The following is a 144,179-nucleotide window of genomic DNA, read 5'->3' as shown; positions in this document are numbered from 1 at the left end:
GCAAAATGTTAAGAGACCTTTTTTGTAGAGAATTATGTTTCCTACAATTTATGTTCTATGATATTTTTGGATCAGAAGCGTAGTTTTCGAGATATATCGAGATATTTAAAAGTTCCGAAGCCGCACCAACATAATAGAGATCCAGAAACACCGTGGCCCCTTTCTTTGAGATAACTCTGCACTAGTGCGAGCCGCAAATGCCACTTCCAGCTTAGCTGTGCAGAAGAAGAACAACAAGAAGAAGAAATATCTCGAAATATGTCCGTCAGGCCCCTTCCCTCGAGATAAATCTGCAAATATCTCGGAAACGAAGCGAGCTATGGCAAAATGTTAAGAGACCTTTGTTGTAGAGAATTAAGTTTCCTACTTTTTATGTTCTATAATATTTTTTGATCAGATGCGTTGTTCTCGAGATATATCAAGATATTTAAAAGTTCCGAAGCTGCACCAACATAATAGAGGTACAGAAACACCGTGGCCGCTTTGTTTGAGATAACTCTGCACTATTGCGAGCTGCAAATGCCACTTCCAGCTTAGATGTGCAGAAGAAGAACAACAAGAAGAAGAAATATCTCGAAATATGTCCGTCAGGCCCCATCCCTTGAGATAGATCTGCAAATATCTCGGAAACGAAGCGAGCTATGACAAAATGTTAAGAGACCTTTTTTGTAGAGAATTAAGTTTTCTACTTTTTATGTTCCATGATATTTTTTGATCAGATGCGTAGTTCTCGAGATATATCAAGATATTTAAAAGTTCCGAAGCTGCACCAACATAATAGAGATACAGAAACACCGTGGCCCCTTTCTTTGAGATAACTCTGCACTATTGCGAGCTGCAAATGCCACTTCCAGCTTAGCTGTGCAGAAGAAGAACAACAATAAGAAGAAATATCTCGAAATATGTCCGTCAGGCCCCTTCCCTTGAGATAAATCTGCAAATATCTCGGAAGCGAAGCGAGCTATGGCAAAATGTTAAGAGACCTTTCTTGTAGAGAATTAAGTTTCCTACTTTTTATGTTCTATGATATTTTTTGATCAGATGCGTAGTTCTCGAGATATATCAAGATATTTAAAAGTTCCGAAGCCGCACCAACATAATAGAGATACAGAAACACCGTGGCCCCTTTCTTTGCGATAACTCTGCACTATTGCGAGCTGCAAATGCCACTTCCAGCTTAGCTGTGCAGAAGAATAACAACAAGAAGAAGAAATATCTCGAAATATGTCCGTCAGGCCCCTTCCCTTGAGATAAATCTGCAAATATCTCGAAAACGAAGCGAGCTATGGCAAAATGTTAAGAGACCTTTGTTGTAGAGAATTAAGTTTCCTACTTTTTATGTTCTATGATATTTTTTGATCAGATGCGTAGATCTCGAGATATATCAAGATATTTAAAAGTTCCGAAGCTGCACCAACATAATAGAGGTACAGAAACACCGTGGCCGCTTTCTTTGAGATAACTCTGCACTATTGCGAGCTGCAAATGCCACTTCCAGCTTAGATGTGCAGAAGAAGAACAACAAGAAGAAGAAATATCTCGAAATATGTCCGTCAGGCCCCACCCCTTGAGATATATCTGCAAATATCTCGGAAACGAAACGAGCTATGGCAAAATGTTAAGAGACCTTTTTTGTAGAGAATTATGTTTCCTACAATTTATGTTCTATGATATTTTTGGATCAGAAGCGTAGTTTTCGAGATATATCGAGATATTTAAAAGTTCCGAAGCCGCACCAACATAATAGAGATCCAGAAACACCGTGGCCCCTTTCTTTGAGATAACTCTGCACTAGTGCGAGCCGCAAATGCCACTTCCAGCTTAGCTGTGCAGAAGAAGAACAACAAGAAGAAGAAATATCTCGAAATATGTCCGTCAGGCCCCTTCCCTCGAGATAAATCTGCAAATATCTCGGAAACGAAGCGAGCTATGGCAAAATGTTAAGAGACCTTTGTTGTAGAGAATTAAGTTTCCTACTTTTTATGTTCTATAATATTTTTTGATCAGATGCGTTGTTCTCGAGATATATCAAGATATTTAAAAGTTCCGAAGCCGCACCAACATAATAGAGATAGAGAAACACCGTGGCCCCTTTCTTTGAGATAACTCTGCACTATTGCGAGCTGCAAATGCCACTTCCAGCTTAGCTGTGCGGAAGAAGAACAACAAGAAGAAGAAATAACACGAAATATGTCCGTTAGGCCCCTTCCCTTGAGATATATCTGCAAATATCTCGGAAACGAAGCGAGCTATGGCAAAATGTTAAGAGACCTTTTTTGTACAGAATTAAGTTTCCTACTTTTTATGTTCTATGATCTTTTTTGATCAGATGCGTAGTTCTCGAGATATATCAAGATATTTAAAAGTTCCGAAGCCGCACAAACATAATAGAGATACAGAAACACCGTGGCCCCTTTCTTTGAGATAACTATGCACTATTGCGAGCTGGAAATGCCACTTCCAGTTTAGCTGTGCAGAAGAAGAACAACAAGAAGAAGAAATATCACGAAATATGTCCGTTAGGCCCCTTCCCTTGAGATAAATCTGCAAATATCTCGGAAACGAAGCGAGCTATGGCAAAATGTTAAGAGACCTTTTTTGTAGAGAATTAAGTTTCCTACTTTTTATGTTCTATGATATTTTTTGATCAGATGCGTAGTTCTCGAGATATATCAAGATATTTAAAAGTTCCGAAGCCGCACCAACATAATAGAGATACAGAAACACCGTGGCCCCTTTCTTTGAGATAACTATGCACTATTGCGAGCTGCAAATGCCACTTCCAGCTTAGCTGTGCAGAAGAAGAACAACAAGAAGAAGAAATATCTCGAAATATGTCCGTCAGGCCCCTTCCCTTGAGATAAATCTGCAAATACCTCGAAAACGAAGCGAGCTATGGCAAAATGTTAAGAGACCTTTGTTGTAGAGAATTAAGTTTCCTACTTTTTATGTTCTATAATATTTTTTGATCAGATGCGTTGTTCTCGAGATATATCAAGATATTTAAAAGTTCCGAAGCTGCACCAACATAATAGAGGTACAGAAACACCGTGGCCGCTTTGTTTGAGATAACTCTGCACTATTGCGAGCTGCAAATGCCACTTCCAGCTTAGATGTGCAGAAGAAGAACAACAAGAAGAAGAAATATCTCGAAATATGTCCGTCAGGCCCCATCCCTTGAGATAGATCTGCAAATATCTCGGAAACGAAGCGAGCTATGACAAAATGTTAAGAGACCTTTTTTGTAGAGAATTAAGTTTTCTACTTTTTATGTTCCATGATATTTTTTGATCAGATGCGTAGTTCTCGAGATATATCAAGATATTTAAAAGTTCCGAAGCTGCACCAACATAATAGAGATACAGAAACACCGTGGCCCCTTTCTTTGAGATAACTCTGCACTATTGCGAGCTGCAAATGCCACTTCCAGCTTAGCTGTGCAGAAGAAGAACAACAATAAGAAGAAATATCTCGAAATATGTCCGTCAGGCCCCTTCCCTTGAGATAAATCTGCAAATATCTCGGAAGCGAAGCGAGCTATGGCAAAATGTTAAGAGACCTTTCTTGTAGAGAATTAAGTTTCCTACTTTTTATGTTCTATGATATTTTTTGATCAGATGCGTAGTTCTCGAGATATATCAAGATATTTAAAAGTTCCGAAGCCGCACCAACATAATAGAGATACAGAAACACCGTGGCCCCTTTCTTTGCGATAACTCTGCACTATTGCGAGCTGCAAATGCCACTTCCAGCTTAGCTGTGCAGAAGAATAACAACAAGAAGAAGAAATATCTCGAAATATGTCCGTCAGGCCCCTTCCCTTGAGATAAATCTGCAAATATCTCGAAAACGAAGCGAGCTATGGCAAAATGTTAAGAGACCTTTGTTGTAGAGAATTAAGTTTCCTACTTTTTATGTTCTATGATATTTTTTGATCAGATGCGTAGATCTCGAGATATATCAAGATATTTAAAAGTTCCGAAGCTGCACCAACATAATAGAGGTACAGAAACACCGTGGCCGCTTTCTTTGAGATAACTCTGCACTATTGCGAGCTGCAAATGCCACTTCCAGCTTAGATGTGCAGAAGAAGAACAACAAGAAGAAGAAATATCTCGAAATATGTCCGTCAGGCCCCACCCCTTGAGATATATCTGCAAATATCTCGGAAACGAAACGAGCTATGGCAAAATGTTAAGAGACCTTTTTTGTAGAGAATTATGTTTCCTACAATTTATGTTCTATGATATTTTTGGATCAGAAGCGTAGTTTTCGAGATATATCGAGATATTTAAAAGTTCCGAAGCCGCACCAACATAATAGAGATCCAGAAACACCGTGGCCCCTTTCTTTGAGATAACTCTGCACTAGTGCGAGCCGCAAATGCCACTTCCAGCTTAGCTGTGCAGAAGAAGAACAACAAGAAGAAGAAATATCTCGAAATATGTCCGTCAGGCCCCTTCCCTCGAGATAAATCTGCAAATATCTCGGAAACGAAGCGAGCTATGGCAAAATGTTAAGAGACCTTTGTTGTAGAGAATTAAGTTTCCTACTTTTTATGTTCTATAATATTTTTTGATCAGATGCGTTGTTCTCGAGATATATCAAGATATTTAAAAGTTCCGAAGCCGCACCAACATAATAGAGATACAGAAACACCGTGGCCCCTTTCTTTGAGATAACTCTGCACTATTGCGAGCTGCAAATGCCACTTCCAGCTTAGCTGTGCGGAAGAAGAACAACAAGAAGAAGAAATAACACGAAATATGTCCGTTAGGCCCCTTCCCTTGAGATATATCTGCAAATATCTCGGAAACGAAGCGAGCTATGGCAAAATGTTAAGAGACCTTTTTTGTACAGAATTAAGTTTCCTACTTTTTATGTTCTATGATCTTTTTTGATCAGATGCGTAGTTCTCGAGATATATCAAGATATTTAAAAGTTCCGAAGCCGCACAAACATAATAGAGATACAGAAACACCGTGGCCCCTTTCTTTGAGATAACTATGCACTATTGCGAGCTGGAAATGCCACTTCCAGTTTAGCTGTGCAGAAGAAGAACAACAAGAAGAAGAAATATCACGAAATATGTCCGTTAGGCCCCTTCCCTTGAGATAAATCTGCAAATATCTCGGAAACGAAGCGAGCTATGGCAAAATGTTAAGAGACCTTTTTTGTAGAGAATTAAGTTTCCTACTTTTTATGTTCTATGATATTTTTTGATCAGATGCGTAGTTCTCGAGATATATCAAGATATTTAAAAGTTCCGAAGCCGCACCAACATAATAGAGATACAGAAACACCGTGGCCCCTTTCTTTGAGATAACTATGCACTATTGCGAGCTGCAAATGCCACTTCCAGCTTAGCTGTGCAGAAGAAGAACAACAAGAAGAAGAAATATCTCGAAATATGTCCGTCAGGCCCCTTCCCTTGAGATAAATCTGCAAATACCTCGAAAACGAAGCGAGCTATGGCAAAATGTTAAGAGACCTTTCTTGTAGAGAATTAAGTTTCCTACTTTTTATGTAGTATGATATTTTTTGATCAGATGCGTAGTTCTCGAGATATATCAAGATATTTAAAAGTTATGAAGCCGCACCAACATAATAGAGATACAGAAACACCGTGGCCCCTTTCTTTGAGATAACTCTGCACTAGTGCGAGCCGCAAATGCCACTTCCAGCTTAGCTGTGCAGAAGAAGAACAACAAGAAGAAGAAATATCTCGAAATATGTCCGTCAGGCCCCTTCCCTTGAGATAATTCTGCCAATATCTCGGAAACGAAGCGAGCTATGGCAAAATGTTAAGAGACCTTTTTTGTAGAGAATTAAGTTTCCTACTTTTTATGTTCTATGATATTTTTTGATCAGATGCGTAGTTCTCGAGATATATCAAGATATTTAAAAGTTCCGAAGCCGCACCAACATAATAGAGATACAGAAACACCGTGGCCCCTTTCTTTGCGATAACTCTGCACTATTGCGAGCTGCAAATGCCACTTCCAGCATAGCTGTGCAGAAGAATAACAACAAGAAGAAGAAATATCTCGAAATATGTCCGTCAGGCCCCTTCCCTTGAGATAAATCTGCAAATATCTCGGAAACGATGCGGGCTATGGCAAAATGTTAAGAGACCTTATTTGTAGAGAATTAAGTTTCCTACTTTTTATGTTCTATGATATTTTTTGATCAGATGCGTAGTTCTCGAGATATATCAAGATATTTAAAAGTTCCGAAGCCGCACCAACATAATAGAGATACAGAAACACCGTGGCCCCTTTCTTTGAGATAACTCTGCACTATTGCGAGCTGCAAATGCCACTTCCAGCTTAGCTGTGCAGAAGAAGAACAACAAGAAGAAGAAATAACACGAAATATGTCCGTTAGGCCCCTTCCCTTGAGATATATCTGCAAATATCTCGGAAACGAAGCGAGCTATGGCAAAATGTTAAGAGACCTTTTTTGTACAGAATTAAGTTTCCTACTTTTTATGTAGTATGATATTTTTTGATCAGATGCGTAGTTCTCGAGATATATCAAGATATTTAAAAGTTACGAAGCCGCACCAACATAATAGAGATACAGAAACACCGTGGCCCCTTTCTTTGAGATAACTCTGCACTAGTGCGAGCTGCAAATGCCACTTCCAGCTTAGATGTGCAGAAGAAGAACAACAAGAAGAAGAAATATCTCGAAATATGTCCGTCAGGCCCCTTCCCTTGAGATATATCTGCAAATATCTCGGAAACGAAGCGAGCTATGGCAAAATGTTAAGAGACCTTTGTTGTAGAGAATTAAGTTTTCTACTTTTTATGTTCTATGATATTTTTTGATCAGATGCGTTGTTCTCGAGATATATCAAGATATTTAAAAGTTCCGAAGCCGCACCAGCATAATAGAGATACAGAAACACCGTGGCCCCGTTCTTTGAGATAACTCTGCACTATTGCGAGCTGCAAATGCCACTTCCAGCTTAGCTGTGCAGAAGAAGAACAACAATAAGAAGAAATATCTCGAAATATGTCCGTCAGGCCCCTTCCCTTGAGATAAATCTGCAAATATCTCGGAAACGAAGCGAGCTATGGCAAAATGTTAAGAGACCTTTCTTGTAGAGAATTAAGTTTCCTACTTTTTATGTTCTATGATATTTTTTGATCAGATGCGTAGTTCTCGAGATATATCAAGATATTTAAAAGTTCCGAAGCCGCACCAACATAATAGAGATACAGAAACACCGTGGACCCTTTCTTTGAGATAACTCTGCACTATTGCGAGCTGGAAATGCCACTTCCAGTTTAGCTGTGCAGAAGAAGAACAACAAGAAGAAGAAATATCTCGAAATATGTCCGTCAGGCCCCTTCCCTTGAGATATATCTGCAAATATCTCGGAAAGGAAACGAGCTATGGCAAAATGTTAAGAGACCTTTTTTGTAGAGAATTATGTTTCCTACAATTTATGTTCTATGATATTTTTGGATCAGAAGCGTAGTTTTCGAGATATATCGAGATATTTAAAAGTTCCGAAGCCGCACCAACATAATAGAGATCCAGAAACACCGCGGCCCCTTTCTTTGAGATAACTCTGCACTAGTGCGAGCCGCAAATGCCACTTCCAGCTTAGCTGTGCAGAAGAAGAACAACAAGAAGAAGAAATATCTCGAAATATGTCCGTCAGGCCCCTTCCCTCGAGATAAATCTGCAAATATCTCGGAAACGAAGCGAGCTATGGCAAAATGTTAAGAGACCTTTGTTGTAGAGAATTAAGTTTCCTACTTTTTATGTTCTATAATATTTTTTGATCAGATGCGTTGTTCTCGAGATATATCAAGATATTTAAAAGTTCCGAAGCTGCACCAACATAATAGAGGTACAGAAACACCGTGGCCGCTTTGTTTGAGATAACTCTGCACTATTGCGAGCTGCAAATGCCACTTCCAGCTTAGATGTGCAGAAGAAGAACAACAAGAAGAAGAAATATCTCGAAATATGTCCGTCAGGCCCCATCCCTTGAGATAGATCTGCAAATATCTCGGAAACGAAGCGAGCTATGACAAAATGTTAAGAGACCTTTTTTGTAGAGAATTAAGTTTTCTACTTTTTATGTTCCATGATATTTTTTGATCAGATGCGTAGTTCTCGAGATATATCAAGATATTTAAAAGTTCCGAAGCTGCACCAACATAATAGAGATACAGAAACACCGTGGCCCCTTTCTTTGAGATAACTCTGCACTATTGCGAGCTGCAAATGCCACTTCCAGCTTAGCTGTGCAGAAGAAGAACAACAATAAGAAGAAATATCTCGAAATATGTCCGTCAGGCCCCTTCCCTTGAGATAAATCTGCAAATATCTCGGAAGCGAAGCGAGCTATGGCAAAATGTTAAGAGACCTTTCTTGTAGAGAATTAAGTTTCCTACTTTTTATGTTCTATGATATTTTTTGATCAGATGCGTAGTTCTCGAGATATATCAAGATATCTAAAAGTTCCGAAGCCGCACCAACATAATAGAGATACAGAAACACCGTGGCCCCTTTCTTTGCGATAACTCTGCACTATTGCGAGCTGCAAATGCCACTTCCAGCTTAGCTGTGCAGAAGAATAACAACAAGAAGAAGAAATATCTCGAAATATGTCCGTCAGGCCCCTTCCCTTGAGATAAATCTGCAAATATCTCGGAAACGAAGCAGGCTATGGCAAAATGTTAAGAGACCTTATTTGTAGAGAATTAAGTTTCCTACTTTTTATGTTCTATGATATTTTTTGATCAGATGCGTAGTTCTCGAGATATATCAAGATATTTAAAAGTTCCGAAGCCGCACCAACATAATAGAGATACAGAAACACCGTGGACCCTTTCTATGAGATAACTCTGCACTATTGCGAGCTGGAAATGCCACTTCCAGTTTAGCTGTGCAGAAGAAGAACAACAAGAAGAAGAAATATCTCGAAATATGTCCGTCAGGCCCCTTCCCTTGAGATAAATCAGCAAATATCTCGGAAACGAAGCGAGCTATGGCATAATGTTAAGAGACCTTTTTTGTAGAGAATTAAGTTTCCTACTTTTTATGTTCTATGATATTTTTTGATCAGATGCGTAGTTCTCGAGATATATCAAGATATTTAAAAGTTCCGAAGCCGCACCAACATAATAGAGATACAGAAACACCGTGGCCCCTTTCTTTGAGATAACTCTGCACTATTGCGAGCTGGAAATGCCAATTCCAGTATAGCTGTGCAGAAGAAGAACAACAAGAAGAAGAAATATCTCGAAATATGTCCGTCAGGCCCCTTCCCTTGAGATATATCTGCAAATATCTCGGAAACGAAGCGAGCTATGGCAAAATGTTAAAAGACCTTTTTTGTAGAGAATTAAGTTTCCTACTTTTTATGTTCTATGATATTTTTTGATCAGATGCGTAGTTCTCGAGATATATCGAGATATTTAAAAGTTCCGAAGCCGCACCAACATAATAGAGATACAGAAACACCGTGGCCCCTTTCTTTGAGATAACTCTGCACTAGTGCGAGCCGCAAAAGCCACTTCCAGCTTAGCTGTGCAGAAGAAGAACAACAAGAAGAAGAAATATCTCGAAATATGTCCGTCAGGCCCCTTCCCTCGAGATAAATCTGCAAATATCTCGGAAACGAAGCGAGCTATGGCAAAATGTTAGGAGACCTTTTTTGTAGAGAATTAAGTTTCCTACTTTTTATGTTCTATGATATTTTTTGATCAGATGCGTAGTTCTCGAGATATATCAAGATATTTAAAAGTTCCGAAGCCGCACCAACATAATAGAGATACAGAAACACCGTGGACCCTTTCTTTGAGATAACTCTGCACTATTGCGAGCTGGAAATGCCACTTCCAGCTTAGCTGTGCAGAAGAAGAACAACAAGAAGAAGAAATATCTCGAAATATGTCCGTCAGGCCCCTTCCCTTGAGATAAATCTGCAAATACCTCGAAAACGAAGCGAGCTATGGCAAAATGTTAAGAGACCTTTCTTGTAGAGAATTAAGTTTCCTACTTTTTATGTAGTATGATATTTTTTGATCAGATGCGTAGTTCTCGAGATATATCAAGATATTTAAAAGTTCCGAAGCCGCACCAACATAATAGAGATACAGAAACACCGTGGACCCTTTCTTTGAGATAACTCTGCACTATTGCGAGCTGGAAATGCCACTTCCAGCTTAGCTGTGCAGAAGAAGAACAACAAGAAGAAGAAATATCTCGAAATATGTCCGTCAGGCCCCTTCCCTTGAGATAAATCTGCAAATACCTCGAAAACGAAGCGAGCTATGGCAAAATGTTAAGAGACCTTTCTTGTAGAGAATTAAGTTTCCTACTTTTTATGTAGTATGATATTTTTTGATCAGATGCGTAGTTCTCGAGATATATCAAGATATTTAAAAGTTACGAAGCCGCACCAACATAATAGAGATACAGAAACACCGTGGCCCCTTTCTTTGAGATAACTCTGCACTAGTGCGAGCCGCAAATGCCACTTCCAGCTTAGCTGTGCAGAAGAAGAACAACAAGAAGAAGAAATATCTCGAAATATGTCCGTCAGGCCCCTTCCCTTGAGATAAATCTGCCAATATCTCGGAAACGAAGCGAGCTATGGCAAAATGTTAAGAGACCTTTTTTGTAGAGAATTAAGTTTCCTACTTTTCATGTTCTATGATATTTTTTGATCAGATGCGTAGATCTCGAGATATATCAAGATATTTAAAAGTTCCGAAGCTGCACCAACATAATAGAGGTACAGAAACACCGTGGCCGCTTTCTTTGTGATAACTCTGCACTATTGCGAGCTGCAAATGCCACTTCCAGCTTAGATGTGCAGAAGAAGAACAACAAGAAGAAGAAATATCTCGAAATATGTCCGTCAGGCCCCTTCCCTTGAGATATATCTGCAAATATCTCGGAAACGAAACGAGCTATGGCAAAATGTTAAGAGACCTTTTTTGTAGAGAATTATGTTTCCTACAATTTATGTTCTATGATATTTTTTGATCAGAAGCGTAGTTTTCGAGATATATCGAGATATTTAAAAGTTCCGAAGCCGCACCAACATAATAGAGATCCAGAAACACCGTGGCCCCTTTCTTTGAGATAACTCTGCACTAGTGCGAGCCGCAAATGCCACTTCCAGCTTAGCTGTGCAGAAGAAGAACAACAAGAAGAAGAAATATCTCGAAATATGTCCGTCAGGCACCTTCCCTCGAGATAAATCTGCAAATATCTCGGAAACGAAGCGAGCTATGGCAAAATGTTAAGAGACCTTTTTTGTAGAGAATTATGTTTCCTACAATTTATGTTCTACGATATTTTTTGATCAGAAGCGTAGTTTTCGAGATATATCGAGATATTTAAAAGTTCCGAAGCCGCACCAACATAATGGAGATCCAGAAACACCGTGGCCCCTTTCTTTGAGATAACTCTGCACTAGTGCGAGCCGCAAATGCCACTTCCAGCTTAGCTGTGCAGAAGAAGAACAACAAGAAGAAGAAATATCTCGAAATATGTCCGTCAGGCCCCTTCCCTCGAGATAAATCTGCAAATATCTCGGAAACGAAGCGAGCTATGGCAAAATGTTAAGAGACCTTTTTTGTAGAGAATTAAGTTTTCTACTTTTTATGTTCCATGATATTTTTTGATCAGATGCGTAGTTCTCGAGATATATCAAGATATTTAAAAGTTCCGAAGCTGCACCAACATAATAGAGATACAGAAACACCGTGGCCCCTTTCTTTGAGATAACTCTGCACTATTGCGAGCTGCAAATGCCACTTCCAGCTTAGCTGTGCAGAAGAAGAACAACAATAAGAAGAAATATCTCGAAATATGTCCGTCAGGCCCCTTCCCTTGAGATAAATCTGCAAATATCTCGGAAACGAAGCGAGCTATGGCAAAATGTTAAGAGACCTTTCTTGTAGAGAATTAAGTTTCCTACTTTTTATGTTCTATGATATTTTTTGATCAGATGCGTAGTTCTCGAGATATATCAAGATATTTAAAAGTTCCGAAGCCGCACCAACATAATAGAGATACAGAAACACCGTGGCCCCTTTCTTTGCGATAACTCTGCACTATTGCGAGCTGCAAATGCCACTTCCAGCTTAGCTGTGCAGAAGAATAACAACAAGAAGAAGAAATATCTCGAAATATGTCCGTCAGGCCCCTTCCCTTGAGATAAATCTGCAAATATCTCGGAAACGAAGCAGGCTATGGCAAAATGTTAAGAGACCTTATTTGTAGAGAATTAAGTTTCCTACTTTTTATGTTCTATGATATTTTTTGATCAGATGCGTAGTTCTCGAGATATATCAAGATATTTAAAAGTTCCGAAGCCGCACCAACATAATAGAGATACAGAAACACCGTGGCCCCTTTCTTTGAGATAACTCTGCACTAGTGCGAGCCGCAAATGCCACTTCCAGCTTAGCTGTGCAGAAGAAGAACAACAAGAAGAAGAAATATCTCGAAATATGTCCGTCAGGCCCCTTCCCTTGAGATAAATCAGCAAATATCTCGGAAACGAAGCGAGCTATGGCATAATGTTAAGAGACCTTTTTTGTAGAGAATTAAGTTTCCTACTTTTTATGTTCTATGATATTTTTTGATCAGATGCGTAGTTCTCGAGATATATCAAGATATTTAAAAGTTCCGAAGCCGCACCAACGTAATAGAGATACAGAAACACCGTGGCCCCTTTCTTTGAGATAACTCTGCACTATTGCGAGCTGGAAATGCCAATTCCAGTATAGCTGTGCAGAAGAAGAACAACAAGAAGAAGAAATATCTCGAAATATGTCCGTCAGGCCCCTTCCCTTGAGATATATCTGCAAATATCTCGGAAACGAAGCGAGCTATGGCAAAATGTTAAAAGACCTTTTTTGTAGAGAATTAAGTTTCCTACTTTTTATGTTCTATGATATTTTTTGATCAGATGCGTAGTTCTCGAGATATATCGAGATATTTAAAAGTTCCGAAGCCGCACCAACATAATAGAGATACAGAAACACCGTGGCCCCTTTCTTTGAGATAACTCTGCACTAGTGCGAGCCGCAAAAGCCACTTCCAGCTTAGCTGTGCAGAAGAAGAACAACAAGAAGAAGAAATATCTCGAAATATGTCCGTCAGGCCCCTTCCCTTGAGATAGATCTGCAAATATCTCGGAAACGAAGCGAGCTATGGCAAAATGTTAAGAGACCTTTCTTGTAGAGAATTAAGTTTCCTACTTTTTATGTTCTATGATATTTTTTGATCAGATGCGTAGTTCTCGAGATATATCAAGATATTTAAAAGTTCCGAAGCCGCACCAACATAATAGAGATACAGAAACACCGTGGACCCTTTCTATGAGATAACTCTGCACTATTGCGAGCTGGAAATGCCACTTCCAGTTTAGCTGTGCAGAAGAAGAACAACACGAAGAAGAAATATCTCGAAATATGTCCGTCAGGCCCCTTCCCTTGAGATAAATCAGCAAATATCTCGGAAACGAAGCGAGCTATGGCATAATGTTAAGAGACCTTTCTTGTAGAGAATTAAGTTTCCTACTTTTTATGTTCTATGATATTTTTTGATCAGATGCGTAGTTCTCGAGATATATCAAGATATTTAAAAGTTCCGAAGCCGCACCAACATAATAGAGATACAGAAACACCGTGGCCCCTTTCTTTGAGATAACTCTGCACTATTGCGAGCTGGAAATGCCAATTCCAGTATAGCTGTGCAGAAGAAGAACAACAAGAAGAAGAAATATCTCGAAATATGTCCGTCAGGCCCCTTCCCTTGAGATATATCTGCAAATATCTCGGAAACAAAGCGAGCTATGGCAAAATGTTAAAAGACCTTTTTTGTAGAGAATTAAGTTTCCTACTTTTTATGTTCTATGATATTTTTTGATCAGATGCGTAGTTCTCGAGATATATCGAGATATTTAAAAGTTCCGAAGCCGCACCAACATAATAGAGATACAGAAACACCGTGGCCCCTTTCTTTGAGATAACTCTGCACTAGTGCGAGCCGCAAAAGCCACTTCCAGCTTAGCTGTGCAGAAGAAGAACAACAAGAAGAAGAAATATCTCGAAATATGTCCGTCAGGCCCCTTCCCTCGAGATAAATCTGCAAATATCTCGGAAACGAAGCGAGCTATGGCAAAATGTTAAGAGACCTTTTTTGTAGAGAATTAAGTTTCCCACTTTTTATGTTCTATTATATATTTTGATCAGATGCGTAGTTCTCGAGATATATCAAGATATTTAAAAGTTCCGAAGCCGCACCAACATAATAGAGATACAGAAACACCGTGGACCCTTTCTTTGAGATAACTCTGCACTATTGCGAGCTGGAAATGCCACTTCCAGCTTAGCTGTGCAGAAGAAGAACAACAAGAAGAAGAAATATCTCGAAATATGTCCGTCAGGCCCCTTCCCTTGAGATAAATCTGCAAATACCTCGAAAACGAAGCGAGCTATGGCAAAATGTTAAGAGACCTTTCTTGTAGAGAATTAAGTTTCCTACTTTTTATGTAGTATGATATTTTTTGATCAGATGCGTAGTTCTCGAGATATATCAAGATATTTAAAAGTTACGAAGCCGCACCAACATAATAGAGATACAGAAACACCGTGGCCCCTTTCTTTGAGATAACTCTGCACTAGTGCGAGCCGCAAATGCCACTTCCAGCTTAGCTGTGCAGAAGAAGAACAACAAGAAGAAGAAATATCTCGAAATATGTCCGTCAGGCCCCTTCCCTTGAGATAAATCTGCCAATATCTCGGAAACGAAGCGAGCTATGGCAAAATGTTAAGAGACCTTTTTTGTAGAGAATTAAGTTTCCTACTTTTCATGTTCTATGATATTTTTTGATCAGATGCGTAGATCTCGAGATATATCAAGATATTTAAAAGTTCCGAAGCTGCACCAACATAATAGAGGTACAGAAACACCGTGGCCGCTTTCTTTGAGATAACTCTGCACTATTGCGAGCTGCAAATGCCACTTCCAGCTTAGATGTGCAGAAGAAGAACAACAAGAAGAAGAAATATCTCGAAATATGTCCGTCAGGCCCCTTCCCTTGAGATAAATCTGCAAATACCTCGAAAACGAAGCGAGCTATGGCAAAATGTTAAGAGACCTTTCTTGTAGAGAATTAAGTTTCCTACTTTTTATGTAGTATGATATTTTTTGATCAGATGCGTAGTTCTCGAGATATATCAAGATATTTAAAAGTTACGAAGCCGCACCAACATAATAGAGATACAGAAACACCGTGGCCCCTTTCTTTGAGATAACTCTGCACTAGTGCGAGCCGCAAATGCCACTTCCAGCTTAGCTGTGCAGAAGAAGAACAACAAGAAGAAGAAATATCTCGAAATATGTCCGTCAGGCCCCTTCCCTTGAGATAAATCTGCAAATATCTCGGAAACGAAGCGGGCTATGGTAAAATGTTAAGAGACCTTTCTTGTAGAGAATTAAGTTTCCTACTTTTTATGTTCTACGATATTTTTTGATCAGATGCGTAGTTCTCGAGATATATCAAGATATTTAAAAGTTACGAAGCCGCACCAACATAATAGAGATACAGAAACACCGTGGCCCCTTTCTTTGAGATAACTCTGCACTAGTGCGAGCTGCAAATGCCACTTCCAGCTTAGATGTGCAGAAGAAGAACAACAAGAAGAAGAAATATCTCGAAATATGTCCGTCAGGCCCCTTCCCTTGAGATATATCTGCAAATATCTCGGAAACGAAGCGAGCTATGGCAAAATGTTAAGAGACCTTTGTTGTAGAGAATTAAGTTTTCTACTTTTTATGTTCTATGATATTTTTTGATCAGATGCGTTGTTCTCGAGATATATCAAGATATTTAAAAGTTCCGAAGCCGCACCAGCATAATAGAGATACAGAAACACCGTGGCCCCGTTCTTTGAGATAACTCTGCACTATTGCGAGCTGCAAATGCCACTTCCAGCTTAGCTGTGCAGAAGAAGAACAACAATAAGAAGAAATATCTCGAAATATGTCCGTCAGGCCCCTTCCCTTGAGATAAATCTGCAAATATCTCGGAAACGAAGCGAGCTATGGCAAAATGTTAAGAGACCTTTCTTGTAGAGAATTAAGTTTCCTACTTTTTATGTTCTATGATATTTTTTGATCAGATGCGTAGTTCTCGAGATATATCAAGATATTTAAAAGTTCCGAAGCCGCACCAACATAATAGAGATACAGAAACACCGTGGACCCTTTCTTTGAGATAACTCTGCACTATTGCGAGCTGGAAATGCCACTTCCAGTTTAGCTGTGCAGAAGAAGAACAACAAGAAGAAGAAATATCTCGAAATATGTCCGTCAGGCCCCTTCCCTTGAGATATATCTGCAAATATCTCGGAAAGGAAACGAGCTATGGCAAAATGTTAAGAGACCTTTTTTGTAGAGAATTATGTTTCCTACAATTTATGTTCTATGATATTTTTGGATCAGAAGCGTAGTTTTCGAGATATATCGAGATATTTAAAAGTTCCGAAGCCGCACCAACATAATAGAGATCCAGAAACACCGCGGCCCCTTTCTTTGAGATAACTCTGCACTAGTGCGAGCCGCAAATGCCACTTCCAGCTTAGCTGTGCAGAAGAAGAACAACAAGAAGAAGAAATATCTCGAAATATGTCCGTCAGGCCCCTTCCCTCGAGATAAATCTGCAAATATCTCGGAAACGAAGCGAGCTATGGCAAAATGTTAAGAGACCTTTGTTGTAGAGAATTAAGTTTCCTACTTTTTATGTTCTATAATATTTTTTGATCAGATGCGTTGTTCTCGAGATATATCAAGATATTTAAAAGTTCCGAAGCTGCACCAACATAATAGAGGTACAGAAACACCGTGGCCGCTTTGTTTGAGATAACTCTGCACTATTGCGAGCTGCAAATGCCACTTCCAGCTTAGATGTGCAGAAGAAGAACAACAAGAAGAAGAAATATCTCGAAATATGTCCGTCAGGCCCCATCCCTTGAGATAGATCTGCAAATATCTCGGAAACGAAGCGAGCTATGACAAAATGTTAAGAGACCTTTTTTGTAGAGAATTAAGTTTTCTACTTTTTATGTTCCATGATATTTTTTGATCAGATGCGTAGTTCTCGAGATATATCAAGATATTTAAAAGTTCCGAAGCTGCACCAACATAATAGAGATACAGAAACACCGTGGCCCCTTTCTTTGAGATAACTCTGCACTATTGCGAGCTGCAAATGCCACTTCCAGCTTAGCTGTGCAGAAGAAGAACAACAATAAGAAGAAATATCTCGAAATATGTCCGTCAGGCCCCTTCCCTTGAGATAAATCTGCAAATATCTCGGAAGCGAAGCGAGCTATGGCAAAATGTTAAGAGACCTTTCTTGTAGAGAATTAAGTTTCCTACTTTTTATGTTCTATGATATTTTTTGATCAGATGCGTAGTTCTCGAGATATATCAAGATATCTAAAAGTTCCGAAGCCGCACCAACATAATAGAGATACAGAAACACCGTGGCCCCTTTCTTTGCGATAACTCTGCACTATTGCGAGCTGCAAATGCCACTTCCAGCTTAGCTGTGCAGAAGAATAACAACAAGAAGAAGAAATATCTCGAAATATGTCCGTCAGGCCCCTTCCCTTGAGATAAATCTGCAAATATCTCGGAAACGAAGCAGGCTATGGCAAAATGTTAAGAGACCTTATTTGTAGAGAATTAAGTTTCCTACTTTTTATGTTCTATGATATTTTTTGATCAGATGCGTAGTTCTCGAGATATATCAAGATATTTAAAAGTTCCGAAGCCGCACCAACATAATAGAGATACAGAAACACCGTGGACCCTTTCTATGAGATAACTCTGCACTATTGCGAGCTGGAAATGCCACTTCCAGTTTAGCTGTGCAGAAGAAGAACAACAAGAAGAAGAAATATCTCGAAATATGTCCGTCAGGCCCCTTCCCTTGAGATAAATCAGCAAATATCTCGGAAACGAAGCGAGCTATGGCATAATGTTAAGAGACCTTTTTTGTAGAGAATTAAGTTTCCTACTTTTTATGTTCTATGATATTTTTTGATCAGATGCGTAGTTCTCGAGATATATCAAGATATTTAAAAGTTCCGAAGCCGCACCAACATAATAGAGATACAGAAACACCGTGGCCCCTTTCTTTGAGATAACTCTGCACTATTGCGAGCTGGAAATGCCAATTCCAGTATAGCTGTGCAGAAGAAGAACAACAAGAAGAAGAAATATCTCGAAATATGTCCGTCAGGCCCCTTCCCTTGAGATATATCTGCAAATATCTCGGAAACGAAGCGAGCTATGGCAAAATGTTAAAAGACCTTTTTTGTAGAGAATTAAGTTTCCTACTTTTTATGTTCTATGATATTTTTTGATCAGATGCGTAGTTCTCGAGATATATCGAGATATTTAAAAGTTCCGAAGCCGCACCAACATAATAGAGATACAGAAACACCGTGGCCCCTTTCTTTGAGATAACTCTGCACTAGTGCGAGCCGCAAAAGCCACTTCCAGCTTAGCTGTGCAGAAGAAGAACAACAAGAAGAAGAAATATCTCGAAATATGTCCGTCAGGCCCCTTCCCTCGAGATAAATCTGCAAATATCTCGGAAACGAAGCGAGCTATGGCAAAATGTTAGGAGACCTTTTTTGTAGAGAATTAAGTTTCCTACTTTTTATGTTCTATGATATTTTTTGATCAGATGCGTAGTTCTCGAGATATATCAAGATATTTAAAAGTTCCGAAGCCGCACCAACATAATAGAGATACAGAAACACCGTGGACCCTTTCTTTGAGATAACTCTGCACTATTGCGAGCTGGAAATGCCACTTCCAGCTTAGCTGTGCAGAAGAAGAACAACAAGAAGAAGAAATATCTCGAAATATGTCCGTCAGGCCCCTTCCCTTGAGATAAATCTGCAAATACCTCGAAAACGAAGCGAGCTATGGCAAAATGTTAAGAGACCTTTCTTGTAGAGAATTAAGTTTCCTACTTTTTATGTAGTATGATATTTTTTGATCAGATGCGTAGTTCTCGAGATATATCAAGATATTTAAAAGTTCCGAAGCCGCACCAACATAATAGAGATACAGAAACACCGTGGACCCTTTCTTTGAGATAACTCTGCACTATTGCGAGCTGGAAATGCCACTTCCAGCTTAGCTGTGCAGAAGAAGAACAACAAGAAGAAGAAATATCTCGAAATATGTCCGTCAGGCCCCTTCCCTTGAGATAAATCTGCAAATACCTCGAAAACGAAGCGAGCTATGGCAAAATGTTAAGAGACCTTTCTTGTAGAGAATTAAGTTTCCTACTTTTTATGTAGTATGATATTTTTTGATCAGATGCGTAGTTCTCGAGATATATCAAGATATTTAAAAGTTACGAAGCCGCACCAACATAATAGAGATACAGAAACACCGTGGCCCCTTTCTTTGAGATAACTCTGCACTAGTGCGAGCCGCAAATGCCACTTCCAGCTTAGCTGTGCAGAAGAAGAACAACAAGAAGAAGAAATATCTCGAAATATGTCCGTCAGGCCCCTTCCCTTGAGATAAATCTGCCAATATCTCGGAAACGAAGCGAGCTATGGCAAAATGTTAAGAGACCTTTTTTGTAGAGAATTAAGTTTCCTACTTTTCATGTTCTATGATATTTTTTGATCAGATGCGTAGATCTCGAGATATATCAAGATATTTAAAAGTTCCGAAGCTGCACCAACATAATAGAGGTACAGAAACACCGTGGCCGCTTTCTTTGTGATAACTCTGCACTATTGCGAGCTGCAAATGCCACTTCCAGCTTAGATGTGCAGAAGAAGAACAACAAGAAGAAGAAATATCTCGAAATATGTCCGTCAGGCCCCTTCCCTTGAGATATATCTGCAAATATCTCGGAAACGAAACGAGCTATGGCAAAATGTTAAGAGACCTTTTTTGTAGAGAATTATGTTTCCTACAATTTATGTTCTATGATATTTTTTGATCAGAAGCGTAGTTTTCGAGATATATCGAGATATTTAAAAGTTCCGAAGCCGCACCAACATAATAGAGATCCAGAAACACCGTGGCCCCTTTCTTTGAGATAACTCTGCACTAGTGCGAGCCGCAAATGCCACTTCCAGCTTAGCTGTGCAGAAGAAGAACAACAAGAAGAAGAAATATCTCGAAATATGTCCGTCAGGCACCTTCCCTCGAGATAAATCTGCAAATATCTCGGAAACGAAGCGAGCTATGGCAAAATGTTAAGAGACCTTTTTTGTAGAGAATTATGTTTCCTACAATTTATGTTCTACGATATTTTTTGATCAGAAGCGTAGTTTTCGAGATATATCGAGATATTTAAAAGTTCCGAAGCCGCACCAACATAATGGAGATCCAGAAACACCGTGGCCCCTTTCTTTGAGATAACTCTGCACTAGTGCGAGCCGCAAATGCCACTTCCAGCTTAGCTGTGCAGAAGAAGAACAACAAGAAGAAGAAATATCTCGAAATATGTCCGTCAGGCCCCTTCCCTCGAGATAAATCTGCAAATATCTCGGAAACGAAGCGAGCTATGGCAAAATGTTAAGAGACCTTTTTTGTAGAGAATTAAGTTTTCTACTTTTTATGTTCCATGATATTTTTTGATCAGATGCGTAGTTCTCGAGATATATCAAGATATTTAAAAGTTCCGAAGCTGCACCAACATAATAGAGATACAGAAACACCGTGGCCCCTTTCTTTGAGATAACTCTGCACTATTGCGAGCTGCAAATGCCACTTCCAGCTTAGCTGTGCAGAAGAAGAACAACAATAAGAAGAAATATCTCGAAATATGTCCGTCAGGCCCCTTCCCTTGAGATAAATCTGCAAATATCTCGGAAACGAAGCGAGCTATGGCAAAATGTTAAGAGACCTTTCTTGTAGAGAATTAAGTTTCCTACTTTTTATGTTCTATGATATTTTTTGATCAGATGCGTAGTTCTCGAGATATATCAAGATATTTAAAAGTTCCGAAGCCGCACCAACATAATAGAGATACAGAAACACCGTGGCCCCTTTCTTTGCGATAACTCTGCACTATTGCGAGCTGCAAATGCCACTTCCAGCTTAGCTGTGCAGAAGAATAACAACAAGAAGAAGAAATATCTCGAAATATGTCCGTCAGGCCCCTTCCCTTGAGATAAATCTGCAAATATCTCGGAAACGAAGCAGGCTATGGCAAAATGTTAAGAGACCTTATTTGTAGAGAATTAAGTTTCCTACTTTTTATGTTCTATGATATTTTTTGATCAGATGCGTAGTTCTCGAGATATATCAAGATATTTAAAAGTTCCGAAGCCGCACCAACATAATAGAGATACAGAAACACCGTGGCCCCTTTCTTTGAGATAACTCTGCACTAGTGCGAGCCGCAAATGCCACTTCCAGCTTAGCTGTGCAGAAGAAGAACAACAAGAAGAAGAAATATCTCGAAATATGTCCGTCAGGCCCCTTCCCTTGAGATAAATCAGCAAATATCTCGGAAACGAAGCGAGCTATGGCATAATGTTAAGAGACCTTTTTTGTAGAGAATTAAGTTTCCTACTTTTTATGTTCTATGATATTTTTTGATCAGATGCGTAGTTCTCGAGATATATCAAGATATTTAAAAGTTCCGAAGCCGCACCAACGTAATAGAGATACAGAAACACCGTGGCCCCTTTCTTTGAGATAACTCTGCACTATTGCGAGCTGGAAATGCCAATTCCAGTATAGCTGTGCAGAAGAAGAACAACAAGAAGAAGAAATATCTCGAAATATGTCCGTCAGGCCCCTTCCCTTGAGATATATCTGCAAATATCTCGGAAACGAAGCGAGCTATGGCAAAATGTTAAAAGACCTTTTTTGTAGAGAATTAAGTTTCCTACTTTTTATGTTCTATGATATTTTTTGATCAGATGCGTAGTTCTCGAGATATATCGAGATATTTAAAAGTTCCGAAGCCGCACCAACATAATAGAGATACAGAAACACCGTGGCCCCTTTCTTTGAGATAACTCTGCACTAGTGCGAGCCGCAAAAGCCACTTCCAGCTTAGCTGTGCAGAAGAAGAACAACAAGAAGAAGAAATATCTCGAAATATGTCCGTCAGGCCCCTTCCCTTGAGATAGATCTGCAAATATCTCGGAAACGAAGCGAGCTATGGCAAAATGTTAAGAGACCTTTCTTGTAGAGAATTAAGTTTCCTACTTTTTATGTTCTATGATATTTTTTGATCAGATGCGTAGTTCTCGAGATATATCAAGATATTTAAAAGTTCCGAAGCCGCACCAACATAATAGAGATACAGAAACACCGTGGACCCTTTCTATGAGATAACTCTGCACTATTGCGAGCTGGAAATGCCACTTCCAGTTTAGCTGTGCAGAAGAAGAACAACACGAAGAAGAAATATCTCGAAATATGTCCGTCAGGCCCCTTCCCTTGAGATAAATCAGCAAATATCTCGGAAACGAAGCGAGCTATGGCATAATGTTAAGAGACCTTTTTTGTAGAGAATTAAGTTTCCTACTTTTTATGTTCTATGATATTTTTTGATCAGATGCGTAGTTCTCGAGATATATCAAGATATTTAAAAGTTCCGAAGCCGCACCAACATAATAGAGATACAGAAACACCGTGGCCCCTTTCTTTGAGATAACTCTGCACTATTGCGAGCTGGAAATGCCAATTCCAGTATAGCTGTGCAGAAGAAGAACAACAAGAAGAAGAAATATCTCGAAATATGTCCGTCAGGCCCCTTCCCTTGAGATATATCTGCAAATATCTCGGAAACAAAGCGAGCTATGGCAAAATGTTAAAAGACCTTTTTTGTAGAGAATTAAGTTTCCTACTTTTTATGTTCTATGATATTTTTTGATCAGATGCGTAGTTCTCGAGATATATCGAGATATTTAAAAGTTCCGAAGCCGCACCAACATAATAGAGATACAGAAACACCGTGGCCCCTTTCTTTGAGATAACTCTGCACTAGTGCGAGCCGCAAAAGCCACTTCCAGCTTAGCTGTGCAGAAGAAGAACAACAAGAAGAAGAAATATCTCGAAATATGTCCGTCAGGCCCCTTCCCTCGAGATAAATCTGCAAATATCTCGGAAACGAAGCGAGCTATGGCAAAATGTTAAGAGACCTTTTTTGTAGAGAATTAAGTTTCCCACTTTTTATGTTCTATTATATATTTTGATCAGATGCGTAGTTCTCGAGATATATCAAGATATTTAAAAGTTCCGAAGCCGCACCAACATAATAGAGATACAGAAACACCGTGGACCCTTTCTTTGAGATAACTCTGCACTATTGCGAGCTGGAAATGCCACTTCCAGCTTAGCTGTGCAGAAGAAGAACAACAAGAAGAAGAAATATCTCGAAATATGTCCGTCAGGCCCCTTCCCTTGAGATAAATCTGCAAATACCTCGAAAACGAAGCGAGCTATGGCAAAATGTTAAGAGACCTTTCTTGTAGAGAATTAAGTTTCCTACTTTTTATGTAGTATGATATTTTTTGATCAGATGCGTAGTTCTCGAGATATATCAAGATATTTAAAAGTTACGAAGCCGCACCAACATAATAGAGATACAGAAACACCGTGGCCCCTTTCTTTGAGATAACTCTGCACTAGTGCGAGCCGCAAATGCCACTTCCAGCTTAGCTGTGCAGAAGAAGAACAACAAGAAGAAGAAATATCTCGAAATATGTCCGTCAGGCCCCTTCCCTTGAGATAAATCTGCCAATATCTCGGAAACGAAGCGAGCTATGGCAAAATGTTAAGAGACCTTTTTTGTAGAGAATTAAGTTTCCTACTTTTCATGTTCTATGATATTTTTTGATCAGATGCGTAGATCTCGAGATATATCAAGATATTTAAAAGTTCCGAAGCTGCACCAACATAATAGAGGTACAGAAACACCGTGGCCGCTTTCTTTGAGATAACTCTGCACTATTGCGAGCTGCAAATGCCACTTCCAGCTTAGATGTGCAGAAGAAGAACAACAAGAAGAAGAAATATCTCGAAATATGTCCGTCAGGCCCCTTCCCTTGAGATAAATCTGCAAATACCTCGAAAACGAAGCGAGCTATGGCAAAATGTTAAGAGACCTTTCTTGTAGAGAATTAAGTTTCCTACTTTTTATGTAGTATGATATTTTTTGATCAGATGCGTAGTTCTCGAGATATATCAAGATATTTAAAAGTTACGAAGCCGCACCAACATAATAGAGATACAGAAACACCGTGGCCCCTTTCTTTGAGATAACTCTGCACTAGTGCGAGCCGCAAATGCCACTTCCAGCTTAGCTGTGCAGAAGAAGAACAACAAGAAGAAGAAATATCTCGAAATATGTCCGTCAGGCCCCTTCCCTTGAGATAAATCTGCAAATATCTCGGAAACGAAGCGGGCTATGGTAAAATGTTAAGAGACCTTTCTTGTAGAGAATTAAGTTTCCTACTTTTTATGTTCTACGATATTTTTTGATCAGATGCGTAGTTCTCGAGATATATCAAGATATTTAAAAGTTCCGAAGCCGCACCAACATAATAGAGATACAGAAACACCGTGGCCCCTTTCTTTGAGATAACTCTGCACTAATGCGAGCCGCAAATGCCACTTCCAGCTTAGCTGTGCAGAAGAAGAACAACAAGAAGAAGAAATATCTCGAAATATGTCCGTCAGGCCCCTTCCCTTGAGATAAATCTGCAAATATCTCGGAAACGAAGCGAGCTATGGCAAAATGTTAAGAGACCTTTTTTGTAGAGAATTAAGTTTCATACTTTTTATGTGCTATGATATTTTTTGATCAGATGCGTAGTTCTCGAGATATATCAAGATATTTAAAAGTTCCGAAGCCGCACCAACATAATAGAGATACAGAAACACCGTGGCCCCTTTCTTTGAGATTACTCTGCACTATTGCGAGCTGCAAATGCCACTTCCAGCTTAGCTGTGCAGAGGAAGAACAACAATAAGAAGAAATATCTCGAAATATGTCCGTCAGGCCCCTTCCCTTGAGATAAATCTGCAAATATCTCGGAAACGAAGCGAGCTATGGCAGAATGTTAAGAGACCTTTCTTGTAGAGAATTAAGTTTCCTACTTTTTATGTTCTATGATATTTTTTGATCAGATGCGTAGTTCTCGAGATATATCAAGATATTTAAAAGTTCCGAAGCCGCACCAACATAATAGAGATACAGAAACACCGTGGCCCCTTTCTTTGCGATAACTCTGCACTATTGCGAGCTGCAAATGCCACTTCCAGCTTAGCTGTGCAGAAGAATAACAACAAGAAGAAGAAATATCTCGAAATATGTCCGTCAGGCCCCTTCCCTTGAGATAAATCTGCAAATATCTCGGAAACGAAGCGGGCTATGGCAAAATGTTAAGAGACCTTATTTGTAGAGAATTAAGTTTCCTACTTTTCATGTTCTATGATATTTTTTGATCAGATGCGTAGTTCTCGAGATATATCAAGATATTTAAAAGTTCCGAAGCCGCACCAACATAATAGAGGTACAGAAACACCGTGGCCGCTTTCTTTGAGATAACTCTGCACTATTGCGAGCTGCAAATGCCACTTCCAGCTTAGATGTGCAGAAGAAGAACAACAAGAAGAAGAAATATCTCGAAATATGTCCGTCAGGCCCCTTCCCTTGAGATAAATCTGCAAATACCTCGAAAACGAAGCGAGCTATGGCAAAATGTTAAGAGACCTTTCTTGTAGAGAATTAAGTTTCCTACTTTTTATGTAGTATGATATTTTTTGATCAGATGCGTAGTTCTCGAGATATATCAAGATATTTAAAAGTTACGAAGCTGCACCAACATAATAGAGGTACAGAAACACCGTGGCCGCTTTCTTTGAGATAACTCTGCACTATTGCGAGCTGCAAATGCCACTTCCAGCTTAGATGTGCAGAAGAAGAACAACAAGAAGAAGAAATATCTCGAAATATGTCCGTCAGGCCCCTTCCCTTGAGATATATCTGCAAATATCTCGGAAACGAAACGAGCTATGGCAAAATGTTAAGAGACCTTTTTTGTAGAGAATTATGTTTCCTACAATTTATGTTCTATGATATTTTTTGATCAGAAGCGTAGTTTTCGAGATATATCGAGATATTTAAAAGTTCCGAAGCCGCACCAACATAATAGAGATCCAGAAACACCGTGGCCCCTTTCTTTGAGATAACTCTGCACTAGTGCGAGCCGCAAATGCCACTTCCAGCTTAGCTGTGCAGAAGAAGAACAACAAGAAGAAGAAATATCTCGAAATATGTCCGCCAGGCCCCTTCCCTCGAGATAAATCTGCAAATATCTCGGAAACGAAGCGAGCTATGGCAAAATGTTAAGAGACCTTTTTTGTAGAGAATTAAGTTTTCTACTTTTTATGTTCCATGATATTTTTTGATCAGATGCGTAGTTCTCGAGATATATCAAGATATTTAAAAGTTCCGAAGCTGCACCAACATAATAGAGATACAGAAACACCGTGGCCCCTTTCTTTGAGATAACTCTGCAATATTGCGAGCTGCAAATGCCACTTCCAGCTTAGCTGTGCAGAAGAAGAACAACAATAAGAAGAAATATCTCGAAATATGTCCGTCAGGCCCCTTCCCTTGAGATAAATCTGCAAATATCTCGGAAACGAAGCGAGCTATGGCAAAATGTTAAGAGACCTTTCTTGTAGAGAATTAAGTTTCCTACTTTTTATGTTCTATGATATTTTTTGATCAGATGCGTAGTTCTCGAGATATATCAAGATATTTAAAAGTTCCGAAGCCGCACCAACATAATAGAGATACAGAAACACCGTGGCCCCTTTCTTTGCGATAACTCTGCACTATTGCGAGCTGCAAATGCCACTTCCAGCTTAGCTGTGCAGAAGAATAACAACAAGAAGAAGAAATATCTCGAAATATGTCCGTCAGGCCCCTTCCCTTGAGATAAATCTGCAAATATCTCGGAAACGAAGCAGGCTATGGCAAAATGTTAAGAGACCTTATTTGTAGAGAATTAAGTTTCCTACTTTTTATGTTCTATGATATTTTTTGATCAGATGCGTAGTTCTCGAGATATATCAAGATATTTAAAAGTTCCGAAGCCGCACCAACATAATAGAGATACAGAAACACCGTGGCCCCTTTCTTTGAGATAACTCTGCACTAGTGCGAGCCGCAAATGCCACTTCCAGCTTAGCTGTGCAGAAGAAGAACAACAAGAAGAAGAAATATCTCGAAATATGCCCGTCAGGCCCCTTCCCTTGAGATAAATCTGCCAATATCTCAGAAACGAAGCGAGCTATGGCAAAATGTTAAGAGACCTTTTTTGTAGAGAATTAAGTTTCCTACTTTTTATGTTCTATGATATTTTTTGATCAGATGCGTAGATCTCGAGATATATCAAGATATTTAAAAGTTCCGAAGCTGCACCAACATAATAGAGGTAGAGAAACACCGTGGCCTCTTTCTTTGAGATAACTCTGCACTATTGCGAGCTGCAAATGCCACTTCCAGCTTAGCTGTGCAGAAGAAGAACAACAAGAAGAAGAAATATCTCGAAATATGTCCGTCAGGCCCCATCCCTTGAGATAAATCTGCAAATATCTCGGAAACCAAGCGAGCTATGGCAAAATGTTAAGAGACCTTTCTTGTAGAGAATTAAGTTTCCTACTCTTTATGTTGTATGATATTTTTTGATCAGATGCGTAGTTCTCGAGATATATCAAGATATTTAAAGGTTCCGAAGCCGCACCAACATAATAGAGATACAGAAACACCGTGGCCCCTTTCTTCGAGATAACTCTGCACTAGTGCGAGCCGCAAATGCCACTTCCAGCTTAGCTGTGCAGAACAAGAACAACAAGAAGAAGAAATATCTCGAAATATGTCCGTCAGGCCCCTTCCCTTGATATAAATCTGCAAATATCTCGGAAACGAAGCGAGCTATGGCAAAATGTTAAGAGACGTTTTTTGTAGAGAATTATGTTTCCTACAATTTATCTTCTATGATATTTTTTGATCAGAAGCGTAGTTTTCGAGATATATCGAGATATTTAAAAGTTCCGAAGCCGCACCAACATAATAGAGACACAGAAACACCGTGGCCCCTTTCTTTGAGATAACTCTGCACTAGTGCGAGCCGCAAATGCCACTTCCAGCTTAGCTGTGCAGAAGAAGAACAACAAGAAGAAGAAATATCTCGAAATATGTCCGTCAGGCCCCTTCCCTTGAGATAAATCTGCAAATATCTCGGAAACGAAGCGAGCTATGGCAAAATGTTAAGAGACGTTTTTTGTAGAGAATTATGTTTCCTACAATTTATGTGCTATGATATTTTTTGATCAGAAGCGTAGTTTTCGAGATATATCGAGATATTTAAAAGTTCCGAAGCCGCACCAACATAATAGAGATACAGAAACACCGTGGCCCCTTTCTTTGAGATAACTCTGCACTAGTGCGAGCCGCAAATGCCACTTCCAGCTTAGCTGTGCAGAAGAAGAACAACAAGAAGAAGAAATATCTCGAAATATGTCCGTTAGGCCGCTTCCCTTGAGATAAATGTGCAAATATCTCGGAAACGAAGCGAGCTATGGCAAAATGTTGAGGGACCTTTTTTGTAGAGAATTAAGTTTCCTACTATTTATGTTCTATGATATTTTTTGATCAGATGCGTAGTTCTCGAGATATATCAAGATATTTAAAAGTTCCGAAGCCGCACCAACATAATAGAGATACAGAAACACCGTGGCCCCTTTCTTTGAGATAACTCTGCACTAGTGCGAGCCGCAAATGCCACTTCCAGCTTAGCTGTGCAGAAGAAGAACAACAAGAAGAAGAAATATCTCGAAATATGTCCGTCAGGCCCCTTCCCTTGAGATAAATCTGCAAATATCTCGGAAACGAAGCGAGCTATGGTAAAATGTTAAGAGACCTTTTTTGTAGAGAATTAAGTTTCCTACTTTTTATGTTCTATGATATTTTTTGATCAGATGCGTAGTTCTCGAGATATATCAAGATATTTAAAAGTTCCGAAGCCGCACCAACATAATAGAGATACAGAAACACCGTGGCCCCTTTCTTTGAGATAACTCTGCACTAATGCGAGCCGCAAATGCCACTTCCAGCTTAGCTGTGCAGAAGAAGAACAACAAGAAGAAGAAATATCTCAAAATATGTCCGTCAGGCCCCTTCCCTTGAGATAAATCTGCAAATATCTCGGAAACGAAGCGAGCTATGGCAAAATGTTAAGAGACCTTTTTTGTAGAGAATTAAGTTTCCTACTTTTTATGTGCTATGATATTTTTTGATCAGATGCGTAGTTCTCGAGATATATCAAGATATTTAAAAGTTCCGAAGCCGCACCAACATAATAGAGATACAGAAACACCGTGGCCCCTTTCTTTGAGATTACTCTGCACTATTGCGAGCTGCAAATGCCACTTCCAGCTTAGCTGTGCAGAGGAAGAACAACAAGAAGAAGAAATATCTCGAAATATGTCCGTCAGGCCCGTTCCTTTGAGATAAATCTGCAAATATCTCGGAAACGAAGCGAGCTATGGCAAAATGTTAAGAGACCTTTCTTGTAGAGAATTAAGTTTCCTACTTTTTATGGTCTATGATATTTTTTGATCAGATGCGTCGTTCTCGAGATATATCAAGATATTTAAAAGTTCCGAAGCCGCACCAACATAATAGAGATACAGAAACACCGTGGCCCCTTTCTTTGCGATAACTCTGCACTATTGCGAGCTGCAAATGCCACTTCCAGCTTAGCTGTGCAGAAGAATAACAACAAGAAGAAGAAATATCTCGAAATATGTCCGTCAGGCCCCTTCCCTTGAGATAAATCTGCAAATATCTCGGAAACGAAGCGGGCTATGGCAAAATGTTAAGAGACCTTATTTGTAGAGAATTAAGTTTCCTACTTTTTATGTTCTATGATATTTTTTGATCAGATGCGTAGTTCTCGAGATATATCAAGATATTTAAAAGTTCCGAAGCCGCACCAACATAATAGAGATACAGAAACACCGTGGCCCCTTTCTTTGAGATAACGCTGCACTATTGCGAGCTGGAAATGCCACTTCCAGTTTAGCTGTGCAGAAGAAGAACAACAAGAAGAAGAAATATCTCGAAATATGTCCGTGAGGCCCCTTCCCTTGAGATATATCTGCAAATATCTCGGAAACGAAACGAGCTATGGCAAAATGTTAAGAGATCTTTTTTGTAGAGAATTATGTTTCCTACAATTTATGTTCTATGATATTTTTTGATCAGAAGCGTAGTTTTCGAGATATATCGAGATATTTAAAAGTTCCGAAGCCGCACCAACATAATAGAGATCCAGAAACACCGTGGCCCCTTTCTTTGAGATAACTCTGCACTAGTGCGAGCCGCAAATGCCACTTCCAGCTTAGCTGTGCAGAAGAAGAACAACAATAAGAAGAAATATCTCGAAATATGTCCGTCAGGCCCCTTCCCTTGAGATAAATCTGCAAATATCTCGGAAACGAAGCGAGCTATGGCAAAATGTTGAGGGACCTTTTTTGTAGAGAATTAAGTTTCCTACTATTTATGTTCTATGATATTTTTTGATCAGATGCGTAGTTCTCGAGATATATCAAGATATTTAAAAGTTCCGAAGCCGCACCAACATAATAGAGATACAGAAACACCGTGGCCCCTTTCTTTGAGATAACTCTGCACTAGTGCGAGCCGCAAATGCCACTTCCAGCTTAGCTGTGCAGAAGAAGAACAACAAGAAGAAGAAATATCTCGAAATATGTCCGTCAGGCCCCTTCCCTTGAGATAAATCTGCAAATATCTCGGAAACGAAGCGAGCTATGGTAAAATGTTAAGAGACCTTTTTTGTAGAGAATTAAGTTTCCTACTTTTTATGTTCTACGATATTTTTTGATCAGATGCGTAGTTCTCGAGATATATCAAGATATTTAAAAGTTCCGAAGCCGCACCAACATAATAGAGATACAGAAACACCGTGGCCCCTTTCTTTGAGATAACTCTGCACTAATGCGAGCCGCAAATGCCACTTCCAGCTTAGCTGTGCAGAAGAAGAACAACAAGAAGAAGAAATATCTCGAAATATGTCCGTCAGGCCCCTTCCCTTGAGATAAATCTGCAAATATCTCGGAAACGAAGCGAGCTATGGCAAAATGTTAAGAGACCTTTTTTGTAGAGAATTAAGTTTCATACTTTTTATGTGCTATGATATTTTTTGATCAGATGCGTAGTTCTCGAGATATATCAAGATATTTAAAAGTTCCGAAGCCGCACCAACATAATAGAGATACAGAAACACCGTGGCCCCTTTCTTTGAGATTACTCTGCACTATTGCGAGCTGCAAATGCCACTTCCAGCTTAGCTGTGCAGAGGAAGAACAACAATAAGAAGAAATATCTCGAAATATGTCCGTCAGGCCCCTTCCCTTGAGATAAATCTGCAAATATCTCGGAAACGAAGCGAGCTATGGTAAAATGTTAAGAGACCTTTTTTGTAGAGAATTAAGTTTCCTACTTATGTTCTACGATATTTTTTGATCAGATGCGTAGTTCTCGAGATATATCAAGATATTTAAAAGTTCCGAAGCCGCACCAACATAATAGAGATACAGAAACACCGTGGCCCCTTTCTTTGAGATAACTCTGCACTAATGCGAGCCGCAAATGCCACTTCCAGCTTAGCTGTGCAGAAGAAGAACAACAAGAAGAAGAAATATCTCGAAATATGTCCGTCAGGCCCCTTCCCTTGAGATAAATCTGCAAATATCTCGGAAACGAAGCGAGCTATGGCAAAATGTTAAGAGACCTTTTTTGTAGAGAATTAAGTTTCATACTTTTTATGTGCTATGATATTTTTTGATCAGATGCGTAGTTCTCGAGATATATCAAGATATTTAAAAGTTCCGAAGCCGCACCAACATAATAGAGATACAGAAACACCGTGGCCCCTTTCTTTGAGATTACTCTGCACTATTGCGAGCTGCAAATGCCACTTCCAGCTTAGCTGTGCAGAGGAAGAGCAACAATAAGAAGAAATATCTCGAAATATGTCCGTCAGGCCCCTTCCCTTGAGATAAATCTGCAAATATCTCGGAAACGAAGCGAGCTATGGCAAAATGTTAAGAGACCTTTCTTGTAGAGAATTAAGTTTCCTACTTTTTATGTTCTATGATATTTTTTGATCAGATGCGTAGTTCTCGAGATATATCAAGATATTTAAAAGTTCCGAAGCCGCACCAACATAATAGAGATACAGAAACACCGTGGCCCCTTTCTTTGCGATAACTCTGCACTATTGCGAGCTGCAAATGCCACTTCCAGCTTAGCTGTGCAGAAGAATAACAACAAGAAGAAGAAATATCTCGAAATATGTCCGTCAGGCCCCTTCCCTTGAGATAAATCTGCAAATATCTCGGAAACGAAGCGGGCTATGGCAAAATGTTAAGAGACCTTATTTGTAGAGAATTAAGTTTCCTACTTTTTATGTTCTATGATATTTTTTGATCAGATGCGTAGTTCTCGAGATATATCAAGATATTTAAAAGTTCCGAAGCCGCGCCAACATAATAGAGATACAGAAACACCGTGGCCCCTTTCTTTGAGATAACTCTGCACTAGTGCGAGCCGCAAATGCCACTTCCAGCTTAGCTGTGCAGAAGAAGAACAACAAGAAGAAGAAATATCTCGAAATATGCCCGTCAGGCCCCTTCCCTTGAGATAAATCTGCCAATATCTCGGAAACGAAGCGAGCTATGGCAAAATGTTAAGAGACCTTTCTTGTAGAGAATTAAGTTTCCTACTATTTATGTTCTATGATATTTTTTGATCAGATGCGTAGTTCTCGAGATATATCAAGATATTTAAAAGTTCCGAAGCCGCACCAACATAATAGAGATACAGAAACACCGTGGCCCCTTTCTTTGAGATAACTCTGCACTAATGCGAGCCGCAAATGCCACTTCCAGCTTAGCTGTGCAGAAGAAGAACAACAATAAGAAGAAATATCTCGAAATATGTCCGTCAGGCCCCTTCCCTTGAGATAAATCTGCAAATATCTCGGAAACGAAGCGAGCTATGGCAAAATGTTGAGGGACCTTTTTTGTAGAGAATTAAGTTTCCTACTATTTATGTTCTATGATATTTTTTGATCAGATGCGTAGTTCTCGAGATATATCAAGATATTTAAAAGTTCCGAAGCCGCACCAACATAATAGAGATACAGAAACACCGTGGCCCCTTTCTTTGAGATAACTCTGCACTAGTGCGAGCCGCAAATGCCACTTCCAGCTTAGCTGTGCAGAAGAAGAACAACAAGAAGAAGAAATATCTCGAAATATGTCCGTCAGGCCCCTTCCCTTGAGATAAATCTGCAAATATCTCGGAAACGAAGCGAGCTATGGTAAAATGTTAAGAGACCTTTTTTGTAGAGAATTAAGTTTCCTACTTTTTATGTTCTACGATATTTTTTGATCAGATGCGTAGTTCTCGAGATATATCAAGATATTTAAAAGTTCCGAAGCCGCACCAACATAATAGAGATACAGAAACACCGTGGCCCCTTTCTTTGAGATAACTCTGCACTAATGCGAGCCGCAAATGCCACTTCCAGCTTAGCTGTGCAGAAGAAGAACAACAAGAAGAAGAAATATCTCGAAATATGTCCGTCAGGCCCCTTCCCTTGAGATAAATCTGCAAATATCTCGGAAACGAAGCGAGCTATGGCAAAATGTTAAGAGACCTTTTTTGTAGAGAATTAAGTTTCATACTTTTTATGTGCTATGATATTTTTTGATCAGATGCGTAGTTCTCGAGATATATCAAGATATTTAAAAGTTCCGAAGCCGCACCAACATAATAGAGATACAGAAACACCGTGGCCCCTTTCTTTGAGATTACTCTGCACTATTGCGAGCTGCAAATGCCACTTCCAGCTTAGCTGTGCAGAGGAAGAACAACAATAAGAAGAAATATCTCGAAATATGTCCGTCAGGCCCCTTCCCTTGAGATAAATCTGCAAATATCTCGGAAACGAAGCGAGCTATGGTAAAATGTTAAGAGACCTTTTTTGTAGAGAATTAAGTTTCCTACTTTTTATGTTCTACGATATTTTTTGATCAGATGCGTAGTTCTCGAGATATATCAAGATATTTAAAAGTTCCGAAGCCGCACCAACATAATAGAGATACAGAAACACCGTGGCCCCTTTCTTTGAGATAACTCTGCACTAATGCGAGCCGCAAATGCCACTTCCAGCTTAGCTGTGCAGAAGAAGAACAACAAGAAGAAGAAATATCTCGAAATATGTCCGTCAGGCCCCTTCCCTTGAGATAAATCTGCAAATATCTCGGAAACGAAGCGAGCTATGGCAAAATGTTAAGAGACCTTTTTTGTAGAGAATTAAGTTTCATACTTTTTATGTGCTATGATATTTTTTGATCAGATGCGTAGTTCTCGAGATATATCAAGATATTTAAAAGTTCCGAAGCCGCACCAACATAATAGAGATACAGAAACACCGTGGCCCCTTTCTTTGAGATTACTCTGCACTATTGCGAGCTGCAAATGCCACTTCCAGCTTAGCTGTGCAGAGGAAGAGCAACAATAAGAAGAAATATCTCGAAATATGTCCGTCAGGCCCCTTCCCTTGAGATAAATCTGCAAATATCTCGGAAACGAAGCGAGCTATGGCAAAATGTTAAGAGACCTTTCTTGTAGAGAATTAAGTTTCCTACTTTTTATGTTCTATGATATTTTTTGATCAGATGCGTAGTTCTCGAGATATATCAAGATATTTAAAAGTTCCGAAGCCGCACCAACATAATAGAGATACAGAAACACCGTGGCCCCTTTCTTTGCGATAACTCTGCACTATTGCGAGCTGCAAATGCCACTTCCAGCTTAGCTGTGCAGAAGAATAACAACAAGAAGAAGAAATATCTCGAAATATGTCCGTCAGGCCCCTTCCCTTGAGATAAATCTGCAAATATCTCGGAAACGAAGCGGGCTATGGCAAAATGTTAAGAGACCTTATTTGTAGAGAATTAAGTTTCCTACTTTTTATGTTCTATGATATTTTTTGATCAGATGCGTAGTTCTCGAGATATATCAAGATATTTAAAAGTTCCGAAGCCGCGCCAACATAATAGAGATACAGAAACACCGTGGCCCCTTTCTTTGAGATAACTCTGCACTAGTGCGAGCCGCAAATGCCACTTCCAGCTTAGCTGTGCAGAAGAAGAACAACAAGAAGAAGAAATATCTCGAAATATGCCCGTCAGGCCCCTTCCCTTGAGATAAATCTGCCAATATCTCGGAAACGAAGCGAGCTATGGCAAAATGTTAAGAGACCTTTCTTGTAGAGAATTAAGTTTCCTACTATTTATGTTCTATGATATTTTTTGATCAGATGCGTAGTTCTCGAGATATATCAAGATATTTAAAAGTTCCGAAGCCGCACCAACATAATAGAGATACAGAAACACCGTGGCCCCTTTCTTTGAGATAACTCTGCACTAATGCGAGCCGCAAATGCCACTTCCAGCTTAGCTGTGCAGAAGAAGAACAACAAGAAGAAGAAATATCTCGAAATATGTCCGTCAGGCCCCTTCCCTTGAGATAAATCTGCAAATATCTCGGAAACGAAGCGAGCTATGGCAAAATGTTAAGAGACCTTTCTTGTAGAGAATTAAGTTTCCTACTTTTTATGTTCTATGATATTTTTTGATCAGATGCGTAGTTCTCGAGATATATCAAGATATTTAAAAGTTCCGAAGCCGCACCAACATAATAGAGATACAGAAACACCGTGGCCCCTTTCTTTGCGATAACTCTGCACTATTGCGAGCTGCAAATGCCACTTCCAGCTTAGCTGTGCAGAAGAATAACAACAAGAAGAAGAAATATCTCGAAATATGTCCGTCAGGCCCCTTCCCTTGAGATATATCTGCAAATATCTCGGAAACGAAACGAGCTATGGCAAAATGTTAAGAGACCTTTTTTGTAGAGAATTATGTTTCCTACAATTTATGTTCTACGATATTTTTTGATCAGAAGCGTAGTTTTCGAGATATATCGAGATATTTAAAAGTTCCGAAGCCGCACCAACATAATAGAGATCCAGAAACACCGTGGCCCCTTTCTTTGAGATAACTCTGCACTAGTGCGAGCCGCAAATGCCACTTCCAGCTTAGCTGTGCAGAAGAAGAACAACAAGAAGAAGAAATATCTCGAAATATGTCCGTCAGGCCCCTTCCCTCGAGATAAATCTGCAAATATCTCGGAAACGAAGCGAGCTATGGCAAAATGTTAAGAGACCTTTTTTGTAGAGAATTAAGTTTTCTACTTTTTATGTTCCATGATATTTTTTGATCAGATGCGTAGTTCTCGAGATATATCAAGATATTTAAAAGTTCCGAAGCCGCACCAACATAATAGAGATACAGAAACACCGTGGCCCCTTTCTTTGCGATAACTCTGCACTATTGCGAGCTGCAAATGCCACTTCCAGCTTAGCTGTGCAGAAGAATAACAACAAGAAGAAGAAATATCTCGAAATATGTCCGTCAGGCCCCTTCCCTTGAGATAAATCTGCAAATATCTCGGAAACGAAGCGGGCTATGGCAAAATGTTAAGAGACCTTATTTGTAGAGAATTAAGTTTCCTACTTTTTATGTTCTATGATATTTTTTGATCAGATGCGTAGTTCTCGAGATATATCAAGATATTTAAAAGTTCCGAAGCCGCACCAACATAATAGAGATACAGAAACACCGTGGCCCCTTTCTTTGAGATAACTCTGCACTAGTGCGAGCCGCAAATGCCACTTCCAGCTTAGCTGTGCAGAAGAAGAACAACAAGAAGAAGAAATATCTCGAAATATGCCCGTCAGGCCCCTTCCCTTGAGATAAATCTGCCAATATCTCGGAAACGAAGCGAGCTATGGCAAAATGTTAAGAGACCTTTTTTGTAGAGAATTAAGTTTCCTACTTTTTATGTTCTATGATATTTTTTGATCAGATGCGTAGATCTCGAGATATATCAAGATATTTAAAAGTTCCGAAGCTGCACCAACATAATAGAGGTAGAGAAACACCGTGGCCTCTTTCTTTGAGATAACTCTGCACTATTGCGAGCTGCAAATGCCACTTCCAGCTTAGCTGTGCAGAAGAAGAACAACAAGAAGAAGAAATATCTCGAAATATGTCCGTCAGGCCCCATCCCTTGAGATAAATCTGCAAATATCTCGGAAACCAAGCGAGCTATGGCAAAATGTTAAGAGACCTTTCTTGTAGAGAATTAAGTTTCCAACTTTTTATGTTGTATGATATTTTTTGATCAGATGCGTAGTTCTCGAGATATATCAAGATATTTAAAAGTTCCGAAGCCGCACCCACATAATAGAGATACAGAAACATCGTGGCCCCTTTCTTTGAGATAACTCTGCACTAGTGCGAGCCGCAAATGCCACTTCCAGCTTAGCTGTGCAGAAGAAGAACAACAAGAAGAAGAAATATCTCGAAATATGTCCGTTAGGCCGCTTCCCTTGAGATAAATGTGCAAATATCTCGGAAACGAAGCGAGCTATGGCAAAATGTTGAGGGACCTTTTTTGTAGAGAATTAAGTTTCCTACTATTTATGTTCTATGATATTTTTTGATCAGATGCGTAGTTCTCGAGATATATCAAGATATTTAAAAGTTCCGAAGCCGCACCAACATAATAGAGATACAGAAACACCGTGGCCCCTTTCTTTGAGATAACTCTGCACTAGTGCGAGCCGCAAATGCCACTTCCAGCTTAGCTGTGCAGAAGAAGAACAACAAGAAGAAGAAATATCTCGAAATATGTCCGTCAGGCCCCTTCCCTTGAGATAAATCTGCAAATATCTCGGAAACGAAGCGAGCTATGGTAAAATGTTAAGAGACCTTTTTTTGTAGAGAATTAAGTTTCCTACTTTTTATGTTCTATGATATTTTTTGATCAGATGCGTAGTTCTCGAGATATATCAAGATATTTAAAAGTTCCGAAGCCGCACCAACATAATAGAGATACAGAAACACCGTGGCCCCTTTCTTTGAGATTACTCTGCACTATTGCGAGCTGCAAATGCCACTTCCAGCTTAGCTGTGCAGAGGAAGAACAACAAGAAGAAGAAATATCTCGAAATATGTCCGTCAGGCCCGTTCCTTTGAGATAAATCTGCAAATATCTCGGAAACGAAGCGGGCTATGGCAAAATGTTAAGAGACCTTATTTGTAGAGAATTAAGTTTCCTACTTTTTATGTTCTATGATATTTTTTGATCAGATGCGTAGTTCTCGAGATATATCAAGATATTTAAAAGTTCCGAAGCCGCACCAACATAATAGAGATACAGAAACACCGTGGCCCCTTTCTTTGAGATAACGCTGCACTATTGCGAGCTGGAAATGCCACTTCCAGTTTAGCTGTGCAGAAGAAGAACAACAAGAAGAAGAAATATCTCGAAATATGTCCGTCAGGCCCCTTCCCTTGAGATATATCTGCAAATATCTCGGAAACGAAACGAGCTATGGCAAAATGTTAAGGGACCTTTCTTGTAGAGAATTAAGTTTCCTACTTTTTATGTTCTATGATATTTTTTGATCAGATGCGTAGTTCTCGAGATATATCAAGATATTTAAAAGTTCCGAAGCCGCACCAACATCATAGAGATCCAGAAACACCGTGGCCCCTTTCTTTGAGATAACTCTGCACTAGTGCGAGCCGCAAATGCCACTTCCAGCTTAGCTGTGCAGAAGAAGAACAACAAGAAGAAGAAATATCTCGAAATATGTCCGTCAGGCCCCTTCCCTTGAGATAAATCTGCAAATATCTCGGAAACGAAGCGGGCTATGGCAAAATGTTAAGAGACCTTATTTGTAGAGAATTAAGTTTCCTACTTTTTATGTTCTATGATATTCTTTGATCAGATGCGTAGTTCTCGAGATATATCAAGATATTTAAAAGTTCCGAAGCCGCACCAACATAATAGAGATACAGAAACACCGTGGCCCCTTTCTTTGAGATAACTCTGCACTAGTGCGAGCCGCAAATGCCACTTGCAGCTTAGCTGTGCAGAAGAAGAACAACAAGAAGAAGAAATATCTCGAAATATGCCCGTCAGGCCCCTTCCCTTGAGATAAATCTGCCAATATCTCGGAAACGAAGCGAGCTATGGCAAAATGTTAAGAGACCTTTTTTGTAGAGAATTAAGTTTCCTACTTTTTATGTTCTATGATATTTTTTGATCAGATGCGTAGATCTCGAGATATATCAAGATATTTAAAAGTTCCGAAGCTGCACCAACATAATAGAGGTAGAGAAACACCGTGGCCTCTTTCTTTGAGATAACTCTGCACTATTGCGAGCTGCAAATGCCACTTCCAGCTTAGCTGTGCAGAAGAAGAACAACAAGAAGAAGAAATATCTCGAAATATGTCCGTCAGGCCCCATCCCTTGAGATAAATCTGCAAATATCTCGGAAACCAAGCGAGCTATGGCAAAATGTTAAGAGACCTTTCTTGTAGAGAATTAAGTTTCCTACTTTTTATGTTGTATGATATTTTTTGATCAGAAGCGTAGTTTTCGAGATATATCGAGATATTTAAAAGTTCCGAAGCCGCACCAACATAATTGAGATACAGAAACACCGTGGCCCCTTTCTTTGAGATAACTCTGCACTAGTGCGAGCCGCAAACGCCACTTCCAGCTTAGCTGTGCAGAAGAAGAACAACAAGAAGAAGAAATATCTCGAAATATGTCCGTCAGGCCCCTTCCCTTGACATAAATCTGCAAATATCTCGGAAACGAAGCGAGCTATGGCAAAATGTTAAGAGACGTTTTTTGTAGAGAATTATGTTTCCTACAATTTATGTTCTATGATATTTTTTGATCAGAAGCGTAGTTTTCGAGATATATCGAGATATTTAAAAGTTCCGAAGCCGCACCAACATAATAGAGATACAGAAACACCGTGGCCCCTTTCTTTGAGATAACTCTGCACTAGTGCGAGCCGCAAATGCCACTTCCAGCTTAGCTGTGCAGAAGAAGGACAACAAGAAGAAGAAATATCTCGAAATATGTCCGTCAGGCCCCTTCCCTTGAGATAAATCTGCAAATATCTCGGAAACCAAGCGAGCTATGGCAAAATGTTAAGAGACCTTTTTTGTAGAGAATTAAGTTTCCTACTTTTTATGTTCTATGATATTTTTTGATCAGATGCGTAGTTCTCGAGATATATCAAGATATTTAAAAGTTCCGAAGCCGCACCAACATAATAGAGATACAGAAACACCGTGGCCCCTTTCTTTGAGATAACTCTGCACTAGTGCGAGCCGCAAATGCCACTTCCAGCTTAGCTGTGCAGAGGAAGAACAACAAGAAGAAGAAATATCTCGAAATATGTCCGTCAGGCCCGTTCCTTTGAGCTGAATCTGCAAATATCTCGGAAACGAAGCGAGCTATGGCAAAATGTTAAGAGACGTTTTTTGTACAGAATTATGTTTCCTACAATTTATGTTCTATGATATTTTTTGATCAGAAGCGTAGTTTTCGAGATATATCGAGATATTTAAAAGTTCCGAAGCCGCACCAACATAATAGAGATACAGAAACACCGTGGCCCCTTTCTTTGAGATAACTCTGCACTATTGCGAGCCGCAAATGCCACTTCCAGCTTAGCTGTGCAGAAGAAGAACAACAAGAAGAAGAAATATCTCGAAATATGTCCGTCAGGCCCCTTCCCTTGATATAAATCTGCAAATATCTCGGAAACGAAGCGAGCTATGGCAAAATGTTAAGAGACGTTTTTTGTAGAGAATTATGTTTCCTACAATTTATCTTCTATGATATTTTTTGATCAGAAGCGTAGTTTTCGAGATATATCGAGATATTTAGAAGTTCCGAAGCCGCACCAACATAATAGAGATACAGAAACACCGTGGCCCCTTTCTTTGAGATAACTCTGCACTAGTGCGAGCCGCAAATGCCACTTCCAGCTTAGCTGTGCAGAAGAAGAACAACAAGAAGAAGAAATATCTCGAAATATGTCCGTCAGGCCCCTTCCCTTGAGATAAATCTGCAAATATCTCGGAAACGAAGCGAGCTATGGCAAAATGTTAAGAGACGTTTTTTGTAGAGAATTATGATTCCTACAATTTATGTGCTATGATATTTTTTGATCAGAAGCGTAGTTTTCGAGATATATCGAGATATTTAAAAGTTCCGAAGCCGCACCAACATAATAGAGATACAGAAACACCGTGGCCCCTTTCTTTGAGATAACTCTGCACTAGTGCGAGACGCAAATGCCACTTCCAGCTTAGCTGTGCAGAAGAAGAACAACAAGAAGAAGAAATATCTCGAAATATGTCCGTTAGGCCGCTTCCCTTGAGATAAATGTGCAAATATCTCGGAAACGAAGCGAGCTATGGCAAAATGTTGAGGGACCTTTTTTGTAGAGAATTAAGTTTCCTACTATTTATGTTCTATGATATTTTTTGATCAGATGCGTAGTTCTCGAGATATATCAAGATATTTAAAAGTTCCGAAGCCGCACCAACATAATAGAGATACAGAAACACCGTGGCCCCTTTCTTTGAGATAACTCTGCACTAGTGCGAGCCGCAAATGCCACTTCCAGCTTAGCTGTGCAGAAGAAGGACAACAAGAAGAAGAAATATCTCGAAATATGTCCGTCAGGCCCCTTCCCTTGAGATAAATCTGCAAATATCTCGGAAACGAAGCGAGCTATGGCAAAATGTTAAGAGACCTTTTTTGTAGAGAATTAAGTTTTCTACTTTTTATGTTCCATGATATTTTTTGATCAGATGCGTAGTTCTCGGGATATATCAAGATATTTAAAAGTTCCGAAGCCGCACCAACATAATAGAGATACAGAAACACCGTGGCCCCTTTCTTTGCGATAACTCTGCACTATTGCGAGCTGCAAATGCCACTTCCAGCTTAGCTATGCAGAAGAATAACAACAAGAAGAAGAAATATCTCGAAATATGTCCGTCAGGCCCCTTCCCTTGAGATAAATCTGCAAATATCTCGGAAACGAAGCGGGCTATGGCAAAATGTTAAGAGACCTTATTTGTAGAGAATTAAGTTTCCTACTTTTTATGTTCTATGATATTTTTTGATCAGATGCGTAGTTCTCGAGATATATCAAGATATTTAAAAGTTCCGAAGCCGCACCAACATAATAGAGATACAGAAACACCGTGGCCCCTTTCTTTGAGATAACTCTGCACTAGTGCGAGCCGCAAATGCCACTTCCAGCTTAGCTGTGCAGAAGAAGAACAACAAGAAGAAGAAATATCTCGAAATATGTCCGTCAGGCCCCTTCCCTTGAGATAAATCTGCAAATATCTCGGAAACGGAGCGAGCTATGGCAAAATGATAAGAGACCTTTTTTGTAGAGAATTAAGTTTCCTACTTTTTATGTTGTATGATATTTTTTGATCAGATGCGTAGTTCTCGAGATATATCAAGATATTTAAAAGTTCCGAAGCCGCACCAACATAATAGAGATGCAGAAACACCGTGGCCCCTTTCTTCGAGATAACTCTGCACTAGTGCGAGCCGCAAATGCCACTTCCAGCTTAGCTGTGCAGAAGAAGAACAACAAGAAGAAGAAATATCTCGAAATATGTCCGTCAGGCCCCTTCCCTTGATATAAATCTGCAAATATCTCGGAAACGAAGCGAGCTATGGCAAAATGTTAAGAGACGTTTTTTGTAGAGAATTATGTTTCCTACAATTTATGTTCTATGATATTTTTTGATCAGAAGCGTAGTTTTCGAGATATATCGAGATATTTAAAAGTTCCGAAGCCGCACCAACATAATAGAGATACAGAAACACCGTGGCCCCTTTCTTTGAGATAACTCTGCACTAGTGCGAGCCGCAAATGCCACTTCCAGCTTAGCTGTGCAGAAGAAGGACAACAAGAAGAAGAAATATCTCGAAATATGTCCGTCAGGCCCGTTCCTTTGAGCTGAATCTGCAAATATCTCGGAAACGAAGCGAGCTATGGCAAAATGTTAAGAGACGTTTTTTGTACAGAATTATGTTTCCTACAATTTATGTTCTATGATATTTTTTGATCAGAAGCGTAGTTTTCGAGATATATCGAGATATTTAAAAGTTCCGAAGCCGCACCAACATAATAGAGATACAGAAACATCGTGGCCCCTTTCTTTGAGATAACTCTGCACTATTGCGAGCCGCAAATGCCACTTCCAGCTTAGCTGTGCAGAAGAAGAACAACAAGAAGAAGAAATATCTCGAAATATGTCCCTCAGGCCCCTTCCCTTGAGATAAATCTGCATATATCTCGGAAACGAAGCGAGCTATGGCAAAATGTTAAGAGACCTATTTTGTAGAGAATTAAGTTTCCTACTTTTTATGTTCTATGATATTTTTTGATCAGATGCGTAGTTCTTGAGATATATCAAGATATTTAAAAGTTCCGAAGCCGCACCAACATAATAGAGATACAGAAACACCGTGGCCCCTTTCTTTGAGATAACTCTGCACTATTGCGAGCTGCAAATGCCACTTCCAGCTTAGCTGTGCAGAAGAAGAACAACAAGAAGAAGAAATATCTAGAAATATGTCCGTCAGGCCCCTTTCCTTGAGATAAATCTGCAAATATCTCGGAAACGAAGCGAGCTATGGCAAAATGTTAAGAGACTTTATTTGTAGAGAATTAAGTTTCCTACTTTTTATGTTCTATGATATTTTTTTATCAGAAGCGTAGTTCCCGAGATATATCAAGATATTTAAAAGTTCCGAAGCCGCACCAACATAATAGAGATACAGAAACACCGTGGCCCCTTTCTTTGAGATAACTCTGCGCTATTGCGAGCTGGAAACGCCACTTCCAGTTTAGCTGTGCAGAAGAAGAACAACAAGAAGAAGAAATATCTCGAAATATGTCCGTCAGGCCCCTTCCCTTGAGATATATCTGCAAATATCTCGGAAACGAAACAAGCTATGGCAAAATGTTAAGAGACGTTTTTTGTAGAGAATTATGTTTCCTACAATTTATGTTCTATGATATTTTTTGATCAGAAGCGTAGTTTTCGAGATATATCGTGATATTTAAAAGTTCCGAAGCCGCACCAACATAATAGAGATACAGAAACACCGTGGCCCCTTTCTTTGAGATAACTCTGCACTAGCGCGAGCCGCAAATGCCACTTCCAGCTTAGCTGTGCAGAAGAAGAACAACAAGAAGAAGAAATATCTAGAAATATGTCCGCCAGGCCCCTTTCCTTGAGATAAATCTGCAAATATCTCGGAAACGAAGCGAGCTATGGCAAAATGTTAAGAGACTTTATTTGTAGAGAATTAAGTTTCCTACTTTTTATGTTCTATGATATTTTTTTATCAGAAGCGTAGTTCCCAAGATATATCAAGATATTTAAAAGTTCCGAAGCCGCACCAACATAATAGAGATACAGAAACACCGTGGCCCCTTTCTTTGAGATAACTCTGCGCTATTGCGAGCTGGAAACGCCACTTCCAGTTTAGCTGTGCAGAAGAAGAACAACAAGAAGAAGAAATATCTCGAAATATGTCCGTCAGGCCCCTTGCCTTGAGATAAATCTGCAAATATCTCGGAAACGAAGCGAGCTATGGCAAAATGTTAAGAGACGTTTTTTGTAGAGAATTGTGTTTCCTACAATTTATGTTCTATGATATTTTTTGATCAGAAGCGTAGTTTTCGAGATATATCGAGATATTTAAAAGTTCCGAAGCCGCACCAACATAATAGAGATACAGAAACACCGTGGCCCCTTTCTTTGAGATATCTCTGCACTAGTGCGAGCCGCAAATGCCACTTCCAGCTTAGCTGTGCAGAAGAAGAACAACGAGAAGAAGAAATATCTCGAAATATGTCCGTCAGGCCCCTTCCCTTGAGATAAATCTGCAAATATCTCGGAAACGAAGCGAGCTATGGCAAAATGTTAAGAGACCTTTTTTGTAGAGAATTAAGTTTCCTACTTTCTATGTTCTATGATATTTTTTGATCAGATGCGTACTTCTCGAGATATATCAAGATATTTAAAAGTTCCGAAGCCGCACCAACATAATAGAGATACAGAAACACCGTGGCCCCTTTCTTTCAGATAACTCTGCACTATTGCGAGCTGCAAATGCCACTTCCAGTTTAGCTGTGCAGAAGAAGAACAACAAGAAGAAGAAATATCTCGAAATATGTCCGTCAGGCCCCTTCCCTTGAGATAAATCTGCATATATCTCGGAAACGAAGCGAGCTATGGCAAAATGTTAAGAGACCTTTTTTGTAGAGAATTAAGTTTTCTACTTTTTATGTTCTATGATATTTTTTGATCAGATGCGTTGTTCTCGAGATATATCAAGATATTTAAAAGTTCCGAAGCTGCACCAACATAATAGAGATACAGAAACACCGTGGCCCCTTTCTTTGAGATAACTCTGCACTATTGCGAGCTGCAAATGCCACTTCCAGCTTAGCTGTGCAGAAGAAGAACAACAAGAAGAAGAAATATCTCGAAATATGTCCCTCAGGCCCCTTCCCTTGAGATAAATCTGCATATATCTCGGAAACGAAGCGAGCTATGGCAAAATGTTAAGAGACCTTTTTTGTAGAGAATTAAGTTTCCTACTTTTTATGTTCTATGATATTTTTTGATCAGATGCGTAGTTCTCGAGATATATCAAGATATTTAAAAGTTCCGAAGCCGCACCAACATAATAGAGATACAGAAACACCGTGGCCCCTTTCTTTGAGATAACTCTGCACTATTGCGAGCTGCAAATGCCACTTCCAGCTTAGCTGTGCAGAAGAAGAACAACAAAAAGAAGAAATATCTAGAAATATGTCCGTCAGGCCCCTTTCCTTGAGATAAATCTGCAAATATCTCGGAAACGAAGCGAGCTATGGCAAAATGTTAAGAGACTTTATTTGTAGAGAATTAAGTTTCCTACTTTTTATGTTCTATGATATTTTTTTATCAGAAGCGTAGTTTTCGAGATATATCGTGATATTTAAAAGTTCCGAAGCCGCACCAACATAATAGAGATACAGAAACACCGTGGCCCCTTTCTTTGAGATAACTCTGCACTAGCGCGAGCCGCAAATGCCACTTCCAGCTTAGCTGTGCAGAAGAAGAACAACAAGAAGAAGAAATATCTAGAAATATGTCCGCCAGGCCCCTTTCCTTGAGATAAATCTGCAAATATCTCGGAAACGAAGCGAGCTATGGCAAAATGTTAAGAGACTTTATTTGTAGAGAATTAAGTTTCCTACTTTTTATGTACTATGATATTTTTTTATCAGAAGCGTAGTTCCCAAGATATATCAAGATATTTAAAAGTTCCGAAGCCGCACCAACATAATAGAGATACAGAAACACCGTGGCCCCTTTCTTTGAGATAACTCTGCGCTATTGCGAGCTGGAAACGCCACTTCCAGTTTAGCTGTGCAGAAGAAGAACAACAAGAAGAAGAAATATCTCGAAATATGTCCGTCAGGCCCCTTCCCTTGAGATAAATCTGCAAATATCTCGGAAACGAAGCGAGCTATGGCAAAATGTTAAGAGACGTTTTTTGTAGAGAATTGTGTTTCCTACAATTTATGTTCTATGATATTTTTTGATCAGAAGCGTAGTTTTCGAGATATATCGTGATATTTAAAAGTTCCGAAGCCGCACCAACATAATAGAGATACAGAAACACCGTGGCCCCTTTCTTTGAGTTCACTCTGCACTAGTGCGAGCCGCAAATGCCACTTCCAGCTTAGCTGTGCAGAAGAAGAACAACAAGAAGAAGAAATATCTCGAAATATGTCCGTCAGGCCCCTTCCCTTGAGATAAATCTGCAAATATCTCGGAAACGAAGCGAGCTATGGCAAAATGTTAAGAGACCTTTTTTGTAGAGAATTAAGTTCCCTACTTTCTATGTTCTATGATATTTTTTGATCAGATGCGTACTTCTCGAGATATATCAAGATATTTAAAAGTTCCGAAGCCGCACCAACATAATAGAGATACAGAAACACCGTGGCCCCTTTCTGTGAGATAACTCTGCACTATTGCGAGCTGCAAATGCCACTTCCAGCTTAGCTGTGCAGAAGAAGAACAACAAGAAGAAGATATATCTCGAAATATGTCCGTCAGGCCCCTTCCCTTGAGATAAATCTGCAAATATCTCGGAAACGAAGCGAGCTATGGCAAAATGTTAAGAGACCTTATTTGTAGAGAATTAAGTTTCCTACTTTTTATGTTCTATGATATTTTTTGATCAGATGCGTAGTTCTCGAGATATATCAAGATATTTAAAAGTTCCGAAGCCGCACCAACATAATAGAGATACAGAAACACCGTGGCCCCTTTCTTTGAGATAACTCTGCACTAGTGCGAGCCGCAAATGCCACTTCCAGCTTAGCTGTGCAGAAGAAGAACAACAAGAAGAAGAAATATCTCGAAATATGTCCGTCAGGCCCCTTCCCTTGAGATAAATCTGCAAATATCTCGGAAACGAAGCGAGCTATGGCAAAATGTTAAGAGACCATTTTTGTAGAGAATTAAGTTTCCTACTTTTTATGTTCTATGATATTTTTTGATCAGATGCGCAGTTCTCGAGATATATCGAGATATTTAAAAGTTCCGAAGCCGCACCAACATAATAGAGATACAGAAACACCGTGGCCCCTTTCTTTCAGATAACTCTGCACTATTGCGAGCTGCAAATGCCACTTCCAGTTTAGCTGTGCAGAAGAAGAACAACAAGAAGAAGAAATATCTCGAAATATGTCCGTCAGGCCCCTTCCCTTGAGATATATCTGCAAATATCTCGGAAACGAAGCGAGCTATGGCAAAATGTTAAGAGACCTTTTTTGTAGAGAATTATGTCTCCTACAAGTTATGTTCTATGATATTTTTTGATCAGAAGCGTAGTTTTCGAGATATATCGAGATATTTAAAAGTTCCGAAGCCGCACCAACATAATAGAGATACAGAACACCGTGGCCCCTTTCTTTCAGATAACTCTGCACTATTGCGAGCTGCAAATGCCACTTCCAGCTTAGCTGTGCAGAAGAAGAACAACAAGAAGAAGAAATATCTCGAAATATGTCCGTCAGGCCCCTTCCCTTGAGATAAATCTGCATATATCTCGGAAACGAAGCGAGCTATGGCAAAATGTTAAGAGACCTTTTTTGTAGAGAATTAAGTTTTCTACTTTTTATGTTCTATGATATTTTTTGATCAGATGCGTTGTTCTCGAGATATATCAAGATATTTAAAAGTTCCGAAGCTGCACCAACATAATAGAGATACAGAAACACCGTGGCCCCTTTCTTTGAGATAACTCTGCACTATTGCGAGCTGCAAATGCCACTTCCAGCTTAGCTGTGCAGAAGAAGAACAACAAGAAGAAGAAATATCCTGAAATATGTCCGTCAGGCCCCTTCCCTTGAGATAAATCTGCATATATCTCGGAAACGAAGCGAGCTATGGCAAAATGTTAATAGACCTTTTTTGTAGAGAATTATGTCTCCTACAAGTTATGTTCTATGATATTTTTTGATCAGAAGCGTAGTTTTCGAGATATATCGAGATATTTAAAAGTTCCGAAGCCGCACCAACATAATAGAGATACAGAAACACCGTGGCCCCTTTCTTTCAGATAACTCTGCACTATTGCGAGCTGCAAATGCCACTTCCAGTTTAGCTGTGCAGAAGAAGAACAACAGGAAGAAGAAATATCTCGAAATATGTCCGTCAGGCCCCTTCCCTTGAGATATATCTGCAAATATCTCGGAAACGAAGCGAGCTATGGCAAAATGTTAAGAGACCTTTTTTGTAGAGAATTATGTCTCCTACAAGTTATGTTCTATGATATTTTTTGATCAGAAGCGTAGTTTTCGAGATATATCGAGATATTTAAAAGTTCCGAAGCCGCACCAACATAATAGAGATACAGAAACACCGTAGCCCCTTTCTTTCAGATAACTCTGCACTATTGCGAGCTGCAAATGCCACTTCCAGTTTAGCTGTGCAGAAGAAGAACAACAAGAAGAAGAAATATCTCGAAATATGTCCGTCAGGCCCCTTCCCTTGAGATATATCTGCAAATATCTCGGAAACGAAGCGAGCTATGGCAAAATGTTAAGAGACCTTTTTTGTAGAGAATTATGTCTCCTACAAGTTATGTTCTATGATATTTTTTGATCAGAAGCGTAGTTTTCGAGATATATCGAGATATTTAAAAGTTCCGAAGCCGCACCAACATAATAGAGATACAGAAACACCGTGGCCCCTTTCTTTCAGATAACTCTGCACTATTGCGAGCTGCAAATGCCACTTCCAGCTTAGCTGTGCAGAAGAAGAACAACAAGAAGAAGAAATATCTCGAAATATGTCCGTCAGGCCCCTTCCCTTGAGATAAATCTGCATATATCTCGGAAACGAAGCGAACTATGGCAAAATGTTAAGAGACCTTTTTTGTAGAGAATTAAGTTTCCTACTTTTTATGTTCTATGATATTTTTTGATCAGATGCGTAGTTCTCGAGATATATCAAGATATTTAAAAGTTCCGAAGCCGCACCAACATAATAGAGATACAGAAACACCGTGGCCCCTTTCTTTGAGTTAACTCTGCACTATTGCGAGCTGCAAATGCCACTTCCAGCTTAGCTGTGCAGAAGAAGAACAACAAGAAGAAGAAATATCTAGAAATATGTCCGTCAGGCCCCTTTCCTTGAGATAAATCTGCAAATATCTCGGAAACGAAGCGAGCTATGGCAAAATGTTAAGAGACTTTATTTGTAGAGAATTAAGTTTCCTACTTTTTATGTTCTATGATATTTTTTTATCAGAAGCGTAGTTCCCGAGATATATCAAGATATTTAAACGTTCCGAAGCCGCACCAACATAATAGAGATACAGAAACACCGTGGCCCCTTTCTTTGAGATAACTCTGCGCTATTGCGAGCTGGAAACGCCACTTCCAGTTTAGCTGTGCAGAAGAAGAACAACAAGAAGAAGAAATATCTCGAAATATGTCCGTCAGGCCCCTTCCCTTGAGATATATCTGCAAATATCTCGGAAACGAAACAAGCTATGGCAAAATGTTAAGAGACGTTTTTTGTAGAGAATTATGTTTCCTACAATTTATGTTCTATGATATTTTTTGATCAGAAGCGTAGTTTTCGAGATATATCGTGATATTTAAAAGTTCCGAAGCCGCACCAACATAATAGAGATACAGAAACACCGTGGCCCCTTTCTTTGAGATAACTCTGCACTAGCGCGAGCCGCAAATGCCACTTCCAGCTTAGCTGTGCAGAAGAAGAACAACAAGAAGAAGAAATATCTAGAAATATGTCCGCCAGGCCCCTTTCCTTGAGATAAATCTGCAAATATCTCGGAAACGAAGCGAGCTATGGCAAAATGTTAAGAGACTTTATTTGTAGAGAATTAAGTTTCCTACTTTTTATGTTGTATGATATTTTTTTATCAGAAGCGTAGTTCCCAAGATATATCAAGATATTTAAAAGTTCCGAAGCCGCACCAACATAATAGAGATACAGAAACACCGTGGCCCCTTTCTTTGAGATAACTCTGCACTATTGCGAGCTGCAAATGCCACTTCCAGCTTAGCTGTGCAGAAGAAGAACAACAAGAAGAAGAAATATCTCGAAATATGTCCGTCAGGCCCCTTCCCTTGAGATATATCTGCAAATATCTCGGAAACGAAGCGAGCTATGGCAAAATGTTAAGAGACCTTTTTTGTAGAGAATTATGTCTCCTACAAGTTATGTTCCATGATATTTTTTGATCAGAAGCGTAGTTTTCGAGATATATCGAGATATTTAAAAGTTCCGAAGCCGCACCAACATAATAGAGATACAGAAACACCGTGGCCCCTTTCTTTCATATAACTCTGCACTATTGCGAGCTGCAAATGCCACTTCCAGTTTAGCTGTGCAGAAGAAGAACAACAAGAAGAAGAAATATCTCGAAATATGTCCGTCAGGCCCCTTCCCTTGAGATATATCTGCAAATATCTCGGAAACGAAGCGAGCTATGGCAAAATGTTAAGAGACCTTTTTTGTAGAGAATTATGTCTCCTACAAGTTATGTTCTATGATATTTTTTGATCAGAAGCGTAGTTTTCGAGATATATCGAGATATTTAAAAGTTCCGAAGCCGCACCAACATAATAGAGATACAGAAACACCGTGGCCCCTTTCTTTCAGATAACTCTGCACTATTGCGAGCTGCAAATGCCACTTCCAGCTTAGCTGTGCAGAAGAAGAACAACAAGAAGAAGAAATATCTCGAAATATGTCCGTCAGGCCCCTTCCCTTGAGATAAATCTGCATATATCTCGGAAACGAAGCGAGCTATGGCAAAATGTTAAGAGACCTTTTTTGTAGAGAATTAAGTTTCCTACTTTTTATGTTCTATGATATTTTTTGATCAGATGCGTAGTTCTCGAGATATATCAAGATATTTAAAAGTTCCGAAGCCGCACCAACATAATAGAGATACAGAAACACCGTGGCCCCTTTCTTTGAGATAACTCTGCGCTATTGCGAGCTGGAAACGCCACTTCCAGTTTAGCTGTGCAGAAGAAGAACAACAAGAAGAAGAAATATCTCGAAATATGTCCGTCAGGCCCCTTCCCTTGAGATATATCTGCAAATATCTCGGAAACGAAACAAGCTATGGCAAAATGTTAAGAGACGTTTTTTGTAGAGAATTATGTTTCCTACAATTTATGTTCAATGATATTTTTTGATCAGAAGCGTAGTTTTCGAGATATATCGTGATATTTAAAAGTTCCGAAGCCGCACCAACATAATAGAGATACAGAAACACCGTGGCCCCTTTCTTTGAGATAACTCTGCACTAGCGCGAGCCGCAAATGCCACTTCCAGCTTAGCTGTGCAGAAGAAGAACAACAAGAAGAAGAAATATCTAGAAATATGTCCGCCAGGCCCCTTTCCTTGAGATAAATCTGCAAATATCTCGGAAACGAAGCGAGCTATGGCAAAATGTTAAGAGACTTTATTTGTAGAGAATTAAGTTTCCTACTTTTTATGTTCTATGATATTTTTTTATCAGAAGCGTAGTTCCCAAGATATATCAAGATATTTAAAAGTTCCGAAGCCGCACCAACATAATAGAGATACAGAAACACCGTGGCCCCTTTCTTTGAGATAACTCTGCGCTATTGCGAGCTGGAAACGCCACTTCCAGTTTAGCTGTGCAGAAGAAGAACAACAAGAAGAAGAAATATCTCGAAATATGTCCGTCAGGCCCCTTCCCTTGAGATATATCTGCAAATATCTCGGAAACGAAACAAGCTATGGCAAAATGTTAAGAGACGTTTTTTGTAGAGAATTATGTTTCCTACAATTTATGTTCTATGATATTTTTTGATCAGAAGCGTAGTTTTCGAGATATATCGTGATATTTAAAAGTTCCGAAGCCGCACCAACATAATAGAGATACAGAAACATCGTGGCCCCTTTCTTTGAGATAACTCTGCACTAGCGCGAGCCGCAAATGCCACTTCCAGCTTAGCTGTGCAGAAGAAGAACAACAAGAAGAAGAAATATCTCGAAATATGTCCGTCAGGCCCCTTCCCTTGAGATAAATCTGCAAATATCTCGGAAACGAAGCGAGCTATGGCAAAATGTTAAGAGACCTTTTTTGTAGAGAATTAAGTTTCCTACTTTCTATGTTCTATGATATTTTTTGATCAGATGCGTAGTTCTCGAGATATATCAAGATATTTAAAAGTTCCGAAGCCGCACCAACATAATAGAGATACAGAAACACCGTGGCCCCTTTCTTTGAGTTCACTCTGCGCTAGTGCGAGCCGCAAATGCCACTTCCAGCTTAGCTGTGCAGAAGAAGAACAACAAGAAGAAGAAATATCTCGAAATATGTCCGTCAGGCCCCTTCCCTTGAGATAAATCTGCAAATATCTCGGAAACGAAGCGAGCTATGGCAAAATGTTAAGAGACCTTTTTTGTAGAGAATTAAGTTTCCTACTTTCTATGTTCTATGATATTTTTTGATCAGATGCGTAGTTCTCGAGATATATCAAGATATTTAAAAGTTCCGAAGCCGCACCAACATAATAGAGATACAGAAACACCGTGGCCCCTTTCTTTGAGATAACTCTGCACTATTGCGAGCTGCAAATGCCACTTCCAGCTTAGCTGTGCAGAAGAAGAACAACAAGAAGAAGAAATATCTCGAAATATGTCCGTCAGGCCCCTTCCCTTGAGATAAATCTGCAAATATCTCGGAAACGAAGCGAGCTATGGCAAAATGTTAAGAGACCTTATTTGTAGAGAATTAAGTTTCCTACTTTTTATGTTCTATGATATTTTTTGATCAGATGCGTAGTTCTCGAGATATATCAAGATATTTAAAAGTTCCGAAGCCGCACCAACATAATAGAGATACAGAAACACCGTGGCCCCTTTCTTTGAGATAACTCTGCACTAGTGCGAGCCGCAAATGCCACTTCCAGCTTAGCTGTGCAGAAGAAGAACAACAAGAAGAAGAAATATCTCGAAATATGTCCGTCAGGCCCCTTCCCTTGAGATATATCTGCAAATATCTCGGAAACGAAGCGAGCTATGGCAAAATGTTAAGAGACCTTTTTTGTAGAGACTTATGTCTCCTACAAGTTATGTTCTATGATATTTTTTGATCAGAAGCGTAGTTTTCGAGATATATCGAGATATTTAAAAGTTCCGAAGCCGCACCAACATAATAGAGATACAGAAACACCGTGGCCCCTTTCTTTCAGATAACTCTGCACTATTGCGAGCTGCAAATGCCACTTCCAGCTTAGCTGTGCAGAAGAAGAACAACAAGAAGAAGAAATATCTCGAAATATGTCCGTCAGGCCCCTTCCCTTGAGATAAATCTGCATATATCTCGGAAACGAAGCGAGCTATGGCAAAATGTTAAGAGACCTTTTTTGTAGAGAATTAAGTTTTCTACTTTTTATGTTCTATGATATTTTTTGATCAGATGCGTTGTTCTCGAGATATATCAAGATATTTAAAAGTTCCGAAGCTGCACCAACATAATAGAGATACAGAAACACCGTGGCCCCTTTCTTTGAGATAACTCTGCACTATTGCGAGCTGCAAATGCCACTTCCAGCTTAGCTGTGCAGAAGAAGAACAACAAGAAGAAGAAATATCTCGAAATATGTCCGTCAGGCCCCTTTCCTTGAGATAAATCTGCAAATATCTCGGAAACGAAGCGAGCTATGGCAAAATGTTAAGAGACTTTATTTGTAGAGAATTAAGTTTCCTACTTTTTATGTTCTATGATATTTTTTTATCAGAAGCGTAGTTCCCGAGATATATCAAGATATTTAAAAGTTCCGAAGCCGCACCAACATAATAGAGATACAGAAACACCGTGGCCCCTTTCTTTGAGTTCACTCTGCACTAGTGCGAGCCGCAAATGCCACTTCCAGCTTAGCTGTGCAGAAGAAGAACAACAAGAAGAAGAAATATCTCGAAATATGTCCGTCAGGCCCCTTCCCTTGAGATAAATCTGCATATATCTCGGAAACGAAGCGAGCTATGGCAAAATGTTAAGAGACCTTTTTTGTAGAGAATTAAGTTTTCTACTTTTTATGTTCTATGATATTTTTTGATCAGATGCGTTGTTCTCGAGATATATCAAGATATTTAAAAGTTCCGAAGCTGCACCAACATAATAGAGATACAGAAACACCGTGGCCCCTTTCTTTGAGATAACTCTGCACTATTGCGAGCTGCAAATGCCACTTCCAGCTTAGCTGTGCAGAAGAAGAACAACAAGAAGAAGAAATATCTCGAAATATGTCCGTCAGGCCCCTTCCCTTGAGATAAATCTGCATATATCTCGGAAACGAAGCGAGCTATGGCAAAATGTTAAGAGACCTTTTTTGTAGAGAATTAAGTTTCCTACTTTTTATGTTCTATGATATTTTTTGATCAGATGCGTAGTTCTCGAGATATATCAAGATATTTAAAAGTTCCGAAGCCGCACCAACATAATAGAGATACAGAAACACCGTGGCCCCTTTCTTTGAGATAACTCTGCACTAGTGCGAGCCGCAAATGCCACTTCCAGCTTAGCTGTGCAGAAGAAGGACAACAAGAAGAAGAAATATCTCGAAATATGTCCGTCAGGCCCCTTCCCTTGAGATAAATCTGCAAATATCTCGGAAACCAAGCGAGCTATGGCAAAATGTTAAGAGACCTTTTTTGTAGAGAATTAAGTTTCCTACTTTTTATGTTCTATGATATTTTTTGATCAGATGCGTAGTTCTCGAGATATATCAAGATATTTAAAAGTTCCGAAGCCGCACCAACATAATAGAGATACAGAAACACCGTGGCCCCTTTCTTTGAGATAACTCTGCACTAGTGCGAGCCGCAATTGCCACTTCCAGCTTAGCTGTGCAGAGGAAGAACAAGAAGAAGAAGAAATATCTCGAAATATGTCCGTCAGGCCCCATCCCTTGAGATAAATCTGCAAATATCTCGGAAACGAAGCGAGCTATGGCAAAATGTTAAGAGACCTTTTTTGTAGAGAATTAAGTTTCCTACTTTTTATCTTCTATGATATTTTTTGATCAGATGCGTAGTTATCGAGATATATCAAGATATTTAAAAGTTCCGAAGCCGCACCAACATAATAGAGATACAGAAACACCGTGGACCCTTTCTTTGAGATAACTCTGCACTATTGCGAGCTGCAAATGCCACTTCCAGCTTAGCTGTGCAGAAGAAGAACAACAAGAAGAAGAAATATCTCGAAATATGTCCGTCAGGCCCCTTCCCTCGAGATAAATCTGCAAATATCTCGGAAACGAAGCGAGCTATGGCAAAATGTTAAGAGACCTTTGTTGTAGAGAATTAAGTTTCCTACTTTTTATGTTCTATGATATTTTTTGATCAGATGCGTTGTTCTCGAGATATATCAAGATATTTAAAAGTTCCGAAGCCGCACCAACATAATAGAGATACAGAAACACCGTGGCCCCTTTCTTTGAGATAACTCTGCACTATTGCGAGCTGCAAATGCCACTTCCAGCTTAGCTGTGCAGAAGAAGAACAACAAGAAGAAGAAATATCACGAAATATGTCCGTTAGGCCCCTTCCCTTGAGATAAATCTGCAAATATCTCGGAAACGAAGCGAGCTATGGCAAAATGTTAAGAGACCTTTTTTGTAGAGAATTAAGTTTCCTACTTTTTATGTTCTATGATATTTTTTGATCAGATGCGTTGTTCTCGAGATATATCAAGATATTTAAAAGTTCCGAAGCCGCACCAACATAATAGAGATACAGAAACACCGTGGCCCCTTTCTTTGAGATAACTCTGCACTATTGCGAGCTGCAAATGCCACTTCCAGCTTAGCTGTGCAGAAGAAGAACAACAAGAAGAAGAAATATCACGAAATATGTCCGTTAGGCCCCTTCCCTTGAGATAAATCTGCAAATATCTCGGAAACGAAGCGAGCTATGGCAAAATGTTAAAAGACCTTTTTTGTAGAGAATTAAGTTTCCTACTTTTTATGTTCTATGATATTTTTTGATCAGATGCGTAGTTCTCGAGATATATCAAGATATTTAAAAGTTCCGAAGCCGCACCAACATAATAGAGATACAGAAACACCGTGGCCGCTTTCTTTGAGATAACCCTGCACTATTGCGAGCTGCAAATGCCACTTCCAGCTTAGATGTGCAGAAGAAGAACAACAAGAAGAAGAAATATCTCGAAATATGTCCGTCAGGCCCCATCCCTTGAGATAAATCTGCAAATATCTCGGAAACGAAGCGAGCTATGGCAAAATGTTAAGAGACCATTCTTGTAGAGAATTAAGTTTCCTACTTTTTATGTTCTATGATATTTTTTGATTAGATGCGTAGTTCTCGAGATATATCAAGATATTTAAAAGTTCCGAAGCCGCACCAACATAATAGAGATACAGAAACACCGTGGACCCTTTCTTTGAGATAACTCTGCACTATTGCGAGCTGCAAATGCCACTTCCAGCTTAGCTGTGCAGAAGAAGAACAACAAGAAGAAGAAATATCTCGAAATATGTCCGTCAGGCCCCTTCCCTTGAGATAAATCAGCAAATATCTCGGAAACGAAGCGAGCTATGGCATAATGTTAAGAGACTTTTTTTGTAGAGAATTAAGTTTCCTACTTTTTATGTTCTATGATATTTTTTGATCAGATGCGTAGTTCTCGAGATATATCAAGATATTTAAAAGTTCCGAAGCCGCACCAACATAATAGAGATACAGAAACACCGTGGCCCCTTTCTTTGAGATAACTCTGCACTATTGCGAGCTGGAAATGCCACTTCCAGTTTAGCTGTGCAGAAGAAGAACAACAAGAAGAAGAAATATCTCGAAATATGTCCGTCAGGCCCCTTCCCTTGAGATATATCTGCAAATATCTCGGAAACGAAACGAGCTATGGCAAAATGTTAAGAGACCTTTTTTGTAGAGGATTATGTTTCCTACAATTTATGTTATATGATATTTTCTGATCAGAAGCGTAGTTTTCGAGATATATCGAGATATTTAAAAGTTCCCAAGCCGCACCAACATAATAGAGATCCAGAAACACCGTGGCCCCTTTCTTTCAGATAACTCTGCACTAGTGCGAGCCGCAAATGCCACTTCCAGCTTAGCTGTGCAGAAGAAGAACAACAAGAAGAAGAAATATCTCGAAATATGTCCGTCAGGCCCCTTCCCTCGAGATAAATCTGCAAATATCTCGGAAACGAAGCGAGCTATGGCAAAATGTTAAGAGACCTTTGTTGTAGAGAATTAAGTTTCCTACTTTTTATGTTCTATGATATTTTTTGATCAGATGCGTTGTTCTCGAGATATATCAAGATATTTAAAAGTTCCGAAGCCGCACCAACATAATAGAGATACAGAAACACCGTGGCCCCTTTCTTTGAGATAACTCTGCACTATTGCGAGCTGCAAATGCCACTTCCAGCTTAGCTGTGCAGAAGAAGAACAACAAGAAGAAGAAATATCACGAAATATGTCCGTTAGGCCCCTTCCCTTGAGATACATCTGCAAATATCTCGGAAACGAAGCGAGCTATGGCAAAATGTTAAGAGACCTTTTTTGTAGAGAATTAAGTTTCCTACTTTTTATGTTCTATGATATTTTTTGATCAGATGCGTAGTTCTCGAGATATATCAAGATATTTAAAAGTTCCGAAGCCGCACCAACATAATAGAGATACAGAAACACCGTGGCCCCTTTCTTTGAGATAACTATGCACTATTGCGAGCTGCAAATGCCACTTCCAGCTTAGCTGTGCAGAAGAAGAACAACAAGAAGAAGAAATATCTCGAAATATGTCCGTCAGGCCCCTTCCCTTGAGATAAATCTGCCAATATCTCGGAAACGAAGCGAGCTATGGCGAAATGTCAAGAGACCTTTTTTGTAGAGAATTAAGTTTCCTACTTTTTATGTTCTATGATATTTTTTGATCAGATGCGTAGATCTCGAGATATATCAAGATATTTAAAAGTTCCGAAGCTGCACCAACATAATAGAGGTACAGAAACACCGTGGCCGCTTTCTTTGAGATAACTCTGCACTATTGCGAGCTGCAAATGCCACTTCCAGCTTAGATGTGCAGAAGAAGAACAACAAGAAGAAGAAATATCTCGAAATATGTCCGTCAGGCCCCATCCCTTGAGATAAATCTGCAAATATCTCGGAAACGAAGCGAGCTATGGCAAAATGTTAAGAGACCTTTTTTGTAGAGAATTAAGTTTCCTACTTTTTATCTTCTATGATATTTTTTGATCAGATGCGTAGTTATCGAGATATATCAAGATATTTAAAAGTTCCGAAGCCGCACCAACATAATAGAGATACAGAAACACCGTGGACCCTTTCTTTGAGATAACTCTGCACTATTGCGAGCTGCAAATGCCACTTCCAGCTTAGCTGTGCAGAAGAAGAACAACAAGAAGAAGAAATATCTCGAAATATGTCCGTCAGGCCCCTTCCCTCGAGATAAATCTGCAAATATCTCGGAAACGAAGCGAGCTATGGCAAAATGTTAAGAGACCTTTGTTGTAGAGAATTAAGTTTCCTACTTTTTATGTTCTATGATATTTTTTAATCAGATGCGTTGTTCTCGAGATATATCAAGATATTTAAAAGTTCCGAAGCCGCACCAACATAATAGAGATACAGAAACACCGTGGCCCCTTTCTTTGAGATAACTCTGCACTATTGCGAGCTGCAAATGCCACTTCCAGCTTAGCTGTGCAGAAGAAGAACAACAAGAAGAAGAAATATCACGAAATATGTCCGTTAGGCCCCTTCCCTTGAGATAAATCTGCAAATATCTCGGAAACGAAGCGAGCTATGGCAAAATGTTAAGAGACCTTTTTTGTAGAGAATTAAGTTTCCTACTTTTTATGTTCTATGATATTTTTTGATCAGATGCGTAGTTCTCGAGATATATCAAGATATTTAAAAGTTCCGAAGCCGCACCAACATAATAGAGATACAGAAACACCGTGGCCCCTTTCTTTGAGATAACTATGCACTATTGCGAGCTGCAAATGCCACTTCCAGCTTAGATGTGCAGAAGAAGAACAACAAGAAGAAGAAATATCTCGAAATATGTCCGTCAGGCCCCATCCCTTGAGATAAATCTGCAAATATCTCGGAAACGAAGCGAGCTATGGCAAAATGTTAAGAGACCTTTTTTGTAGAGAATTAAGTTTCCTACTTTTTATGTTCTATGATATTTTTTGATCAGATGCGTAGTTCTCGAGATATATCAAGATATTTAAAAGTTCCGAAGCCGCACCAACATAATAGAGATACAGAAACACCGTGGCCCCTTTCTTTGAGATAACTCTGCACTATTGCGAGCTGGAAATGCCACTTCCAGTTTAGCTGTGCAGAAGAAGAACAACAAGAAGAAGAAATATCTCGAAATATGTCCGTCAGGCCCCTTCCCTTGAGATATATCTGCAAATATCTCGGAAACGAAACGAGCTATGGCAAAATGTTAAGAGACCTTTTTTGTAGAGAATTATGTTTCCTACAATTTATGTTATATGATATTTTTTGATCAGAAGCGTAGTTTTCGAGATATATCGAGATATTTAAAAGTTCCGAAGCCGCACCAACATAATAGAGATCCAGAAACACCGTGGCCACTTTCTTTGAGATAACTCTGCACTAGTGCGAGCCGCAAATTCCACTTCCAGCTTAGATGTGCAGAAGAAGAACAACAAGAAGAAGAAATATCTCGAAATATGTCCGTCAGGCCCCATCCCTTGAGATAAATCTGCAAATATCTCGGAAACGAAGCGAGCTATGGCAAAATGTTAAGAGACCTTTCTTGTAGAGAATTAAGTTTCCTACTTTTTATGTTCTATGATATTTTTTGATCAGATGCGTAGTTCTCGAGATATATCAAGATATTTAAAAGTTCCGAAGCCGCACCAACATAATAGAGATACAGAAACACCGTGGCCCCTTTCTTTGCGATAACTCTGCACTATTGCGAGCTGCAAATGCCACTTCCAGCTTAGCTGTGCAGAAGAAGAACAACAAGAAGAAGAAATATCACGAAATATGTCCGTTAGGCCCCTTCCCTTGAGATAAATCTGCAAATATCTCGGAAACGAAGCGAGCTATGGCAAAATGTTAAGAGACCTTTTTTGTAGAGAATTAAGTTTCCTACTTTTTATGTTCTATGATATTTTTTGATCAGATGCGTAGTTCTCGAGATATATCAAGATATTTAAAAGTTCCGAAGCCGCACCAACATAATAGAGATACAGAAACACCGTGGCCCCTTTCTTTGAGATAACTATGCACTATTGCGAGCTGCAAATGCCACTTCCAGCTTAGATGTGCAGAAGAAGAACAACAAGAAGAAGAAATATCTCGAAATATGTCCGTCAGGCCCCATCCCTTGAGATAAATCTGCAAATATCTCGGAAACGAAGCGAGCTATGGCAAAATGTTAAGAGACCTTTTTTGTAGAGAATTAAGTTTCCTACTTTTTATGTTCTGTGATATTTTTTGATCAGATGCGTAGTTATCGAGATATATCAAGATATTTAAAAGTTCCGAAGCCGCACCAACATAATAGAGATACAGAAACACCGTGGACCCTTTCTTTGAGATAACTCTGCACTATTGCGAGCTGCAAATGCCACTTCCAGCTTAGCTGTGCAGAAGAAGAACAACAAGAAGAAGAAATATCTCGAAATATGTCCGTCAGGCCCCTTCCCTTGAGATAAATCTGCAAATATCTCGGAAACGAAGCGAGCTATGGCATAATGTTAAGAGACCTTTTTTGTAGAGAATTAAGTTTCCTACTTTTTATGTTCTATGATATTTTTTGATCAGATGCGTAGTTCTCGAGATATATCAAGATATTTAAAAGTTCCGAAGCCGCACCAACATAATAGAGATACAGAAACACCGTGGCCCCTTTCTTTGAGATAACTCTGCACTATTGCGAGCTGGAAGTGCCACTTCCAGTTTAGCTGTGCAGAAGAAGAACAACAAGAAGAAGAAATATCTCGAAATATGTCCGTCAGGCCCCTTCCCTTGAGATATATCTGCAAATATCTCGGAAACGAAACGAGCTATGGCAAAATGTTAAGAGACCTTTTTTGTAGAGAATTATGTTTCCTACAATTTATGTTATATGATATTTTTTGATCAGAAGCGTAGTTTTCGAGATATATCGAGATATTTAAAAGTTCCGAAGCCGCACCAACATAATAGAGATCCAGAAACACCGTGGCCCCTTTCTTTGAGATAACTCTGCACTAGTGCGAGCCGCAAATGCCACTTCCAGCTTAGATGTGCAGAAGAAGAACAACAAGAAGAAGAAATATCTCGAAATATGTCCGTCAGGCCCCATCCCTTGAGATAAATCTGCAAATATCTCGGAAACGAAGCGAGCTATGGCAAAATGTTAAGAGACCTTTCTTGTAGAGAATTAAGTTTCCTACTTTTTATGTTCTATTATATTTTTTGATCAGATGCGTAGTTCTCGAGATATATCAAGATATTTAAAAGTTCCGAAGCCGCACCAACATAATAGAGATACAGAAACACCGTGGCCCCTTTCTTTGCGATAACTCTGCACTATTGCGAGCTGCAAATGCCACTTCCAGCTTAGCTGTGCAGAAGAATAACAACAAGAAGAAGAAATATCTCGAAATATGTCCGTCAGGCCCCTTCCCTTGAGATAAATCTGCAAATATCTCGGAAACGAAGCGGGCTATGGCAAAATGTTAAGAGACCTTATTTGTAGAGAATTAAGTTTCCTACTTTTTATGTTTTATGATATTTTTTGATCAGATGCGTAGTTCTCGAGATATATCAAGATATTTAAAAGTTCCGAAGCCGCACCAACATAATAGAGATACAGAAACACCGTGGCCCCTTTCTTTGAGATAACTCTGCACTAGTGCGAGCCGCAAATGCCACTTCCAGCTTAGCTGTGCAGAAGAAGAACAACAAGAAGAAGAAATATCTCGAAATATGTCCGTCAGGCCCCTTCCCTTGAGATAAATCTGCCAATATCTCGGAAACAAAGCGAGCTATGGCAAAATGTTAAGAGACCTTTTTTGTAGAGAATTAAGTTTCCTACTTTTTATCTTCTATGATATTTTTTGATCAGATGCGTAGATCTCGAGATATATGAAGATATTTAAAAGTTCCGAAGCTGCACCAACATAATAGAGGTACAGAAACACCGTGGCCGCTTTCTTTGAGATAACTCTGCGCTATTGCGAGCTGCAAATGCCACTTCCAGCTTAGATGTGCAGAAGAAGAACAACAAGAAGAAGAAATATCTCGAAATATGTCCGTCAGGCCCCATCCCTTGAGATAAATCTGCAAATATCTCGGAAACGAAGCGAGCTATGGCAAAATGTTAAGAGACCTTATTTGTAGAGAATTAAGTTTCCTACTTTTTATGTTCTATGATATTTTTTGATCAGATGCGTAGTTCTCGAGATATATCAAGATATTTAAAAGTTCCGAAGCCGCACCAACATAATAGAGATACAGAAACACCGTGGCCCCTTTCTTTGAGATAACTCTGCACTATTGCGAGCTGGAAATGCCACTTCCAGTTTAGCTGTGCAGAAGAAGAACAACAAGAAGAAGAAATATCTCGAAATATGTCCGTCAGGCCCCTTCCCTTGAGATAAATCAGCAAATATCTCGGAAACGAAGCGAGCTATGGCATAATGTTAAGAGACCTTTTTTGTAGAGAATTAAGTTTCCTACTTTTTATGTTCTATGATATTTTTTGATCAGATGCGTAGTTCTCGAGATATATCAAGATATTTAAAAGTTCCGAAGCCGCACCAACATAATAGAGATACAGAAACACCGTGGCCCCTTTCTTTGAGATAACTCTGCACTATTGCGAGCTGGAAATGCCACTTCCAGTTTAGCTGTGCAGAAGAAGAACAACAAGAAGAAGAAATATCTCGAAATATGTCCGTCAGGCCCCTTCCCTTGAGATATATCTGCAAATATCTCGGAATCGAAACGAGCTATGGCAAAATGTTAAGAGACCTTTTTTGTAGAGAATTATGTTTCCTACAATTTATGTTCTATGATATTTTTTGATCAGAAGCGTAGTTTTCGAGATATATCGAGATATTTAAAAGTTCCGAAGCCGCACCAACATAATAGAGATCCAGAAACACCGTGGCCCCTTTCTTTGAGATAACTCTGCACTAGTGCGAGCCGCAAATGCCACTTCCAGCTTAGCTGTGCAGAAGAAGAACAACAAGAAGAAGAAATATCTCGAAATATGTCCGTCAGGCCCCTTCCCTTGAGATAAATCTTCAAATATCTCGGAAACGAAGCGAGCTATGGCAAAATGCTAAGAGACCTTTCTTGTAGAGAATTAAGTTTCCTACTTTTTATGTTCTATGATATTTTTTGATCAGATGCGTAGTTCTCGAGATATATCAAGATATTTAAAAGTTCCGAAGCCGCACCAACATAATAGAGATACAGAAACACCGTGGCCCCTTTCTTTGCGATAACTCTGCACTATTGCGAGCTGCAAATGCCACTTCCAGCTTAGCTGTGCAGCAGAATAACAACAAGAAGAAGAAATATCTCGAAATATGTCCGTCAGGCCCCTTCCCTTGAGATAAATCTGCAAATATCTCGGAAACGAAGCGGGCTATGACAAAATGTTAAGAGACCTTATTTGTAGAGAATTAAGTTTCCTACTTTTTATGTTCTATGATATTTTTTGATCAGATGCGTAGTTCTCGAGATATATCAAGATATTTAAAAGTTCCGAAGCCGCACCAACATAATAGAGATACAGAAACACCGTGGCCCCTTTCTTTGAGATAACTCTGCACTAGTGCGAGCCGCAAATGCCACTTCCAGCTTAGCTGTGCAGAAGAAGAACAACAAGAAGAAGAAATATCTCGAAATATGTCCGTCAGGCCCGATCCTTTGAGCTGAATCTGCAAATATCTCGGAAACGAAGCGAGCTATGGCAAAATGTTAAGAGACGTTTTTAGTAGAGAATTAAGTTTCCTACTTTTTATGTTCTATGATATTTTTTGATCAGATGCGTAGTTCTCGAGATATATCAAGATATTTAAAAGTTCCGAAGCCGCACCAACATAATAGAGATACAGAAACACCGTGGCCCCTTTCTTTGAGATAACTCTGCACTATTGCGAGCTGCAAATGCCACTTCCAGCTTAGCTGTGCAGAGGAAGAACAACAAGAAGAAGAAGTATCTCGAAATATGTCCTTCAGGCCCGTTCCTTTGAGCTGAATCTGCACATATCTCGGAAACGAAGCGAGCTATGGCAAAATGTTAGGAGACGTTTTTTGTACAGAATTATGTTTCCTACAATTTATGTTCTATGATATTTTTTGATCAGAAGCGTAGTTTTCGAGATATATCGAGATATTTAAAAGTTCCGAAGCCGCACCAACATAATAGAGATACAGAAACACCGTGGCCCCTTTCTTTGAGATAACTCTGCACTAGTGCGACCTGCAAATGCCACTTCCAGCTTAGCTGTGCAGAAGAAGAACAACAAGAAGAAGAAGTATCTCGAAATATGTCCGTCAGGCCCCTTCCCTTGAGATAAATCTGCAAATATCTCGGAAACGAAGCGAACTATGGCAAAATGTTAAGATACCTTTTTTGTAGAGAATTAAGTTTCCTACTTTTTATGTTCTATGATATTTTTTGATCAGATGCGTGGTTCTCGAGATATATCAAGATACTTAAAAGTTCCGAAGCCGCACCAACATACTAGAGGTACAGAAACACCGTGGCCCCTTTCTTTGAGATTACTCTGCACTATTGCGAGCTGCAAATGCCACTTCCAGCTTAGCTGTGCAGAGGAAGAACAACAAGAAGAAGAAATATCTCGAAATATGTCCGTCAGGCCCCTTCCCTTGAGATAAATCTGCAAATATCTCGGAAACGAAGCGAGCTATGGCAAAATGATAAGAGACCTTTTTTGTAGAGAATTAAGTTTCCTACTTTTTATGTTCTATGATATTTTTTGATCAGATGCGTAGTTCTCGAGATATATCAAGATATTTAAAAGTTCCGAAGCCGCACCAACATAATAGAGATACAGAAACACCGTGGCCCCTTTCTTCGAGATAACTCTGCACTAGTGCGAGCCGCAAATGCCACTTCCAGCTTAGCTGTGCAGAAGAAGGACAACAAGAAGAAGAAATATCTCGAAATATGTCCGTCAGGCCCCTTCCCTTGAGATAAATCTGCAAATATCTCGAAAACGAAGCGAGCTATGGCAAAATGTTTAGAGACCTTTTTTGTAGAGAATTAAGTTTCCTACTTTTTATGTTCTATGATATTTTTTGATCAGATGCGTAGTTCTCGAGATATATCAAGATATTTAAAAGTTCCGAAGCCGCACCAACATAATAGAGATACAGAAACACCGTGGCCCCTTTCTTTGAGATAACTCTGCACTATTGCGAGCTGCAAATGCCACTTCCAGCTTAGCTGTGCAGAGGAAGAACAACAAGAAGAAGAAGTATCTCGAAATATGTCCGTCAGGCCCGTTCCTTTAAGCTGAATCTGCACATATCTCGGAAACGAAGCGAGCTATGGCAAAATGTTAAGAGACGTTTTTTGTACAGAATTATGTTTCCTACAATTTATGTTCTATGATATTTTTTGATCAGAAGCGTAGTTTTCGAGATATATCGAGATATTTAAAAGTTCCGAAGCCGCACCAACATAATGGAGATACAGAAACACCGTGGCCCCTTTCTTTGAGATAACTCTGCACTAGTGCGAGCCGCAAATGCCACTTCCAGCTTAGCTGTGCAGAAGAAGAACAACAAGAAGAAGAAATATCTCGAAATATGTCCGTCAGGCCCCTTCCCTTGAGATAAATCTGCAAACATCTCGGAAACGAAGCGAGCTATGGCAAAATGTTAAGAGACCTTTTTTGTAGAGAATTAAGTTTCCTAATTTTTATGTTCTATGATATTTTTTGATCAGAAGCGTAGTTTTCGAGATATATCGAGATATTTAAAAGTTCCGAAGCCGCACCAACATAATAGAGATACAGAAACACCGTGGCCCCTTTCTTTGAGATAACTCTGCACTAGTGCGAGCCGCAAATGCCACTTCCAGCTTAGCTGTGCAGAAGAAGAACAACAAGAAGAAGAAATATCTCGAAATATGTCCGTCAGGCCCCTTCCCTTGAGATAAATCTGCAAATATCTCGGAAACGAAGCGAGCTATGGCAAAATGTTAAGAGACCTTTTTTGTAGAGAATTAAGTTTCCTACTTTTTATGTTCTATGATATTTTTTGATCAGATGCGTAGTTCTCGAGATATATCAAGATATTTAAAAGTTCCGAAGCCGCACCAACATAATGGAGATACAGAAACACCGTGGCCCCTTTCTTTGAGATAACTCTGCACTAGTGCGAGCCGCAAATGCCACTTCCAGCTTAGCTGTGCAGAAGAAGAACAACAAGAAGAAGAAATATCTCGAAATATGTCCGTCAGGCCCCTTCCCTTGAGATAAATCTGCAAATATCTCGGAAACGAAGCGAGCTATGGCAAAATGTTAACAGACCTTTTTGTAGAGAATTAAGTTTCCTACTTTTTATGTTCTATGGTATTTTTTGATCAGATGCGTAGTTCTCGAGATATATCAAGATATTTAAAAGTTCCGAAGCCGCACCAACATAATAGAGATACAGAAACACCGTGGCCCCTTTCTTTGAGATTACTCTGCACTATTGCGAGCTGCAAATGCCACTTCCAGCTTAGCTGTGCAGAGGAAGAACAACAAGAAGAAGAAATATCTCGAAATATGTCCGTCAGGCCCGTTCCTTTGAGCTGAATCTGCAAATATCTCGGAAACGAAGCGAGCTATGGCAAAATGTTAAGAGACGTTTTTTGTAGAGAATTATGTTTCCTACAATTTATGTTCTATGATATTTTTTGATCAGAAGCGTAGTTTTCGAGATATATCGAGATATTTAAAAGTTCCGAAGCCGCACCAACATAATAGAGATACAGAAACACCGTGGCCCGTTTCTTTGAGATAACTCTGCACTAGTGCGAGCCGCAAATGCCACTTCCAGCTTAGCTGTGCAGAAGAAGGACAACAAGAAGAAGAAATATCTCGAAATATGTCCGTCAGGCCCCTTCCCTTGAGATACATCTGCAAGTATCTCGGAAACCCAGCGAGCTATGGCAAAATGTTAAGAGACCTTTTTTGTAGAGAATTAAGTTTCCTACTTTTTATGTTCTATGATATTTTTTGATCAGATGCGTAGTTCTCGAGATATATCAAGATATTTAAAAGTTCCGAAGCTGCACCAACATAATAGAGGTACAGAAACACCGTGGCCTCTTTCTTTGAGATAACTCTGCACTATTGCGAGCTGCAAATGCGACTTCCAGCTTAGCTGTGCAGAGGAAGAACAACAAGAAGAAGAAATATCTCGAAATATGTCCGTCAGGCCCGTTCCTTTGAACTGAATCTGCAAATATCTCGGAAACGAAGCGAGCTATGGCAAAATGTTAAGACACGTTTTTTGTAGAGAATTATGTTTCCTACAATTTATGTTCTATGATGTTTTTTGATCAGAAGCGTAGTTTTCGAGATATATCGAGATATTTAAAAGTTCCGAAGCCGCACCAACATAATAGAGATACAGAAACAACGTGGCCCCTTTCTTTGAGATAACTCTGCACTAGTGCGAGCCGCAAATGCCACTTCCAGCTTAGCTGTGCAGAAGAAGGACAACAAGAAGAAGAAATATCTCGAAATATGTCCGTCAGGCCCCTTCACTTGAGATAAATCTGCAAATATCTCGGAAACGAAGCGAGCTATGGCAAAATGTTAAGAGACCTTTTTTGTAGAGAATTAAGTTTCCTACTTTGTATGTTCTATGATATTTTTTGATCAGATGCGTAGTTCTCGAGATATATCAAGATATTTAAAAGTTCCGAAGCCGCACCAACATAATAGAGATACAGAAACACCGTGGCCCCACTCTTTGAGATAACTCTGCACTATTGCGAGCTGGAAATGCCACTTCCAGTTTAGCTGTGCAGAAGAAGAACAACAAGAAGAAGAAATATCTCGAAATATGTCCGTCAGGCCCCTTCCCTTGAGATAAATCTGCAAATATCTCGGAAACGAAGCGAGCTATGGCAAAATGTTAACAGACCTTTTTGTAGAGAATTAAGGTTCCTACTTTTTATGTTCTATGGTATTTTTTGATCAGATGCGTAGTTCTCGAGATATATCAAGATATTTAAAAGTTCCGAAGCCGCACCAACATAATAGAGATACAGAAACACCGTGGCCCCTTTCTTTGAGATTACTCTGCACTATTGCGAGTTGCAAATGCCACTTCCAGCTTAGCTGTGCAGAAGAAGGACAACAAGAAGAAGAAATATCTCGAAATATGTCCGTCAGGCCCCTTCCCTTGAGATAAATCTGCAAGTATCTCGGAAACCCAGCGAGCTATGGCAAAATGTTAAGAGACCTTTTTTGTAGAGAATTAAGTTTCCTACTTTTTATGTTCTATGATATTTTTTGATCAGATGCGTAGTTCTCGAGATATATCAAGATATTTAAAAGTTCCGAAGCCGCACCAACATAATAGAGATACAGAAACACCGTGGCCCCTTTCTTTGAGATAACTCTGCACTAGTGCGAGCCGCAATTGCCACTTCCAGCTTAGCTGTGCAGAGGAAGAACAACAAGAAGAAGAAATATCTCGAAATATGTCCGTCAGGCCCCTTCCCTTGAGATAAATCTGCAAATATCTCGGAAACGAAGCGAGCTACGGCAAAATGTTAAGAGACGTTTTTTGTAGAGAATTAGGTTTCCTACTTTTTATGTTCTATGGTATTTTTTGATCAGATGCGTAGTTCTCGAGATATATCGAGATATTTAAAAGTTCCGAAGCCGCACCAACATAATAGAGATACAGAAACACCGTGGCCCCTTTCTTTGAGATTACTCTGCACTATTGCGAGCTGCAAATGCCACTTCCAGCTTAGCTGTGCAGAGGAAGAACAACAAGAAGAAGAAATATCTCGAAATATGTCCGTCAGGCCCGTTCCTTTGAGCTGAATCTGCAAATATCTCGGAAACGAAGCGAGCTATGGCAAAATGTTAAGAGACGTTTTTTGTAGAGAATTATGTTTCCTACAATTTATGTTCTATGATATTTTTTGATCAGAAGCGTAGTTTTCGAGATATATCGAGATATTTAAAAGTTCCGAAGCCGCACCAACATAATAGAGATACAGAAACACCGTGGCCCGTTTCTTTGAGATAACTCTGCACTAGTGCGAGCCGCAAATGCCACTTCCAGCTTAGCTGTGCAGAAGAAGGACAACAAGAAGAAGAAATATCTCGAAATATGTCCGTCAGGCCCCTTCCCTTGAGATACATCTGCAAGTATCTCGGAAACCCAGCGAGCTATGGCAAAATGTTAAGAGACCTTTTTTGTAGAGAATTAAGTTTCCAACTTTTTATGTTCTATGATATTTTTTGATCAGATGCGTAGTTCTCGAGATATATCAAGATATTTAAAAGTTCCGAAGCTGCACCAACATAATAGAGGTACAGAAACACCGTGGCCTCTTTCTTTGAGATAACTCTGCACTATTGCGAGCTGCAAATGCGACTTCCAGCTTAGCTGTGCAGAGGAAGAACAACAAGAAGAAGAAATATCTCGAAATATGTCCGTCAGGCCCGTTCCTTTGAACTGAATCTGCAAATATCTCGGAAACGAAGCGAGCTATGGCAAAATGTTAAGACACGTTTTTTGTAGAGAATTATGTTTCCTACAATTTATGTTCTATGATGTTTTTTGATCAGAAGCGTAGTTTTCGAGATATATCGAGATATTTAAAAGTTCCGAAGCCGCACCAACATAATAGAGATACAGAAACAACGTGGCCCCTTTCTTTGAGATAACTCTGCACTAGTGCGAGCCGCAAATGCCACTTCCAGCTTAGCTGTGCAGAAGAAGGACAACAAGAAGAAGAAATATCTCGAAATATGTCCGTCAGGCCCCTTCACTTGAGATAAATCTGCAAATATCTCGGAAACGAAGCGAGCTATGGCAAAATGTTAAGAGACCTTTTTTGTAGAGAATTAAGTTTCCTACTTTGTATGTTCTATGATATTTTTTGATCAGATGCGTAGTTCTCGAGATATATCAAGATATTTAAAAGTTCCGAAGCCGCACCAACATAATAGAGATACAGAAACACCGTGGCCCCACTCTTTGAGATAACTCTGCACTATTGCGAGCTGGAAATGCCACTTCCAGTTTAGCTGTGCAGAAGAAGAACAACAAGAAGAAGAAATATCTCGAAATATGTCCGTCAGGCCCCTTCCCTTGAGATAAATCTGCAAATATCTCGGAAACGAAGCGAGCTATGGCAAAATGTTAACAGACCTTTTTGTAGAGAATTAAGGTTCCTACTTTTTATGTTCTATGGTATTTTTTGATCAGATGCGTAGTTCTCGAGATATATCAAGATATTTAAAAGTTCCGAAGCCGCACCAACATAATAGAGATACAGAAACACCGTGGCCCCTTTCTTTGAGATTACTCTGCACTATTGCGAGTTGCAAATGCCACTTCCAGCTTAGCTGTGCAGAAGAAGGACAACAAGAAGAAGAAATATCTCGAAATATGTCCGTCAGGCCCCTTCCCTTGAGATAAATCTGCAAGTATCTCGGAAACCCAGCGAGCTATGGCAAAATGTTAAGAGACCTTTTTTGTAGAGAATTAAGTTTCCTACTTTTTATGTTCTATGATATTTTTTGATCAGATGCGTAGTTCTCGAGATATATCAAGATATTTAAAAGTTCCGAAGCCGCACCAACATAATAGAGATACAGAAACACCGTGGCCCCTTTCTTTGAGATAACTCTGCACTAGTGCGAGCCGCAATTGCCACTTCCAGCTTAGCTGTGCAGAGGAAGAACAACAAGAAGAAGAAATATCTCGAAATATGTCCGTCAGGCCCGTTCCTTTGAGCTGAATCTGCAAATATCTCGGAAACGAAGCGAGCTATGGCAATATGTTAAGAGACGTTTTTTGTAGAGAATTATGTTTCCTACAATTTATGTTCTATGATATTTTTTGATCAGAAGCGTAGTTTTCGAGATATATCGAGATATTTAAAAGTTCCGAAGCCGCACCAACATAATAGAGATACAGAAACACCGTGGCCCGTTTCTTTGAGATAACTCTGCACTAGTGCGAGCCGCAAATGCCACTTCCAGCTTAGCTGTGCAGAAGAAGGACAACAAGAAGAAGAAATATCTCGAAATATGTCCGTCAGGCCCCTTCCCTTGAGATAAATCTGCAAGTATCTCGGAAACCCAGCGAGCTATGGCAAAATGTTAAGAGACCTTTTTTGTAGAGAATTAAGTTTCCTACTTTTTATGTTCTATGATATTTTTTGATCAGATGCGTAGTTCTCGAGATATATCAAGATATTTAAAAGTTCCGAAGCCGCACCAACATAATAGAGATACAGAAACACCGTGGCCCCTTTCTTTGAGATAACTCTGCACTAGTGCGAGCCGCAATTGCCACTTCCAGCTTAGCTGTGCAGAAGAAGGACAACAAGAAGAAGAAATATCTCGAAATATGTCCGTCAGGCCCCTTCACTTGAGATAAATCTGCAAATATCTCGGAAACGAAGCGAGCTATGGCAAAATGTTAAGAGACCTTTTTTGTAGAGAATTAAGTTTCCTACTTTGTATGTTCTATGATATTTTTTGATCAGATGCGTAGTTCTCGAGATATATCAAGATATTTAAAAGTTCCGAAGCCGCACCAACATAATAGAGATACAGAAACACCGTGGCCCCTTTCTTTGAGATAACTCTGCACTAGTGCGAGCCGCAATTGCCACTTCCAGCTTAGCTGTGCAGAAGAAGGACAACAAGAAGAAGAAATATCTCGAAATATGTCCGTCAGGCCCCTTCACTTGAGATAAATCTGCAAATATCTCGGAAACGAAGCGAGCTATGGCAAAATGTTAAGAGACCTTTTTTGTAGAGAATTAAGTTTCCTACTTTGTATGTTCTATGATATTTTTTGATCAGATGCGTAGTTCTCGAGATATATCAAGATATTTAAAAGTTCCGAAGCCGCACCAACATAATAGAGATACAGAAACACCGTGGCCCCTTTCTTTGAGATAACTCTGCACTAGTGCGAGCCGCAAATGCCACTTCCAGCTTAGCTATGCAGAAGAAGAACAACAAGAAGAAGAAATATCTCGAAATATGTCCGTCAGGCCCCTTCCCTTGAGATAAATCTGCAAATATCTCGGAAACGAAACGAGCTATGGCAAAATGTTAAGAGACCTTTTTTGTAGAGAATTAAGTTTCCTACTTTTTATGTTCTATGATATTTTTTGATCAGATGCGTAGTTCTCGAGATATATCAAGATATTTAAAAGTTCCGAAGCCGCACCAACATAATAGAGATACAGAAACACCGTGGCCCCTTTCTTTGAGATTACTCTGCACTATAGCGAGCTGCAAATGCCACTTCCAGCTTAGCTGTGCAGAAGAAGGACAACAAGAAGAAGAAATATCTCGAAATATGTCCGTCAGGCCCCTTCCCTTGAGATAAATCTGCAAGTATCTCGGAAACCCAGCGAGCTATGGCAAAATGTTAAGAGACCTTTTTTGTAGAGAATTAAGTTTCCTACTTTTTATGTTCTATGATATTTTTTGATCAGATGCGTAGTTCTCGAGATATATCAAGATATTTAAAAGTTCCGAAGCAGCACCAACATAATAGAGATACAGAAACACCGTGGCCCGTTTCTTTGAGATAACTCTGCACTAGTGCGAGCCGCAAATGCCACTTCCAGCTTAGCTGTGCAGAAGAAGGACAACAAGAAGAAGAAATATCTCGAAATATGTCCGTCAGGCCCCTTCCCTTGAGATAAATCTGCAAGTATCTCGGAAACCCAGCGAGCTATGGCAAAATGTTAAGAGACCTTTTTTGTAGAGAATTAAGTTTCCTACTTTTTATGTTCTATGATATTTTTTGATCAGATGCGTAGTTCTCGAGATATATCAAGATATTTAAAAGTTCCGAAGCCGCACCAACATAATAGAGATACAGAAACACCGTGGCCCCTTTCTTTGAGATAACTCTGCACTAGTGCGAGCCGCAATTGCCACTTCCAGCTTAGCTGTGCAGAAGAAGGACAACAAGAAGAAGAAATATCTCGAAATATGTCCGTCAGGCCCCTTCACTTGAGATAAATCTGCAAATATCTCGGAAACGAAGCGAGCTATGGCAAAATGTTAAGAGACCTTTTTTGTAGAGAATTAAGTTTCCTACTTTGTATGTTCTATGATATTTTTTGATCAGATGCGTAGTTCTCGAGATATATCAAGATATTTAAAAGTTCCGAAGCCGCACCAACATAATAGAGATACAGAAACACCGTGGCCCCTCTCTTTGAGATAACTCTGCACTATTGCGAGCTGGAAATGCCACTTCCAGTTTAGCTGTGCAGAAGAAGAACAACAAGAAGAAGAAATATCTCGAAATATGTCCGTTAGGCCCCTTCCCTTGAGATAAATCTGCAAATATCTCGGAAACGAAGCGAGCTATGGCAAAATGTTAAGAGACCTTTTTTGTAGAGAATTAAGTTTCCTACTTTTTATGTTCTATGATATTTTTTGATCAGATGCGTAGTTCTCGAGATATATCAAGATATTTAAAAGTTCCGAAGCCGCACCAACATAATAGAGATACAGAAACACCGTGGCCCCTCTCTTTGAGATAACTCTGCACTATTGCGAGCTGGAAATGCCACTTCCAGTTTAGCTGTGCAGAAGAAGAACAACAAGAAGAAGAAATATCTCGAAATATGTCCGTTAGGCCCCTTCACTTGAGATAAATCTGCAAATATCTCGGAAACGAAGCGAGCTATGGCAAAATGTTAAGAGACCTTTTTTGTAGAGAATTAAGTTTCCTACTTTTTATGTTCTATGATATTTTTTGATCAGATGCGTAGTTCTCGAGATATATCAAGATATTTAAAAGTTCCGAAGCCGCACCAACATAATAGAGATACAGAAACACCGTGGCCCCTTTCTTTGAGATAACTCTGCACTAGTGCGAGCCGCAATTGCCACTTCCAGCTTAGCTGTGCAGAGGAAGAACAAGAAGAAGAAGAAATATCTCGAAATATGTCCGTCAGGCCCCTTCCCTTGAGATAAATCTGCAAATATCTCGGAAACGAAGCGAGCTATGGCAAAATGTTAAGAGACGTTTTTTGTACAGAATTATGTTTCTTACAATTTATGTTCTATGATATTTTTTGATCAGATGCGTAGTTCTCGAGATATATCAAGATATTTAAAAGTTCCGAAGCTGCACCAACATAATAGGGGTACAGAAACATCGTGGCCTCTTTCTTTGAGATAACTCTGCACTAGTGCGAGCCGCAAATGCCACTTCCAGCTTAGCTGTGCAGAAGAAGGACAACAAGAAGAAGAAATATCTCGAAATATGTCCGTCAGGCCCCTTCCCTTGAGATAAATCTGCAAATATCTCGGAAACCAAGCGAGCTATGGCAAAATGTTAAGAGACCTTTTTTGTAGAGAATTAAGTTTCCTACTTTTTATGTTCTATGATATTTTTTGATCAGATGCGTAGTTCTCGAGATATATCAAGATATTTAAAAGTTCCGAAGCCGCACCAACATAATAGAGATACAGAAACACCGTGGCCCCTTTCTTTGAGATAACTCTGCACTAGTGCGAGCCGCAATTGCCACTTCCAGCTTAGCTGTGCAGAAGAAGGACAACAAGAAGAAGAAATATCTCGAAATATGTCCGTCAGGCCCCTTCACTTGAGATAAATCTGCAAATATCTCGGAAACGAAGCGAGCTATGGCAAAATGTTAAGAGACCTTTTTTGTAGAGAATTAAGTTTCCTACTTTGTATGTTCTATGATATTTTTTGATCAGATGCGTAGTTCTCGAGATATATCAAGATATTTAAAAGTTCCGAAGCCGCACCAACATAATAGAGATACAGAAACACCGTGGCCCCTCTCTTTGAGATAACTCTGCACTATTGCGAGCTGGAAATGCCACTTCCAGTTTAGCTGTGCAGAAGAAGAACAACAAGAAGAAGAAATATCTCGAAATATGTCCGTTAGGCCCCTTCCCTTGAGATAAATCTGCAAATATCTCGGAAACGAAGCGAGCTATGGCAAAATGTTAAGAGACCTTTTTTGTAGAGAATTAAGTTTCCTACTTTTTATGTTCTATGATATTTTTTGATCAGATGCGTAGTTCTCGAGATATATCAAGATATTTAAAAGTTCCGAAGCCGCACCAACATAATAGAGATACAGAAACACCGTGGCCCCTCTCTTTGAGATAACTCTGCACTATTGCGAGCTGGAAATGCCACTTCCAGTTTAGCTGTGCAGAAGAAGAACAACAAGAAGAAGAAATATCTCGAAATATGTCCGTTAGGCCCCTTCACTTGAGATAAATCTGCAAATATCTCGGAAACGAAGCGAGCTATGGCAAAATGTTAAGAGACCTTTTTTGTAGAGAATTAAGTTTCCTACTTTTTATGTTCTATGATATTTTTTGATCAGATGCGTAGTTCTCGAGATATATCAAGATATTTAAAAGTTCCGAAGCCGCACCAACATAATAGAGATACAGAAACACCGTGGCCCCTCTCTTTGAGATAACTCTGCACTATTGCGAGCTGGAAATGCCACTTCCAGTTTAGCTGTGCAGAAGAAGAACAACAAGAAGAAGAAATATCTCGAAATATGTCCGTTAGGCCCCTTCCCTTGAGATAAATCTGCAAATATCTCGGAAACGAAGCGAGCTATGGCAAAATGTTAAGAGACCTTTTTTGTAGAGAATTAAGTTTCCTACTCTTTATGTTCTATGATATTTTTTGATCAGATGCGTAGTTCTCGAGATATATCAAGATATTTAAAAGTTCCGAAGCCGCACCAACATAATAGAGATACAGAAACACCGTGGCCCCTTTCTTTGAGATAACTCTGCACTAGTGCGAGCCGCAAATGCCACTTCCAGCTTAGCTATGCAGAAGAAGAACAACAAGAAGAAGAAATATCTCGAAATATGTCCGTCAGGCCCCTTCCCTTGAGATAAATCTGCAAATATCTCGGAAACGAAACGAGCTATGGCAAAATGTTAAGAGACCTTTTTTGTAGAGAATTAAGTTTCCTACTTTTTATGTTCTATGATATTTTTTGATCAGATGCGTAGTTCTCGAGATATATCAAGATATTTAAAAGTTCCGAAGCCGCACCAACATAATAGAGATACAGAAACACCGTGGCCCCTTTCTTTGAGATAACTCTGCACTAGTGCGAGCCGCAATTGCCACTTCCAGCTTAGCTGTGCAGAGGAAGAACAAGAAGAAGAAGAAATATCTCGAAATATGTCCGTCAGGCCCCTTCCCTTGAGATAAATCTGCAAATATCTCGGAAACGAAGCGAGCTATGGCAAAATGTTAAGAGACGTTTTTTGTACAGAATTATGTTTCTTACAATTTATGTTCTATGATATTTTTTGATCAGATGCGTAGTTCTCGAGATATATCAAGATATTTAAAAGTTCCGAAGCTGCACCAACATAATAGGGGTACAGAAACATCGTGGCCTCTTTCTTTGAGATAACTCTGCACTAGTGCGAGCCGCAAATGCCACTTCCAGCTTAGCTGTGCAGAAGAAGGACAACAAGAAGAAGAAATATCTCGAAATATGTCCGTCAGGCCCCTTCCCTTGAGATAAATCTGCAAATATCTCGGAAACCAAGCGAGCTATGGCAAAATGTTAAGAGACCTTTTTTGTAGAGAATTAAGTTTCCTACTTTTTATGTTCTATGATATTTTTTGATCAGATGCGTAGTTCTCGAGATATATCAAGATATTTAAAAGTTCCGAAGCCGCACCAACATAATAGAGATACAGAAACACCGTGGCCCCTTTCTTTGAGATAACTCTGCACTAGTGCGAGCCGCAATTGCCACTTCCAGCTTAGCTGTGCAGAGGAAGAACAAGAAGAAGAAGAAATATCTCGAAATATGTCCGTCAGGCCCCTTCCCTTGAGATAAATCTGCAAATATCTCGGAAACGAAGCGAGCTATGGCAAAATGTTAAGAGACGTTTTTTGTACAGAATTATGTTTCTTACAATTTATGTTCTATGATATTTTTTGATCAGATGCGTAGTTCTCGAGATATATCAAGATATTTAAAAGTTCCGAAGCCGCACCAACATAATAGAGATACAGAAACACCGTGGCCCCTCTCTTTGAGATAACTCTGCACTATTGCGAGCTGGAAATGCCACTTCCAGTTTAGCTGTGCAGAAGAAGAACAACAAGAAGAAGAAATATCTCGAAATATGTCCGTTAGGCCCCTTCCCTTGAGATAAATCTGCAAATATCTCGGAAACGAAGCGAGCTATGGCAAAATGTTAAGAGACCTTTTTTGTAGAGAATTAAGTTTCCTACTTTTTATGTTCTATGATATTTTTTGATCAGATGCGTAGTTCTCGAGATATATCAAGATATTTAAAAGTTCCGAAGCCGCACCAACATAATAGAGATACAGAAACACCGTGGCCCCTTTCTTTGAGATAACTCTGCACTAGTGCGAGCCGCAAATGCCACTTCCAGCTTAGCTATGCAGAAGAAGAACAACAAGAAGAAGAAATATCTCGAAATATGTCCGTCAGGCCCCTTCCCTTGAGATAAATCTGCAAATATCTCGGAAACGAAGCGAGCTATGGCAAAATGTTAAGAGACCTTTTTTGTAGAGAATTAAGTTTCCTACTTTTTATGTTCTATGATATTTTTTGATCAGATGCGTAGTTCTCGAGATATATCAAGATATTTAAAAGTTCCGAAGCCGCACCAACATAATAGAGATACAGAAACACCGTGGCCCCTTTCTTTGAGATAACTCTGCACTAGTGCGAGCCGCAATTGCCACTTCCAGCTTAGCTGTGCAGAGGAAGAACAAGAAGAAGAAGAAATATCTCGAAATATGTCCGTCAGGCCCCTTCCCTTGAGATAAATCTGCAAATATCTCGGAAACGAAGCGAGCTATGGCAAAATGTTAAGAGACGTTTTTTGTACAGAATTATGTTTCTTACAATTTATGTTCTATGATATTTTTTGATCAGATGCGTAGTTCTCGAGATATATCAAGATATTTAAAAGTTCCGAAGCTGCACCAACATAATAGGGGTACAGAAACATCGTGGCCTCTTTCTTTGAGATAACTCTGCACTAGTGCGAGCCGCAAATGCCACTTCCAGCTTAGCTGTGCAGAAGAAGGACAACAAGAAGAAGAAATATCTCGAAATATGTCCGTCAGGCCCCTTCCCTTGAGATAAATCTGCAAATATCTCGGAAACCAAGCGAGCTATGGCAAAATGTTAAGAGACCTTTTTTGTAGAGAATTAAGTTTCCTACTTTTTATGTTCTATGATATTTTTTGATCAGATGCGTAGTTCTCGAGATATATCAAGATATTTAAAAGTTCCGAAGCCGCACCAACATAATAGAGATACAGAAACACCGTGGCCCCTTTCTTTGAGATAACTCTGCACTAGTGCGAGCCGCAATTGCCACTTCCAGCTTAGCTGTGCAGAGGAAGAACAAGAAGAAGAAGAAATATCTCGAAATATGTCCGTCAGGCCCCTTCCCTTGAGATAAATCTGCAAATATCTCGGAAACGAAGCGAGCTATGGCAAAATGTTAAGAGACGTTTTTTGTACAGAATTATGTTTCTTACAATTTATGTTCTATGATATTTTTTGATCAGATGCGTAGTTCTCGAGATATATCAAGATATTTAAAAGTTCCGAAGCCGCACCAACATAATAGAGATACAGAAACACCGTGGCCCCTCTCTTTGAGATAACTCTGCACTATTGCGAGCTGGAAATGCCACTTCCAGTTTAGCTGTGCAGAAGAAGAACAACAAGAAGAAGAAATATCTCGAAATATGTCCGTTAGGCCCCTTCCCTTGAGATAAATCTGCAAATATCTCGGAAACGAAGCGAGCTATGGCAAAATGTTAAGAGACCTTTTTTGTAGAGAATTAAGTTTCCTACTTTTTATGTTCTATGATATTTTTTGATCAGATGCGTAGTTCTCGAGATATATCAAGATATTTAAAAGTTCCGAAGCCGCACCAACATAATAGAGATACAGAAACACCGTGGCCCCTTTCTTTGAGATAACTCTGCACTAGTGCGAGCCGCAAATGCCACTTCCAGCTTAGCTATGCAGAAGAAGAACAACAAGAAGAAGAAATATCTCGAAATATGTCCGTCAGGCCCCTTCCCTTGAGATAAATCTGCAAATATCTCGGAAACGAAGCGAGCTATGGCAAAATGTTAAGAGACCTTTTTTGTAGAGAATTAAGTTTCCTACTTTTTATGTTCTATGATATTTTTTGATCAGATGCGTAGTTCTCGAGATATATCAAGATATTTAAAAGTTCCGAAGCCGCACCAACATAATAGAGATACAGAAACACCGTGGCCCCTTTCTTTGAGATAACTCTGCACTAGTGCGAGCCGCAAATGCCACTTCCAGCTTAGCTATGCAGAAGAAGAACAACAAGAAGAAGAAATATCTCGAAATATGTCCGTCAGGCCCCTTCCCTTGAGATAAATCTGCAAATATCTCGGAAACGAAACGAGCTATGGCAAAATGTTAAGAGACCTTTTTTGTAGAGAATTAAGTTTCCTACTTTTTATGTTCTATGATATTTTTTGATCAGATGCGTAGTTCTCGAGATATATCAAGATATTTAAAAGTTCCGAAGCTGCACCAACATAATAGGGGTACAGAAACACCGTGGCCTCTTTCTTTGAGATAACTCTGCACTATTGCGAGCTGCAAATGCCACTTCCAGCTTAGCTGTGCAGAGGAAGAACAACAAGAAGAAGAAATATCTCGAAATATGTCCGTCAGGCCCGTTCCTTTGAGCTGAATCTGCAAATATCTCGGAAACGAAGCGAGCTATGGCAAAATGTTAAGAGACGTTTTTTGTAGAGAATTATGTTTCCTACAATTTATGTTCTATGATGTTTTTTGATCAGAAGCGTAGTTTTCGAGATATATCGAGATATTTAAAAGTTCCGAAGCCGCACCAACATAATAGAGATACAGAAACAACGTGGCCCCTTTCTTTGAGATAACTCTGCACTATTGCGAGCCGCAAATGCCACTTCCAGCTTAGCTGTGCAGAAGAAGGACAACAAGAAGAAGAAATATCTCGAAATATGTCCGTCAGGCCCCTTCCCTTGAGATAAATCTGCAAATATCTCGGAAACCAAGCGAGCTATGGCAAAATGTTAAGAGACCTTTTTTGTAGAGAATTAAGTTTCCTACTTTTTATTTTCTATGATATTTTTTGATCAGATGCGTAGTTCTCGAGATATATCAAGATATTTAAAAGTTCCGAAGCCGCACCAACATAATAGAGATACAGAAACACCGTGGCCCCTTTCTTTGAGATAACTCTGCACTAGTGCGAGCCGCAAATGCCACTTCCAGCTTAGCTATGCAGAAGAAGAACAACAAGAAGAAGAAATATCTCGAAATATGTCCGTCAGGCCCCTTCCCTTGAGATAAATCTGCAAATATCTCGGAAACGAAACGAGCTATGGCAAAATGTTAAGAGACCTTTTTTGTAGAGAATTAAGTTTCCTACTTTTTATGTTCTATGATATTTTTTGATCAGATGCGTAGTTCTCGAGATATATCAAGATATTTAAAAGTTCCGAAGCTGCACCAACATAATAGGGGTACAGAAACACCGTGGCCTCTTTCTTTGAGATAACTCTGCACTATTGCGAGCTGCAAATGCCACTTCCAGCTTAGCTGTGCAGAGGAAGAACAAGAAGAAGAAGAAATATCTCGAAATATGTCCGTCAGGCCCGTTCCTTTGAGCTGAATCTGCAAATATCTCGGAAACGAAGCGAGCTATGGCAAAATGTTAAGAGACGTTTTTTGTAGAGAATTATGTTTCCTACAATTTATGTTCTATGATGTTTTTTGATCAGAAGCGTAGTTTTCGAGATATATCGAGATATTTAAAAGTTCCGAAGCCGCACCAACATAATAGAGATACAGAAACAACGTGGCCCCTTTCTTTGAGATAACTCTGCACTAGTGCGAGCCGCAAATGCCACTTCCAGCTTAGCTGTGCAGAAGAAGGACAACAAGAAGAAGAAATATCTCGAAATATGTCCGTCAGGCCCCTTCCCTTGAGATAAATCTGCAAATATCTCGGAAACCAAGCGAGCTATGGCAAAATGTTAAGAGACCTTTTTTGTAGAGAATTAAGTTTCCTACTTTTTATGTTCTATGATATTTTTTGATCAGATGCGTAGTTCTCGAGATATATCGAGATATTTAAAAGTTCCGAAGCCGCACCAACATAATAGAGATACAGAAACACCGTGGCCCCTTTCTTTGAGATAACTCTGCACTAGTGCGAGCCGCAAATGCCACTTCCAGCTTAGCTGTGCAGAAGAAGAACACCAAGAAGAAGAAATATCTCGAAATATGTCCGTTAGGCCGCTTCCCTTCAGATAAATGTGCAAATATCTCGGAAACGAAGCGAGCTATGGCAAAATGTTGAGGGACCTTTTTTGTAGAGAATTAAGTTTCCTACTATTTATGTTCTATGATATTTTTTGATCAGATGCGTAGTTCTCGAGATATATCAAGATATTTAAAAGTTCCGAAGCCGCACCAACATAATAGAGATACAGAAACACCGTGGCCCCTTTCTTTGAGACAACTCTGCACTAGTGCGAGCCGCAAATGCCACTTCCAGCTTAGCTGTGGAGAAGAAGAACAACAAGAAGAAGAAATATCTCGAAATATGTCCGTCAGGCCCCTTCCCTTGAGATAAATCTGCAAATATCTCGGAAACGAAGCGAGCTATGGCAAAATGTTTAGAGACCTTTTTTGTAGAGAATTAAGTTTCCTACTTTTTATGTTCTATGATATTTTTTGATCAGATGCGTAGTTCTCGAGATATATCAAGATATTTAAAAGTTCCGAAGCCGCACCAACATAATAGAGATACAAAAACACCGTGGCCCCCTTCTTTGAGATAACTCTGCACTATTGCGAGCTGCAAATGCCACTTCCAGCTTAGCTGTGCAGAAGAAGAACAACAAGAAGAAGAAATATCTCGAAATATGTCCGTCAGGCCCGTTCCTTTGAGCTGAATCTGCAAATATCTCGGAAACGAAGCGAGCTATGGCAAAATATTTACAGACGTTTTTTGTAGAGAATTATGTTTCCTACAATTTATGTTCTATGATATTTTTTGATCAGATGCGTAGTTCTCGAGATATATCAAGATATTTAAAAGTTCCGAAGCCGCATCAACATAATAGAGATACAGAAACACCGTGGCCCCTTTCTTTGAGATAACTCTGCACTAGTGCGAGCCGCAAATGCCACTTCCAGCTTAGCTGTGCAGAAGAAGAACAACAAGAAGAAGAAATATCTCGAAATATGTCCGTCAGGCCCCTTCCCTTGAGATAAATCTGCAAATATCTCGGAAACGAAGCGAGCTACGGCAAAATGTTAAGAGACGTTTTTTGTAGAGAATTAGGTTTCCTACTTTTTATGTTCTATGATATTTTTTGATCAGATGCGTAGTTCTCGAGATATATCAAGATATTTAAAAGTTCCGAAGCTGCACCAACATAATAGAGGTACAGAAACACCGTGGCCTCTTTCTTTGAGATAACTCTGCACTATTGCGAGCTGCAAATGCCACTTCCAGCTTAGCTGTGCAGAGGAAGAACAACAAGAAGAAGAAATATCTCGAAATATGTCCGTCAGGCCCGTTCCTTTGAACTGAATCTGCAAATATCTCGGAAACGAAGCGAGCTATGGCAAAATGTTAAGACACGTTTTTTGTAGAGAATTATGTTTCCTACAATTTATGTTCTATGATGTTTTTTGATCAGAAGCGTAGTTTTCGAGATATATCGAGATATTTAAAAGTTCCGAAGCCGCACCAACATAATAGAGATACAGAAACAACGTGGCCCCTTTCTTTGAGATAACTCTGCACTAGTGCGAGCCGCAAATGCCACTTCCAGCTTAGCTGTGCAGAAGAAGGACAACAAGAAGAAGAAATATCTCGAAATATGTCCGTCAGGCCCCTTCACTTGAGATAAATCTGCAAATATCTCGGAAACGAAGCGAGCTATGGCAAAATGTTAAGAGACCTTTTTTGTAGAGAATTAAGTTTCCTACTTTGTATGTTCTATGATATTTTTTGATCAGATGCGTAGTTCTCGAGATATATCAAGATATTTAAAAGTTCCGAAGCCGCACCAACATAATAGAGATACAGAAACACCGTGGCCCCTCTCTTTGAGATAACTCTGCACTATTGCGAGCTGGAAATGCCACTTCCAGTTTAGCTGTGCAGAAGAAGAACAACAAGAAGAAGAAATATCTCGAAATATGTCCGTTAGGCCCCTTCCCTTGAGATAAATCTGCAAATATCTCGGAAACGAAGCGAGCTATGGCAAAATGTTAAGAGACCTTTTTTGTAGAGAATTAAGTTTCCTACTTTTTATGTTCTATGATATTTTTTGATCAGATGCGTAGTTCTCGAGATATATCAAGATATTTAAAAGTTCCGAAGCCGCACCAACATAATAGAGATACAGAAACACCGTGGCCCCTTTCTTTGAGATAACTCTGCACTAGTGCGAGCCGCAAATGCCACTTCCAGCTTAGCTGTGCAGAAGAAGGACAACAAGAAGAAGAAATATCTCGAAATATGTCCGTCAGGCCCCTTCCCTTGAGATAAATCTGCAAATATCTCGGAAACCAAGCGAGCTATGGCAAAATGTTAAGAGACCTTTTTTGTAGAGAATTAAGTTTCCTACTTTTTATGTTCTATGATATTTTTTGATCAGATGCGTAGTTCTCGAGATATATCAAGATATTTAAAAGTTCCGAAGCCGCACCAACATAATAGAGATACAGAAACACCGTGGCCCCTTTCTTTGAGATAACTCTGCACTAGTGCGAGCCGCAATTGCCACTTCCAGCTTAGCTGTGCAGAGGAAGAACAAGAAGAAGAAGAAATATCTCGAAATATGTCCGTCAGGCCCCTTCCCTTGAGATAAATCTGCAAATATCTCGGAAACGAAGCGAGCTATGGCAAAATGTTAAGAGACGTTTTTTGTACAGAATTATGTTTCTTACAATTTATGTTCTATGATATTTTTTGATCAGATGCGTAGTTCTCGAGATATATCAAGATATTTAAAAGTTCCGAAGCCGCACCAACATAATAGAGATACAGAAACACCGTGGCCCCTCTCTTTGAGATAACTCTGCACTATTGCGAGCTGGAAATGCCACTTCCAGTTTAGCTGTGCAGAAGAAGAACAACAAGAAGAAGAAATATCTCGAAATATGTCCGTTAGGCCCCTTCCCTTGAGATAAATCTGCAAATATCTCGGAAACGAAGCGAGCTATGGCAAAATGTTAAGAGACCTTTTTTGTAGAGAATTAAGTTTCCTACTTTTTATGTTCTATGATATTTTTTGATCAGATGCGTAGTTCTCGAGATATATCAAGATATTTAAAAGTTCCGAAGCCGCACCAACATAATAGAGATACAGAAACACCGTGGCCCCCTTCTTTGAGATAACTCTGCACTATTGCGAGCTGCAAATGCCACTTCCAGCTTAGCTGTGCAGAAGAAGGACAACAAGAAGAAGAAATATCTCGAAATATGTCCGTCAGGCCCCTTCCCTCGAGATAAATCTGCAAATATCTCGGAACCGAAGCGAGCTATGGCAAAATGTTAAGAGACGTTTTTTGTAGAGAATTATGTTTCCTACAATTTATGTGCTATGATATTTTTTGATCAAAAGCGTAGTTTTCGAGATATATCGAGATATTTAAAAGTTCCGAAGCCGCACCAACATAATAGAGATACAGAAACACCGTGGCCCCTTTCTTTGAGATAACTCTGCACTAGTGCGAGCCGCAAATGCCACTTCCAGCTTAGCTGTGCAGAAGAAGAACAACAAGAAGAAGAAATATCTCGAAATATGTCCGTTAGGCCGCTTCCCTTGAGATAAATGTGCAAATATCTCGGAAACGAAGCGAGCTATGGCAAAATGTTGAGGGACCTTTTTTGTAGAGAATTAACTTTCCTACTATTTATGTTCTATGATATTTTTTGATCAGATGCGTAGTTCTCGAGATATATCGAGATATTTAAAAGTTCCGAAGCCGCACCAACATAATAGAGATACAGAAACACCGTGGCCCCTTTCTTTGAGATAACTCTGCACTAGTGCGAGCCGCAAATGCCACTTCCAGCTTAGCTGTGCAGAAGAAGAACAACAAGAAGAAGAAATATCTCGAAATATGTCCGTTAGGCCGCTTCCCTTGAGATAAATGTGCAAATATCTCGGAAACGAAGCGAGCTATGGCAAAATGTTGAGGGACCTTTTTTGTAGAGAATTAAGTTTCCTACTATTTATGTTCTATGATATTTTTTGATCAGATGCGTAGTTCTCGAGATATATCAAGATATTTAAAAGTTCCGAAGCCGCACCAACATAATAGAGATACAGAAACACCGTGGCCCCTTTCTTTGAGATAACTCTGCACTAGTGCGAGCCGCAAATGCCACTTCCAGCTTAGCTGTGCAGAAGAAGAACAACAGGAAGAAGAAATATCTCGAAATATGTCCGTCAGGCCCCTTCCCTTGAGATAAATCTGCAAATATCTCGGAAACGAAGCGAGCTATGGCAAAATGTTAAGAGACCTTTTTTGTAGAGAATTAAGTTTCCTACTTTTTATGTTCTATGATATTTTTTGATCAGATGCGTAGTTCTCGAGATATATCAAGATATTTAAAAGTTCCGAAGCCGCACCAACATAATAGAGATACAGAAACACCGTGGCCCCTTTCTTTGAGATAACTCTGCACTAGTGCGAGCCGCAAATGCCACTTCCAACTTAGCTGTGCAGAAGAAGAACAACAAGAAGAAGAAATATCTCGAAATATGTCCGTCAGGCCCCTTCCCTTGAGATAAATCTGCAAATATCTCGGAAACGAAGCGAGCTATGGCAAAATGTTAAGAAACCTTTTTTGTAGAGAATTAAGTTTCCTACTTTTTATGTTCTATGATATTTTTTGATCAGATGCGTAGTTCTCGAGATATATCAAGATATTTAAAAGTTCCGAAGCCGCACCAACATAATAGAGATACAGAAACACCGTGGCCCCTTTCTTTGAGATAACTCTGCACTAGTGCGAGTCGCAAATGCCACTTCCAGCTTAGCTGTGCAGAAGAAGAACAACAAGAAGAAGAAATATCTCGAAATATGTCCGTTAGGCCGCTTCCCTTGAGATAAATATGCAAATATCTCGGAAACGAAGCGAGCTATGGCAAAATGTTGAGGGACCTTTTTTGTAGAGAATTAAGTTTCCTACTATTTATGTTCTATGATATTTTTTGATCAGATGCGTAGTTCTCGAGATATATCAAGATATTTAAAAGTTCCGAAGCCGCACCAACATAATAGAGATACAGAAACACCGTGGCCCCTTTCTTTGAGATTACTCTGCACTATTGCGAGCTGCAAATGCCACTTCCAGCTTAGCTGTGCAGAGGAAGAACAACAAGAAGAAGAAATATCTCGAAATATGTCCGTCAGGCCCCTTCCCTTGAGATAAATCTGCAAATATCTCGGAAACGAAGCGAGCTATGGCAAAATGTTAAGAGACCTTTTTTGTAGAGAATTAAGTTTCCTACTTTTTATGTTCTATGATATTTTTTGATCAGATGCGTAGTTCTCGAGATATATCAAGATATTTAAAAGTTCCGAAGCCGCACCAACATAATAGAGATACAGAAACACCGTGGCCCCTTTCTTTGAGATAACTCTGCACTATTGCGAGCTGCAAATGCCACTTCCAGCTTAGCTGTGCAGAAGAAGGACAACAAGAAGAAGAAATATCTCGAAATATGTCCGTCAGGCCCCTTCCCTTGAGATAAATCTGCAAATATCTTGGAAACGAAGCGAGCTATGGCAAAATGTTAAGAGACCTTTTTTGTAGAGAATTAAGTTTCCTACTTTTTATGTTGTATGATATTTTTTGATCAGATGCGTAGTTCTCGAGATATATCAAGATATTTAAAAGTTCCGAAGCCGCACCAACATAATAGAGATACAGAAACACCGTGGCCCCTTTCTTTGAGATAACTCTGCACTATTGCGAGCTGCAAATGCCACTTCCAGCTTAGCTGTGCAGAGGAAGAACAACAAGAAGAAGAAGTATCTCGAAATATGTCCGTCAGGCCCGTTCCTTTGAGCTGAATCTGCACATATCTCGGAAACGAAGCGAGCTATGGCAAAATGTTAAGAGACGTTTTTTGTACAGAATTATGTTTCCTACAATTTATGTTCTATGATATTTTTTGATCAGAAGCGTAGTTTTCGAGATATATCGAGATATTTAAAAGTTCCGAAGCCGCACCAACATAATAGAGATACAGAAACACCGTGGCCCCTTTCTTTGAGATAACTCTGCACTAGTGCGAGCCGCAAATGCCACTTCCAGCTTAGCTGTGCAGAAGAAGAACAACAAGAAGAAGAAATATCTCGAAATATGTCCGTCAGGCCCCTTCCCTTGAGATAAATCTGCAAATATCTCGGAAACGAAGCGAGCTATGGCAAAATGTTAAGAGACGTTTTTTGTAGAGAATTATGTTTCCTACAATTTATGTGCTATGATATTTTTTGATCAGAAGCGTAGTTTTCGAGATATATCGAGATATTTAAAAGTTCCGAAGCCGCACCAACATAATAGAGATACAGAAACACCGTGGCCCCTTTCTTTGAGATAACTCTGCACTAGTGCGAGCCGCAAATGCCACTTCCAGCTTAGCTGTGCAGAAGAAGAACAACAAGAAGAAGAAATATCTCGAAATATGTCCGTTAGGCCGCTTCCCTTGAGATAAATGTGCAAATATCTCGGAAACGAAGCGAGCTATGGCAAAATGTTGAGGGACCTTTTTTGTAGAGAATTAAGTTTCCTACTATTTATGTTCTATGATATTTTTTGATCAGATGCGTAGTTCTCGAGATATATCAAGATATTTAAAAGTTCCGAAGCCGCACCAACATAATAGAGATACAGAAACACCGTGGCCCCTTTCTTTGAGATAACTCTGCACTAGTGCGAGCCGCAAATGCCACTTCCAGCTTAGCTGTGCAGAAGAAGAACAACAGGAAGAAGAAATATCTCGAAATATGTCCGTCAGGCCCCTTCCCTTGAGATAAATCTGCAAATATCTCGGAAACGAAGCGAGCTATGGCAAAATGCTAAGAGACCTTTTTGGTAGAGAATTAAGTTTCCTACTTTTTATGTTCTATGATATTTTTTGATCAGATGCGTAGTTCTCGAGATATATCAAGATATTTAAAAGTTCCGAAGCCGCACCAACATAATAGAGATACAGAAACACCGTGGCCCCTTTCTTTGAGATAACTCTGCACTAGTGCGAGCCGCAAATGCCACTTCCAACTTAGCTGTGCAGAAGAAGAACAAAAAGAAGAAGAAATATCTCGAAATATGTCCGTCAGGCCCCTTCCCTTGAGATAAATCTGCAAATATCTCGGAAACGAAGCGAGCTATGGCAAAATGTTAAGAGACCTTTTTTGTAGAGAATTAAGTTTCCTACTTTTTATGTTCTATGATATTTTTTGATCAGATGCGTAGTTCTCGAGATATATCAAGATATTTAAAAGTTCCGAAGCCGCACCAACATAATAGAGATACAGAAACACCGTGGCCCCTTTCTTTGAGATTACTCTGCACTATTGCGAGCTGCAAATGCCACTTCCAGCTTAGCTGTGCAGAGGAAGAACAACAAGAAGAAGAAATATCTCGAAATATGTCCGTTAGGCCGCTTCCCTTGAGATAAATGTGCAAATATCTCGGAAACGAAGCGAGCTATGGCAAAATGTTGAGGGACCTTTTTTGTAGAGAATTAAGTTTCCTACTTTTTATGTTCTATGATATTTTTTGATCAGATGCGTAGTTCTCGAGATATATCAAGATATTTAAAAGTTCCGAAGCCGCACCAACATAATAGAGATACAGAAACACCGTGGCCCCTTTCTTTGAGATAACTCTGCACTAGTGCGAGCCGCAAATGCCACTTCCAACTTAGCTGTGCAGAAGAAGAACAACAAGAAGAAGAAATATCTCGAAATATGTCCGTCAGGCCCCTTCCCTTGAGATAAATCTGCAAATATCTCGGAAACGAAGCGAGCTATGGCAAAATGTTAAGAGACCTTTTTTGTAGAGAATTAAGTTTCCTACTTTTTATGTTCTATGATATTTTTTGATCAGATGCGTAGTTCTCGAGATATATCAAGATATTTAAAAGTTCCGAAGCCGCACCAACATAATAGAGATACAGAAACACCGTGGCCCCTTTCTTTGAGATAACTCTGCACTAGTGCGAGTCGCAAATGCCACTTCCAGCTTAGCTGTGCAGAAGAAGAACAACAAGAAGAAGAAATATCTCGAAATATGTCCGTTAGGCCGCTTCCCTTGAGATAAATATGCAAATATCTCGGAAACGAAGCGAGCTATGGCAAAATGTTGAGGGACCCTTTTTGTAGAGAATTAAGTTTCCTACTATTTATGTTCTATGATATTTTTTGATCAGATGCGTAGTTCTCGAGATATATCAAGATATTTAAAAGTTCCGAAGCCGCACCAACATAATAGAGATACAGAAACACCGTGGCCCCTTTCTTTGAGATTACTCTGCACTATTGCGAGCTGCAAATGCCACTTCCAGCTTAGCTGTGCAGAGGAAGAACAACAAGAAGAAGAAATATCTCGAAATATGTCCGTCAGGCCCCTTCCCTTGAGATAAATCTGCAAATATCTCGGAAACGAAGCGAGCTATGGCAAAATGTTAAGAGACCTTTTTTGTAGAGAATTAAGTTTCCTACTTTTTATGTTCTATGATATTTTTTGATCAGATGCGTAGTTCTCGAGATATATCAAGATATTTAAAAGTTCCGAAGCCGCACCAACATAATAGAGATACAGAAACACCGTGGCCCCTTTCTTTGAGATAACTCTGCACTATTGCGAGCTGCAAATGCCACTTCCAGCTTAGCTGTGCAGAAGAAGGACAACAAGAAGAAGAAATATCTCGAAATATGTCCGTCAGGCCCCTTCCCTTGAGATAAATCTGCAAATATCTTGGAAACGAAGCGAGCTATGGCAAAATGTTAAGAGACCTTTTTTGTAGAGAATTAAGTTTCCTACTTTTTATGTTGTATGATATTTTTTGATCAGATGCGTAGTTCTCGAGATATATCAAGATATTTAAAAGTTCCGAAGCCGCACCAACATAATAGAGATACAGAAACACCGTGGCCCCTTTCTTTGAGATAACTCTGCACTATTGCGAGCTGCAAATGCCACTTCCAGCTTAGCTGTGCAGAGGAAGAACAACAAGAAGAAGAAGTATCTCGAAATATGTCCGTCAGGCCCGTTCCTTTGAGCTGAATCTGCACATATCTCGGAAACGAAGCGAGCTATGGCAAAATGTTAAGAGACGTTTTTTGTACAGAATTATGTTTCCTACAATTTATGTTCTATGATATTTTTTGATCAGAAGCGTAGTTTTCGAGATATATCGAGATATTTAAAAGTTCCGAAGCCGCACCAACATAATAGAGATACAGAAACACCGTGGCCCCTTTCTTTGAGATAACTCTGCACTAGTGCGAGCCGCAAATGCCACTTCCAGCTTAGCTGTGCAGAAGAAGAACAACAAGAAGAAGAAATATCTCGAAATATGTCCGTCAGGCCCCTTCCCTTGAGATAAATCTGCAAATATCTCGGAAACGAAGCGAGCTATGGCAAAATGTTAATAGACGTTTTTTGTAGAGAATTATGTTTCCTACAATTTATGTGCTATGATATTTTTTGATCAGAAGCGTAGTTTTCGAGATATATCGGGATATTTAAAAGTTCCGAAGCCGCACCAACATAATAGAGATACAGAAACACCGTGGCCCCTTTCTTTGAGATAACTCTGCACTAGTGCGAGCCGCAAATGCCACTTCCAGCTTAGCTGTGCAGAAGAAGAACAACAAGAAGAAGAAATATCTCGAAATATGTCCGTTAGGCCGCTTCCCTTGAGATAAATGTGCAAATATCTCGGAAACGAAGCGAGCTATGGCAAAATGTTGAGGGACCTTTTTTGTAGAGAATTAAGTTTCCTACTATTTATGTTCTATGATATTTTTTGATCAGATGCGTAGTTCTCGAGATATATCAAGATATTTAAAAGTTCCGAAGCCGCACCAACATAATAGAGATACAGAAACACCGTGGCCCCTTTCTTTGAGATAACTCTGCACTAGTGCGAGCCGCAAATGCCACTTCCAGCTTAGCTGTGCAGAAGAAGAACAACAGGAAGAAGAAATATCTCGAAATATGTCCGTCAGGCCCCTTCCCTTGAGATAAATCTGCAAATATCTCGGAAACGAAGCGAGCTATGGCAAAATGCTAAGAGACCTTTTTGGTAGAGAATTAAGTTTCCTACTTTTTATGTTCTATGATATTTTTTGATCAGATGCGTAGTTCTCGAGATATATCAAGATATTTAAAAGTTCCGAAGCCGCACCAACATAATAGAGATACAGAAACACCGTGGCCCCTTTCTTTGAGATAACTCTGCACTAGTGCGAGCCGCAAATGCCACTTCCAACTTAGCTGTGCAGAAGAAGAACAAAAAGAAGAAGAAATATCTCGAAATATGTCCGTCAGGCCCCTTCCCTTGAGATAAATCTGCAAATATCTCGGAAACGAAGCGAGCTATGGCAAAATGTTAAGAGACCTTTTTTGTAGAGAATTAAGTTTCCTACTTTTTATGTTCTATGATATTTTTTGATCAGATGCGTAGTTCTCGAGATATATCAAGATATTTAAAAGTTCCGAAGCCGCACCAACATAATAGAGATACAGAAACACCGTGGCCCCTTTCTTTGAGATTACTCTGCACTATTGCGAGCTGCAAATGCCACTTCCAGCTTAGCTGTGCAGAGGAAGAACAACAAGAAGAAGAAATATCTCGAAATATGTCCGTTAGGCCGCTTCCCTTGAGATAAATGTGCAAATATCTCGGAAACGAAGCGAGCTATGGCAAAATGTTGAGGGACCTTTTTTGTAGAGAATTAAGTTTCCTACTTTTTATGTTCTATGATATTTTTTGATCAGATGCGTAGTTCTCGAGATATATCAAGATATTTAAAAGTTCCGAAGCCGCACCAACATAATAGAGATACAGAAACACCGTGGCCCCTTTCTTTGAGATAACTCTGCACTAGTGCGAGCCGCAAATGCCACTTCCAACTTAGCTGTGCAGAAGAAGAACAACAAGAAGAAGAAATATCTCGAAATATGTCCGTCAGGCCCCTTCCCTTGAGATAAATCTGCAAATATCTCGGAAACGAAGCGAGCTATGGCAAAATGTTAAGAGACCTTTTTTGTAGAGAATTAAGTTTCCTACTTTTTATGTTCTATGATATTTTTTGATCAGATGCGTAGTTCTCGAGATATATCAAGATATTTAAAAGTTCCGAAGCCGCACCAACATAATAGAGATACAGAAACACCGTGGCCCCTTTCTTTGAGATTACTCTGCACTATTGCGAGCTGCAAATGCCACTTCCAGCTTAGCTGTGCAGAGGAAGAAGAACAAGAAGAAGAAATATCTCGAAATATGTCCGTCAGGCCCCTTCCCTTGAGATAAATCTGCAAATATCTCGGAAACGAAGCGAGCTATGGCAAAATGTTAAGAGACCTTTTTTGTAGAGAATTAAGTTTCCTACTTTTTATGTTCTATGATATTTTTTGATCAGATGCGTAGTTCTCGAGATATATCAAGATATTTAAAAGTTCCGAAGCCGCACCAACATAATAGAGATACAGAAACACCGTGGCCCCTTTCTTTGAGATAACTCTGCACTATTGCGAGCTGCAAATGCCACTTCCAGCTTAGCTGTGCAGAAGAAGGACAACAAGAAGAAGAAATATCTCGAAATATGTCCGTCAGGCCCCTTCCCTTGAGATAAATCTGCAAATATCTTGGAAACGAAGCGAGCTATGGCAAAATGTTAAGAGACCTTTTTTGTAGAGAATTAAGTTTCCTACTTTTTATGTTGTATGATATTTTTTGATCAGATGCGTAGTTCTCGAGATATATCAAGATATTTAAAAGTTCCGAAGCCGCACCAACATAATAGAGATACAGAAACACCGTGGCCCCTTTCTTTGAGATAACTCTGCACTATTGCGAGCTGCAAATGCCACTTCCAGCTTAGCTGTGCAGAGGAAGAACAACAAGAAGAAGAAGTATCTCGAAATATGTCCGTCAGGCCCGTTCCTTTGAGCTGAATCTGCACATATCTCGGAAACGAAGCGAGCTATGGCAAAATGTTAAGAGACGTTTTTTGTACAGAATTATGTTTCCTACAATTTATGTTCTATGATATTTTTTGATCAGAAGCGTAGTTTTCGAGATATATCGAGATATTTAAAAGTTCCGAAGCCGCACCAACATAATAGAGATACAGAAACACCGTGGCCCCTTTCTTTGAGATAACTCTGTACTAGTGCGAGCCGCAAATGCCACTTCCAGCTTAGCTGTGCAGAAGAAGAACAACAAGAAGAAGAAATATCTCGAAATATGTCCGTCAGGCCCCTTCCCTTGAGATAAATCTGCAAATATCTCGGAAACGAAGCGAGCTATGGCAAAATGTTAAGAGACGTTTTTTGTAGAGAATTATGTTTCCTACAATTTATGTGCTATGATATTTTTTGATCAGAAGCGTAGTTTTCGAGATATATCGAGATATTTAAAAGTTCCGAAGCCGCACCAACATAATAGAGATACAGAAACACCGTGGCCCCTTTCTTTGAGATAACTCTGCACTAGTGCGAGCCGCAAATGCCACTTCCAGCTTAGCTGTGCAGAAGAAGAACAACAAGAAGAAGAAATATCTCGAAATATGTCCGTTAGGCCGCTTCCCTTGAGATAAATGTGCAAATATCTCGGAAACGAAGCGAGCTATGGCAAAATGTTGAGGGACCTTTTTTGTAGAGAATTAAGTTTCCTACTATTTATGTTCTATGATATTTTTTGATCAGATGCGTAGTTCTCGAGATATATCAAGATATTTAAAAGTTCCGAAGCCGCACCAACATAATAGAGATACAGAAACACCGTGGCCCCTTTCTTTGAGATAACTCTGCACTAGTGCGAGCCGCAAATGCCACTTCCAGCTTAGCTGTGCAGAAGAAGAACAACAGGAAGAAGAAATATCTCGAAATATGTCCGTCAGGCCCCTTCCCTTGAGATAAATCTGCAAATATCTCGGAAACGAAGCGAGCTATGGCAAAATGCTAAGAGACCTTTTTGGTAGAGAATTAAGTTTCCTACTTTTTATGTTCTATGATATTTTTTGATCAGATGCGTAGTTCTCGAGATATATCAAGATATTTAAAAGTTCCGAAGCCGCACCAACATAATAGAGATACAGAAACACCGTGGCCCCTTTCTTTGAGATAACTCTGCACTAGTGCGAGCCGCAAATGCCACTTCCAACTTAGCTGTGCAGAAGAAGAACAAAAAGAAGAAGAAATATCTCGAAATATGTCCGTCAGGCCCCTTCCCTTGAGATAAATCTGCAAATATCTCGGAAACGAAGCGAGCTATGGCAAAATGTTAAGAGACCTTTTTTGTAGAGAATTAAGTTTCCTACTTTTTACGTTCTATGATATTTTTTGATCAGATGCGTAGTTCTCGAGATATATCAAGATATTTAAAAGTTCCGAAGCCGCACCAACATAATAGAGATACAGAAACACCGTGGCCCCTTTCTTTGAGATTACTCTGCACTATTGCGAGCTGCAAATGCCACTTCCAGCTTAGCTGTGCAGAGGAAGAACAACAAGAAGAAGAAATATCTCGAAATATGTCCGTTAGGCCGCTTCCCTTGAGATAAATGTGCAAATATCTCGGAAACGAAGCGAGCTATGGCAAAATGTTGAGGGACCTTTTTTGTAGAGAATTAAGTTTCCTACTTTTTATGTTCTATGATATTTTTTGATCAGATGCGTAGTTCTCGAGATATATCAAGATATTTAAAAGTTCCGAAGCCGCACCAACATAATAGAGATACAGAAACACCGTGGCCCCTTTCTTTGAGATAACTCTGCACTAGTGCGAGCCGCAAATGCCACTTCCAACTTAGCTGTGCAGAAGAAGAACAACAAGAAGAAGAAATATCTCGAAATATGTCCGTCAGGCCCCTTCCCTTGAGATAAATCTGCAAATATCTCGGAAACGAAGCGAGCTATGGCAAAATGTTAAGAGACCTTTTTTGTAGAGAATTAAGTTTCCTACTTTTTATGTTCTATGATATTTTTTGATCAGATGCGTAGTTCTCGAGATATATCAAGATATTTAAAAGTTCCGAAGCCGCACCAACATAATAGAGATACAGAAACACCGTGGCCCCTTTCTTTGAGATAACTCTGCACTAGTGCGAGTCGCAAATGCCACTTCCAGCTTAGCTGTGCAGAAGAAGAACAACAAGAAGAAGAAATATCTCGAAATATGTCCGTTAGGCCGCTTCCCTTGAGATAAATATGCAAATGTCTCGGAAACGAAGCGAGCTATGGCAAAATGTTGAGGGACCTTTTTTGTAGAGAATTAAGTTTCCTACTATTTATGTTCTATGATATTTTTTGATCAGATGCGTAGTTCTCGAGATATATCAAGATATTTAAAAGTTCCGAAGCCGCACCAACATAATAGAGATACAGAAACACCGTGGCCCCTTTCTTTGAGATTACTCTGCACTATTGCGAGCTGCAAATGCCACTTCCAGCTTAGCTGTGCAGAGGAAGAACAACAAGAAGAAGAAATATCTCGAAATATGTCCGTCAGGCCCCTTCCCTTGAGATAAATCTGCAAATATCTCGGAAACGAAGCGAGCTATGGCAAAATGTTAAGAGACCTTTTTTGTAGAGAATTAAGTTTCCTACTTTTTATGTTGTATGATATTTTTTGATCAGATGCGTAGTTCTCGAGATATATCAAGATATTTAAAAGTTCCGAAGCCGCACCAACATAATAGAGATACAGAAACACCGTGGCCCCTTTCTTTGAGATAACTCTGCACTATTGCGAGCTGCAAATGCCACTTCCAGCTTAGCTGTGCAGAGGAAGAACAACAAGAAGAAGAAGTATCTCGAAATATGTCCGTCAGGCCCGTTCCTTTGAGCTGAATCTGCACATATCTCGGAAACGAAGCGAGCTATGGCAAAATGTTAAGAGACGTTTTTTGTACAGAATTATGTTTCCTACAATTTATGTTCTATGATATTTTTTGATCAGAAGCGTAGTTTTCGAGATATATCGAGATATTTAAAAGTTCCGAAGCCGCACCAACATAATAGAGATACAGAAACACCGTGGCCCCTTTCTTTGAGATAACTCTGCACTAGTGCGAGCCGCAAATGCCACTTCCAGCTTAGCTGTGCAGAAGAAGAACAACAAGAAGAAGAAATATCTCGAAATATGTCCGTCAGGCCCCTTCCCTTGAGATAAATCTGCAAATATCTCGGAAACGAAGCGAGCTATGGCAAAATGTTAAGAGACGTTTTTTGTAGAGAATTATGTTTCCTACAATTTATGTGCTATGATATTTTTTGATCAGAAGCGTAGTTTTCGAGATATATCGAGATATTTAAAAGTTCCGAAGCCGCACCAACATAATAGAGATACAGAAACACCGTGGCCCCTTTCTTTGAGATAACTCTGCACTAGTGCGAGCCGCAAATGCCACTTCCAGCTTAGCTGTGCAGAAGAAGAACAACAGGAAGAAGAAATATCTCGAAATATGTCCGTCAGACCCCTTCCCTTGAGATAAATCTGCAAATATCTCAGAAACGAACCGAGCTATGGCAAAATGCTAAGAGACCTTTTTGGTAGAGAATTAAGTTTCCTACTTTTTATGTTCTATGATATTTTTTGATCAGATGCGTAGTTCTCGAGAGAAATATCAAGATATTTAAAAGTTCCGAAGCCGCACCAACATAATAGAGATACAGAAACACCGTGGCCCCTTTCTTTGAGATAACTCTGCACTAGTGCGAGCCGCAAATGCCACTTCCAACTTAGCTGTGCAGAAGAAGAACAACAAGAAGAAGAAATATCTCGAAATATGTCCGTCAGGCCCCTTCCCTTGAGATAAATCTGCAAATATCTCGGAAACGAAGCGAGCTATGGCAAAATGTTAAGAGACCTTTTTTGTAGAGAATTAAGTTTCCTACTTTTTATGTTCTATGATATTTTTTGATCAGATGCGTAGTTCTCGAGATATATCAAGATATTTAAAAGTTCCGAAGCCGCACCAACATAATAGAGATACAGAAACACCGTGGCCCCTTTCTTTGAGATTACTCTGCACTATTGCGAGCTGCAAATGCCACTTCCAGCTTAGCTGTGCAGAGGAAGAACAACAAGAAGAAGAAATATCTCGAAATATGTCCGTTAGGCCGCTTCCCTTGAGATAAATGTGCAAATATCTCGGAAACGAAGCGAGCTATGGCAAAATGTTGAGGGACCTTTTTTGTAGAGAATTAAGTTTCCTACTTTTTATGTTCTATGATATTTTTTGATCAGATGCGTAGTTCTCGAGATATATCAAGATATTTAAAAGTTCCGAAGCCGCACCAACATAATAGAGATACAGAAACACCGTGGCCCCTTTCTTTGAGATAACTCTGCACTAGTGCGAGCCGCAAATGCCACTTCCAACTTAGCTGTGCAGAAGAAGAACAACAAGAAGAAGAAATATCTCGAAATATGTCCGTCAGGCCCCTTCCCTTGAGATAAATCTGCAAATATCTCGGAAACGAAGCGAGCTATGGCAAAATGTTAAGAGACCTTTTTTGTAGAGAATTAAGTTTCCTACTTTTTATGTTCTATGATATTTTTTGATCAGATGCGTAGTTCTCGAGATATATCAAGATATTTAAAAGTTCCGAAGCCGCACCAACATAATAGAGATACAGAAACACCGTGGCCCCTTTCTTTGAGATTACTCTGCACTATTGCGAGCTGCAAATGCCACTTCCAGCTTAGCTGTGCAGAGGAAGAACAACAAGAAGAAGAAATATCTCGAAATATGTCCGTCAGGCCCCTTCCCTTGAGATAAATCTGCAAATATCTCGGAAACGAAGCGAGCTATGGCAAAATGTTAAGAGACCTTTTTTGTAGAGAATTAAGTTTCCTACTTTTTATGTTCTATGATATTTTTTGATCAGATGCGTAGTTCTCGAGATATATCAAGATATTTAAAAGTTGCGAAGCCGCACCAACATAATAGAGATACAGAAACACCGTGGCCCCTTTCTTTGAGATAACTCTGCACTATTGCGAGCTGCAAATGCCACTTCCAGCTTAGCTGTGCAGAGGAAGAACAACAAGAAGAAGAAGTATCTCGAAATATGTCCGTCAGGCCCGTTCCTTTGAGCTGAATCTGCACATATCTCGGAAACGAAGCGAGCTATGGCAAAATGTTAAGAGACGTTTTTTGTACAGAATTATGTTTCCTACAATTTATGTTCTATGATATTTTTTGATCAGAGGCGTAGTTTTCGAGATATATCGAGATATTTAAAAGTTCCGAAGCCGCACCAACATAATAGAGATACAGAAACACCGTGGCCCCTTTCTTTGAGATAACTCTGCACTAGTGCGAGCCGCAAATGCCACTTCCAGCTTAGCTGTGCAGAAGAAGAACAACAAGAAGAAGAAATATCTCGAAATATGTCCGTCAGGCCCCTTCCCTTGAGATAAATCTGCAAATATCTCGGAAACGAAGCGAGCTATGGCAAAATGTTAAGAGACGTTTTTTGTAGAGAATTATGTTTCCTACAATTTATGTGCTATGATATTTTTTGATCAGAAGCGTAGTTTTCGAGATATATCGAGATATTTAAAAGTTCCGAAGCCGCACCAACATAATAGAGATACAGAAACACCGTGGCCCCTTTCTTTGAGATAACTCTGCACTAGTGCGAGCCGCAAATGCCACTTCCAGCTTAGCTGTGCAGAAGAAGAACAACAAGAAGAAGAAATATCTCGAAATATGTCCGTTAGGCCGCTTCCCTTGAGATAAATGTGCAAATATCTCGGAAACGAAGCGAGCTATGGCAAAATGTTGAGGGACCTTTTTTGTAGAGAATTAAGTTTCCTACTATTTATGTTCTATGATATTTTTTGATCAGATGCGTAGTTCTCGAGATATATCAAGATATTTAAAAGTTCCGAAGCCGCACCAACATAATAGAGATACAGAAACACCGTGGCCCCTTTCTTTGAGATAACTCTGCACTAGTGCGAGCCGCAAATGCCACTTCCAGCTTAGCTGTGCAGAAGAAGAACAACAGGAAGAAGAAATATCTCGAAATATGTCCGTCAGACCCCTTCCCTTGAGATAAATCTGCAAATATCTCAGAAACGAACCGAGCTATGGCAAAATGCTAAGAGACCTTTTTGGTAGAGAATTAAGTTTCCTACTTTTTATGTTCTATGATATTTTTTGATCAGATGCGTAGTTCTCGAGAGAAATATCAAGATATTTAAAAGTTCCGAAGCCGCACCAACATAATAGAGATACAGAAACACCGTGGCCCCTTTCTTTGAGATAACTCTGCACTAGTGCGAGCCGCAAATGCCACTTCCAACTTAGCTGTGCAGAAGAAGAACAACAAGAAGAAGAAATATCTCGAAATATGTCCGTCAGGCCCCTTCCCTTGAGATAAATCTGCAAATATCTCGGAAACGAAGCGAGCTATGGCAAAATGTTAAGAGACCTTTTTTGTAGAGAATTAAGTTTCCTACTTTTTATGTTCTATGATATTTTTTGATCAGATGCGTAGTTCTCGAGATATATCAAGATATTTAAAAGTTCCGAAGCCGCACCAACATAATAGAGATACAGAAACACCGTGGCCCCTTTCTTTGAGATTACTCTGCACTATTGCGAGCTGCAAATGCCACTTCCAGCTTAGCTGTGCAGAGGAAGAACAACAAGAAGAAGAAATATCTCGAAATATGTCCGTTAGGCCGCTTCCCTTGAGATAAATGTGCAAATATCTCGGAAACGAAGCGAGCTATGGCAAAATGTTGAGGGACCTTTTTTGTAGAGAATTAAGTTTCCTACTTTTTATGTTCTATGATATTTTTTGATCAGATGCGTAGTTCTCGAGATATATCAAGATATTTAAAAGTTCCGAAGCCGCACCAACATAATAGAGATACAGAAACACCGTGGCCCCTTTCTTTGAGATAACTCTGCACTAGTGCGAGCCGCAAATGCCACTTCCAACTTAGCTGTGCAGAAGAAGAACAACAAGAAGAAGAAATATCTCGAAATATGTCCGTCAGGCCCCTTCCCTTGAGATAAATCTGCAAATATCTCGGAAACGAAGCGAGCTATGGCAAAATGTTAAGAGACCTTTTTTGTAGAGAATTAAGTTTCCTACTTTTTATGTTCTATGATATTTTTTGATCAGATGCGTAGTTCTCGAGATATATCAAGATATTTAAAAGTTCCGAAGCCGCACCAACATAATAGAGATACAGAAACACCGTGGCCCCTTTCTTTGAGATTACTCTGCACTATTGCGAGCTGCAAATGCCACTTCCAGCTTAGCTGTGCAGAGGAAGAACAACAAGAAGAAGAAATATCTCGAAATATGTCCGTCAGGCCCCTTCCCTTGAGATAAATCTGCAAATATCTCGGAAACGAAGCGAGCTATGGCAAAATGTTAAGAGACCTTTTTTGTAGAGAATTAAGTTTCCTACTTTTTATGTTCTATGATATTTTTTGATCAGATGCGTAGTTCTCGAGATATATCAAGATATTTAAAAGTTGCGAAGCCGCACCAACATAATAGAGATACAGAAACACCGTGGCCCCTTTCTTTGAGATAACTCTGCACTATTGCGAGCTGCAAATGCCACTTCCAGCTTAGCTGTGCAGAGGAAGAACAACAAGAAGAAGAAGTATCTCGAAATATGTCCGTCAGGCCCGTTCCTTTGAGCTGAATCTGCACATATCTCGGAAACGAAGCGAGCTATGGCAAAATGTTAAGAGACGTTTTTTGTACAGAATTATGTTTCCTACAATTTATGTTCTATGATATTTTTTGATCAGAAGCGTAGTTTTCGAGATATATCGAGATATTTAAAAGTTCCGAAGCCGCACCAACATAATAGAGATACAGAAACACCGTGGCCCCTTTCTTTGAGATAACTCTGCACTAGTGCGAGCCGCAAATGCCACTTCCAGCTTAGCTGTGCAGAAGAAGAACAACAAGAAGAAGAAATATCTCGAAATATGTCCGTCAGGCCCCTTCCCTTGAGATAAATCTCCAAATATCTCGGAAACGAAGCGAGCTATGGCAAAATGTTACGAGACCTTTTTTGTAGAGAATTAAGTTTCCTACTTTTTATGTTCTATGATATTTTTTGATCAGATGCGTAGTTCTCGAGATATATCAAGATATTTAAAAGTTCCGAAGCCGCACCAACATAATAGAGATACAGAAACACCGTGGCCCCTTTCTTTGAGATAACTCTGCACTAGTGCGAGCCGCAAATGCCACTTCCAGCTTAGCTGTGCAGAAGAAGAACAACAAGAAGAAGAAATATCTCGAAATATGTCCGTTAGGCCGCTTCCCTTGAGATAAATGTGCAAATATCTCGGAAACGAAGCGAGCTATGGCAAAATGTTAAGGGACCTTTTTTGTAGAGAATTAAGTTTCCTACTATTTATGTTCTATGATATTTTTTGATCAGATGCGTAGTTCTCGAGATATATCAAGATATTTAAAAGTTCCGAAGCCGCACCAACATAATAGAGATACAGAAACACCGTGGCCCCTTTCTTTGAGATAACTCTGCACTAGTGCGAGCCGCAAAAGCCACTTCCAGCTTAGCTGTGCAGAAGAAGAACAACAGGAAGAAGAAATATCTCGAAATATGTCCGTCAGGCCCCTTCCCTTGAGATAAATCTGCAAATATCTCGGAAACGAAGCGAGCTATGGCAAAATGCTAGGAGACCTTTTTGGTAGAGAATTAAGTTTCCTACTTTTTATGTTCTATGATATTTTTTGATCAGATGCGTAGTTCTCGAGATATATCAAGATACTTAAAAGTTCCGAAGCCGCACCAACATAATAGAGATACAGAAACACCGTGGCCCCTTTCTTTGAGATAACTCTGCACTAGTGCGAGCCGCAAATGCCACTTCCAGCTTAGCTGTGCAGAAGAAGAACAACAGGAAGAAGAAATATCTCGAAATATGTCCGTCAGGCCCCTTCCCTTGAGATAAATCTGCAAATATCTCGGAAACGAAGCGAGCTATGGCAAAATGTTAAGAGACCTTTTTTGTAGAGAATTAAGTTTCCTACTTTTTATGTTCTATGATATTTTTTGATCAGATGCGTAGTTCTCGAGATATATCAAGATATTTAAAAGTTCCGAAGCCGCACCAACATAATAGAGATACAGAAACACCGTGGCCCCTTTCTTCGAGATAACTCTGCACTAGTGCGAGCCGCAAATGCCACTTCCAGCTTAGCTGTGCAGAAGAAGAACAACAGGAAGAAGAAATATCTCGAAATATGTTCGTCAGGCCCCTTCCCTTGAGATAAATCTGCAAATATCTCGGAAACGAAGCGAGCTATGGCAAAATCTTAAGAGAACTTTTTTGTAGAGAATTAAGTTTCCTACTTTTTATGTTCTATGATATTTTTTGATCAGATGCGTAGTTCTCGAGATATATCAAGATATTTAAAAGTTCCGAAGCCGCACCAACATAATAGAGATACAGAAACACCGTGGCCCCTTTCTTCGAGATAACTCTGCACTAGTGCGAGCCGCAAATGCCACTTCCAGCTTAGCTGTGCAGAAGAAGAACAACAGGAAGAAGAAATATCTCGAAATATGTCCGTCAGGCCCCTTCCCTTGAGATAAATCTGCAAATATCTCGGAAACGAAGCGAGCTATGGCAAAATGTTAAGAGACCTTTTTTGTAGAGAATTAAGTTTCCTACTATTCATGTTCTATGATATTTTTTGATCAGATGCGTAGTTCTCGAGATATATCAAGATATTTAAAAGTTCCGAAGCCGCACCAACATAATAGAGATACAGAAACACCGTGGCCCCTTTCTTTGAGATAACTCTGCACTAGTGCGAGCCGCAAATGCCACTTCCAGCTTAGCTGTGCAGAAGAAGAACAACAGGAAGAAGAAATATCTCGAAATATGTCCGTCAGGCCCCTTCCCTTGAGATAAATCTGCAAATATCTCGGAAACGAAGCGAGCTATGGCAAAATCTCAAGAGAACTTTTTTGTAGAGAATTAAGTTTCCTACTTTTTCTGTTCTATGATATTTTTTGATCAGATGCGTAGTTCTCGAGATATATCAAGATATTTAAAAGTTCCGATGCCGCACCAACATAATAGAGATACAGAAACACCGTGGCCCCTTTCTTCGAGATAACTCTGCACTAGTGCGAGCCGCAAATGCCACTTCCAGCTTAGCTGTGCAGAAGAAGAACAACAAGAAGAAGAAATATCTCGAAATATGTCCGTTAGGCCGCTTCCCTTGAGATAAATGTGCAAATATCTCGGAAACGAAGCGAGCTATGGCAAAATGTTGAGGGACCTTTTTTGTAGAGAATTCAGTTTCCTCCTATTCATGTTCTATGATATTTTTTGATCAGATGCGTAGTTCTCGAGATATATCAAGATATTTAAAAGTTCCGAAGCCGCACCAACATAATAGAGATACAGAAACACCGTGGCCCCTTTCTTTGAGATAACTCTGCACTAGTGCGAGCCGCAAATGCCACTTCCAACTTAGCTGTGCAGAAGAAGAACAACAAGAAGAAGAAATATCTCGAAATATGTCCGTCAGGCCCCTTCCCTTGAGATAAATCTGCAAATATCTCGGAAACGAAGCGAGCTATGGCAAAATGTTAAGAGACCGTTTTTGTAGAGAATTAAGTTTCCTACTTTTTATGTTCTATGATATTTTTTGATCAGATGCGTAGTTCTCGAGATATATCAAGATATTTAAAAGTTCCGAAGCCGCACCAACATAATAGAGATACAGAAACACCGTGGCCCCTTTCTTTGAGATTACTCTGCACTATTGCGAGCTGCAAATGCCACTTCCAGCTTAGCTGTGCAGAGGAAGAACAACAAGAAGAAGAAATATCTCGAAACATGTCCGTCAGGCCCCTTCCCTTGAGATAAATCTGCAAATATCTCGGAAACGAAGCGAGCTATGGCAAAATGTTGAGGGACCTTTTTTGTAGAGAATTAAGTTTCCTACTATTTATGTTCTATGATATTTTTTGATCAGATGCGTAGTTCTCGAGATATATCAAGATACTTAAAAGTTCCGAAGCCGCACCAACATAATAGAGATACAGAAACACCGTGGCCCCTTTCTTTGAGATAACTCTGCACTAGTGCGAGCCGCAAATGCCACTTCCAGCTTAGCTGTGGAGAGGAAGAACAACAAGAAGAAGAAATATCTCGAAATATGTCCGTCAGGCCCCTTCCCTTGAGATAAATCTGCAAATATCTCGGAAACGAAGCGAGCTATGGCAAAATCTTAAGAGAACTTTTTTGTAGAAAATTAAGTTTCCTACTTTTTATGTTCTATGATATTTTTTGATCAGATGCGTAGTTCTCGAGATATATCAAGATATTTAAAAGTTCCGAAGCCGCACCAACATAATAGAGATACAGAAACACCGTGGCCCCTTTCTTCGAGATAACTCTGCACTAGTGCGAGCCGCAAATGCCACTTCCAGCTTAGCTGTGCAGAAGAAGAACAACAGGAAGAAGAAATATCTCGAAATATGTCCGTCAGGCCCCTTCCCTTGAGATAAATCTGCAAATATCTCGGAAACGAAGCGAGCTATGGCAAAATGTTAAGAGACCTTTTTTGTAGAGAATTAAGTTTCCTACTTTTTATGTTCTATGATATTTTTTGATCAGATGCGTAGTTCTCGAGATATATCAAGATATTTAAAAGTTCCGAAGCCGCACCAACATAATAGAGATACAGAAACACCGTGGCCCCTTTCTTCGAGATAACTCTGCACTAGTGCGAGCCGCAAATGCCACTTCCAGCTTAGCTGTGCAGAAGAAGAACAACAAGAAGAAGAAATATCTCGAAATATGTCCGTCAGGCCCCTTCCCTTGAGATAAATCTCCAAATATCTCGGAAACGAAGCGAGCTATGGCAAAGTGTTAAGAGACCTTTTTTGTAGAGAATTAAGTTTCCTACTTTTTATGTTCTATGATATTTTTTGATCAGATGCGTAGTTCTCGAGATATATCAAGATATTTAAAAGTTCCGAAGCCGCACCAACATAATAGAGATACAGAAACACCGTGGCCCCTTTCTTTGAGATTACTCTGCACTATTGCGAGCTGCAAATGCCACTTCCAGCTTAGCTGTGCAGAGGAAGAACAACAAGAAGAAGAAATATCTCGAAATATGTCCGTTAGGCCGCTTCCCTTGAGATAAATGTGCAAATATCTCGGAAACGAAGCGAGCTATGGCAAAATGTTGAGGGACCTTTTTTGTAGAGAATTAAGTTTCCTACTATTTATGTTCTATGATATTTTTTGATCAGATGCGTAGTTCTCGAGATATATCAAGATACTTAAAAGTTCCGAAGCCGCACCAACATAATAGAGATACAGAAACACCGTGGCCCCTTTCTTTGAGATAACTCTGCACTAGTGCGAGCCGCAAATGCCACTTCCAGCTTAGCTGTGCAGAAGAAGAACAACAGGAAGAAGAAATATCTCGAAATATGTCCGTCAGGCCCCTTCCCTTGAGATAAATCTGCAAATATCTCGGAAACGAAGCGAGCTATGGCAAAATCTCAAGAGAACTTTTTTGTAGAGAATTAAGTTTCCTACTTTTTCTGTTCTATGATATTTTTTGATCAGATGCGTAGTTCTCGAGATATATCAAGATATTTAAAAGTTCCGAAGCCGCACCAACATAATAGAGATACAGAAACACCGTGGCCCCTTTCTTCGAGATAACTCTGCACTAGTGCGAGCCGCAAATGCCACTTCCAGCTTAGCTGTGCAGAAGAAGAACAACAAGAAGAAGAAATATCTCGAAATATGTCCGTTAGGCCGCTTCCCTTGAGATAAATGTGCAAATATCTCGGAAACGAAGCGAGCTATGGCAAAATGTTGAGGGACCTTTTTTGTAGAGAATTCAGTTTCCTACTATTCATGTTCTATGATATTTTTTGATCAGATGCGTAGTTCTCGAGATATATCAAGATATTTAAAAGTTCCGAAGCCGCACCAACATAATAGAGATACAGAAACACCGTGGCCCCTTTCTTTGAGATAACTCAGCACTAGTGCGAGCCGCAAATGCCACTTCCAGCTTAGCTGTGCAGAAGAAGAACAACAGGAAGAAGAAATATCTCGAAATATGTCCGTCAGGCCCCTTCCCTTGAGATAAATCTGCAAATATCTCGGAAACGAAGCGAGCTATGGCAAAATGTTAAGAGACTTTTTTTGTAGAGAATTAAGTTTCCTACTTTTTATGCTCTGTGATATTTTTTGATCAGATGCGTAGTTCTCGAGATATATCAAGATATTTAAAAGTTCCGAAGCCGCACCAACATAATAGAGATACAGAAACACCGTGGCCCCTTTCTTTGAGATAACTCAGCACTAGTGCGAGCCGCAAATGCCACTTCCAGCTTAGCTGTGCAGAAGAAGAACAACAGGAAGAAGAAATATCTCGAAATATGTCCGTCAGGCCCCTTCCCTTGAGATAAATCTGCAAATATCTCGGAAACGAAGCGAGCTATGGCAAAATGTTAAGAGACTTTTTTTGTAGAGAATTAAGTTTCCTACTTTTTATGCTCTGTGATATTTTTTGATCAGATGCGTAGTTCTCGAGATATATCAAGATATTTAAAAGTTCCGAAGCCGCACCAACATAATAGAGATACAGAAACACCGTGGCCCCTTTCTTTGAGATAACTCTGCACTAGTGCGAGCCGCAAATGCCACTTCCAACTTAGCTGTGCAGAAGAAGAACAACAAGAAGAAGAAATATCTCGAAATATGTCCGTCAGGCCCCTTCCCTTGAGATAAATCTGCAAATATCTCGGAAACGAAGCGAGCTATGGCAAAATGTTAAGAGACCTTTTTTGTAGAGAATTAAGTTTCCTACTTTTTATGTTCTATGATATTTTTTGATCAGATGCGTAGTTCTCGAGATATATCAAGATATTTAAAAGTTCCGAAGCCGCACCAACATAATAGAGATACAGAAACACCGTGGCCCCTTTCTTTGAGATTACTCTGCACTATTGCGAGCTGCAAATGCCACTTCCAGCTTAGCTGTGCAGAGGAAGAACAACAAGAAGAAGAAATATCTCGAAACATGTCCGTCAGGCCCCTTCCCTTGAGATAAATCTGCAAATATCTCGGAAACGAAGCGAGCTATGGCAAAATGTTGAGGGACCTTTTTTGTAGAGAATTAAGTTTCCTACTATTTATGTTCTATGATATTTTTTGATCAGATGCGTAGTTCTCGAGATATATCAAGATACTTAAAAGTTCCGAAGCCGCACCAACATAATAGAGATACAGAAACACCGTGGCCCCTTTCTTTGAGATAACTCTGCACTAGTGCGAGCCGCAAATGCCACTTCCAGCTTAGCTGTGCAGAGGAAGAACAACAAGAAGAAGAAATATCTCGAAATATGTCCGTCAGGCCCCTTCCCTTGAGATAAATCTGCAAATATCTCGGAAACGAAGCGAGCTATGGCAAAATGTTAAGAGACCTTTTTTGTAGAGAATTAAGTTTCCTACTTTTTACGTTCTATGATATTTTTTGATCAGATGCGTAGTTCTCGAGATATATCAAGATATTTAAAAGTTCCGAAGCCGCACCAACATAATAGAGATACAGAAACACCGTGGCCCCTGTCTTTGAGATAACTCTGCACTAGTGCGAGCCGCAAATGCCACTTCCAGCTTAGCTGTGCAGAAAAAGAACAACAGGAAGAAGAAATATCTCGAAATATGTCCGTCAGGCCCCTTCCCTTGAGATAAATCTGCAAATATCTCGGAAACGAAGCGAGCTATGGCAAAATGTTAAGAGACCTTTTTTGTAGAGAATTAAGTTTCCTACTTTTTATGTTCTATGATATTTTTTGATCAGATGCGTAGTTCTCGAGATATATCAAGATATTTAAAAGTTCCGAAGCCGCACCAACATAATAGAGATACAGAAACACCGTGGCCCCTTTCTTTGAGATAACTCTGCACTAGTGCGAGCCGCAAATGCCACTTCCAGCTTAGCTGTGCAGAAGAAGTACAACAAGAAGAAGAAATATCTCGAAATATGTCCGTCAGGCCCCTTCCCTTGAGATAAATCTGCAACTATCTCGGAAACGAAGCGAGCTATGGCAAAATGTTAAGAGACGTTTTTTGTAGAGAATTAAGTTTCCTACTTTTTATGTTCTATGATATTTTTTGATCAGATGCGTAGTTCTCGAGATATATCAAGATATTTAAAAGTTCCGAAACCGCACCAACATAATAGAGATACAGAAACACCGTGGCCCCTTTCTTCGAGATAACTCTGCACTAGTGCGAGCCGCAAATGCCACTTCCAGCTTAGCTGTGCAGAAGAAGAACAACAAGAAGAAGAAATATCTCGAAATATGTCCGTCAGGCCCCTTCCCTTGAGATAAATCGGCAAATATCTCGGAAACGAAGCGAGCTATGGCAAAATCTTAAGAGAACTTTTTTGTAGAGAATTAAGTTTCCTACTTTTTATGTTCTATGATATTTTTTGATCAGATGCGTAGTTCTCGAGATATATCAAGATATTTAAAAGTTCCGAAGCCGCACCAACATAATAGAGATACAGAAACACCGTGGCCCCTTTCTTCGAGATAACTCTGCACTAGTGCGAGCCGCAAATGCCACTTCCAGCTTAGCTGTGCAGAAGAAGAACAACAAGAAGAAGAAATATCTCGAAATATGTCCGTTAGGCCGCTTCCCTTGAGATAAATGTGCAAATATCTCGGAAACGAAGCGAGCTATGGCAAAATGTTGAGGGACCTTTTTTGTAGAGAATTAAGTTTCCTACTATTTATGTTCTATGATATTTTTTGATCAGATGCGTAGTTCTCGAGATATATCAAGATATTTAAAAGTTCCGAAGCCGCACCAACATAATAGAGATACAGAAACACCGTGGCCCCTTTCTTTGAGATAACTCTGCACTAGTGCGAGCCGCAAATGCCACTTCCAGCTTAGCTGTGCAGAAGAAGAACAACAGGAAGAAGAAATATCTCGAAATATGTCCGTCAGGCCCCTTCCCTTGAGATAAATCTGCAAATATCTCGGAAACGAAGCGAGCTATGGCAAAATGTAAAGAGACCTTTTTTGTAGAGAATTAAGTTTCCTACTTTTTATGTTCTATGATATTTTTTGATCAGATGCGTAGTTCTCGAGATATATCAAGATATTTAAAAGTTCCGAAGCCGCACCAACATAATAGAGATACAGAAACACCGTGGCCCCTTTCTTTGAGATAACTCTGCACTAGTGCGAGCCGCAAATGCCACTTCCAACTTAGCTGTGCAGAAGAAGAACAACAAGAAGAAGAAATATCTCGAAATATGTCCGTCAGGCCCCTTCCCTTGAGATAAATCTGCAAATATCTCGGAAACGAAGCGAGCTATGGCAAAATGTTAAGAGACCTTTTTTGTAGAGAATTAAGTTTCCTACTTTTTGTGTTCTATGATATTTTTTGATCAGATGCGTAGTTCTCGAGATATATCAAGATATTTAAAAGTTCCGAAGCCGCACCAACATAATAGAGATACAGAAACACCGTGGCCCCTTTCTTTGAGATTACTCTGCACTATTGCGAGCTGCAAATGCCACTTCCAGCTTAGCTGTGCAGAGGAAGAACAACAAGAAGAAGAAATATCTCGAAATATGTCCGTCAGGCCCCTTCCCTTGAGATAAATCTGCAAATATCTCGGAAACGAAGCGAGCTATGGCAAAATGTTAAGAGACCTTTTTTGTAGAGAATTAAGTTTCCTACTTTTTATGTTCTATGATATTTTTTGATCAGATGCGTAGTTCTCGAGATATATCAAGATATTTAAAAGTTCCGAAGCCGCACCAACATAATAGAGATACAGAAACACCGTGGCCCCTTTCTTTGAGATAACTCTGCACTAGTGCGAGCCGCAAATGCCACTTCCAACTTAGCTGTGCAGAAGAAGAACAACAAGAAGAAGAAATATCTCGAAATATGTCCGTCAGGCCCCTTCCCTTGAGATAAATCTGCAAATATCTCGGAAACGAAGCGAGCTATGGCAAAATGTTAAGAGACCTTTTTTGTAGAGAATTAAGTTTCCTACTTTTTGTGTTCTATGATATTTTTTGATCAGATGCGTAGTTCTCGAGATATATCAAGATATTTAAAAGTTCCGAAGCCGCACCAACATAATAGAGATACAGAAACACCGTGGCCCCTTTCTTTGAGATTACTCTGCACTATTGCGAGCTGCAAATGCCACTTCCAGCTTAGCTGTGCAGAGGAAGAACAACAAGAAGAAGAAATATCTCGAAATATGTCCGTCAGGCCCCTTCCCTTGAGATAAATCTGCAAATATCTCGGAAACGAAGCGAGCTATGGCAAAATGTTAAGAGACCTTTTTTGTAGAGAATTAAGTTTCCTACTTTTTATGTTCTATGATATTTTTTGATCAGATGCGTAGTTCTCGAGATATATCAAGATATTTAAAAGTTCCGAAGCCGCACCAACATAATAGAGATACAGAAACACCGTGGCCCCTTTCTTTGAGATAACTCTGCACTAGTGCGAGCCGCAAATGCCACTTCCAGCTTAGCTGTGCAGAAGAAGAACAACAAGAAGAAGAAATATCTCGAAATATGTCCGTCAGGCCCCTTCCCTTGAGATAAATCTGCAACTATCTCGGAAACGAAGCGAGCTATGGCAAAATGTTAAGAGACCTTTTTTGTAGAGAATTAAGTTTCCTACTTTTTATGTTCTATGATATTTTTTGATCAGATGCGTAGTTCTCGAGATATATCAAGATATTTAAAAGTTCCGAAACCGCACCAACATAATAGAGATACAGAAACACCGTGGCCCCTTTCTTCGAGATAACTCTGCACTAGTGCGAGCCGCAAATGCCACTTCCAGCTTAGCTGTGCAGAAGAAGAACAACAAGAAGAAGAAATATCTCGAAATATGTCCGTCAGGCCCCTTCCCTTGAGATAAATCGGCAAATATCTCGGAAACGAAGCGAGCTATGGCAAAATCTTAAGAGAACTTTTTTGTAGAGAATTAAGTTTCCTACTTTTTATGTTCTATGATATTTTTTGATCAGATGCGTAGTTCTCGAGATATATCAAGATATTTAAAAGTTCCGAAGCCGCACCAACATAATAGAGATACAGAAACACCGTGGCCCCTTTCTTCGAGATAACTCTGCACTAGTGCGAGCCGCAAATGCCACTTCCAGCTTAGCTGTGCAGAAGAAGAACAACAAGAAGAAGAAATATCTCGAAATATGTCCGTTAGGCCGCTTCCCTTGAGATAAATGTGCAAATATCTCGGAAACGAAGCGAGCTATGGCAAAATGTTGAGGGACCTTTTTTGTAGAGAATTAAGTTTCCTACTATTTATGTTCTATGATATTTTTTGATCAGATGCGTAGTTCTCGAGATATATCAAGATATTTAAAAGTTCCGAAGCCGCACCAACATAATAGAGATACAGAAACACCGTGGCCCCTTTCTTTGAGATAACTCTGCACTAGTGCGAGCCGCAAATGCCACTTCCAGCTTAGCTGTGCAGAAGAAGAACAACAGGAAGAAGAAATATCTCGAAATATGTCCGTCAGGCCCCTTCCCTTGAGATAAATCTGCAAATATCTCGGAAACGAAGCGAGCTATGGCAAAATGTAAAGAGACCTTTTTTGTAGAGCATTAAGTTGCCTACTTTTTATGTTCTATGATATTTTTTGATCAGATGCGTAGTTCTCGAGATATATCAAGATATTTAAAAGTTCCGAAGCCGCACCAACATAATAGAGATACAGAAACACCGTGGCCCCTTTCTTTGAGATAACTCTGCACTAGTGCGAGCCGCAAATGCCACTTCCAACTTAGCTGTGCAGAAGAAGAACAACAAGAAGAAGAAATATCTCGAAATATGTCCGTCAGGCCCCTTCCCTTGAGATAAATCTGCAAATATCTCGGAAACGAAGCGAGCTATGGCAAAATGTTAAGAGACGTTTTTTGTAGAGAATTAAGTTTCCTACTTTTTGTGTTCTATGATATTTTTTGATCAGATGCGTAGTTCTCGAGATATATCAAGATATTTAAAAGTTCCGAAGCCGCACCAACATAATAGAGATACAGAAACACCGTGGCCCCTTTCTTTGAGATTACTCTGCACTATTGCGAGCTGCAAATGCCACTTCCAGCTTAGCTGTGCAGAGGAAGAACAACAAGAAGAAGAAATATCTCGAAATATGTCCGTCAGGCCCCTTCCCTTGAGATAAATCTGCAAATATCTCGGAAACGAAGCGAGCTATGGCAAAATGTTAAGAGACCTTTTTTGTAGAGAATTAAGTTTCCTACTTTTTATGTTCTATGATATTTTTTGATCAGATGCGTAGTTCTCGAGATATATCAAGATATTTAAAAGTTCCGAAGCCGCACCAACATAATAGAGATACAGAAACACCGTGGCCCCTTTCTTTGAGATAACTCTGCACTATTGCGAGCTGCAAATGCCACTTCCAGCTTAGCTGTGCAGAAGAAGGACAACAAGAAGAAGAAATATCTCGAAATATGTCCGTCAGGCCCCTTCCCTTGAGATAAATCTGCAAATATCTCGGAAACGAAGCGAGCTATGGCAAAATGTTAAGAGACCTTTTTTGTAGAGAATTAAGTTTCCTACTTTTTATGTTCTATGGTATTTTTTGATCAGATGCGTAGTTCTCGAGATATATCAAGATATTTAAAAGTTCCGAAGCCGCACCAACATAATAGAGATACAGAAACACCTTGGCCCCTTTCTTTGAGATAACTCTGCACTATTGCGAGCTGCAAATGCCACTTCCAGCTTAGCTGTGCAGAGGAAGAACAACAAGAAGAAGAAGTATCTCGAAATATGTCCGTCAGGCCCGTTCCTTTGAGCTGAATCTGCACATATCTCGGAAACGAAGCGAGCTATGGCAAAATGTTAGGAGACGTTTTTTGTACAGAATTATGTTTCCTACAATTTATGTTCTATGATATTTTTTGATCAGAAGCGTAGTTTTCGAGATATATCGAGATATTTAAAAGTTCCGAAGCCGCACCAACATAATAGAGATACAGAAACACCGTGGCCCCTTTCTTCGAGATAACTCTGCACTAGTGCGAGCCGCAAATGCCACTTCCAGCTTAGCTGTGCAGAAGAAGAACAACAAGAAGAAGAAATATCTCGAAATATGTCCGTCAGGCCCCTTCCCTTGAGATAAATCTGCAAATATCTCGGAAACGAAGCGAGCTATGGCAAAATGTTAAGGGACCTTTTTTGTAGAGAATTAAGTTTCCTACTTTTTATGTTCTATGATATTTTTTGATCAGATGCGTAGTTCTCGAGATATATCAAGATATTTAAAAGTTCCGAAGCCGCACCAACATAATAGAGATACAGAAACACCGTGGCCCCTTTCTTTGAGATTACTCTGCACTATTGCGAGCTGCAAATGCCACTTCCAGCTTAGCTGTGCAGAGGAAGAACAACAAGAAGAAGAAATATCTCGAAATATGTCCGTCAGGCCCCTTCCCTTGAGATAAATCTGCAAATATCTCGGAAACGAAGCGAGCTCTGGCAAAATGTTAAGAGACCTTTTTTGTAGAGAATTAAGTTTCCTACTTTTTATGTTCTATGATATTTTTTGATCAGATGCGTAGTTCTCGAGATATATCAAGATATTTAAAAGTTCCGAAGCCGCACCAACATAATAGAGATACAGAAACACCGTGGCCCCTTTCTTCGAGATAACTCTGCACTAGTGCGAGCCGCAAATGCCACTTCCAGCTTAGCTGTGCAGAAGAAGAACAACAAGAAGAAGAAATATCTCGAAATATGTCCGTCAGGCCCCTTCCCTTGAGATAAATCTGCAAATATCTCGGAAACGAAGCGAGCTATGGCAAAATGTTAAGAGACCTTTTTTGTAGAGAATTAAGTTTCCTACTTTTTATGTTCTATGGTATTTTTTGATCAGATGCGTAGTTCTCGAGATATATCAAGATATTTAAAAGTTCCGAAGCCGCACCAACATAATAGAGATACAGAAACACCGTGGCCCCTTTCTTTGAGATTACTCTGCACTATTGCGAGCTGCAAATGCCACTTCCAGCTTAGCTGTGCAGAGGAAGAACAACAAGAAGAAGAAATATCTCGAAATATGTCCGTCAGGCCCGTTCCTTTGAGCTGAATCTGCAAATATCTAGGAAACGAAGCGAGCTATGGCAAAATGTTAAGAGACGTTTTTTGTAGAGAATTATGTTTCCTACAATTTATGTTCTATGATATTTTTTGATCAGAAGCGTAGTTTTCGAGATATATCGAGATATTTAAAAGTTCCGAAGCCGCACCAACATAATAGAGATACAGAAACACCGTGGCCCCTTTTTTGAGATAACTCTGCACTAGTGCGAGCCGCAAATGCCACTTCCAGCTTAGCTGTGCAGAAGAAGGACAACAAGAAGAAGAAATATCTCGAAATATGTCCGTCAGGCCCCTCCCCTTGAGATAAATCTGCAAGTATCTCGGAAACCAAGCGAGCTATGGCAAAATGTTAAGAGACCTTTTTTGTAGAGAATTAAGTTTCCTACTTTTTATGTTCTATGATATTTTTTGATCAGATGCGTAGTTCTCGAGATATATCAAGATATTTAAAAGTTCCGAAGCCGCACCAACATAATAGAGATACAGAAACACCGTGGCCCCTTTCTTTGAGATAACTCTGCACTAGTGCGAGCCGCAATTGCCACTTCCAGCTTAGCTGTGCAGAGGAAGAACAACAAGAAGAAGAAATATCTCGAAATATGTCCGTCAGGCCCCTTCCCTTGAGATAAATCTGCATATATCTCGGAAACGAAGCGAGCTATGGCAAAATGTTAAGAGACCTTTTTTGTAGAGAATTAAGTTTCCTACTTTTAATCTTCTATGATATTTTTTGAGCAGATGCGTAGTTTTCGAGATATATCAAGATATTTAAAAGTTCCGAAGCCGCACCAACATAATAGAGATACAGAAACACCGTGGCCCCTCTCTTTGAGATAACTCTGCACTAGTGCGAGCCGCAAATGCCACTTCCAGCTTAGCTGTGCAGAAGAAGAACAACAAGAAGAAGAAATATCTCGAAATATGTCCGTCAGGCCCCTTCCCTTGAGATAAATCTGCAAATATCTCGGAAACGAAGCGAGCTATGGCAAAATGTTAAGAGACCTTTTTTGTAGAGAATTAAGTTTCCTACTTTTTATGTTCTATGATATTTTTTGATCAGATGCGTAGTTCTCGAGATATATCAAGATATTTAAAAGTTCCGAAGCCGCACCAACATAATAGAGATACAGAAACACCGTGGCCCCTTTCTTTGAGATTACTCTGCACTATTGCGAGCTGCAAATGCCACTTCCAGCTTAGCTGTGCAGAAGAAGAACAACAAGAAGAAGAAATATCTCGAAATATGTCCGTCAGGCCCCTTCCCTTGAGATAAATCTGCAAATATCTCGGAAACGAAGCGAGCTATGGCAAAATGTTAAGAGACCTTTTTTGTAGAGAATTAAGTTTCCTACGTTTTATGTTCTATGATATTTTTTGATCAGAAGCGTAGTTTTCGAGATATATCGAGATATTTAAAAGTTCCGAAGCCGCAAAAACATAATAGAGATACAGAAACACCGTGGCCCCTTTCTTTGAGATAACTCTGCACTAGTGCGAGCCGCAAATGCCACTTCCAGCTTAGCTGTGCAGAAGAAGAACAACAAGAAGAAGAAATATCTCGAAATATGTCCGTCAGCCCCTTCCCTTGAGATAAATCTGCAAATATCTCGGAAACGAAGCGAGCTATGGCAAAATGTTAAGAGACCTTTTTTGTAGAGAATTAAGTTTCCTACTTTTTATGTTCTATGATATTTTTTGATCAGATGCGTAGTTCTCGAGATATATCAAGATATTTAAAAGTTCCGAAGCCGCACCAACATAATAGAGATACAGAAACACCGTGGCCCCTTTCTTCGAGATAACTCTGCACTAGTGCGAGCCGCAAATGCCACTTCCAGCTTAGCTGTGCAGAAGAAGAACAACAAGAAGAAGAAATATCTCGAAATATGTCCGTCAGGCCCCTTCCCTTGAGATAAATCTGCAAATATCTCGGAAACGAAGCGAGCTATGGCAAAATGTTAAGAGACCTTTTTTGTAGAGAATTAAGTTTCCTACTTTTTATGTTCTATGATATTTTTTGATCAGATGCGTAGTTCTCGAGATATATCAAGATATTTAAAAGTTCCGAAGCCGCACCAACATAATAGAGATACAGAAACACCGTGGCCCCTTTCTTCGAGATAACTCTGCACTAGTGCGAGCCGCAAATGCCACTTCCAGCTTAGCTGTGCAGAAGAAGAACAACAAGAAGAAGAAATATCTCGAAATATGTCCGTCAGGCCCCTTCCCTTGAGACAAATCTGCAAATATCTCGGAAACGAAGCGAGCTATGGCAAAATGTTGAGAGACCTTTTTTGTAGAGAATTAAGTTTCCTACTTTTTATGTTCTATGATATTTTTTGATCAGATGCGTAGTTCTCGAGATATATCAAGATATTTAAAAGTTCCGAAGCCGCACCAACATAATAGAGATACAGAAACACCGTGGCCCCTTTCTTCGAGATAACTCTGCACTAGTGCGAGCCGCAAATGCCACTTCCAGCTTAGCTGTGCAGAAGAAGAACAACAAGAAGAAGAAATATCTCGAAATATGTCCGTCAGGCCCCTTCCCTTGAGATAAATCTGCAAATATCTCGGAAACGAAGCGAGCTATGGCAAAATGTTAAGAGACCTTTTTTGTAGAGAATTAAGTTTCCTACTTTTTATGTTCTATGATATTTTTTGATCAGATGCGTAGTTCTCGAGATATATCAAGATATTTAAAAGTTCCGAAGCCGCACCAACATAATAGAGATACAGAAACACCGTGGCCCCTTTCTTCGAGATAACTCTGCACTAGTGCGAGCCGCAAATGCCACTTCCAGCTTAGCTGTGCAGAAGAAGAACAACAAGAAGAAGAAATATCTCGAAATATGTCCGTCAGGCCCCTTCCCTTGAGACAAATCTGCAAATATCTCGGAAACGAAGCGAGCTATGGCAAAATGTTGAGAGACCTTTTTTGTAGAGAATTAAGTTTCCTACTTTTTATGTTCTATGATATTTTTTGATCAGATGCGTAGTTCTCGAGATATATCAAGATATTTAAAAGTTCCGAAGCCGCACCAACATAATAGAGATACAGAAACACCGTGGCCCCTTTCTTCGAGATAACTCTGCACTAGTGCGAGCCGCAAATTCCACTTCCAGCTTAGCTGTGCAGAAGAAGAACAACAAGAAGAAGAAATATCTCGAAATATGTCCGTCAGGCCCCTTCCCTTGAGATAAATCTGCAAATATCTCGGAAACGAAGCGAGCTATGGCAAAATGTTAAGAGACCTTTTTTGTAGAGAATTAAGTTTCCTACTTTTTATGTTCTATGGTATTTTTTGATCAGATGCGTAGTTCTCGAGATATATCAAGATATTTAAAAGTTCCGAAGCCGCACCAACATAATAGAGATACAGAAACACCGTGGCCCCTTTCTTTGAGATTACTCTGCACTATTGCGAGCTGCAAATGCCACTTCCAGCTTAGCTGTGCAGAAGAAGAACAACAAGAAGAAGAAATATCTCGAAATATGTCCGTCAGGCCCCTTCCCTTGAGATAAATCTGCAAATATCTCGGAAACGAAGCGAGCTATGGCAAAATGTTAAGAGACCTTTTTTGTAGAGAATTAAGTTTCCTACGTTTTATGTTCTATGATATTTTTTGATCAGAAGCGTAGTTTTCGAGATATATCGAGATATTTAAAAGTTCCGAAGCCGCAAAAACATAATAGAGATACAGAAACACCGTGGCCCCTTTCTTTGAGATAACTCTGCACTAGTGCGAGCCGCAAATGCCACTTCCAGCTTAGCTGTGCAGAAGAAGAACAACAAGAAGAAGAAATATCTCGAAATATGTCCGTCAGCCCCTTCCCTTGAGATAAATCTGCAAATATCTCGGAAACGAAGCGAGCTATGGCAAAATGTTAAGAGACCTTTTTTGTAGAGAATTAAGTTTCCTACTTTTTATGTTCTATGATATTTTTTGATCAGATGCGTAGTTCTCGAGATATATCAAGATATTTAAAAGTTCCGAAGCCGCACCAACATAATAGAGATACAGAAACACCGTGGCCCCTTTCTTCGAGATAACTCTGCACTAGTGCGAGCCGCAAATGCCACTTCCAGCTTAGCTGTGCAGAAGAAGAACAACAAGAAGAAGAAATATCTCGAAATATGTCCGTCAGGCCCCTTCCCTTGAGATAAATCTGCAAATATCTCGGAAACGAAGCGAGCTATGGCAAAATGTTAAGAGACCTTTTTTGTAGAGAATTAAGTTTCCTACTTTTTATGTTCTATGATATTTTTTGATCAGATGCGTAGTTCTCGAGATATATCAAGATATTTAAAAGTTCCGAAGCCGCACCAACATAATAGAGATACAGAAACACCGTGGCCCCTTTCTTCGAGATAACTCTGCACTAGTGCGAGCCGCAAATGCCACTTCCAGCTTAGCTGTGCAGAAGAAGAACAACAAGAAGAAGAAATATCTCGAAATATGTCCGTCAGGCCCCTTCCCTTGAGACAAATCTGCAAATATCTCGGAAACGAAGCGAGCTATGGCAAAATGTTGAGAGACCTTTTTTGTAGAGAATTAAGTTTCCTACTTTTTATGTTCTATGATATTTTTTGATCAGATGCGTAGTTCTCGAGATATATCAAGATATTTAAAAGTTCCGAAGCCGCACCAACATAATAGAGATACAGAAACACCGTGGCCCCTTTCTTCGAGATAACTCTGCACTAGTGCGAGCCGCAAATTCCACTTCCAGCTTAGCTGTGCAGAAGAAGAACAACAAGAAGAAGAAATATCTCGAAATATGTCCGTCAGGCCCCTTCCCTTGAGATAAATCTGCAAATATCTCGGAAACGAAGCGAGCTATGGCAAAATGTTAAGAGACCTTTTTTGTAGAGAATTAAGTTTCCTACTTTTTATGTTCTATGGTATTTTTTGATCAGATGCGTAGTTCTCGAGATATATCAAGATATTTAAAAGTTCCGAAGCCGCACCAACATAATAGAGATACAGAAACACCGTGGCCCCTTTCTTTGAGATTACTCTGCACTATTGCGAGCTGCAAATGCCACTTCCAGCTTAGCTGTGCAGAGGAAGAACAACAAGAAGAAGAAATATCTCGAAATATGTCCGTCAGGCCCGTTCCTTTGAGCTGAATCTGCAAATATCTCGGAAACGAAGCGAGCTATGGCAAAATGTTAAGAGACGTTTTTTGTAGAGAATTATGTTTCCTACAATTTATGTTCTATGATATTTTTTGATCAGAAGCGTAGTTTTCGAGATATATCGAGATATTTAAAAGTTCCGAAGCCGCACCAACATAATAGAGATACAGAAACACCGTGGCCCCTTTTTTGAGATAACTCTGCACTAGTGCGAGCCGCAAATGCCACTTCCAGCTTAGCTGTGCAGAAGAAGGACAACAAGAAGAAGAAATATCTCGAAATATGTCCGTCAGGCCCCTCCCCTTGAGATAAATCTGCAAGTATCTCGGAAACCAAGCGAGCTATGGCAAAATGTTAAGAGACCTTTTTTGTAGAGAATTAAGTTTCCTACTTTTTATGTTGTATGATATTTTTTGATCAGATGCGTAGTTCTCGAGATATATCAAGATATTTAAAAGTTCCGAAGCCGCACCAACATAATAGAGATACAGAAACACCGTGGCCCCTTTCTTCGAGATAACTCTGCACTAGTGCGAGCCGCAAATGCCACTTCCAGCTTAGCTGTGCAGAAGAAGAACAACAAGAAGAAGAAATATCTCGAAATATGTCCGTCAGGCCCCTTCCCTTGAGACAAATCTGCAAATATCTCGGAAACGAAGCGAGCTATGGCAAAATGTTGAGAGACCTTTTTTGTAGAGAATTAAGTTTCCTACTTTTTATGTTCTATGATATTTTTTGATCAGATGCGTAGTTCTCGAGATATATCAAGATATTTAAAAGTTCCGAAGCCGCACCAACATAATAGAGATACAGAAACACCGTGGCCCCTTTTTTGAGATAACTCTGCACTAGTGCGAGCCGCAAATGCCACTTCCAGCTTAGCTGTGCAGAAGAAGGACAACAAGAAGAAGAAATATCTCGAAATATGTCCGTCAGGCCCGTCCCCTTGAGATAAATCTGCAAGTATCTCGGAAACCAAGCGAGCTATGGCAAAATGTTAAGAGACCTTTTTTGTAGAGAATTAAGTTTCCTACTTTTTATGTTGTATGATATTTTTTGATCAGATGCGTAGTTCTCGAGATATATCAAGATATTTAAAAGTTCCGAAGCCGCACCAACATAATAGAGATACAGAAACACCGTGGCCCCTTTCTTTGAGATAACTCTGCACTAGTGCGAGCCGCAATTGCCACTTCCAGCTTAGCTGTGCAGAGGAAGAACAACAAGAAGAAGAAATATCTCGAAATATGTCCGTCAGGCCCCTTCCCTTGAGATAAATCTGCAAATATCTCGGAAACGAAGCGAGCTATGGCAAAATGTTAAGAGACCTTTTTTGTAGAGAATTAAGTTTCCTACTTTTAATCTTCTATGATATTTTTTGAGCAGATGCGTAGTTTTCGAGATATATCAAGATATTTAAAAGTTCCGAAGCCGCACCAACATAATAGAGATACAGAAACACCGTGGCCCCTCTCTTTGAGATAACTCTGCACTATTGCGAGCTGGAAATGCCACTTCCAGTTTAGCTGTGCAGAAGAAGAACAACAAGAAGAAGATATATCTCGAAATATGTCCGTCAGGCCCCTTCCCTTGAGATAAATCTGCAAATATCTCGGAAACGAAGCGAGCTATGGCAAAATGTTAAGAGACCTTATTTGTAGAGAATTAAGTTTCCTACTTTTTATGTTCTATGATATTTTTTGATCAGATGCGTAGTTCTCGAGATATATCAAGATATTTAAAAGTTCCGAAGCCGCACCAACATAATAGAGATACAGAAACACCGTGGCCCCTTTCTTTGAGATAACTCTGCACTAGTGCGGGCCGCAAATGCCACTTCCAGCTTAGCTGTGCAGAAGAAGAACAACAAGAAGAAGAAATATCTCCAAATATGTCCCTCAGGCCCCTTCCCTTGAGATAAATCTTCAAATATCTCGGAAACGAAGCGAGCTAAGGCAAAATGTTAAGAGACTTTATTTGTAGAGAATTAAGTTTCCTACTTTTTATGTTCTATGATATTTTTTGATCAGATGCGTAGTTCTCGAGATATATCAAGATATTTAAAAGTTCCGAAGCCGCACCCACATAATAGAGATACAGAAACACCGTGGCCCCTTTCTTTGAGATAACTCTGCACTAGTGCGAGCCGCAAATGCCACTTCCAGCTTAGCTGTGCAGAAGAAGAACAACAAGAAGAAGAAATATCTCGAAATATGTCCGTCAGACCCCTTCCCTTGAGATGAATCTGCAAATATCTCGGAAACGAAGCGAGCTATGGCAAAATGTTAAGAGACCTTTTTTGTAGAGAATAATGTTTCCTACAATTTACGGTCTATGATATTTTTTGATCAGAAGCGTAGTTCTCGAGATATATCAAGATATTTAAAAGTTCCGAAGCCGCACCAACATAATAGAGATGCAGAAACACCGTGGCCCCTTTCTTTCAGATAACTCTGCACTAGTGCGAGCCGCAAATGCCACTTCCAGCTTAGCTGTGCAGAAGAAGAACAACAAGAAGAAGAAATATCTCGAAATATGTCCGTCAGGCCCCTTCCCTTGAGATAAATCAGCAAATATCTCGGAAACGAAGCGAGCTATGGCATAATGTTAAGAGACCTTTTTTGTAGAGAATTAAGTTTCCTACTTTTTATGTTCTATGATATTTTTTGATCAGATGCGTAGTTCTCGAGATATATCAAGATATTTAAAAGTTCCGAAGCCGCACCAACATAATAGAGATACAGAAACACCGTGGCCCCTTTCTTTGAGATAACTCTGCACTAGTGCGAGCCGCAATTGCCACTTCCAGCTTAGCTGTGCAGAGGAAGAACAACAAGAAGAAGAAATATCTCGAAATATGTCCGTCAGGCCCCTTCCCTTGAGATAAATCTGCAAATATCTCGGAAACGAAGCGAGCTATGGCAAAATGTTAAGAGACCTTTTTTGTAGAGAATTAAGTTTCCTACTTTTAATCTTCTATGATATTTTTTGAGCAGATGCGTAGTTTTCGAGATATATCAAGATATTTAAAAGTTCCGAAGCCGCACCAACATAATAGAGATACAGAAACACCGTGGCCCCTCTCTTTGAGATAACTCTGCACTATTGCGAGCTGGAAATGCCACTTCCAGTTTAGCTGTGCAGAAGAAGAACAACAAGAAGAAGATATATCTCGAAATATGTCCGTCAGGCCCCTTCCCTTGAGATAAATCTGCAAATATCTCGGAAACGAAGCGAGCTATGGCAAAATGTTAAGAGACCTTATTTGTAGAGAATTAAGTTTCCTACTTTTTATGTTCTATGATATTTTTTGATCAGATGCGTAGTTCTCGAGATATATCAAGATATTTAAAAGTTCCGAAGCCGCACCAACATAATAGAGATACAGAAACACCGTGGCCCCTTTCTTTGAGATAACTCTGCACTAGTGCGGGCCGCAAATGCCACTTCCAGCTTAGCTGTGCAGAAGAAGAACAACAAGAAGAAGAAATATCTCCAAATATGTCCCTCAGGCCCCTTCCCTTGAGATAAATCTTCAAATATCTCGGAAACGAAGCGAGCTAAGGCAAAATGTTAAGAGACTTTATTTGTAGAGAATTAAGTTTCCTACTTTTTATGTTCTATGATATTTTTTGATCAGATGCGTAGTTCTCGAGATATATCAAGATATTTAAAAGTTCCGAAGCCGCACCCACATAATAGAGATACAGAAACACCGTGGCCCCTTTCTTTGAGATAACTCTGCACTAGTGCGAGCCGCAAATGCCACTTCCAGCTTAGCTGTGCAGAAGAAGAACAACAAGAAGAAGAAATATCTCGAAATATGTCCGTCAGACCCCTTCCCTTGAGATGAATCTGCAAATATCTCGGAAACGAAGCGAGCTATGGCAAAATGTTAAGAGACCTTTTTTGTAGAGAATAATGTTTCCTACAATTTACGTTCTATGATATTTTTTGATCAGAAGCGTAGTTCTCGAGATATATCAAGATATTTAAAAGTTCCGAAGCCGCACCAACATAATAGAGATGCAGAAACACCGTGGCCCCTTTCTTTCAGATAACTCTGCACTAGTGCGAGCCGCAAATGCCACTTCCAGCTTAGCTGTGCAGAAGAAGAACAACAAGAAGAAGAAATATCTCGAAATATGTCCGTCAGGCCCCTTCCCTTGAGATAAATCAGCAAATATCTCGGAAACGAAGCGAGCTATGGCATAATGTTAAGAGACCTTTTTTGTAGAGAATTAAGTTTCCTACTTTTTATGTTCTATGATATTTTTTGATCAGATGCGTAGTTCTCGAGATATATCAAGATATTTAAAAGTTCCGAAGCCGCACCAACATAATAGAGATACAGAAACACCGTGGCCCCTTTCTTTGAGATAACTCTGCACTAGTGCGAGCCGCAAATGCCACTTCCAGCTTAGCTGTGCAGAAGAAGAACAACAAGAAGAAGAAATATCTCGAAATATGTCCGTCAGGCCCCTTCCCTTGAGATAAATCTGCAAATATCTCGGAAACGAAGCGAGCTATGGCAAAATGTTAAGAGACCTTTTTTGTAGAGAATTAAGTTTCCTACTTTCTATGTTCTATGATATTTTTTGATCAGATGCGTACTTCTCGAGATATATCAAGATATTTAAAAGTTCCGAAGCCGCACCAACATAATAGAGATACAGAAACACCGTGGCCCCTTTCTTTGAGATAACTCTGCACTATTGCGAGCTGCAAATGCCACTTCCAGCTTAGCTGTGCAGAGGAAGAACAACAAGAAGAAGAAGTATCTCGAAATATGTCCGTCAGGCCAGTTCCTTTGAGTTGAATCTGCAAATATCTCGGAAACGAAGCGAGCTATGGCAAAATGTTAAGAGACGTTTTTTGTAGAGAATTATGTTTCCTACAATTTATGTTCTATGATATTTTTTAATCAGAAGCGTAGTTTTCGAGATATATCGAGATATTTAAAAGTTCCGAAGACGCACCAACATAATAGAGATACAGAAACACCGTGGCCCCTTTCTTTGAGATAACTGTGCACTAGTGCGAGCCGCAAATGCCACTTCCAGCTTAGCTGTGCAGAAGAAGAACAACAAGAAGAAGAAATATCTCGAAATATGTCCGTCAGGCCCCTTCCCTTGAGATATATCTGCAAATATCTCGGAAACGAAGCGAGCTATGGCAAAATGTTAAGAGACCGTTTTTGTAGAGAATTAAGTTTCCTACTTTTTATGTTCTATGATATTTTTTGATCAGACGCGTAGTTCTCGAGATATATCAAGATATTTAAAAGTTCCGAAGCCGCACCAACATAATAGAGATACAGAAACACCGTGGCCCCTTTCTTCGAGATAACTCTGCACTAGTGCGAGCCGCAAATGCCACTTCCAGCTTAGCTGTGCAGAAGAAGAACAACAAGAAGAAGAAATATCTCGAAATATGTCCGTCAGGCCCCTTCCCTTGAGACAAATCTGCAAATATCTCGGAAACGAAGCGAGCTATGGCAAAATGTTGAGAGACCTTTTTTGTAGAGAATTAAGTTTCCTACTTTTTATGTTCTATGATATTTTTTGATCAGATGCGTAGTTCTCGAGATATATCAAGATATTTAAAAGTTCCGAAGCCGCACCAACATAATAGAGATACAGAAACACCGTGGCCCCTTTCTTTGAGATAACTCTGCACTAGTGCGAGCCGCAATTGCCACTTCCAGCTTAGCTGTGCAGAGGAAGAACAACAAGAAGAAGAAATATCTCGAAATATGTCCGTCAGGCCCCTTCCCTTGAGATAAATCTGCAAATATCTCGGAAACGAAGCGAGCTATGGCAAAATGTTAAGAGACCTTTTTTGTAGAGAATTAAGTTTCCTACTTTTAATCTTCTATGATATTTTTTGAGCAGATGCGTAGTTTTCGAGATATATCAAGATATTTAAAAGTTCCGAAGCCGCACCAACATAATAGAGATACAGAAACACCGTGGCCCCTCTCTTTGAGATAACTCTGCACTATTGCGAGCTGGAAATGCCACTTCCAGCTTAGCTGTGCAGAAGAAGAACAACAAGAAGAAGAAATATCTCCAAATATGTCCCTCAGGCCCCTTCCCTTGAGATAAATCTTCAAATATCTCGGAAACGAAGCGAGCTAAGGCAAAATGTTAAGAGACTTTATTTGTAGAGAATTAAGTTTCCTACTTTTTATGTTCTATGATATTTTTTGATCAGATGCGTAGTTCTCGAGATATATCAAGATATTTAAAAGTTCCGAAGCCGCACCCACATAATAGAGATACAGAAACACCGTGGCCCCTTTCTTTGAGATAACTCTGCACTAGTGCGAGCCGCAAATGCCACTTCCAGCTTAGCTGTGCAGAAGAAGAACAACAAGAAGAAGAAATATCTCGAAATATGTCCGTCAGACCCCTTCCCTTGAGATGAATCTGCAAATATCTCGGAAACGAAGCGAGCTATGGCAAAATGTTAAGAGACCTTTTTTGTAGAGAATAATGTTTCCTACAATTTACGGTCTATGATATTTTTTGATCAGAAGCGTAGTTCTCGAGATATATCAAGATATTTAAAAGTTCCGAAGCCGCACCAACATAATAGAGATGCAGAAACACCGTGGCCCCTTTCTTTCAGATAACTCTGCACTAGTGCGAGCCGCAAATGCCACTTCCAGCTTAGCTGTGCAGAAGAAGAACAACAAGAAGAAGAAATATCTCGAAATATGTCCGTCAGGCCCCTTCCCTTGAGATAAATCAGCAAATATCTCGGAAACGAAGCGAGCTATGGCATAATGTTAAGAGACCTTTTTTGTAGAGAATTAAGTTTCCTACTTTTTATGTTCTATGATATTTTTTGATCAGATGCGTAGTTCTCGAGATATATCAAGATATTTAAAAGTTCCGAAGCCGCACCAACATAATAGAGATACAGAAACACCGTGGCCCCTTTCTTTGAGATAACTCTGCACTAGTGCGAGCCGCAATTGCCACTTCCAGCTTAGCTGTGCAGAGGAAGAACAACAAGAAGAAGAAATATCTCGAAATATGTCCGTCAGGCCCCTTCCCTTGAGATAAATCTGCAAATATCTCGGAAACGAAGCGAGCTATGGCAAAATGTTAAGAGACCTTTTTTGTAGAGAATTAAGTTTCCTACTTTTAATCTTCTATGATATTTTTTGAGCAGATGCGTAGTTTTCGAGATATATCAAGATATTTAAAAGTTCCGAAGCCGCACCAACATAATAGAGATACAGAAACACCGTGGCCCCTCTCTTTGAGATAACTCTGCACTATTGCGAGCTGGAAATGCCACTTCCAGTTTAGCTGTGCAGAAGAAGAACAACAAGAAGAAGATATATCTCGAAATATGTCCGTCAGGCCCCTTCCCTTGAGATAAATCTGCAAATATCTCGGAAACGAAGCGAGCTATGGCAAAATGTTAAGAGACCTTATTTGTAGAGAATTAAGTTTCCTACTTTTTATGTTCTATGATATTTTTTGATCAGATGCGTAGTTCTCGAGATATATCAAGATATTTAAAAGTTCCGAAGCCGCACCAACATAATAGAGATACAGAAACACCGTGGCCCCTTTCTTTGAGATAACTCTGCACTAGTGCGGGCCGCAAATGCCACTTCCAGCTTAGCTGTGCAGAAGAAGAACAACAAGAAGAAGAAATATCTCCAAATATGTCCCTCAGGCCCCTTCCCTTGAGATAAATCTTCAAATATCTCGGAAACGAAGCGAGCTAAGGCAAAATGTTAAGAGACTTTATTTGTAGAGAATTAAGTTTCCTACTTTTTATGTTCTATGATATTTTTTGATCAGATGCGTAGTTCTCGAGATATATCAAGATATTTAAAAGTTCCGAAGCCGCACCCACATAATAGAGATACAGAAACACCGTGGCCCCTTTCTTTGAGATAACTCTGCACTAGTGCGAGCCGCAAATGCCACTTCCAGCTTAGCTGTGCAGAAGAAGAACAACAAGAAGAAGAAATATCTCGAAATATGTCCGTCAGACCCCTTCCCTTGAGATGAATCTGCAAATATCTCGGAAACGAAGCGAGCTATGGCAAAATGTTAAGAGACCTTTTTTGTAGAGAATAATGTTTCCTACAATTTACGTTCTATGATATTTTTTGATCAGAAGCGTAGTTCTCGAGATATATCAAGATATTTAAAAGTTCCGAAGCCGCACCAACATAATAGAGATGCAGAAACACCGTGGCCCCTTTCTTTCAGATAACTCTGCACTAGTGCGAGCCGCAAATGCCACTTCCAGCTTAGCTGTGCAGAAGAAGAACAACAAGAAGAAGAAATATCTCGAAATATGTCCGTCAGGCCCCTTCCCTTGAGATAAATCAGCAAATATCTCGGAAACGAAGCGAGCTATGGCATAATGTTAAGAGACCTTTTTTGTAGAGAATTAAGTTTCCTACTTTTTATGTTCTATGATATTTTTTGATCAGATGCGTAGTTCTCGAGATATATCAAGATATTTAAAAGTTCCGAAGCCGCACCAACATAATAGAGATACAGAAACACCGTGGCCCCTTTCTTTGAGATAACTCTGCACTAGTGCGAGCCGCAAATGCCACTTCCAGCTTAGCTGTGCAGAAGAAGAACAACAAGAAGAAGAAATATCTCGAAATATGTCCGTCAGGCCCCTTCCCTTGAGATAAATCTGCAAATATCTCGGAAACGAAGCGAGCTATGGCAAAATGTTAAGAGACCTTTTTTGTAGAGAATTAAGTTTCCTACTTTCTATGTTCTATGATATTTTTTGATCAGATGCGTACTTCTCGAGATATATCAAGATATTTAAAAGTTCCGAAGCCGCACCAACATAATAGAGATACAGAAACACCGTGGCCCCTTTCTTTGAGATAACTCTGCACTATTGCGAGCTGCAAATGCCACTTCCAGCTTAGCTGTGCAGAGGAAGAACAACAAGAAGAAGAAGTATCTCGAAATATGTCCGTCAGGCCAGTTCCTTTGAGTTGAATCTGCAAATATCTCGGAAACGAAGCGAGCTATGGCAAAATGTTAAGAGACGTTTTTTGTAGAGAATTATGTTTCCTACAATTTATGTTCTATGATATTTTTTAATCAGAAGCGTAGTTTTCGAGATATATCGAGATATTTAAAAGTTCCGAAGACGCACCAACATAATAGAGATACAGAAACACCGTGGCCCCTTTCTTTGAGATAACTGTGCACTAGTGCGAGCCGCAAATGCCACTTCCAGCTTAGCTGTGCAGAAGAAGAACAACAAGAAGAAGAAATATCTCGAAATATGTCCGTCAGGCCCCTTCCCTTGAGATATATCTGCAAATATCTCGGAAACGAAGCGAGCTATGGCAAAATGTTAAGAGACCGTTTTTGTAGAGAATTAAGTTTCCTACTTTTTATGTTCTATGATATTTTTTGATCAGACGCGTAGTTCTCGAGATATATCAAGATATTTAAAAGTTCCGAAGCCGCACCAACATAATAGAGATACAGAAACACCGTGGCCCCTTTCTTTGAGATAACTCTGCACTATTGCGAGCTGCAAATGCCACTTCCAGCTAAGCTGTGCAGAAGAAGAACAACAAGAAGAAGAAATATCTCGAAATATGTCCGTCAGGCCCCTTCCCTTGAGATAAATCTGCAAATATCTCGGAAACGAAGCGAGCTATGGCAAAATGTTAAGAGACCTTTTTTGTAGAGAATTAAGTTTCCTACTTTTCATGTTCTATGATATTTTTTGATCAGATGCGTAGTTCTCGAGATATATCAAGATATTTAAAAGTTCCGAAGCCGCACCAACATAATAGAGATACAGAAACACCGTGGCCCCTTTCTTTGAGATAACTCTGCACTATTGCGAGCTGTAAATGCCACTTCCAGCTTAGCTGTGCAGAAGAAGAACAACAAGAAGAAGAAATATCTCGAAATATGTCCGTCAGGCCCCTTCCCTTGAGATATATCTGCAAATATCTCGGAAACGAAGTGAGCTATGGCAAAATGTTGAGAGACCTTTTTTATAGAGAATTATGTTTCCTACAATTTATGTTCTATGATATTTTTTGATCAGAAGCGTAGTTTTCGAGATATATCGAGATATTTAAAAGTTCCGAAGCCGCACCAACATAATAGAGATACAGAAACACCGTGGCCCCTTTCTTTGAGATAACTCTGCACTAGTGCGAGCCGCAAATGCCACTTCCAGCTTAGCTGTGCAGAAGAAGAACAACAAGAAGAAGAAATATCTCGAAATATGTCCGTCAGACCCCTTCCCTTGAGATGAATCTGCAAATATCTCGGAAACGAAGCGAGCTATGGCAAAATGTTAAGAGACCTTTTTTGTAGAGAATAATGTTTCCTACAATTTACGTTCTATGATATTTTTTGATCAGAAGCGTAGTTCTCGAGATATATCAAGATATTTAAAAGTTCCGAAGCCGCACCAACATAATAGAGATACAGAAACACCGTGGCCCCTTTCTTTGAGATAACTCTGCACTATTGCGAGCTGCAGATGCCACTTCCAGCTTAGCTGTGCAGAGGAAGAACAACAAGAAGAAAAAATATCTCGAAATATGTCCGTCAGGCCAGTTCCTTTGAGCTGAATCTGCAAATATCTCGGAAACGAAGCGAGCTATGGCAAAATGTTAAGAGACGTTTTTTGTAGAGAATTATGTTTCCTACAATTTATGTTCTATGATATTTTTTGATCAGAAGCGTAGTTTTCGAGATATATCGAGATATTTAAAAGTTCCGAAGCCGCACCAACATAATAGAGATACAGAAACACCGTGGCCCCTTTCTTTGAGATAACTCTGCACTATTGCGAGCTGCAAATGCCACTTCCAGCTTAGCTGTGCAGAAGAAGAACAACAAAAAGAAGAAATATCTCGAAATATGTCCGTCAGGCCCCTTCCCTTGATATAAATCTGCAAATATCTCGGAAACGAAGCGAGCTATGGCAAAATGTTAAGAGACCTTTTTTGTAGAGAATTAAGTTTCCTACTTTTTATGTTCTATGATATTTTTTGATCAGATGCGTAGTTCTCGAGATATATCAAGATATCTAAAAGTTCCGAAGCCGCACCAACATAATAGAGATACAGAAACACCGTGGCCCCTTTCTTCGAGATAACTCTGCACTATTGCGAGCTGCAAATGCCACTTCCAGCTTAGCTGTGCAAAAGAAGAACAACAAGAAGAAGAAATATCTCGAAAAATGTCCGTCAGGCCCCTTCCCTTGAGATATATCTGCAAATATCTCGGAAACGAAGCGAGCTATGGCAAAATGTTGAGAGACCTTATTTGTAGAGAATTAAGTTTCCTACTTTTTATGTTCTATGATATTTTTTGATCAGATGCGTAGTTCTCGAGATATATCAAGATATTTAAAAGTTCCGAAGCCGCACCAACATAATAGAGATACAGAAACACCGTGGCCCCTTTCTTTGAGATAACTCTGCACTATTGCGAGCTGCAACTGCCACTTCCAGCTTAGCTGTGCAGAAGAAGACCAACAAGAAGAAGAAATATCTCGAAATATGTCCGTCAGGCCCCTTCCCTTGAGATAAATCTGCAAATATCTCGGAAACGAAGCGAGCTATGGCAAAATGTTAAGAGACCTTATTTGTGGAGAATTAAGTTTCCTACTTTTTATGTTCGATGATATTATTTGATCAGATGCGTAGTTCTCGAGATATATCAAGATATTTAAAAGTTCCGAAGCCGCACCAACATAATAGAGATACAGAAACACCGTGGCCCCTTTCTTTGAGATAACTCTGCACTATTGCGAGCTGCAAATGCCACTTCCAGCTTAGCTGTGCAGAAGAAGAACAACAAGAAGAAGAAATATCTCGAAATATGTCCGTCAGGCCCCTTCCCTTGAGATAAATCTGCATATATCTCGGAAGCGAAGCGAGCTATGGCAAAATGTTAAGAGACCTTTTTGGTAGAGAATTATGTTTCCTACAATTTATGTTCTATGATATTTTTTGATCAGAAGCGTAGTTTTCGAGATATATCAAGATATTTAAAAGTTCCGAAGCCGCACCAACATAATAGAGATACAGAAACACCGTGGCCCCTTTCTTTCAGATAACTCTGCACTATTGCGAGCTGGAAATGCCGCTTCCAGTTTAGCTGTGCAGAAGAAGAACAACAAGAAGAAGAAATATCTCGAAATATGTCCGTCAGGCCCCTTCCCTTGAGATAAATCAGCATATATCTCGGAAACGAAGCGAGCTAAGGTAAAATGTTGAGAGACCTTTTTTGTAGAGAATTAAGTTTTCTACTTTTTATGTTCTATGATATTTTTTGATCAGATGCGTAGTTCTCGAGATATATCAAGATATCTAAAAGTTCCGAAGCCGCACCAACATAATAGAGATACAGAAACACCGTGGCCCCTTTCTTCGAGATAACTCTGCACTATTGCGAGCTGCAAATGCCACTTCCAGCTTAGCTGTGCAGAAGAAGAACAACAAGAAGAAGAAATATCTCGAAAAATGTCCGTCAGGCCCCTTCCCTTGAGATATATCTGCAAATATCTCGGAAACGAAGCGAGCTATGGCAAAATGTTAAGAGACCTTATTTGTAGAGAATTAAGTTTCCTACTTTTTATGTTCTATGATATTTTTTGATCAGATGCGTAGTTCTCGAGATATATCAAGATATTTAAAAGTTCCGAAGCCGCACCAACATAATAGAGATACAGAAACACCGTGGCCCCTTTCTTTGAAATAACTCTGCACTATTGCGAGCTGCAACTGCCACTTCCAGCTTAGCTGTGCAGAAGAAGACCAACAAGAAGAAGAAATATCTCGAAATATGTCCGTCAGGCCCCTTCCCTTGAGATAAATCTGCAAATATCTCGGAAACGAAGCGAGCTATGGCAAAATGTTAAGAGACCTTATTTGTGGAGAATTAAGTTTCCTACTTTTTATGTTCTATGATATTATTTGATCAGATGCGTAGTTCTCGAGATATATCAAGATATTTAAAAGTTCCGAAGCCGCACCAACATAATAGAGATACAGAAACACCGTGGCCCCTTTCTTTGAGATAACTCTGCACTATTGCGAGCTGCAAATGCCACTTCCAGCTTAGCTGTGCAGAAGAAGAACAACAAGAAGAAGAAATATCTCGAAATATGTCCGTCAGGCCCCTTCCCTTGAGATAAATCTGCATATATCTCGGAAGCGAAGCGAGCTATGGCAAAATGTTAAGAGACCTTTTTGGTAGAGAATTATGTTTCCTACAATTTATGTTCTATGATATTTTTTGATCAGAAGCGTAGTTTTCGAGATATATCAAGATATTTAAAAGTTCCGAAGCCGCACCAACATAATAGAGATACAGAAACACCGTGGCCCCTTTCTTTCAGATAACTCTGCACTATTGCGAGCTGGAAATGCCGCTTCCAGTTTAGCTGTGCAGAAGAAGAACAACAAGAAGAAGAAATATCTCGAAATATGTCCGTCAGGCCCCTTCCCTTGAGATAAATCTGCATATATCTCGGAAACGAAGCGAGCTAAGGTAAAATGTTGAGAGACCTTTTTTGTAGAGAATTAAGTTTTCTACTTTTTATGTTCTATGATATTTTTTGATCAGATGCGTAGTTCTCGAGATATATCAAGATATTTAAAAGTTCCGAAGCTGCACCAACATAATAGAGGTACAGAAACACCGTGGCCTCTTTCTTTGAGATAACTCTGCACTATTGCGAGCTGCAAATGCCACTTCGAGCTTAGCTGTGCAGAAGAAGAACAACAAGAAGAAGAAATATCTCGAAATATGTCCGTCAGGCCCCTTCCCTTGAGATAAATCTGCAAATATCTCGGAAACGAAGCGAGCTATGGCAAAATGTTAAGAGACCTTTTTTGTAGAGAATTAAGGTTCCTACTTTTTATCTTCTATGATATTTTTTGATCAAATGCGTAGTTCTCGAGATATATCAAGATATTTAAAAGTTCCGAAGCCGCACCAACATAATAGAGATACAGAAACACCGTGGCCCCTCTCTTTGAGATAACTCTGCACTACTGCGAGCTGGAAATGCCACTTCCAGTTTAGCTGTGCAGAAGAAGAACAACAAGAAGAAGAAATATCTCGAAATATGTCCGTCAGGCCCCTTCCCTTGAGATATATCGGCAAATATCTCGGAAACGAAGCGAGCTATGACAAAATGTTAAGAGACCTTTTTTGTAGAGAATTATGTTTCCTACAATTTATGTTCTATGATATTTTTTGATCAGAAGCGTAGTTTTCGAGATATATCGAGATATTTAAAAGTTCCGAAGCCGCACCAACATAATAGAGATACAGAAACACCGTGGCCCCTTTCTTTGAGATAACTCTGCACTAGTGCGAGCCGCAAATGCCACTTCCAGCTTAGCTGTGCAGAAGAAGAACAACAAGAAGAAGAAATATCTCGAAATATGTCCGTCAGGCCCCTTCCCTTGAGATAAATCTGCAAATATCTCGGAAACGAAGCGAGCTATGGCAAAATGTTAAGAGAGCTTTTTTGTAGAGAATTAAGTTTCCTACTTTTTATGTTCTATGATATTTTTTGATTAGATGCGTAGTTCTCGAGATATATCAAGATATTTAAAAGTTCCGAAGCCGCACCAACATAATAGAGATACAGAAACACCGTGGCCCCTTTCTTTGAGATAACTCTGCACTAGTGCGAGCTGCAAATGCCACTTCCAGCTTAGCTGTGCAGAGGAAGAACAACAAGAAGAAGAAGTATCTCGAAATATGTCCGTCAGGCCAGTTCCTTTGAGTTGAATCTGCAAATATCTCGGAAACGAAGCGAGCTATGGCAAAATGTTAAGAGACGTTTTTTGTAGAGAATTATGTTTCCTACAATTTATGTTCTATGATATTTTTTAATCAGAAGCGTAGTTTTCGAGATATATCGAGATATTTAAAAGTTCCGAAGACGCACCAACATAATAGAGATACAGAAACACCGTGGCCCCTTTCTTTGAGATAACTGTGCACTAGTGCGAGCCGCAAATGCCACTTCCAGCTTAGCTGTGCAGAAGAAGAACAACAAGAAGAAGAAATATCTCGAAATATGTCCGTCAGGCCCCTTCCCTTGAGATATATCTGCAAATATCTCGGAAACGAAGCGAGCTATGGCAAAATGTTAAGAGACCGTTTTTGTAGAGAATTAAGTTTCCTACTTTTTATGTTCTATGATATTTTTTGATCAGACGCGTAGTTCTCGAGATATATCAAGATATTTAAAAGTTCCGAAGCCGCACCAACATAATAGAGATACAGAAACACCGTGGCCCCTTTCTTTGAGATAACTCTGCACTATTGCGAGCTGCAAATGCCACTTCCAGCTAAGCTGTGCAGAAGAAGAACAACAAGAAGAAGAAATATCTCGAAATATGTCCGTCAGGCCCCTTCCCTTGAGATAAATCTGCAAATATCTCGGAAACGAAGCGAGCTATGGCAAAATGTTAAGAGACCTTTTTTGTAGAGAATTAAGTTTCCTACTTTTCATGTTCTATGATATTTTTTGATCAGATGCGTAGTTCTCGAGATATATCAAGATATTTAAAAGTTCCGAAGCCGCACCAACATAATAGAGATACAGAAACACCGTGGCCCCTTTCTTTGAGATAACTCTGCACTATTGCGAGCTGTAAATGCCACTTCCAGCTTAGCTGTGCAGAAGAAGAACAACAAGAAGAAGAAATATCTCGAAATATGTCCGTCAGGCCCCTTCCCTTGAGATATATCTGCAAATATCTCGGAAACGAAGTGAGCTATGGCAAAATGTTGAGAGACCTTTTTTATAGAGAATTATGTTTCCTACAATTTATGTTCTATGATATTTTTTGATCAGAAGCGTAGTTTTCGAGATATATCGAGATATTTAAAAGTTCCGAAGCCGCACCAACATAATAGAGATACAGAAACACCGTGGCCCCTTTCTTTGAGATAACTCTGCACTAGTGCGAGCCGCAAATGCCACTTCCAGCTTAGCTGTGCAGAAGAAGAACAACAAGAAGAAGAAATATCTCGAAATATGTCCGTCAGACCCCTTCCCTTGAGATGAATCTGCAAATATCTCGGAAACGAAGCGAGCTATGGCAAAATGTTAAGAGACCTTTTTTGTAGAGAATAATGTTTCCTACAATTTACGTTCTATGATATTTTTTGATCAGAAGCGTAGTTCTCGAGATATATCAAGATATTTAAAAGTTCCGAAGCCGCACCAACATAATAGAGATACAGAAACACCGTGGCCCCTTTCTTTGAGATAACTCTGCACTATTGCGAGCTGCAGATGCCACTTCCAGCTTAGCTGTGCAGAGGAAGAACAACAAGAAGAAAAAATATCTCGAAATATGTCCGTCAGGCCAGTTCCTTTGAGCTGAATCTGCAAATATCTCGGAAACGAAGCGAGCTATGGCAAAATGTTAAGAGACCTTTTTTGTAGAGAATTAAGTTTCCTACTTTTTATGTTCTATGATATTTTTTGATCAGATGCGTAGTTCTCGAGATATATCAAGATATCTAAAAGTTCCGAAGCCGCACCAACATAATAGAGATACAGAAACACCGTGGCCCCTTTCTTCGAGATAACTCTGCACTATTGCGAGCTGCAAATGCCACTTCCAGCTTAGCTGTGCAAAAGAAGAACAACAAGAAGAAGAAATATCTCGAAAAATGTCCGTCAGGCCCCTTCCCTTGAGATATATCTGCAAATATCTCGGAAACGAAGCGAGCTATGGCAAAATGTTGAGAGACCTTATTTGTAGAGAATTAAGTTTCCTACTTTTTATGTTCTATGATATTTTTTGATCAGATGCGTAGTTCTCGAGATATATCAAGATATTTAAAAGTTCCGAAGCCGCACCAACATAATAGAGATACAGAAACACCGTGGCCCCTTTCTTTGAGATAACTCTGCACTATTGCGAGCTGCAACTGCCACTTCCAGCTTAGCTGTGCAGAAGAAGACCAACAAGAAGAAGAAATATCTCGAAATATGTCCGTCAGGCCCCTTCCCTTGAGATAAATCTGCAAATATCTCGGAAACGAAGCGAGCTATGGCAAAATGTTAAGAGACCTTATTTGTGGAGAATTAAGTTTCCTACTTTTTATGTTCGATGATATTATTTGATCAGATGCGTAGTTCTCGAGATATATCAAGATATTTAAAAGTTCCGAAGCCGCACCAACATAATAGAGATACAGAAACACCGTGGCCCCTTTCTTTGAGATAACTCTGCACTATTGCGAGCTGCAAATGCCACTTCCAGCTTAGCTGTGCAGAAGAAGAACAACAAGAAGAAGAAATATCTCGAAATATGTCCGTCAGGCCCCTTCCCTTGAGATAAATCTGCATATATCTCGGAAGCGAAGCGAGCTATGGCAAAATGTTAAGAGACCTTTTTGGTAGAGAATTATGTTTCCTACAATTTATGTTCTATGATATTTTTTGATCAGAAGCGTAGTTTTCGAGATATATCAAGATATTTAAAAGTTCCGAAGCCGCACCAACATAATAGAGATACAGAAACACCGTGGCCCCTTTCTTTCAGATAACTCTGCACTATTGCGAGCTGGAAATGCCGCTTCCAGTTTAGCTGTGCAGAAGAAGAACAACAAGAAGAAGAAATATCTCGAAATATGTCCGTCAGGCCCCTTCCCTTGAGATAAATCAGCATATATCTCGGAAACGAAGCGAGCTAAGGTAAAATGTTGAGAGACCTTTTTTGTAGAGAATTAAGTTTTCTACTTTTTATGTTCTATGATATTTTTTGATCAGATGCGTAGTTCTCGAGATATATCAAGATATCTAAAAGTTCCGAAGCCGCACCAACATAATAGAGATACAGAAACACCGTGGCCCCTTTCTTCGAGATAACTCTGCACTATTGCGAGCTGCAAATGCCACTTCCAGCTTAGCTGTGCAGAAGAAGAACAACAAGAAGAAGAAATATCTCGAAAAATGTCCGTCAGGCCCCTTCCCTTGAGATATATCTGCAAATATCTCGGAAACGAAGCGAGCTATGGCAAAATGTTAAGAGACCTTATTTGTAGAGAATTAAGTTTCCTACTTTTTATGTTCTATGATATTTTTTGATCAGATGCGTAGTTCTCGAGATATATCAAGATATTTAAAAGTTCCGAAGCCGCACCAACATAATAGAGATACAGAAACACCGTGGCCCCTTTCTTTGAAATAACTCTGCACTATTGCGAGCTGCAACTGCCACTTCCAGCTTAGCTGTGCAGAAGAAGACCAACAAGAAGAAGAAATATCTCGAAATATGTCCGTCAGGCCCCTTCCCTTGAGATAAATCTGCAAATATCTCGGAAACGAAGCGAGCTATGGCAAAATGTTAAGAGACCTTATTTGTGGAGAATTAAGTTTCCTACTTTTTATGTTCTATGATATTATTTGATCAGATGCGTAGTTCTCGAGATATATCAAGATATTTAAAAGTTCCGAAGCCGCACCAACATAATAGAGATACAGAAACACCGTGGCCCCTTTCTTTGAGATAACTCTGCACTATTGCGAGCTGCAAATGCCACTTCCAGCTTAGCTGTGCAGAAGAAGAACAACAAGAAGAAGAAATATCTCGAAATATGTCCGTCAGGCCCCTTCCCTTGAGATAAATCTGCATATATCTCGGAAGCGAAGCGAGCTATGGCAAAATGTTAAGAGACCTTTTTGGTAGAGAATTATGTTTCCTACAATTTATGTTCTATGATATTTTTTGATCAGAAGCGTAGTTTTCGAGATATATCAAGATATTTAAAAGTTCCGAAGCCGCACCAACATAATAGAGATACAGAAACACCGTGGCCCCTTTCTTTCAGATAACTCTGCACTATTGCGAGCTGGAAATGCCGCTTCCAGTTTAGCTGTGCAGAAGAAGAACAACAAGAAGAAGAAATATCTCGAAATATGTCCGTCAGGCCCCTTCCCTTGAGATAAATCTGCATATATCTCGGAAACGAAGCGAGCTAAGGTAAAATGTTGAGAGACCTTTTTTGTAGAGAATTAAGTTTTCTACTTTTTATGTTCTATGATATTTTTTGATCAGATGCGTAGTTCTCGAGATATATCAAGATATTTAAAAGTTCCGAAGCTGCACCAACATAATAGAGGTACAGAAACACCGTGGCCTCTTTCTTTGAGATAACTCTGCACTATTGCGAGCTGCAAATGCCACTTCGAGCTTAGCTGTGCAGAAGAAGAACAACAAGAAGAAGAAATATCTCGAAATATGTCCGTCAGGCCCCTTCCCTTGAGATAAATCTGCAAATATCTCGGAAACGAAGCGAGCTATGGCAAAATGTTAAGAGACCTTTTTTGTAGAGAATTAAGGTTCCTACTTTTTATCTTCTATGATATTTTTTGATCAAATGCGTAGTTCTCGAGATATATCAAGATATTTAAAAGTTCCGAAGCCGCACCAACATAATAGAGATACAGAAACACCGTGGCCCCTCTCTTTGAGATAACTCTGCACTACTGCGAGCTGGAAATGCCACTTCCAGTTTAGCTGTGCAGAAGAAGAACAACAAGAAGAAGAAATATCTCGAAATATGTCCGTCAGGCCCCTTCCCTTGAGATATATCGGCAAATATCTCGGAAACGAAGCGAGCTATGACAAAATGTTAAGAGACCTTTTTTGTAGAGAATTATGTTTCCTACAATTTATGTTCTATGATATTTTTTGATCAGAAGCGTAGTTTTCGAGATATATCGAGATATTTAAAAGTTCCGAAGCCGCACCAACATAATAGAGATACAGAAACACCGTGGCCCCTTTCTTTGAGATAACTCTGCACTAGTGCGAGCCGCAAATGCCACTTCCAGCTTAGCTGTGCAGAAGAAGAACAACAAGAAGAAGAAATATCTCGAAATATGTCCGTCAGGCCCCTTCCCTTGAGATAAATCTGCAAATATCTCGGAAACGAAGCGAGCTATGGCAAAATGTTAAGAGAGCTTTTTTGTAGAGAATTAAGTTTCCTACTTTTTATGTTCTATGATATTTTTTGATTAGATGCGTAGTTCTCGAGATATATCAAGATATTTAAAAGTTCCGAAGCCGCACCAACATAATAGAGATACAGAAACACCGTGGCCCCTTTCTTTCAGATAACTATGCACTATTGCGAGCTGCAAATGCCACTTCCAGCTTAGCTGTGCAGAAGAACAACAAGAAGAAGAAATATCTCGAAATATGTCCGTCAGGCCCCTTCCCTTGAGATAAATCTGCAAATATCTCGGAAACGAAGCGAGCTATGGCAAAATGTTAAGAGACCTTTTTTGTAGACAATTAAGTTTCCTACTTTTTATGTTGTATGATATTTTTTGATCAGATGCGTAGTTCTCGAGATATATCAAGATATTTAAAAGTTCCGAAGCCGCACCAACATAATAGAGATACAGAAACACCGTGGCCCCTTTCTTTGAGATAACTCTGCACTATTGCGAGCTGCAAATGCCACTTCCAGCTTAGCTGTGCAGAAGAAGAACAACAAGAAGAAGAAATATCTCGAAATATGTCCGTCAGGCCCCTTCCCTTGAGATAAATCTGCAAATATCTCGGAAGCGAAGCGAGCTATGGCAAAATGTTGAGAGACCTTTTTTGTAGAGAATTAAGTTTCCTACTATTTATGTTCTACGATATTTTTGGATCAGATGCGTAGTTCTCGAGATATATCAAGATATTTAAAAGTTCCGAAGCCGCACCAACATAATAGAGATACAGAAACACCGTGGCCCCTTTCTTTGAGATAACTCTGCACTAGAGCGAGCCGGAAATGCCACTTCCAGCTTAGCTGTGCAGAAGAAGAACAACAAGAAGAAGAAATATCTCGAAATATGTCCGTCAGGCCACTTCCCTTGAGATAAATCTGCAAATATCTCGGAAACGAAGCGAGCTATGGCAAAATGTTAAGAGACCTTTTTTGTAGAGAATTATGTTTCCTACTTTTTATGTTCTATGATATTTTTTGATCAGACGCGTAGCTCTCGAGATATATCAAGATATTTAAAAGTTCCGAAGCCGCACCAACATAATAGAGATATAGAAACAGCGTGGCCCCTTTCTTTGAGATATCTCTGCACTATTGCGAGCTGCAAATGCCACTTCCAGCTTAGCTGCGCAGAAGAAGAACAACAAGAAGAAGAAATATCTCGAAATATGTCCGTCAGGCCCCTTCCCTTGAGATAAATCTGCAAATATCTCGGAAACGAAGCGAGCTATGGCAAAATGTTAAGAGACCTTATTTGCAGAGAATTAAGTTTCCTACTTTTTATGTTCTATGATATTTTTTGATCAGATGCGTAGTTCTCGAGATATATCAAGATATTTAAAAGTTCCGAAGCCGCACCAACATAATAGAGATACAGAAACACCGTGGCCCCTTTCTTTGAGATAACTCTGCACTAGAGCGAGCCGCAAATGCCACTTCCAGCTTAGCTGTGCAGAAGAAGAACAACAAGAAGAAGAAATATCTCGAAATATGTCCGTCAGGCCACTTCCCTTGAGATAAATCTGCAAATATCTCGGAAACGAAGCGAGCTATGGCAAAATGTTAAGAGACCTTTTTTGTAGAGAATTATGTTTCCTACTTTTTATGTTCTATGATATTTTTTGATCAGACGCGTAGCTCTCGAGATATATCAAGATATTTAAAAGTTCCGAAGCCGCACCAACATAATAGAGATACAGAAACAGCGTGGCCCCGTTCTTTGAGATATCTCTGCACTATTGCGAGCTGCAAATGCCACTTCCAGCTTAGCTGCGCAGAAGAAGAACAACAAGAAGAAGAAATATCTCGAAATATGTCCGTCAGGCCCCTTCCCTTGAGATAAATCTGCAAATATCTCGGAAACGAAGCGAGCTATGGCAAAATGTTAAGAGACCTTATTTGCAGAGAATTAAGTTTCCTACTTTTTATGTTCTATGATATTTTTTGATCAGATGCGTAGTTCTCGAGATATATCAAGATATTTAAAAGTTCCGAAGCCGCACCAACATAATAGAGATACAGAAACACCGTGGCCCCTTTCTTTGAGATAACTCTGCACTAGAGCGAGCCGCAAATGCCACTTCCAGCTTAGCTGTGCAGAAGAAGAACAACAAGAAGAAGAAATATCTCGAAGTATGTCCGTCAGGCCCCTTCCCTTGAGATAAATCTGCAAATATCTCGGAAACGAAGCGAGCTATGGCAAAATGTTAAGAGACCTTTTTTGTAGACAATTAAGTTTCCTACTTTTTATGTTGTATGATATTTTTTGATCAGATGCGTAGTTCTCGAGATATATCAAGATATTTAAAAGTTCCGAAGCCGCACCAACATAATAGAGATACAGAAACACCGTGGCCCCTTTCTTTGAGATAACTCTGCACTATTGCGAGCTGCAAATGCCACTTCCAGCTTAGCTGTGCAGAAGAAGAACAACAAGAAGAAGAAATATCTCGAAATATGTCCGTCAGGCCCCTTCCCTTGAGATAAATCTGCAAATATCTCGGAAGCGAAGCGAGCTATGGCAAAATGTTGAGAGACCTTTTTTGTAGAGAATTAAGTTTCCTACTATTTATGTTCTACGATATTTTTGGATCAGATGCGTAGTTCTCGAGATATATCAAGATATTTAAAAGTTCCGAAGCCGCACCAACATAATAGAGATACAGAAACACCGTGGCCCCTTTCTTTGAGATAACTCTGCACTAGAGCGAGCCGGAAATGCCACTTCCAGCTTAGCTGTGCAGAAGAAGAACAACAAGAAGAAGAAATATCTCGAAATATGTCCGTCAGGCCACTTCCCTTGAGATAAATCTGCAAATATCTCGGAAACGAAGCGAGCTATGGCAAAATGTTAAGAGACCTTTTTTGTAGAGAATTATGTTTCCTACTTTTTATGTTCTATGATATTTTTTGATCAGACGCGTAGTTCTCGAGATATATCAAGATATTTAAAAGTTCCGAAGCCGCACCAACATAATAGAGATACAGAAACACCGTGGCCCCTTTCTTTGAGATAACTCTGCACTAGAGCGAGCCGCAAATGCCACTTCCAGCTTAGCTGTGCAGAAGAAGAACAACAAGAAGAAGAAATATCTCGAAATATGTCCGTCAGGCCACTTCCCTTGAGATAAATCTGCAAATATCTCGGAAACGAAGCGAGCTATGGCAAAATGTTAAGAGACCTTTTTTGTAGAGAATTATGTTTCCTACTTTTTATGTTCTATGATATTTTTTGATCAGACGCGTAGCTCTCGAGATATATCAAGATATTTAAAAGTTCCGAAGCCGCACCAACATAATAGAGATACAGAAACAGCGTGGCCCCGTTCTTTGAGATATCTCTGCACTATTGCGAGCTGCAAATGCCACTTCCAGCTTAGCTGCGCAGAAGAAGAACAACAAGAAGAAGAAATATCTCGA

Source organism: Osmia lignaria, chromosome 1 (genome assembly GCF_051020975.1).
Source record: "Osmia lignaria lignaria isolate PbOS001 chromosome 1, iyOsmLign1, whole genome shotgun sequence".
Lineage (NCBI taxonomy): Eukaryota > Metazoa > Arthropoda > Insecta > Hymenoptera > Megachilidae > Osmia > Osmia lignaria.
This window is presented reverse-complemented; position numbering follows the sequence as displayed.